The following is a 135000-nucleotide window of genomic DNA, read 5'->3' as shown; positions in this document are numbered from 1 at the left end:
ATGTACCGTGTGGTAACCGCTGCTCTGACACTGTGTGTGTGTGTGTGGCTGTGTGTGTACGCATGTGTGTATACGCATGTGTGTGTACATGTGTGTATGTGTACAGAGTGTGAGTGTGAGTGTGTGTGTGTGTGTGTGTGTGTGTGTGTGTGTGTATGTGTACACAGAGTGAGTGAGTGAGTGTGTGTGTGTGTGTGCATCTATGTGTGAGAGAAAGAAAGGAATCAGTTGTGGTTTAGACCACGTTCTCAGGGCAGTGTTCCCCTTCTGGTTCTTTCTTTCCGTCAGACTCAAACCAGACCCTGATGATCTCCATCTGCTAACAACTGTTCACTTCTCTGTCTGGTTTATGTCAATAGGGACCAGGCCCAAGTCAGAAAACGAGGGAAATCACTGGAGGTGATTCTATAACGTGCATACTCACACAAATACACACACTATATTTGCTAACCGTATAATCAAATATTTATTATGTAATTATCTATCAACAATGCCATGACAAACCATATTCAGCTTGAGAGTGTACTAAATGGTATATAAATGTCCCAAACTCTTACATTAAATCAGTCTTGCATAGAGAAATGTTTTTGTGTGTGTACTGTGTGTAATTTTGGTGTGTGTGTGTGTGTGTGTGTGTGTGTGTGTGTGTGTGTGTTTCAGGACAGCCATACAAGGTTTCGTGCCCTCACCCGTGGCCTTTCTGAACCGACACTCCTTCGCCCACTCCCCCGAGCTGACCTCCAGCACACCCACGCAAACACACAAACAAACAGGTTCAAACAGGATGTATCAGAGGAACATGAGGAGGACAAAGTGGGGGCGACACCAGAGGGCGAAGAGGACAGCATAGCACACTCCAGGTCAGACACACACTCAGATGGACACAAACACACAACTGCGCACAGACACACACACACACACACACACACACACACACGCTGGCACGCACACAACCACACACACACACACACATACACAAACTCATCCTATCTCTATGACTTCTCTCCTGTCTCTCATGTGTAGCAGCAACAAAAGGAAGTCAGCCTGGCCACCTGCTGACCTGGACAAAAGGCCACGCCCGTGGACGGAACCACAGCAGCCTTCTGACGAGCGGGAGGAAGAGGTACAACCTGGGAAGGATGTAAATGAGGCCCAGACAGCTGCAGGGGAGAAGGCCCAGGGAGAGAAGGCATCAACCACCAGAGTTAGCAACGCCCAGCCCAGCTCCAGCCCAGCCTGGCCCCACTCCCTCCCCTCTGCCCAGACGGTGGTAGTGTCCCCCCTGAGCCGGCCGGAGGGCCTGAAGGCCAGACCATTGTGCCTGGAGGGGGGGGACAGGGATACGCTGGTTCAGAAAGTCACTTCCCTGGAGAAGGAGGCACAGAGGCTGCGTATGAAACTGGGGTTGACGGCAACACCCGATGCCATGGCAACCACCAGTCCCTCTGGAGAGAAGCCAACAGGTGGTGGGGCGGAGTCACCGGTGGCCATGGCAACCAAAGAGAATACATGTCAAACGGAGGTAAGTAGGGGTGGATGAATCTCCTGAATTAATCTCCTTGTCTGAGTGTATTCCCTCATGCCACGATGAGTATTTGACCCCTCAGGGATCGATGATGTGAAATCCTTACAATGATGAATTCTTCACGAGCACTCAGAAACCTCATACAGACAGTTATAGCATATTCTACTGCTCCTTGGTGGCCAGGTGCCAGTCCAGGTGCCAGTCCAGGTGCCAGTCCAAATGGGCAGGCTAAGGAGGGAGAAGGCTGACGGAAAGAGCAGGCTGAGACAGACGGAGAGTGGAGGCTGCACACAGGGAGAGACCTGGTGTGTTACACTTGCACCGAACACACGTGCACACACACACACACACACACAGGCACACACATACATGTCTCTGATATCTCACACACACACACACACATCACACACACACACATGCACACTCACACACACACACGCAGACACACACACATCACACACACACACACAAAGTATCTCAGTGCGCCTGGTTCTGCTACACGTGTTCTATGTTCTCCAACATGTTTTGCCCCTTGTGGTCTGACCGTACGTTCTCCCCGTTCCCCAGCAGTCTCCAGGAGACCCTCAACAGCATCCGAGGGAACGTGGTGGCGCTGCTCTCTGCCATCCTGCCCCACCTGGACCTGCAGGGCATCAGCCTGGACACGGGCGACGTGGACAGCATCCTCCAGCAGATCATCGATGCCAACTCACTCGTCTAAGCTGGCCACACTGGCACCGCCACCACCACCCTGTGGCTCTCTGCCCCAATGCCAATACTGTACATTACCCCTACTGACTCATTATGCATTATGTTACCTAATAAACAGGTGAGGCTGGTGGAGGTGGAAATCGGGGGACAGGGTCATTGTGATGCATGGAACGGAATGCATTAGAATGAGCCTGTCCTCCGAAATGGAATGTGGAATGGGTATCAGACACGTTCCTCATTCCATTCCATGCATTATACTCATTCATCATTCCATTCCATGCATTACAATGAGCCCGTCCTCCGATTTCTACCTCCACCCAGCCTCCCCTGCTACTAAACCAGCTTCAATAACATTGTCTATGCATTTCCCCTCTTCGTGACTCTCTACCTTGTCTTACCTACATGCACTTAACCTGCTATTGTTGAAAAGCTTTAGATTCAATGACTATGGTTGAACAAAGAGGCTACATTGGGACAACCTTGTATTTAAAGTCAAATGACAAGCCATAGAGTTGCTTGGGACTCAGGTAAGCTCCTGCTTATGCTGTATAGTTTTACCTTACACTTGTGTTTGAGCTCCATTGAGCTGTTGGTTATCAAGCTTTACTTCTTTGCCAACCGGGTGTTTATATATTTCCAACTGTGTGCTTTTATGCTATTGTTGCTCCAAAAACGTGCTTTTTGTATAAGTTACTGTTTTATGTATTTTAAATGTTTTTAAAGTGTCATGAAGAATCCATGACTGTAAGTTTAGCATTGTTCTGGAAAAATACTTGCGTTGTGTGTATGACTTACTGTTTGTGTTTGCTTTCTATAAACATTAACCAACTGACATCAGGTTTGTGTGATATCCTCTCTCTCTCTCTCTCTCTCTCTCTTTCTCTCTCTCTCTCTCTCTCTTTCTCTCTCTCTCTCTCTCTCTCTCTCTCTCTCTCTCTCTCTCTTTCTCTCTCAAACACACAAACACTGACATGCAACAATACTTCATCCAGTTCTGCAGTAGTTAATATTGACCACAGGGGGGCAGAGAAGGTATTTTTTTACGCTCTCTTACATAATCACATATTAGGCTACTTATTTATTTTTCACAACATAAAATGTGGAGATCCATACACAGCATATCAGCTTTCCCCATTCTTATTTGTACATGTATATAGATGGTTTGAAGAGTTCTATAGTCTCAGATACCTTGCCAACCAGAGTAAATATCTCTAACTTGAAAGGTCTAAGAACAGAAAAGAGGACATTTCTATGTCTCACTGTCTCCCTGTCCCTCTTCCTCTCGCCTACACACATACGTGCGTTCTCTCACAATTTCCATCTCTCGCTTTCTCTTTCTCTCTCTCTCTCTCTCTCTCTCTCTCTCTCTCTCTTTCTCTCTGTGATGTGGAAATGGAACTTTTCCTTTAAATATCTCTCCTGACGGGAAGAGCCTTAGTAAGACATTATCCGACCAGACGCTTAGAGCGTCAGTTAATTTGCGTATGCCGTGCAGTCGGACAGGTGTCCGTGCGATGAGGGCGCTGTTACTACCGTTCCTCTTTGTCTTTGCGGGAGCGGAGGAGTCCCGACCCGCTACAAGGGAGTACTACATTGCCGCTGTTGAGATCGGATGGGACTATATTCATTTGGACACTGTTGACGCAGCGTCAGACCAAAGGTGAAGTGATCAAATACAGTATACTGTCTTTATTTTATATTTCATTTTAGCTCTATTTCTTAATTGTAATTGATTTTTAATGTCACAGATTTTATTGTGTCACTTATTCTAAAACAGTTATTTATTGTTGCCCATTCCTTTTCAGAAGAAGGTCCAAAGATGCTCCACAGAAATACATAAAGGCTGTTTATAGAGAATACACTGATTCCACCTATTCAATCCCCAAGCCCAGGCCACCATGGGCAGGTATGTATAGCCTTATGATTTTTTTTTTTTCAACTCTTTTTGATTTACTTACTTTAGACAGATGTACTTTGGATAAAAGCGTCTGCTAAATGTCAAAAATGTAAATGTCGTAACAGGAGTGACGTCCAGTCACCATATACAGTGCCCTCTGTACATGGACAAACACCCGCAAATAAGAGCTGAGAATCTGTATTTTAACCTCACGTAATTCTTTGGAGTATAGAGCCAAATGAAGCCAAATGAAGGAAACCTGCTTCACTGTCCCAATAATTACGGGGGGGGGGGGGGGGGGGGCACTGTAGTGTTATGTGTGGTGTCTGTCAATATGATGTCACTCAGGCATACAGATATATAATCCCAGGGACTGTTCTGTTTCAGGTATTCAGGGTCCAGTAATCCATGCCATGGCGGGGGACAGAGTGGTGGTTCACTTTAAAAACCTGGCCTCTCAACCCTACAGCATCAGCCCTGTAGGAGTCACTTACTGGAAACAATCTGAGGGTAATAGTTTGTTCGTGTGTGTGTGTGTGTGTGTGTGTGACGGTAATAATGTCTAACACTGTAGTAACACTTACGGTAAACAGTCAAGCTGCTGTCTTGTCTTAGACCTTGTGTCATTAATCAACTCTGTGTGCTTGTGTGTGTGTGTGTGTGTGTGTGTGTGTGTGTGTGTGTGTGTGTGTGTGTGTGTGTGTGTGTGTGTGTGTGTAAACAGTCTGATGGTAATAATGTCTAACATCGTAGTAAGACTTACGTACGGTAAACAGTCAAGCTGCTGTCTTGTCTTAGACCTGGTGTCATTAATCATTAAGCAGACCTTAATCCATTGAAGTGTGTGTGTGTGTGTATTGGATGTGTGTGTGTGTGTGTGTGTGTGTGTGTGTGTGTGTGTGTATGTAACATGTGTGTTCCTATATCCACAGGGGTAGGGTACGATGATACCACCTCTAAACAGGAGAAGCAGGATGACGCAATCCTTCCAGGAGGCTATTACAAGTACGTCTGGGACATCAACTCCAAAGACGGGCCAACCATGAACGATCCAGAGTGTCTGACCTACTCCTACTCCTCCCAAGTGGACACCGTCAGGGATTTCAACTCTGGTCTCATCGGAGCTCTGCTCATCTGCAATTTAGGTTGGAACCTAAACCTCCCCTCCACACACACACACACACACACACACACTGTGACGCATGCCTGATGAAGGAGGAAACACGCACAGCCCACAGTGTTTGCCCACAGTGTTTATCAGTGAGTTAGGGCCATGTTCAATGGGGAGTGATGAGCAAATGGTCTGCTTATGACTTGTGAAAACCGTTCATACCCACCTGCAGGTGATTTACTGCAGCTACATTTCTCCATCAATATATGTTCCCCCCTGCTAGCTATTCACCGAGGTTTGGTCTGTGTTTCCTGCTTCTGGTGTGGCTCTCTGTGGAGCAGTTGGTAGAGCATGGTGCTAACAACACTAGGGGTTGGGGTTTGATTCCTGCTGGGACCATATATCCAGAAAGGTGTATGTAATGTGAACGCAATGTAAGTCGCTTTGGATAAAAGCGTCAGCTAAATGGTATATATTGTATTGTACTCTCAAGGTGCGTTTACCGACAATGGACTTCGGAACAGCATGGAATTCGTCCTTCTCTTCGCTGTGTTTGATGAAACAAAGAGCTGGTATGGAGAAGTAGGGAGAATCCGGGAGAAGCTGAAGAAACCCAACACTGTGAAGCAATACCACACAATCAATGGATACGTGAACTCTACCTTACCAGGTAAGGAGCGGCTTCTTTCAACTTGTATTACAGAATATTTCAGGATGTACTGTGTACTGAGTTCAGAGTCTTAACTTTTCACTTATGTGGGGTGCTCAGTGGCGTAGCACACTAAGGCGCATACCATATCTTTGCAAGGTCCCTGGTTCGATTCCGGCCACTGACATATCCTGCATGTCATCCCTCCTCTCTCACCCATCCTTCCTGTCAATCTCTACTATCTCTATCCCAATAAAGCAGAAATGCCCTAAAAATATATTTTTTAAACTTTTCACTTGTGTGTGTGTGTGTGTGTGTGTGTGTGTGTGTGTGTGTGTGTGTGTGTGTGTGTGTGTGTGTGTGTGTGTGTGTGTGTGTGCACACGTCTGCGTGTGCATGTGTGTGTATGTGTAGGCCTGACAATGTGCCAGGGACGTGACCGTGTGTTTTGGCATCTCATTGGGATGGGGACCGCTCCAGAGATCCACTCCATCCAGTTCCAGGATTACACTCTACAGGTACACACACACACACACACACACACACACACACACACACACACACACACACACACACACACACACACAGGCCTACACATTAGCCTACATTACAAACAATTACACACAGTTTACACAATATAAACAATTATTAAAAAAATAGATATGAGGGATTCAACAAATAATTTTCATTTCATAATGTTAGGTGCCATGTAGGCCTATTCTTGTCGTTCAATCGATATCAATATAATATAAATTCTTATGCTGTAACTTCTTCAGATCATCTCTCTCAGTGTCTCCTTCTCTGCTTGGTGTTTCAGGTGATGAAACACCGCAAGGTCTCCATGGAGATGACCCCCATGACCTTCACCACAGCCGAGATGAAGCCCAGAACCCCGGGGAGGTTCCTGATTAGCTGTCAGATACACGCCCACCACCACGGTAAGACACGCCCACAGTCACCATATAAGGCTCTGACGTTCACTCTGACAACACCGTCAAGTGTCTGTGAAGTGACAGAATGAAACTTGTAGGTTTGAGCTTGAGATGGATGACTGTGGAATGGATGAATAGGGTGTAAGCCTGGGGCCAGCGTGTCCAATCACATTCCCACTACTTTGCTGACACATACTTTCCCTTTCAGTAAAACATTAAAAGGAATTGGAATTCGCCAATCACCAATGGATGAACGAATGCTTAGAAGCATTACTAATGCGCATACCACATAATCGCAAGGTTCCTGGTTCGATTCCAACCCTCGACACGTCTTGCATGTCATCCCTCCTCTCTCTCACCCATCCTTCCTGTCAATCTCTACTGTCTCTATCCCAATAAAGCAGAAATGCCCTAAAACATATTCAAATAAATAAATAAGTGCTCGGTGGTGACGAGTGTCTGATATGTTTCCTCCAGCGGGCATGAGTGCCTACTTCGTGGTGGAGGACTGCCCTGAGCCTGTGACTGTGCCCGGTCCGGACCTCCGTGAAGTACAACACATGGAGAATGAGTATGGTGACTATGAGTATGGCGACTATGGCAGTGACGACAGCGGTGACCTGTTCTCCGTCTTCACCATGAAGCCCTTGCAGCATCGGCCTGGGCTTCGCTCCAACAGAGGCTTCAAATCATGGACGCATTACATCGCCTCAGAGGAGATCAGCTGGGACTACGCCCCACACCTGGGCCAGGGTAACAAGTAAGAGAGATGGGGGGAGAGTGGGAATACGGAAGGGGGAGTGATTTAGAGAGGATTATGGTGGGGGGGAGAGAGAGAAGGGTTGAGGGGGAGAGAGAGAAGGAGGGAGGGATTAATGTGCAACAGAGATGGAAAGTGATGGAGGCCAATTGGAGAGGAGGACGGAAGAGGGGGAGGAGTGAAAGCAAGGATGTGGGGTAGACGGAGAAAGATAAAAGGCAGGAAGGAGTGTTATTGAGAGTTTGTGGCCGTTTTCTCAATTGTTAGAAACTTTTGTTAGAAGTTTCTCTCCACTGTCCTTCCTTCCTTCTCAAAAGGAAGCATTGGAGGAGAACGTCTGAGGGGAGGAGCCTAGTAGAGAACGAGTGGAGGTTGCAGGAGAGGATGCAAGGAATCCGTTTGGAACTACCTGAGAAAAGGCCTTTTATTTTTTATTTTTTTTAATATGTTTTTAGGGCATTTCTGCTTTATTGGGATAGAGACAGTAGAGATTGACAGGAAGGATAGGAGAGAGAGGAGGGGTGACATGCAAGATAGGTCGAGGGTTGGAATCGAACCAGGAACCTTGCAATTACGTGGTAAGCGCATTAGTGTGCTACGCCACTAAGCGCCCCCCCCCCCGAGAAAAGGCCTTTGATTCAATACTAACTCTGCTGATGCTATCCTCCTTTGTTTCAGTAAGCTATCGTCAGAGTATTTCCCCAAGGGGCCACAGTATCTGGGCCATGAGTACAAGAAGGTGGCATACGTGGAGTACACTGACCAGACATTCACTCAGAGGAAATCACCAATCAACGGACTGCTAGGCCCGTTGTTGAGAGGAGGGGTTGACGACCAATTTCAGGTGTGTTCCAAAAACGAAAGAAAAAAACAGAAATGCAGATGCATGGAAGCCGATACGATACATTTCCTACTGGACGGAGGGAAAAGACAGTGAAGAAAACAGATATCTGATTGATGTGTGGTTGTCATTTTTATCTAATTTTCAGATTATTTTCAAGAACCTGGCAAGTCGGCCTTACAACATCTATCCAAATGGCCTCACCAGGGTCCACCCGCTGCACAAAAGTGGTAAGAGAAACTGTCGCATGGTGAAATACAGTGAGTTACATGAGATACTGTGAAATATGATATTTTGTAAACAGCCCTGTTTCAGCTAGTATTTAGCAAGTATTTACCAAAGAAATGATTTGGTAATGATGTGGTAAGAAAGGGGACTTTCTGGTACTTACACATAGTGGAAGAAACAGAAAGTGTAATAAATATGCCCCAATCAGGTAATACGGTATTTACCCAGTGCATTCTAAGTAAGTACCTGTTTAATACCGAGCTGTAGAATAAAGGATTGCAGATATTTTTATTATATTTTTGTAATTTACTGTATGTTCAGTATATGGTCCAGAGACTTTCAGTCATTCCTGTTTGCCGTGTGTGTGTGTGTGTGTGTGTGTGTGTGTGTGTGTGTGTGTGTGTGTGTGTGTGTGTGTGTGTGTGTGTGTGTGTGTGTGCATGCGTGCGTGCGTGCGTGCGTGCGTGCATTTCTGTGTGTGTGTGTGTGTGTGTGTGTGTGTGTGTGTGTGTGTGTGTGTGTGTGTGTGTGTGTGTGTGTGTGTGTGTGTGTGTGTGTGTGCGTGCGTGTGTGCGTGTGTGTGTGTGTGCGTGCGTGCGTGCGTGCATTTCTGTGTGTGTGTGTGTGTGTGTGTGTGTGTGTGTGTGTGTGTGTGTGTGTGTGTGTGTTTAGCCGGGAAGAAGGACCTGCGCTCTTTGGCAGTGCCACCCAACGGGACGTTTGGATATGTGTGGAAACTGACAGCGGAGGACGGACCCCTGGGTGAGGACGCGCAGTGTCTGACCCGTCTGTACCAGAGCACAGTGGACCCAGAGAGGGACCTGGCCTCAGGCCTCGTAGGACCCTTCCTCATCTGCAAGAAGGAGGCGATGGACACGAGGGGCCGGCTGGTGAGAAGCAACCAGAAATCATGTTGTGACACATCAGTTCACTATCTCTGCTGCAGCTAGATCATACAGTAGAACTCTGAGCCTACATTACAGACAATACCATGCAGCATTCACATCATCTCAAACCATTCTCAGAGTCTCTTTGTTAGTCACTATTGTAAGAGAGAAAGTTCTGGAAAAAATGTATCGTACATTGTAAAAGTGAGTGAGGTGAATAGAGGTGGTGACCACTGGGTGCCAAATGTAACCAGGTATATGAGATTCGTAACCATGTGTATGAGATGATGTATATTGTGACCATTCCTGATACTCTCACATGTTAGGGTTAGGGTCAAATCTCATGAAAATACACACCAAAACAGGGAGCTCACTTTCCTTCTACTTTCTGCATAGTGTCAGCAGCATTGTCTAGAGTGCAGTTGATGTTCTGAATATGTGTGGATTAATGGTTTTCTTGCAGGTGAGCCCAGATAAAACCAATAAGTTGATGTTTGCCATGTTTGATGAGAATAAAAGTTGGTACATCGATGAAAACATTCAGAAGTACAGTAAAGACCCTTCCCTGGTCAACCCTGCGGACCCTGAGTTCTACAACTCCAATATCATATACAGTAAGTATATATGTGTTATCCTACTGGAATATTCCTCTAAGACACCTTTTTGTATAACCTTGATGTGTTATTACTTATGACTATTCTAATCAGAAGTATTGTTTTGGGTTCCCTTAAAGGCCAGCTTCAGTGAAATAGAAACATTTCAGAACAGAAGAATGATGTGCTAACCTGCATAGCAATGATTACTGGAGCGCCTATTGTAGTCCAAGAATAATATTTTAAATTGAAAGTTCCAAATATCCGATTGCGTCTTAAAGCCAAAAACTACTTTAATTTCCTACTTTAATCTCCTGTGAAATGTGATTTGAGTTATCTGAATTGTGGTCACCGTTGCGGAAACCAAAGGTGTGGGAGCGTTTATCACAGAGTTCAAACAATTGTATTGTGTGTGTATACATATGTGTGTGTGTGTGTGTGTGTGTGTGTGTGTGTGTGTGTGTGTGTGTGTGTGTGTGTGTGTGTGTGTACATACATGTGTGTGATGACAGCTTTGCACACTCTTGGCAAGTGTGTGTCCAAACGTTTGACTGGTACTGTATGTGTACTCTGCTTGTAGATGTGAACGGGATCATGTTCAACAGCCGGCATTTCAAGATGTGCCAGAGTGACGTCACGTTCTGGCACGTGGCCAACGTGGGCACGCAGAGCGACTTCCTGTCCATCTACTTCACAGGAAACCCCTTCATGCGAGACAACGTGTACGAGTCCGTCCTCACGCTCTTCCCCATGTCAGGGGAGACAATCCCCATGGAGACGGAGTTAACCGGTAAGGTCAAACGAGATCAGTGATTGGCTGATGCCAGGAGTGGTCACGGTCGGCCCGACGTTCTGAACGTTGATAGAACAGTCGTGGATAGAGCTGACATGGTTCTGGACCAAAGGAGGCTGATGGAATTAGGAATTAGAGGACAGGCTCATTGTAATGCATGGAATGGAATGTGTTTGATACCATTCCTTAATCCATTCCATGCATTACAATGAGCCCGTCCTCCGGTTTCTATCTCCACCAGCCTCCCCTGGAGCTGACAGGATTCTCTACTCTACATGTGGTAGATTATTATATTTCTGTTTACCGGTTCAGTTAAAGAAGAAAGGAAAAGACTTTGGAGATGTAAGGATATGTTAGGTGGCTTCTGTTGATCCTCGGGGGCCTCCGTAGTTTATCTGAGGTGGAAAATACGCTAGGTAATAAATCTGTTTTGATTATACTAACATGGTTCTCAGTCATCACTCATTACAGGCCATAGATGTCTGTTCTACATGATATGTTTGTTTCTGAATATCCCACAACGTCCTGTCCTCAGGTGAGTGGGAGATCAGCGCGTTCGACGGCAGCCTGAAGAGTCGCGGCATGAGCATTCGCTACTCCGTACGCTTCTGCGACAACCTTGCCCTGTTCGACGACAAGGACGACGAGGACGACTTATCTGACTACCTGGAAGAGATGTTCCCCAGAGGGCCCCGCAGCCGACCGCAGAACCGAACCGTAGCCGTCCGTGTGTGCAAGAAACCCGCCCTCAACCCCAACACAACCGCGCCTCAGGCAGGAAACGCCACCGGTAATGATGTCACTGACCAAGGGTCAATCTGTGAGATCAGGCACGTGACGCTGGCGCCATCAGAGAAAGAAACCAACATGTTGTCCCAGGGGGGGATCCCACAGGACATACTGGATGAGCTGGAGAGGGACGGGGAGTGGACGGCCTCCAAGTCCCAGGAGTTAGGTTTGGATGGTGGGGATGGGCAGGGGGGCAGGAGACAGAGGCGTCAGAGCCAGGGAGAGGGTGGTGAGAAGGGGGAGAGTAACGAGGTGGTAGCAAGCAGCAGCCAGCAGGAGAACCAGACAGAGGTAAAGATGGAGAGGCTGGGTCAAAATCTGCAGCCATTAAGCCAAGCACACTCGGAGTCAGAGCCACTCCTCCTGGATGCGCTGGGACCGGATTATTCAAATGACCCTGACGATAACACACTTCTAAGCCACGCCTACTCCGAGCCAGAGCCACTCCCATCTGATTTGCTGCATCTTGATTATTCTAATGACCCTGGCAATGAGACAGTCCTTAACCAGACCCACTCAGATCCAGAACCTAGCCAGCAAGAGAACCAGACAGAGGTACAGACGGAGAGGCTGGGTCAGATTCTGCAGCTGTTAAACCACGCCCACTCTGAGCCCACACCACTCCCATTGGATTTGCTGCATCCGGATTATTCTAATGAGACAGTCCTAAACCACACCTACTACGAGACAGAGCCACTCCAAGTGGATTATCTGGATCTTGATTATTATGATGACTCTGACAATGAGACCGCCCCTAGAATGGCGGTGTCACTGGAGTATGATGACTACAGCGATGAGGGGAATGGCACGTCTGGCATACAGGGTGGCATGGACGTCCGCGGCACGGAGGGAAAGTACCGCAGTTACTACATCGCTGCAGAGGAGATCACATGGAACTATGGGATTAGAAAACCACACCAACTCATTATACCCAGGTTGGTTTAATCTACTGTGTGTATGTGTGTGTGTGTGTGTGTGTGTGTGTGTGTGTGTGTGTGTGTGTGTGTGTGTGTGTGTGTGTGTGTGTGTGTGTGTGTGTGTGTGTGTGTACAATATCCAAGTAGTACAATATCCAAGTGTCCACTTACAGGTACAGTCTGTAACTTTCATTCCCAGTCAAAAGTGCGGCCCCTGCACAAGTATGTGAAATGTGATTTGAGTTATCTGAACTGTGGTCACCGTTGCGGAAACCAAAGGTGTGGGAGCGTTTATCACAGAGTTCAAACAATTTATTTCAATGCGATTTTAAAGGATGCATCGACACATCCTTTTCCTCAACTGTTTCCTTGACAGGGAGATGCGGAGGGGAATGAGGAAGTTCCTCTCGGAGTACAAGAAGGTGGTGTTCCGGGCCTACAGGGACATGGACTTCCAGAATCCAGTGACTCGAGGAGAGCTGCAGGAACACCTGGGACTCATGGGTCCTATGATCAGAGCGGAGATCAACGACCTCCTCACGGTGAGTGAACACTTGGACCCTATTTATACCTCTGCGCTTGTAGAAATAAAAGTTCTAGTTAATACCAAAAAGGGGTTCTTCATTTGTCCCTGAGGTGGCACACTCTTTGAAGAACACTTTTGGGTTCCATGTTGAACCCTTTCCACAGAGGGTTCTAAATGGAACCCAAATGGTTCTATGTGGAACCGAAAGTGTTCTATATGGAAACCAAAAGGGTTCTTCAAAGGGTGCCCCTTATTTTCTAAGAGTGTAACTAGGGCCCAAGGTCAGAGGTCAAGTGCGTTGGGACGCTTAGTGGCGTAGCACACTAATGCGCACACCACGTAATCGCAAGGTTCCTGGTTCGATTCCAACCCTCGACATATCCTGCACATCATCCCTCCTCTCTCTCACCCATCCTTCCTGTCAATCTCTACTGTCTCTATCCCAATAAAGCAGAAATGGCCTGAAAAACATATTTAAAAATAAATAAATAAAAAAAAAGAAGGTCAAGTGCATTGGAGAAACTCAGGGTCCTGTGATTCAACCAATTTACACAAGTTTAATTTACATTAAATTTTAGGTTCTGTGTGTCGTTGTGTTAAACGTTCACTGGGTCTTCTGACAGGTGACCTTCAAGAACATGGCGTCCAGGCCCTATTCACTGCACCTCCATGGGGTGTATGACAAGACCCAGGGAGAGGGTCCGACCCAGACTCAGGGTGGGGTCGCAGGGTCACCCGGGGAGGCAGTCCAGCCTGGTGAGATGCGCGTGTACAACTGGAGGGTCACCAGAAAGCAGGGCCCCACCTCTACAGAGTTCGACTGCAAGGCTGGAGCCTACTACTCTACCCTCAACCAGGCAAGTGTGTACACCCCTCACATCAATCCTGAGGGTCCTTTTTTGCTAATTATACCTTGAATATGTGTCTCATCTACAAGTGTGTGTGTGTGTGTGTGTGTGTGTGTGTGTGTGTGTGTGTGTGTGTGCATCTGCGTCTGCATGTGCGTGTGCGTGTGTGTGTGTGTTCAACAGGAGAAGGATCTTCACTCTGGCCTGATCGGCCCTCTCCTCATCTGTAAGCCTGGTACCCTCCACCGTCGCCTCAACATCCAGCCCAACATAACGGAGTACGCACTCCTCTTCCACACCTTCGACGAGACCAAGAGCTGGTACCTGGAGGAGAACCTACGCCAGTACTGCACTCCACCCTGCCAGGCCGACCAAGACGACACCTGGTTCCAGATCAGCAACAAGTTCACAGGTAGAGCCATTTAGACCCCTGAATCTCATTCAGTTTGTGTTGAGCTTTGTTTCGCTGAATTTGTTGGTTTAGAGAAAGAGAGTAGTGCTTTATTGATCACCTAGGGGAAATGCAGTACATTTCTCTCATATTGTATGTGTTTGTATATGTTAACTCCTTGTGAAATCTTTCCTTGTTACCGTAGCGATAAATGGCTATGTAGCGGAGACTCTCCCTGGTCTGATGGTTGCCCAGCACCAGCCAGTCAGGTGGCACCTGCTCAACGTCGGGGGCAACGGAGAGTATCACGCTGTGCACTTCCACAGCCTGCCCTTCAGCGTCCACAAGGAGCATGAGCACCGGCTAGGAGTCTACAACCTCTATCCTGGTACACATGCACACACAGATAGACACACACACACACACACACACACACACACACACACACACACTAACACACACCCACGCGCGCACAGCTGTTATATTACAATACCCCCTACAAACGTTATTCCAGTAAATTTACCTCCGACACTCCTTCAGTATTTAAACAATAATCCCACATGTATAAACACAGCGCCCCAACTAGATGAACTCTCAGTCTCTATGCTGGTAAGACATTCCTGTAGCATTAGACCTTGACCACGCAGAGACATAGGAAGTGCATACAGAACGCATTACGCATTGATCTATCCTTCCAGAACGTTATTTTTTTGAACTCATAAATCCTCCTAATGGCCTCCAGTCATTGCAGTCATCCATCAACATACTGTGTGATCCCCGTAGACAAACTATTGGCTCGGTCAGATTTTGACAGATACAACATCTCTGTGTGACTGCACCCTTAGGGCCGGTTTCCCGGAACACAGATTAAGCCTAGTCCTGGAATAAATAACATTTTATGTTGAAAATCTCCATTTTAGTCTAGGATAAGGCTTAATCTGTGTCCAGGAAACCGGTTTAATCTACAGTATGTGTCACCTGCCTTCCCCCCTCTCTGCCCCTGCAGGTGTCTTTGGCACAGTGGAGATGAGACCCTCTAGGGTGGGCACATGGCTGGTGGAGTGTACCGTAGGCGAACACCAGTTGGCTGGCATGAGGGCAAGGCTGCTGGTCTACGACCCAGGTAGGGGCCTCCCATCTCAGCCCAAACTCAAGAGACTCTCTTGTCGTGGTCAATGTGAAACTCAACAATTGTGGAAATGTGTATCATGGAATGGGAATTGTGATCATGTGATCATCTTACAGGATGTGCTCAACCGCTGGGAATGAGATCGGGGAGGATCGACGACTCCCAGATCACAGCGTCAGATCACATAAGTATGTCTCCGTAATGGAGAAACGTTACAGTGCAATAAATTTGTGATTTACATGACATTGTATTGTATAGGGGAGGCTAAACAGTCGAGGCTGGTGGAGGTAGAAATCGGAGGACGGGCTCATTGTAATGGAATGAGGAATGGTATCAAACACAGTATCAAACACACACACGTGTTTGATACCATTCCTCATTCCATTCCATGCATTACAATGAGCCCGTCCTCCGATTTCTACCTCCACCAGCCTCCACTGGTCTTAGTGTTTACCAGTGTGATTGACTGCAGTTCCATTTGCCAGATAACTGGGAGCCCAGGCTGGCAAGACTGGAGCTGTCTGGATCAATCAACGCTTGGATGGGAAAAACCAAGAAGTCATGGATACAGGTAACAGCTAACGGCTAATGTCCTGTTCTACTGTTAGAGATCTTAGACTGAGGTTCTCTGGTCCTGTGTGGCTCAGTTGGTAGAGCATGAAGCTAGCGACACCAGCTAGGCATATGGAGAGGCCCTCTGCCTTAAAGAGCCCCTGCCCCCTCTCTGTGTCTCCTAGGTGGACCTCCTGACCCCCACCCTGGTCCATTGGATTCAGACCCAGGGGGCGAGAGCGTCTCTGGGGATGAAGGATTACTTTGTGATGTTATTCACCCTCTCCTACAGTCTGGACCTGGAGACCTGGACCACCTACCGCGGGAACAGCACCAAGCAGGCCTTTGTTAGTACCTCATCTGTCCCCTTGAAAGCCTGCATTAGTAGCTAACATGTACATGTACCCTACATCAGTAGCTAACATGTACCCTACATCAGTAGCTAACATGTACCCTAGCAGTATACATCAGTAGCTAGCATATGTCGATGACACATTCCGCACATAAATGACTATTAACAGATTAGGACAGAACATGCAGATACAACAGAGAGATCATGTTCAGAACATTTCACTTAGCCCTGCTGTGTTAGCGGGACTCACTGTTCCCACAGACATTCTTGTCAGCATTCTGGTCTATACTTTGCATGCAAAAGAAAGAAAGACAGCCGCACACTCCTGCTCCGATGCTAATAATTTATTAAACCAATGTCCCTTCTTCAGGGTTTCAATGAAAACACACTGAGGTTCGGTCATATTTAAAACATTTGGCCACACGCGGGTGGAAACAATGAGCTCCGATGACCCTCAGTTATTTAAAGACAATCTGTCAATACAGAAAAACCATCATCTCATTTCTCAATCATCAATACAACAATACAACAGTTCCATCTTTTAAAAAATAAACTGTCAACGTGAAAAAGACATTACATGATCATCACAATGGTATTCTATAGATTCTATCTCCACTTACTAGACACTTTATTAGGAACACCTGTACACCTTCTCATGGTGGAGGTGGTGTGATGGTGTGGGGAATGTTTTCTTGGCACACTTTGGGCCCGTTAATACCAATCAATCATTGCTTGAATGCCACAGCCTATTTGAGTATTGTTACTGGCCATGTGCATCCCTTCATGGCCACAATTTACCCATCTTCTAATGGCTATTTCCAGCATGAGTTTAGTGTTCTTCAGTGGCCTTCCCAGTCACCGAATCTGAATCCAATAGAACACCTTTGGGATGTGGTAGAACGGGAGATTCACAGCTTGAAAGTGCACCTGAAAAATCTGCAAGAATTGTGTGAGGCAATCATGTCATCATGGACCAGAATCTCAAAGCAATGTTTCTAACATCTTGTGGAATCAATGCTACGAAGAATTGAGGCTGTTTTGAGAGCAAAGGGAGCCCCTACCCAGTATTAGTATAGTGTTCCTAATAAAGTGTTCAGTGTTTGATCTTCCAGGTATATATATATATACACAACTGTCCCTCACATGTACCCTCTTCATTCCAGGGTTATTGAGATAGCTGCCGTCTCTGTTTCAGATCTTCAACGGGAACCTGGACGGCTCCAAGGTGAATGAGAACCACCTCGTACCTCCGATCGTGGCCCGCTACCTCAAACTTCAGCCAGTCACCATCATGAGACACCCCGCCCTCCGCCTGGAGCTACTGGGCTGTGATCTTAACAGTGAGTCACTGTGGTGTTCTATGTAACATTTCCTTGGCATACCCACGCTACCCACGTGTGTTTAGTGAGTGTTTAGCAGATGTTGACTGTGTGTGTCCGTGTGTGTGTGTGTGTGTGTGTGTGTGTGTGTGTCAGGTTGCTCACTACCGCTGGGCCTACAGAAAAGGTTGATCCCAGACGATAGGTTCAGCGCCTCCTCCTTCCTGAAGACCTGGCTGCACTCCTGGAAACCTGCCCTCGCTCGCCTGCACCAAGAAGGCAGTGCCAACGCCTGGCGCCCAAAGGTATACACACACACACACACACACACACACCCTCCTGCCATCACCCCCCCCCCTTTCCTGCACAATTCACAACACACACTAATATGCACACACACTGACACACACACACACAGATACACACACACACCCTCCTGCCACCCCCCCCCCCCACCCCCCCATTTCTTGCACAGTTCACACCACACACTAATATGCACACACACTGACACACACACACACACACACACGCACACATTCCTGCCATCACCTTCCCCCTTTCTGGCATCATTCTTTTTCCATGCTATTGTAAGCTTCTCTCTCCCTTGTGGCCGGAACCACCATTGTTTCTGCCACACCTCCCTCAAGCTTATCAACTTTCCTCTGAAACATTGGATGAGGTGTGTGATATCAAATGGACTGTTGTTTTTAAAGATGAGAAGAGTATGAGTGACAGCTCTGAATGCTAGACAGAGGCGAACTATGCCAAGTGTTACGGAAATAATCCTTATCTTTAACTAATTAATGAGGGTCCAGGATACTGTGAGGAAACCATTATGCGCTCTAGAAAAGATAGATAAGATTGCTTGTGATGGTCATATCAATTTGTGGCAGTTCTGTTGCAGTGGAGGTAGAAATCGGAGGACGGGCTCATTGTAATGCATGGACCGGAATGATGAATGGTACATGTATGGAACGGAATGAGGAATACTATCAACAAACACACGTTTGATACCATTCCTCATTCCGTTCCATGCATTGCAGTACAATGAGCCCGTCCTCCGATTTCTACCTCCACCAGCCTCCCTTGCTTTGTTGTGTCTGTTGTCTCAACCCTTCTTCTTCTTCTTCTGTTTGACCCTGCTTCCCTCTGCCCCGCCCCCAGAGCAACACCCCTCATGAGTGGCTGCAGGTGGACTTCCTCCAAATCAAACGCATCACAGGGGTCGTGACCCAGGGGGCGTGGTCCATGCTCACCCAGATGATGGTGACGGAGTTCTCCGTAACCGTTAGCGACAACGGCCACTCCTGGTCCGACGTGCTGGAGGAAGGCACGCAGAACGAGAAGGTATCAGACAGACGCACCCATGTTATGATTCGGTTATATATTTTTTTTTTGGTACATCGGTTAGGGTTATCGTAACTGCATCATAGTATTGTCAGAAACGAAACATAACCCAACGAATGACATCAGAGAACAGACAAAATATGATTTTAGTATTTCAGAAAAATGAAACCCCATGGAAATGTTCGATCAGAGCTACGAATGGCTATTGCTTCGTTTCATGTCAGGCCACTTTCATTAGACCAGGGGAAGCTGGTGGAGGCAGAAATCGGGCAAAGAGATGCAAGCTAAAGCTAAATGGTAAAACGCTTTAAGACTTAATCTCTGTGATTGACAGGAGAGATTATCAGAGGGGCAGAGTTTTTGCCATCAATATTCAGCTGAGGGCAGAAGTATGGGTAGAGTTTCTCAGTGAAGATGCAGCCAGTGAAAGAGTAGATATGTGAACTTGTCCCCACATCATAAAAGGAAACCTGACCCTCATCATAATCCACAAACACCCCCACCTTCTGAGGCTTCTCCTTCAGAGAGAGGGGGACAGGTGGTTTTGTGAAATATTCATTTCCCTTCTGCAGCATGACAGTCCAGTATTCACGTCCAGGTCTCAGTGGAATATTGGCCTTCCTGTTGATGGACTCTCTGGCCACTCCTAAAACCCAGTCAGTCTTCCCCTTCACCTGCACCTCATAGTAAAATCTCCCAGATGTGAACCCCTCCTTTGCCAAGACACTGATGAATTCAAACCTTTTTGTATTGTCAGGAACATTCTGTGGTGTGTATCCAGTTCTCACTTGTTTCCCATCCTCAGATAGGATGAGATAAGTGTTTGCCGTATCAGGGTCCAGAGTCACATCCACTGCATACCGCTGAATTCTCTTCAGTCTGACCTCAGGCAGCTTCTTCATCTCTTTATCGAGTGTCTCCTCCATCTTAGACACAACTTTTCTCAGGTTCCCCACACACAGATCACTGTTAACACTGATCTCAGACCAGTCCTTGCTGTGTGTGGGGGGGCTCAGGGATGGGGAGCTCTGGAGGAAGTGGAGGAGGTCCTCAGTGTGTGAGAGCTGCTCCAGCTCAGTGTGTCTCCTCTGTAGCTCAGTGATTTCCTGCTCTAGTTCTTTAATGAACTCCTCAGCCTGCCTCTCTGCTGCTTTCTGCTTCTCCTCAACCACCTCAGTGAGCTCAGCTTGGCTTCTCTGAATGGAGCGCACCAGAGCAGTGAAGACCTGCACACTGTCTGATATCTCTTTCTCTGCATTTCTCTTGCTGACCTCTACTGAGTGTTTGATCTCCTTAATCTTCTGATCTCGTCTATTCATCATCTGCTGCACTTCTGTCATCATTGTCCCCAGTTTAGCAATGTTCTGTCCGTACTCTTCCTCTATAGGGACGGTGTCGTGAGTCTTGTGGTCCGTTTGGATGCACAAGACACAAACACAGGTCTGGTCAGTCCTACAGAACAGCTCAGGGAGCCTGTTGTGCTTGTTGCAAATCCTGTCTTCCAGGTTCTCCACAGGGTTAATCAGCTTGTGTCTCTTTAAGGCTGTGACTCTCTGATGAGGCTCCAGGTGAGTCTCACAGTAAGAGGTCAGACACACCAGGCAGGAGTTTAGGGCCTTGCGCTTTGTTCCAGTGCAGACGTCACAGGCCACTTCTCCAGGTTTGGCAGGGCTTTGATCTGAAGCACGCAGCTGGCTTTGATCTGAAGCATGCAGCTGGCTTTGATCTGAAGCTTTCACTTCCTGAACTGACTTCCTGAACTGAGCAGCCATCTCAGAAATAAATGTATTCTTGCGTAGTTCAGGTCTCCTCTGAAATGTCTCCTTACATACCGGACACTGGGACAAGTCATTTGTATCCCAATACATTGTGATACAGGTCATGCAGAAGTTGTGTCCACATGTTATCGTGACAGGCTCGGTAAACACATCCAGACAGATGGCGCACAGGAACTGGTCTTCTGACAAGATACTGCTGGAGGCCATGTCTGTGCACAGAAAATGGTACTTTAACCAAAGGAAAAGTTGAGCATACTATACACGTAGAAAACAGGGTTTATTTTAACTCATTCCTTATGAAGCAGTCTACTCACCTGTCTGTATCTGTGAGAAAGTGAGTCTCTTATTTTTTGTGTGTTGTTATCAAAAGAAGAGCTTGAGTAAATTTGCTCCCGAACAACATGCCTCCAGTTTAGTTTCACTTTAGAAAAGTTATGGTTAAAATGCTCCTCCCCACCCAGCAATTTCCTGCTCTTTCTGTATCAGATTAAAGTTAACTCTTTGATATCTCTCTATCAGGCATAAGTCTGTAGCGAAACCGTGAAAGAAATAGGGTTAGGGTTAGACCATCATTATTCATTCATTCATGTCGTCTTCTGATCACGTTTGTCAAATCAACGATGAATTCTGACTTAGTTGTGTTATCTACAGAATACATCTGTCAGCTTCCAATGCAGCGAAAATGACTGTCTTGTATGATTGATATGATGTCTTACAACATTTGTTATTACTGTACATGTGTTATTATATGTTTTATGTTAACATTATGACATTGTTATGACACAGTTCAAATCAAGTGTTACCTTTTATAAAGGAGGTAGAATTCCACTTTGTGTTCATTTGATGTTTTATTAAATCATCTTAGAAACAGAGGGGAGACAGATTAGGTTTGAGCACTTTAGGAGAATGTGGACACAGGGATTGAACCTTGGTCTCTTGGAGCTGTATGTGCTCTGAAGTTGGCAGTGATTACCACTAGACCAGACTTGGCCACTACACCAGGGGAGTCTGGTGGAGGCAGAGACGGCCTCATTGTGATGTATTGTACGGAATGAGGAATATAAACAAACATGTGGAATCAAATATTGTTCCCCTGCACTCCACTCACAGTTTGAACCTTAAAGGGTCAAGAACATTTATTTTGACAAGACTCTCTTTAACGCTGACTCCGCTTTCCTCCCAGGTTTTCAGTGGGAACAGCGAACCTGATGAAGAAGTGTTGAGTGTGTTTGATCCTCCTCTGTTCGCCCGCTACTTACGCATCCACCCGCGAGGCTGGGCGAACGACATCGCCCTGCGCCTGGAGGTCCTGGGCTGTGACACGCAGCAGCGCCTCTGAGACACTGGATCAAGAGGGGGCCCCACGGTGGAGCTCCGAGAGGCCTTTGAGGAGATGTTTAATGAGAAAAGAGGTGTTATGATGCCATAGTCATGTGATTCATTGATGAACAGAGTGGCTGATATGACCTAAGTTATATATTTACTTTATTATTATTAAGTTGCAGCTGATGAAGGAGGTTTAGGGGCCTCTAAGGTCAAGACATTACATCAGCGTTTGGATCAGTTTGTCTTTCTGGCTTTTTTATCTCCTTTACCAAGCATATTCATTCTACAAAACTGACATTTCAGCTGTAACCACATGTAAATACTGCCATATAATGTTTCTTGTTTGGACGGGTGTATACAGTATATATATTATGTAAAAGAGGTAGAGTTTATATTGTTAAATAAAACCTGAATATCATGATTGAATTTCAGAAACATTGTTGCTTGCTACACCCTCCCCCACAATCTCTTCCTGCCCTGTTCTTCATCTCCGTGACAGGGAAGAATGGATAGAGTTCTCTCTTTGCTTTTGTTTTCATCCTTCTCTCCGGTCCAGGGGGATGCTGGCAGTGACTCTTGTGTTTTGTGTTTTTTTACGTTTCTGTTTTTCAGTGATATGAGGGGCACCTTCGGTCCAATCTCTGTCTCCGGAACTGTTATTCCTGCTTATCCTCTCCTCCCAGTCATTCAGAGCGACAGCATATTTCTATTTATTTTATTTAACCTTTATTTATACAGGGCGACGCGGTGAAGTACGTGATTGATTCTGCCATTGTTCCATTGAACATCTAGATTCACGACAGGAAGATTGAGTCTATAATAATCAATATGATTAATATGTCTCAGGCGTGTCTGTCTGCAATACAATAAACAGAATGTCTGGGGTTCAATAATGGTAATACACTGTAGAAATGAAGGGAGAGAGAGGTGTGCGTGTGTGTGAGAGAGAGAGAAGACAGATAGATAGTGTGTGTGTGTGTGTGTGTGTGTGTGAGAGAGAGAGAAGACAGATAGTGTGTGTGTGTGTGTGTGTGTGTGTGTGTGAGAGAGAGAGAGAGAGAGAGAGAGAGAGAAGATAGATAGTGTGTGTGTGTATGTGTGTGTGTGCGTGCATGCGGTGAGAGAGAGAGGGAATGTGAGTGTGTAAATGTCAGAGCAGGAGCGGCTTGTTGTTTGTGGTAAATCTGCACCCTGTAGGCATATAAAACACTTGTTATCAGTCTCTGTGAGGAAGTGTCCATAAAGCCGTGTTTGGCTTGGAAGTGGGGGAAACAGAAAGAGCTGAACAAACGTTGGCAGAACCAGTGACCAGTAGCAGCACAACATGTCACACTCTATCCCTGTCAAAACAAAAACAGAACACTTATCACCATAGGAACAGAAAACATGGGCACCTGTAATTGTGTTCCAGCACAACCTTGTTTCAAGGAAGTGTTGACTTTGATAACAAATTGATCTCTCTCTATCATTATTTGACTAAGATGTGAACGTTTGTAAAGACAACACAGGGGGATTTACAGTACTCCATCAATAGAATCTTTTTAGTCCCAGGTTGCTGAGCGACGCTTCATTTCAGATCCCCAGCTACGCCCTACAGCCTCCACACAATGCCCTCCTGAGATTCTTAATAAATGATTGGATGTAAGCGGTGTACCAAGGCAAGGTCATGCAATTGTCATAATGATAAAAATGAATCTGATCCTTTCAGATCTACAGGACTGCCTAGGGGGCAGAGGCTATAGAGGCTTGTTCTACTGAAAGAAATACGAAATTGCAGCAACGTCGGTTGTGTGGCAATAAAAGGAACCTGCATCTTGTGTCAATTTGGAATGGAGCATGAGAAGTTCCAGGACAGGAAGGAAGTAGGTGGGAATCCTGTCAGATACACTGGGGGCAGGGGCGTATGGCCATGTAGTTATCACTTCATTTCATCACTTCCTCCTGAAACAGACAGGGCCCATGGCGAAAGAACAAGGGATGATTGATGCCTTTCCAGGAATCTGGGAGTTAGGGCTCTGAGTTAGAAGAGAGGGATTAGGATGATCCTAGAAAGGAAACTGTGGCATACAAGGTATGGAGGGGACTTTAAACATTACAGGGCCAACCTGAACCATACTGTGCTCGCTCTGATATTTTCCTTTGATGTTGTTATTTACAGTGTTGTTATAGCAACTTTGTTGGATATGTAACCGGGCCAGCGGGTCAGCTCGGGTTGGCTCTGACTTATGCCGCTATAAACTATGAAATAATGTAATATCATATGTTCTATTGTGTGGATTTAATCTCTTTATTACAATGCGCCACAGCCCAGGGACCCATAAATATACCTAACTCTATCCTGACTCACTTTCCTCATTCCCAAACGATGAATCCAGCTGCCAGGTATTTTACTCTTTCGTAATTCAAGTACTTGCTGGTCACTTATCGCAAATGGACTGAAACATACTAACTTTACTAAGAACATGACGGCATCCGCCCTATTGTGCTGGTAAAACTAGCAAAAATTCCCAGACAAAATATTTCGCAATGAAACAAGATGGTTTGGGTTATGCAATCTCTGTTGACTGAGTTGATTTGAGTGACATTATGGACATACTATACTATGGCATTGTAGTCTTTAAACGTCTGTGATTTATGGGAAAGGTTGTTCATGTGACATCAACTTGACAGTCAAAGTTTTGGGGTATCTGAGGGTCTTGAAAGAACTTCTTTCAACCCAGTCAATGGAGATGGATCCAGGATCCACTCATCGCTTTGCCTCCAGAATGTATAGTTTACCTGCAATGAACGTCAAGGGGATACATATTGTATTAGCACCACAGCTAATGCATAGCATTAAAGACACAGTCTGCAATATTTCCAGTTATTTCAAATAATGAAATATACAACTTGATTTTGAAGATTACTTAAAGACCAGTACTTAAAAACCAGTCTTCTCATAACCAAAACAAGAGGATCTATTAATCCATGTTTTGTTGGTTGTCCATTTTGTATGGTATGCACTAATAGCAGAGTGGCTTTAATGGCATGTCATGTTATGTTAATGTCACTGTAATGTCCAACAGCGAGCAACAGGTAGATAGCACCCTCTGCTGGACATTCAGCGCCATCACATTGTTGCTACTTAGGTAACCACGTCCCCAGGCTATATTGCACATTGTGCGGCAGTGTCTAGGAACGAGATTACTACTTAGCTAGAGAAGTGACTGGCCAACCTACACAACTCCCACCAGCAACCCAAATCCTTTCACAGTAAAAACCCTTTTTTTCCATGGAAGAAAACACATTTTCCCCTCCATTCACAGCCTTTTGGTAATGACCCCATTCACACAGCCTCCTGTGTCCCACCAAACTATCACTTCGAGCTCAATCTACCCATCCATCTATCCATCCAAAGACAAGAGAGAAGACGCACACCTATTTAAACTTCGTTGTTAGCCATCAGAGGGGTGCCGAAGGCTAGGATGTCTGATGCTGGTGGAAGTAAATGTCGCTATGGTGCTTTTGCGGGAACTTCAATACAGAGCGCTCAGTCGCTCATGTTGGACCGGCTGATTGGCTGCTAGGCTGCTGAGTAATGTAGGTCAAATAGAAGAACAGGGAGAACCCGACGCCTGGCTGCGCTAATCTATATTCCTATAGCGATGGTAGTCTGGGGGCTAACATACCAGAACACGCAGTATGGGACTGAGCTGGCTACTGTAAGAGAGACACAATGTTTGTGCCAAAGATGTTGTGTGTACTCTACTCTCTTTGTCACGCCAGACTGAACGCGACATCGTTCCAGAGCTGTGTAACGGATATTATGAAGCAGTAAAAAGAAAACTAAGCAGTTGTTGATATCATATTACACCTTTATTGTTGGTTTAATAGAAAAACGATAACAATTGTGATTGTTACAGACCCGAAATAACTTCACTCACTCACTCACTCACACTCACCCACACACACACACACACACACACACACACACACACACACACACAAAAGACACAAAATTACATATCTAGCAGCAGAACTCTTGATTTCAAATCTTGTGATTCACTATTGTTAGAACATTTCTTGAAAAAAAATAAAAAACGAAAAAAATGTATATATATGAAAGCTTGAGGTTTCTGAAAAGAGGTTGACAGTTAGTGAGGAGAGAACACAGTGATGCTGAAACATCAGCAGAAACATTTTGATAAAGAGGTAAAGAAAGAGGTAAAAAGGTAAAAGATTTATGTTTACAAAAAATCAACAACAAAAAAAGTGAGGAATCAGGTGAGAGATAAAGGAGAAGAGATGAAATAACAACAACAGCAGCATGTGGTGAAACAACAAAAAGAAGAAGAAGAAGCAGAAGAAGAAGCAAAAAGCAGAAGAAGAAGCAGAAGAAGAAGCAGAAGCAAAAAGAAGCAAAAAGCAGAAGAAGAAGAAGCAGAAGCAAAAAGCAGAAGAAGAAGAAGCTCCAGGATAGACAGGTGTGGTGAGCGGATCACACTGACAGGATGTCATAAAGAAGGACTCAATAGAAACTCCTCTTATAGCCCAGTCCAAACAAACACACACACGCACATGCACACACACACACACACACACACACACACACACACAAACTGGGCTCATTCCAACTAAAAAACGTCTTTTTAACGATAAAACTCAAAGACCACTGAACTTTAGAGTGCTATGGTAGTTAAGCAAGATAGAATGAACATACCTACAATGGAAAGGAAAAACAAACTAAACTTAAGACCTGTAAATATGAATATTGATGTTTGTGTGTGTAGGTAACATATGACCTAACATATAACATATGACTATGTGAGTGTTCCCAGAACATCAGGGGCATCCCAGAAATCCAATGTTGGATTTGGCCCTTAGTGTTTGTAATGGGTCTGTATCAACAGAGTGGACTGTGAGCCCAGAAACACTGCATAGACATCAGGACTTTGGCAAACCAAACACTGGCTCAGCAAACACAACCAGTCATTGAGTATCAATCTTAACAACTAAATCCATTATGTCTAAATATTTATCATTTTCAGTAGTTCAGATCTTTTTTTATATATAAATGACTCAACAACAACAAAAGGTCGACAATGACAGAAACTGTTAAATGAACCAACAACAAAACAAAATCTACAGAATTATCAAAAGTACATTTTGCATTTTGTGTTTGCTGCTTGAACGAACACAATGAATTTCCTCTTAGCATCTACAGTAAGGACGATGAGTGTGAGGCTGACAGGCCTTGGACCAGACAGAGGCTGGCGGTGATTGGAGCAGCACGGAGGTGTGGCCAACAGGAGAGGTACTTAATGAGGTAACAGCATAGAGACGGTCTGATGACCTTTTTATTCCAGTCATCCTACAGTCCGCCTTAATGAACCACGCGATAACTAGGTGTCAGAGGGCGTGGCATGTAGAACACAAACCTCTAATGGAAAACAGGCAGCCAGATGGGGAGAGGGGGAGGAAGAGGGGGAGAGAGCGAGAGGGGGAGAGGAGAGAGAGGGAGGGAGGGAGGGAGGGAGGGAGGGATAGAGACGGAGGGAGAGGAAAGTAAATCTCATAAATCTGATTGCACACCCACACTCACATTTGTCCATTTCCCCCCATGAACTACAGACCTTATTCTCCATTGTGTATAATGCCACACTAATGAATAGCAGGTTTCCACCAGCGCCTAACAGCAAATAATGCTAACATGCTGTTCCGTGGCTCTGTAGCTCAAATTGCAACAGCAAATCAGCCACTTGGAAAAATAAAGTAACGATTCAAAGAATGTCAACGTATTCAACTAGATTACTGAGGTATGGATGTCTTTGTCCTATTTGTCCATTTCTGTCCTAGCATTACCCTTTCTTAGAGGCCAGGGGAGGCTGGGGGAGGCAGAAATCGGAGGACAGGCACATTGTTATGCATGGTATGGAATGAGGAATGGTATCAAACATGTTTGATACCTTTCCTCATTCCATTCATCACTGTGCTTGTCCTCCGATTTCTGCCTCCACCAGCCTCCCCTGTTAGAGGTAGATTCAGTCATACTGTATGACATCATCACACACAGCAAATTGGAACTCTGTGGTCATCGATGTCTGAAACAGGAAGTTGCCCCGTTGTGTGTGTGATGTCATATTGCTGAGTCTACCTACCCAACGCCTCTATCTGTTCCACATCTATAACGGTTCCTCTCTCAGCGGCCACAGAAAATGTAATTTCAGGAGGTAAGTGGTCCGAGCGTTTATTAAATGTAACAGTAACTGCAATCTCTCTTGTGGAGGAAACATCTACTTGAGGCAGTGTGGTTATTATTACTGTGACTCTGTATAAGCCTGACTACCGGCACAAAGAAGTCGTCTGCAGACAAAAGTAGCACTCCGTCAACTAATCATCAAGCCCAAATTGGCCAATGGGGAGTCAGGCTGATGAAATATGGGATTTGTGCATGTGAATTATGATGTCACCTGGGGACTGATGGTCAAAAAGTAAGTATGTAACTTGGATTATGACTTTCTGCATACAACATCAACTAGCTCCTATAATAACTAAAGAAATTACACAGACATACACATACAGACACACACACGCACGCACGCGCGCACGCACACACACGGCAAAAGATGACCTTTTGATTTAAAAGTGAAGCTCGGTGTCCTTGTAGTGTGTTTACATTATTTGCACACACAAAAACAGAACTACTGTGTAACTGACCAGTAAGTTAGCATCGCTAGCCTTGCAAGTTCCCCTCATTTCAGCTCACGGGGAATATCTCTGGTTCCATTGATTCAGCACCACTGTTGATGGGTAGAATCCTAACTCGCGGGGAATATCTCTGGTTCCATTGATTCAGCACCACTGTTGATGGGTAGAATCCTAACTCGAGATCCGGGCGCCTAACTCCTGACATTTGCGTAAATCTTGCATGCCTGTCAGTGGGAAATTTGGCCGATGATTCGACTTACACGCGCGTATCCCGAGTTAGGATTCCACCCAATATGAATAACCAAAGACTTGCAACTAAACGAATGATTAGAATCCCCCCCGAAAAAATCACACTTTATATACCAGTAACAACTTGTGTGTTTTAAGTGTTTTTTTTTTTTTTTTTTTTTTTAGATAAATATCTCTTACTGTAGAAACATAACTATCACAAAATGGATTTAAGGCTCAGCAGATTGAGATGACAGTAATTATTCTGTTGTGTCTGGGCACTGTGCTGCTCCTCTATGGCACAGGTTCAATGGAAAAACTGCATATGTTTATGTACATGACTACAACACAAGTAGTATGTATGTGGTTGAGGTGATTTCGTTAAGTGGCGTTTCCCAGGGGAATCGCCATTGAGATCCATGATGAAAAAACAGATATGTGGCCTTTGTTGATCCGTCATTAGAAATTAAATTGAGAGAATGTACTGTAACATGTTGACCTAACGGAAAGTCTTCATATTTCCTGTATTACAAACTAGATAAACACATAAAAACACAAAAAAATTAAGCGTGAGATGCTCATGGTACTGTCTTGAGAGTGATAAATACTCCATTCAATGACTCTATTTAGTATTTCTCTTTCTGTATAATCTGTAATTTAAAAAAATCTAATAAAGCATATTAAATCATTTACATACTCACAAAAATAAAAGTCATAAAATGAAAATACATGTCTGATGTCAGAAGCCAGGATTTTAAAAAATATCATTTTTTCCAGAAGGCCCTGTGAGGGCACCCAGGTTTTCAACCCAAAACGTTTTTTGATGAGCTTAAAACCATCGACAAGCACTCTTTTAGATTGTGTGATTCTCAGGTCCTATGTTAATGCCCTTCCATCTCTCTTGTTGAAGAGCCTAGTGAGGCACTCCCTTCCAGAACAGACAACGTCTCTGGGCAAACACACCCCGTCAAACAAACTCTCTCCCTCGACCTCCGGGATCACATCAAGGACAGGTTGGCACCTAGAGAGGAGGGGGGTCGTCCTATTAAATGCAGGTCAGAGGTAAAGAGGTCAACTGCCAGGTAGTCCTTGGTTGCGGGGTGGATGGGGCGGGGCGGGGTGGGGTGGGGAGATGGGGGTTGTGGGGTCAGGTGGGGGTGGGGGGGGCTGTAGGGACGGACAGGTGGTCAAAGTAGGTGCTGGTGGACAGAATCCCTGGGAGAATGGAGGACAGAAAAACATGACGATATGCATGAGATTCTAGCTAGGGTGTGTATGGTGTGTGTTTGTCTGTGGGTGTGTGGGTGTGTGTGTGTGTATATCTCTGTCTGTCTGTCTCTGTCTGTCTCCTCCCTGATACCTTGGTGTCGTGCTACTCAGATGTGGGTCTCCACGTCGGTGTACCCAGGCAGCATGTCTCCGTTGGAACAGCTCTTCGGCGCAGCAGGAGGCAGCATGTGATCGGTGCTGGGGTCCTCTGGCGGCCCCCCCCGGCCTCTCTGCAGCCGCCGGTGCACCAGGGGCACAAAGAACAGCACCATGCCCCCCACGATGGGCGGGACCCCCGCCAGGTAAAATGCCACATGGTAGTTCCCATAGTAGTCATGCAGAAGGCCTAGGGATGGAGGGCGGAGGGAGACGGTTACAGGGGGAGTCAGGCGTACAGCATCAGACCCCATTAAGTGGGTCATTACTATTCTAAGTGGGTTATTATTATTCTTTTCATCTTGACAATAGCTCTGAAAGAATGCTGTGCATTTAGAAAGGTAATGCCGTGTGCACGTGGACTAAAACATGCCAGTCAGATACTGTGCTTTTTATCAGATTGATACGCCAATAAGTCAGTTATGTAACATTACATTTGAAGCTTCGTAAACAGAGCGTGTCCAAGGGGCAATAAAAGCGTTGACCGAAACATTCAGTCCGAACCCATAAAGTGCTTTTGCTGTAAACAAAACCTGAACATAAAATAACTCCTCTAACATCTGGCACTGAACAGAGAGTCAGAGTGCTCCCTGGATGAAAATGTCATTATAGAGAACTAAGAGGCCCTGAGAAGAAGGCACCAGCGAGAGGTGAGCGGACATTTTGCGCTGAGGTTTATATCCTGCCCTGGGTGTCATTGGCTCGGCTCCAGCTGTCGCTGCTCTGACGGATGGGCAGGCAGGATTCCTCCATGCTGCTATGAACTCTGGGAGTTTCTCCCTGGGGAGGGGCCATGGTCAGGGCAGGTGGAGAGCGGGGAGGGAAGAGGGGAGAGAGAGAGAGAGAGAGAGAGAAAGCAGGGCAGAGCCCAGACTGCTGCCATAGTGTCAACCACCCGTCAGTAAACTATCCGCAGGCATCTCCATCTGCATCTCACCATGTCATATCTGCCTATTTGAAATGTGTCTCCTTCAATAGACATTTACACCACTAAGCTACAGCCTTTCCAGCATTTGTTTTTTCAGCATTTGGTATCAAACACGTGTTTGATACCATTCCTCATTCCATTCCATGCATTACGATGAGCCCGTCCACCGACTTCTGCCTCCACCAGCCTCCACTGGTGTCAACGAACCGTCTCCTAACACTCCTCAGTGGTCAACACGATTTTTAGGGGTCACCCACGTGAGCTTGGCGGTCCACTAGCACTACTTACCAGCGATTGGAGGTCCTGCGGTCATGGGGAGGGCCATGAGGCCCAGCAGGTAGCCGATGGCCTGGGATGCCTGCATGGGTCCCACCAGCTCAAAGGCGATGGGCGCCATGATGGTGATGAAGCAGCCGTCGCAGAGGCCCAGGAAAACACACACCACCACCAGGCCCTCAAAGACCCGGCACTGGGGGATCATCATGGACATGAGGCCCAGCACCATGAAAGAGGCCGACTGGGGGAACACAAACAGGGTGAGAGGGACACCTTTGAAGAACAACCGTTGAAGAAACACATTGAAAAACATCTTGAAGAACACCTTGGAGAACAGCTGTTGAAGAACACCCTGAATATCAGTTGAAGAAACACATTGAAAAACATCTTGAAGAACACCCTGGAGAACAGCTGTTGAAGAACACCCTGAATAACAGTTGAAGAACACATTGAAAAACATCTTGAAGAACAACCAGGTTAGGGTTAGCACAACCACTGAAGAACATCTTGAGGAACTCTTCAACATAATACAGAAACTTCAGGAGTAGGTATAACCTATGCAGATACATGGACATAGATTAAGCCTACTCCTGGATTTGAAAGCTCTCTAAATGGAGATTCTCCATTGGTTATGGTCTTTAGTCCAGGACTAGTATTAATCTGGAGTTCAGGAAACTAGTCCAAAGAGTCTTCTGGCACAACTTATTGTCACACATTCTATGAATAAAGGTTGGAACTGTAGCTGTCCATTGTCATCCATACTCCCTTTTTGGACTTTTCACAATCAGTGTTTCCTCACCTGCATGTAGATCTTATTCACCCCAGGGATGAGGTCTCCTACTTTCCCAAAAAGGAGCCGACCTATGCCTGAGGACGCTCCTATGCACACCAATAGGATCCACTCCTTCTGAGTTTCTTTGAACTGCTCCTTTACAAAGTTGATCTGGGAAAACAGAGCCAAACCAAACATTGACTTACTCTTCAAAGGGTTTGGTTACACCATAATCACATTTTGTACACAACACATATCTTGATAAGCTTCTATATGGATTCTTTAAGGTGTCTTATTTCCGGCTTTTAAGGCCTTACAGTGAGATCATTGATTTGAATGGGGAATTTAGTCAGGGAGTGGGGGAAAAAGGCGGAATTACTTTCCTTTTCATTTTCCAAAACATTGCTTGGAATAATATCCCATGCCTTCTCTAAAGGCCTCCTGAACAGCGGGACAGGAAGGGGCAGAGCTATAGGTGAGGTATTTCCTCTTCTCTCCGCCCCCTGATACCTGTATCTGATCCAAAACATGAACCTCTCTGAAGTCTTTCCCGACCAGAAGCTAACAAGCTCATGTGAACTATTTCCTCTGCTTTGATGAACGACTACATGGCAGGCTAACATCAATGGCCATAGGATAGCCATGTTTAGGGACAACATAAAGGACACAGGTTTCCTGGGGCCGCTACCACACAGCTCTCACACAACAAAGGCCGGGGCTTTGTTTACTTCTGGTCTTGGGCCTGAAACAACAGGACAGGCAGGGGGAGGCCTGAAACATCGAGACATCTGTAGCAAACCTCGCAACTTCACACTACACCTACCGCCCTATCTTCCTCCCTCCTAGCTTACACTCCCCTCTCTTCCTCCATCCCTCCTGGAGTTTTCACATAACATTGAATAATGCCCTACTGTGACAGGGTCTTTCCATCAACGGCCATCTTTAGACTACAGCGCCTTATTTTAGATCAGCCACACATTCCACAGCATAATATGCTGGTGAAGCGGAACGTCGCTGGAGACACTTACTGTAAAAGAAGCGTGTAGCGCTGCAACACTGACATGATAATGCTGATATCTGGCTGTCAAACTTGATCCCACCGTAATAACATTTACTAGTGTTGATTAATTCGCTTCCCCCCCCCCCCATCATCCCGGAATCGGAGACAGCTGACAGCTTTGTTGTCATTGTATTCTTTGATTATGATGCAATCAATTTTCCAGCTATAACCCCATGCAATATTACAAAACATTATACAACACAGCAATAAACCATCAAGACAATGCTTATGCTCTTATTATGTTTCTCGCAAACCACATCAAAGAATCCAGCATGCTCTCCTCCTTCAACCAATCCCTCAAAACCCAACTTTTTAAACTTGCTTTTTTTTTTTATTATTGTTATTTTTACTGACTGTGCTTTTGTTTTACTTTTTATTACTTTTTATCTATTCTTGTTCCCTCCATGGAATGTAGTGTCTTTGAGTCCTGAGAAAAGTGCTATACAAAATAAATGCATTATTGTTATTATTGTTATTATTATTATTATTATTATTATAATAAAGTGGGAGCAGGTTCCCGGTTCTTACTAGGTGGATGTAGGGCACAAAGTAGCCCAGCACAGCCGTGGCCACGCCGAACGCCCACACCCGGTAGGTGACGATGTGGAACACCCGCAGGTTGAAGTACTTCCGGACCTGGGCCAGGCCTTGGCTCCAGCGGCTGCCCCGGGCAGTGGCCCCCACCTGGGGTCCGATGGCCTCGGCAGCCCCTGGCGGTGGGGGGCCCATCATAGGAGCTCCGAGGGGCAGGAGGGGTTTGAAGGTGAGGGCCAGAAAGGCCTGGACCAGCATGAAGATGCTGAGGATCTGGAAGGTTCGCACTAGCCCCAGCGGCTCCACCACCTTCTTCAACAGCACGGGGAGGCCCATGGAGAACAGGCTACTGCCGGCCGTCACCACGCCGTTGGCCAGGCCCAGCCGCTGGCGGAAGTAGTGGCCCAGGATGACCAGCGACGGCTGGAAGGCAAAGGATGAGCCGCAGCCAAACAGGATGCCGTAGGTGAAATACCGCAGGCTTAGGGACCTGGGGACACGCAAGGTTAGGCGATTACTTTACAATCCTGCACTTTATGAGTCGGTTTCCTGGAAAATAGATTAAGCCTAATCCTAGACTAAAAAAATCTTTAAATGAGATTCTCCATTGGAAGCGTAATTTAGTCCAGGCTTATTGTATGTTCAGTTAAATGCCGCTATGACATGGTCAGTAAAGCCATAAACATTGTACTGTATGTGGGGATTAAAATCTTATAATGGCTCGCAGCTTATAACAATAGCTGGACCTGGTAGAACATGGAAAGGAATGATATGCATAAGGAACAGCAAAAAAACAAACAAACATAAAACTACTAAATAGATTCTGATTTAATGTTTAAAAAGGGAATAAGGGGAGTGTCTTACGTCGCAAAGGCGCTGCATAGGAGTCCGATGAAGGCCACAGTGGCCCCACCGACAGCCGTCTTCCTGCAGCCAAAGTGGTCGGTGAACATGCTGACCACCGGGGAGCAGAAGAAGATCATGCCCATGGCAAGGGCCCCCACCCAGGCTACAGAGAGAGGGAGGAGGGGGGAGGGTAGGTGGAGGTGGTGGAGGAGGAGGAGAGAAGAGAAGAGAAGAGGAGAAGAAAAGAGAAGAGAAGAGGAGAGGAAAAGAGAAGAGAAGAGGAGAGGAAAGAGGAGAGGAAAAGAGAAGAGAAGAGGAGAGGAAAAGAGAAGAGAAGAGGAGAAGAGAGGAAAAGAGAAGAGAGAGAGAAGAGAAAGAGAGATAGAGAGAGAAAAGACAGAGAGATAGAGAAGAAAAGAGAAGAGAAGAGAAAGAGAGAGAAAAGACAGAGAGATAGAGAAGAGAAGAGAAGAGAAGAGAAGAGAAGGTTGTGGGGGATGAGATGGGGACAGGGAAAAAGATGTATAGAAAAAATGATTACGTGGCTCTGTACATCTTCATTTCACTCACAGATACCCACAAATGAAATTTCAAACAATATGAGAGCTACCTACACTGGAGGGTACATTCAGCCCTGACAGTTTATTTATATGATTATTAATCCATAGGTTTTACGAGGTGAATCTCTGTCTGTCTTTTATCATGGCGCGTGTTACATGACCAAGGCTATGAATCACAGCTGACATGTCTAGACAGTCTGTCTAAAGTACAGCCAGTCACAATGTATCAACAAAACCCATTGACCGGGCGACATGTCTGGCTTAAACTGTTGCTTTATACATGAACCTCTCCCCAGGTGCGGGTTAACCTAGATAAAATCATGTTGTAGGGCAGGCTACTCCTCAGAGGGTATAGACTGTAGCCCTGTGTCAGAACGTCCTGGCCTTCCTCTTCACAGTTAACCGGTAGAAGAATATATTGTAACCTTCACCGTGGGGTTAACCTGCATCGAGACACACTGTACTCTCTGGCGTAAACAAAGAATCTCGGTCTTTAAGGGCCAAAGGTAGCTTTGATGTCTCCGGTCCAACCGAGCAGCAGGTCAATGAACAAGCCCACCGATTACATATTAGGAACGGTGTGTGTGGGGGTGATGTTGCTGATGGGGGGGGGGGGTGGTGGAGGGGGGTGTGGCGGTGGTGTTGCTGATGGGGGGTGTGTGTGGGGGTGGGGTTGCTGGTGGGGGTGGGGGCGGTGTGTGAGATGGTGTTGCTGATGGGGGGGGGGGGGTATGGGGTGGTGGGGAGGCGGAGTGAGGGGGTACGTGGGGTGGTGGTGGTAGTGGTGGGGGTGGTGGTGGGGGTGGTGGTGGTGTGTGGGGGCAGCCTCATATTGCTCTTGGCTGCTTTTCAATGTTTCTTCTCCCCCCTGGCTAAGGCAGCAAAGCAAACATGGCAGATGTCTGTGGATATCATGGGACATCGCAGGTTAGCATATAATCCTGCTGTTAGCTACAATGTATTGCACGAGATGTACACTAAAAAAATATGTTTCTATAGGGTTAGGGTACGCCTTTGCAACAGTTTGCTGATCTAAACGGGAGAAGAATGGAGGCGTTTTTTCATCAAACATGTGTTTTCATGCGACATGCTGTTTTACTGTGAAGTCCCCCCCTGTTCTCTGCTGTTTACTTTAGCACAAAGGGCTAAACCTTACTGTAATTCTAAGAAGTACTGCTGCCAGCATTGCTCGGTAACCTTGAGCCACTGTAACAGATTATGAGAACTTGATCTACAGTATATAAGCATCAGCCAACAATAGCAAGGTTGTGTAAGGATTTCTGACTTTTCTCAAGTCAAGATTTTGGTTTTGCTACTGTTGTCCTGAGCTTGCTTATAAGGAAGCGGAGGACAATGTATTACACTGAGCTTTCTGTTATAAATTAATTCTTTAAGAAAATACAAATGTCGTAGACAGAAAGCACCACAAAAACGTTGCCTAAAGGATTGGAGTTTAGGCGGGTTGCACTGACCTATCCAACTGCCCTCTATCCCATTCAAAATACTTTTGGCCTAGTTTACTGGCCAACGAGTTGGAACACAAACAAAGATGGCCGCCTCAGCAACGGGAGGACAGTCTTCTGCCAAACTCTGTACAAAAGAGCCACAGGGTTACCTTTTCCTTTCCTCCACAAGCAGGAAAGACAACGAGCTGCCGCAGAGTCATTTGGAAACATGTCAGCCAAGACGTCAGGGGCTTGTAGACGGGAGGAGGTAAGTAATGCAGTGCAGAACAGAACAGGAGAAGGGGCAGAGGCCATATTGTGGAGGCCCTTGACTTCATCCACCCCCTGATCCCTTATGTTCTCAACATCTTCCCCCTCACCTTTAACCCTCCATCTCATCACCCCATCCCTCTACCTCCCTCCCTGTTTCCGCCTCTCTCTTCCCCACCACACCAGCAGTGGGTTTTAATAAAGCATCTAGGGAGCACTCATTACCGGGAATTAGGTCTGAACGCTTCAAAACAATAGAGAGGGGGCGAGGGAGAGAAAGAAAGAGAGAGAGAGAGAGAGAGAGGCAGGGGGGGAAAAGGAGAGCAGGCTTCTCTCTAAGAGCAGGAACCAGTGAGTTTGACAGATGAGCAGTGACAGGCTCACAGGGAGAGAACACCCCCATCTCAGAGACCCAGAGACTGGAAGGTTGGTCCTCAGATGCCAGGGAAAGCCTGCTAGCTATTTAAAGAGACAGAAACCTGACAGAGGATTGTGTGTGTTGGGTGTGTGTGTGTGTGTGTGTGTGTGTGTGTGTGTGTGTGTGACCTTTAAAAGCTCTCTACCAAAAGCAAATAACAAAACTGTTTACATTGTTCTTTATGCTGCCATAATTCGAACATAATTGCCAACAACATTCTTTTTTGCATTAAAATCCAGATAATGACTATATAGCCTACATCTTTGCTTGTAATATTCCAGAAATACAAAGGAACCTCAGGCACCTCATGAGGCACCTCATAAGATCACTGCAAAAACAACCAGGCAATATGACAAGTTAAAGACTTATCGGGGAATGACAAGGCAACTCTGCAAAGTTAGGCTACTCTACACACAAAGAGTCAATGTCCTTTGATTGTATACACGCTTTGTTTTCTGAAAGAACTCTACTCTGAAAGAATAATATATTTCTGGGTCGCTGCTCTCGAAAATTCCTAAACAGCTCCAACTAAGTGGAGGCAATTGCACTGGGAACAGTGAAACTTCCTTGGAGCTTTGGCACAAGGCACATACGAACTGTATGTACACATATCTTTAAACCTGTCCAACTGGATATAAAGGGTAAGGCTTTGAGGGTAAACTTAATCGTTTAGTCTTTGTAAATGCATAGAGCTATATCGTATAGCTGAAGAACCGTAGCTGAGTTACAGTTCTATTCAGTTGTTGAATAGAGAGTTGTTCCGTGGTAGGAAGGATCTTTCAGTGTTTTTCATGTGAAGAGGGAGACTTGGTGGACAAAAGCCCTGATCCCATTCAGCCTATTCTCGAGCCTTCTGGAATGCCAGACATGCAACTTTATTTCTTAAGCTGTGAGTTTGGATTTACTGTTGCTCAGCAGGGGGACTGGCGAGGTCTGAAAACATGGGCGCATCATCTTGCACAACGGTTGTCTTACATGTTGTAACAGAGTATGTTATTCAGCATTGAGAGCTGCCATATCAAACACTGAGATGAAATCCAATCTCCTTTTGGTGAACTGTGTTCGTCATGCTCCAAAGGGCATGTTCAATTAATTTTTAACGCTTTAACATTATACTCTGCATGGTATTGGTACAGTATAATCCCTTGTTGATATTTCAAGTATCAAGTCTCTAATTCCTCCCTCGTAAACAGATATTCATTCAATGAGGCATTTAAAGCCATTATGCTGATCCTGCAATGTAGGCCACCGGAGTAAATATAAAGAAGAGAAGAGAAGGGAAGAGAGGAGAAGAGAAATGAGGAGAAGAGAAATGAGGAGAAGAGAAGAAAACAGAAGAGAAGAGAGGAGAAGAGAAATGATAAGGAGAAAAGAGAAGAAAATAGAAGAGAAGAGAAGAGAAGAGGAAAATAGAAGAAAACAGACAAGAAGAAAATAGAAGAGTAGAAAATAAAAGAGAAGAAAACAGAAGAGGAGAAAAGAAGAGAAGAGAAGAACAAAAAAGAAAAGAACAGAAAAGAAAAGAGAAGAGAAGAGAAGAAAAGAGAGAGAGAGAGAGAGGAGTTAATTAAAGCTGGCTGTGAAATCAATGTATGGCGCCAGTCATGTTTTTAGCCAGGAGGGTAACTCTAGGGCATCGACCCGCACACAGCCCAATGCACTACTGTGAACAAGAGGAGCAACATATGCATGATCATTTCAGTCACTAGAGACCTCAGAGCTATGATAATGCTATCACTGTGGCTCTCTGTGTCACCATGTCTCATGCCCATACCCACAATGCTTCTCTCTTCCATTGGAGATAAATCACTGCATAAGATATACAGTATAACTATAACTAACTCTTCAATCCATCTCTTCTCCCCTAACACCCAGAGAGAGGCCATGTTTGCATCTTTTGTCTCTCCCCTTCCTTCAAGTAATCACTGACCTCTGTAGGGGATTGGGTAAGTGAAAAAGAAAAAGCATAGTTTCCACCCTACTGCTTCCCCCATTCCATCCCTCTCACATTACAGTTACTGTACTTGCTCTCTCTCACCCCATCCCTCTCTCACCCCATCCCTCTCTCCCTCTCACATTCTGTCCATCACTGTTAACTCAACACCCAAGGCCAAGGCGGTTCAGATAGAATCATTGTTCTAATTAAAAGAACAACAATCATTCGCTTCAGGTCGCGAATGTGTGTTGTGGGCATTCTCCTCAGATGAACCTCTCAATTCTGAGAGGTTTGGACTGGAAAGGACACTCAGGGGTGGCCTGAGAGAGGGAGAGAGAGAGAGAGAGAGAGAGAGAGAGAGGGAGAGAAGGAGAGAGAGAGAGAGAGAGGGATCTGCACCACTCCGTAAGCCTTTCTACACCATTTCTCTGGAAAGAGGGATCAAACTTCAGCCCACTAATCTAATCCCTTTTGATAAGAGAACAGTAGGGGCCTTTTCTGAGATTAAAATCAGGTTGTGGACCCGAACATCATATAGCCCCAAAAAGGGAAAAACAAGAGAGAGGCATCTTTATATTTAACGCACATCTTCCAGTCAAGATAAGGCTCTTGGAGAAAAACTTGAGGATCTGCGGGTGAACAAAAGTGTATGCGTGTAGAAGTGAGATCATGAGTGGACTTTCCTCAATCCCTACAGTAAATTGACCCATAACTGAACTTTTGGGGAGTGGATATTGAAAGTGAGCGTTGGCTGTTTCCCATGCAAACCAGTCTCACCCCTACAAGGTCAAGATCAAGCTCAACTATGGGTGCATGTGAATGTGACTAAGTCTTTAAAAACGGCAGTAAACTCTCCAACTGAACTGGGGTTGAATTTCCCTAAAGCTTTGTAGTACTTTACCTCTTTTGTCAATCCAGGCCGACTCCTCCCCTGGAAACATTGATTTTATAATTGTTACTCTCTTGTGGCAATTTGGAACATCAGGACTGATCAGGGCATTCGAAGCAAATCGTTTTTTTTTGTGAATGTGTCTACTATTGAATAATGAAAACAACAAATCCACAAGATTACAGGGTAACATTTCCGCTTTAAGTGCTTCTTAAACTACTAAGCTTTTGGGAAACTCACCCCTGAGCTCTATCATAACTGAGCCCCCAGGAAGTTGGACTCCTAATCCCCACACTGGACTTCCCTCCAGTCTCCCATTTTGAATCATTTGTAAAAGTGCACATCGCATCTGACTACCATCTGATGCAGTGAGGCAAGGGAGCGATATGTCCGGTTGTAAAAGCCTGTTATAATCCCAAACAGATTGGATCTGAAGATTGAGGACATAATGAAACAGTGTGTGTACTTGATCAAACATCCAGAAGGCTGTTGGTCATGGCACACGCACACTCTTGTGCCAAAATAATGTGGAAAATCAATTAACAAAATGTTGGGGGGGGGGGGGGGGGAGGGTGTAATAACAGTGACATTTCTATGTGTACCAGTGTAATGTGAGCCAAAATAACAGCTTTGACCAGCATGTGGAACTAAAATGTAACAGACGATGTTGAAATATTAGCAGAATAATCTCTTATGACACACATCAGAACAACGGTGTGTTATTATCAGCTACTAATCACGGAATAGCCAGATGCACAGGTGATATCAATAAACAAACATTTAATCCCTGTTTTGCATGAATAACTTAAATGCTGAGTAGTATTTCTCAAGTTGTGTGAGTTCACCTGTGGCGGGTTATCCCGTGTGTGTCACTTACTTACCTCCAAGAGGAGCAATAGGACTCACTCACCAACTTTAAACTGCGACGTGTGGTCATTGGGATCGGCGTGATCTTTCACCAGCATCATGTGGAGGATACCAAAGGAATTCTGGATCCCGAAGATGGATCCATTACACCACGTTGCTGCAAAAACCACTAACCAGCCGAACCCGCCCTCGGGTGGCACGAACGCCGCGTTGTGCCCAGCTGCGGGGGCCGTGGGCTGAGCCTCGGACCACTCGGACACCGCAGGCTTGCATCCCGACTCCATGAGCTGGATAGTACTGTCCTCATGTGCGATTTTACACTCGCTATCCCCCTGGTCCTTGTGCGCTTGCTGATCCACCTGATCCTGGGGAAGACCTTTCTGCCCCATTTCTGAGTCTGCAGTTTCATCACAGTGTTCAGTCGGCGGCTCGCCGTTTGATGCCTCAATCTGGGTGTCTATTCCGTTGACCCCCATCTTTTCTTGTCCAGTAGAGGGGTTATTGTGTTCTGGGCGAATCCCTCATGCATCCGACACTGGCATACAGTAATAATAGTCTGTAGTTTGATGTCTACCCAGGGCAGTAGGTTCCCTTGCTCCGAATGTCACTGCTGCAAAGCGCCCAAGATTTATAGCCGAAGTCACACCATCAACTTCACGACCACAACAACTGATGTGAAGTCTGAATCAAACAGAGGACAGACGTCTGCATCTGGTGCCAGGACACGCTTCTCATGATACAGCAGATGCCCCAATATTATCAAAGTAAATGTTGTCGCCCAAAAAAATGTTGTACTTTTGCTTTTCGGCACCGTGCAAATGATAGATCAACCTGTGAAAACGTCTGCTCAACCGCGTCTAGCGCTGAGTCGCCGTCAAGCCGCGGTCTACATCCCTTCTGAGTGTCGGCTCCTCCTCTTTCATTTGTTTAATGTTTATAAGCGCTATTCAAAAGGGTTACATGAAATATGTGGATCTCTGGACCACAGTGTCAACACAGAAAACAACCTTCATTCAACAGCTTGCTCCCGCCTCCTCTGACCCCCGTCACCAATGGCCGAGTATGCTCGCAGCACGGGATTACGGAAAGACCCCTTCTGCTCTCTCTGCCAACCAACCACTCGATCGGAGCTACATTGGAAAGCGCAGCCGCAATTATATGAATGACGTTGATGGAGACCAAAACTGCAAAACTGACCTCGGATCAGCGTCTAGGAGCAACTTCGCCCTGCCGCCTCACTGCCAACTAACCGCTCGAAATGCATTTCATTGGCAAGCGCGGCATGCGATTGTACGAATGATGCTGACGGAGCTCTCGATAATAAAAAAAAATCTAGCGCTTGTCGATATTGTTACAGAGGCTACTGTAGAGCTGTCACATGTGGTTTTTCGCAGAGCTGTCACATGTGTAACAACCTATGCGACATTGTAGCTACACACAGCAGGCTAGTATCACTTCACTGCCGACATTGTAGCTATATGCTAACGTTGAAGTCCATGCTTTATTGTAACACGGGTTAAAATGTGCAACGCTTACATAGGTCGACGTAGGACTATTATCAGGCTAACTTCCAGATACATGTGCTCTTTAAATAGCACGGCGAAAAACTGAGGCTTGCAGGAAGCATTCTGTGCGGGAAACGGCGGACTCGTTGAGCGTACGTGAGGAAATGTAGGTAGTGAAAGGACGCTATACGGTACACCTACAATAGGTAGTGGAGGAGGGAGTAGGGAATTTGAGTACTGCCGTATGAAGGCCATATTGAAGTGCAATGCACATACGAGTGGACTACAAGAGCAAGGAGTCAGGTCAAGCTGTCCATTTTTCTAAATCGCTTGAAGATGTTGAAAAGTAGCGTGTGTGTTTTCAAGTGAAGGGGGGGGAAATGTGTTGCCAGAGATGCTGGCAACAATTAAGAATTATAAATTATAGGTCTAGTAATGCATTAAGATGATGGTGTAAAGGATTCATTTTATTTCCTTTGTGTTGGCAAGGCAAAACTTACTTTTCTCCCAAACTTGTGGAATCGACTAGGCTACCTGACCGCCGCGTTCAAGGTTGCAATATTGATAAACAGGTGTGTATTCAAATATATATATTGAACACTCACCACTAGATGGCGCTCATATTGCACAGTCGACAGAGTGTATCGACTGCAATTGGGTCTGATAGAGCCGTGGAACCTGTTTTAACCCTTTAAGGAGATAAAATATGGAAAATAACATAAGATTCCACCTGCTCTGCCTTTTCGCATTGTGCCATCTTGCACAGTAGGATGTAATTAAGGTGTGTGTGTGTGTGTGTGTGTGTGTGTGTGTGTGCGCGCGCGCGCGTGCACATACGACTGGAGTGACAGTATCCAATATCCCAAGATTTCTAGTTTGCAGAATATTCCTAAATACCTCAATGCAGGGCTATAGCAGCTCACACAGGAGGCTGGGCTCATTGTAATGCATGGAATGGAATCAGGAATAGTTTAATACCATTGGTATACCATGGTTTAATACCTTCCTAGGATGTTGTCCTGGGGGATATTTATTTAAATACTTTATTTAAATCTCTTTCACAGGGGTCAGAATAGAGCTGGCATGAATCCATGTTTTCATCCAACCAAGACCTGGCTGAATCCATTCAGTCTGAGTCCAATATGTTTGTGATAAGTTGAATCAGGTGTGTCAGTGCTTGATTGGAACCTAAAGCCTTGACCCACACCGGCCATCTGCAGTTCCTAAGATTCAACAGCATTCCATCAACCCTCCTCCAGAGTGAGGAGTCATGTTACCAGTCTCCCCCCTGAGGGTCACACATGGAATGGGTCAAAGGTGAGGGGGGCCTGGAGAAGGTCAATTGTTTCCTGTTTGTCATGAGATTCTTTTATTCCTCAGAGAGGTGGGGGTGGGCAGAGTAATGAGACATTGTGTAACGCACGGAGGAAGTCTGGGGGCCGACATTTCATCAAGTCTGATACATGCTCCTGCTGTCTGGATCTTCAGACTGATAGAGAGAGGGTGAGAGAGACAGAGAGTGGGTGAGAGGGAGAGAGAGAGAGACAGAGACGTGCAGGTAATCTGAGTTGTGTTTAGCGAGTCTGAACATGTACTGGGGGCGGGTTGGCCCTCTGAGCATGGAGCAGGCAGAACCATAATCTGTGTGACTCACAATCACATTCTTTTCTCCTAAGGGTTCTGAAATTGACACAGTTTGTTCTAGAATTCACTGCGTCATGTCTGTCACCTGAGAAGAAAACAAATGGATGTTGTTACGCCTGTACGCCACAGCTGATGCCTGTGGTTCGCAGGCTGCATCGGAAGCAGATCTCTCCAATCAGAAAGTGTCGCCCTCATACACTCAGTCATTAGTGTTCCATGGAGAAAAAAAAAAAAAAACATCGTAGACAAAATAATTCCTTTGTGTGACACACGTCAGACTTCCGTCTCCTGGCGTGCCATGCATTGGTTCACCTGGGAGTGGACAACGTGTCTAGACACCAGCCTTCGATGACAGCGGATGTGGATGGCACACGTGGTTCATGCCATTCCTCATCCATGTTCCATGCATTATAATATCACCATGGTGATATAATGGTTTCTTCCTCCACCAGCCTCCCCTGGTCTAGACACACCAGCCATCAACGATCAACCTGTCCTTTTCATTGGTACACATCTTATTTTGACTCTTGCTGCAGTATATTCCCTGCACAGCTCAGTAAGGACACATGACAAACAGTATATTAAAAGGAAAGAAATACTCCCACACACGCTTTACCTCTGCAAGATTTATTGTCTGCTTATCGGCCTGTAACCTTTATCAAGACAGTCAGTTAGAGCCTGTGTGTGTCTGACAAGCGCATTGTCTTTATCTGTTTGAGCAGGACTAAAGCAGCAGTTAACAATACCACAAAGCAAAGACATGTAAATGTCGCAGGGAAAGTGTGTGTGTGTGTGTGTGTGTGTGTGTGTGTTGTTTTTAGGAAGATTGATGTCTTGTCCTCACAAAACCACACACTTATGTGAACACACGCAAACAGTGGTCTCTCATTATTTGTCTCATACACACACACACACACTTAAATGCATACAGTAGTATACACCCAAGTCCCTATCAGATGCTAAAGTGCATGCCTCTGCATATGCTAGTGTAGCATTTATTTCCTCCTAGTTAAGAACATTACCGTAACAGTTAACTTTACATGAGGCTGTTGGTTCATAAACATTGTTTATTTACAGCATTTTACTGGTGTAGCATTAGAGCAAAGTATATTCAGGAGCAACAAAACAACTCCAAAAGATGTGATACAGAAGAAGTCATTACTATGTCACTGTTGACAAAGTCATGATACAGAAATGATTCATTTTAACCTGTGATATGTTTCAGCAGGCCCCTGCGCAAGAAAATTATAACTCATGGAGAATTTCAGGTTTCAGGTGTTGTGTTCCTCATGGTGGGTAACCGCAGGTGGTAACGATAGTATCGATGAGGCTACGGTCGCTCGGTTGTGGGGTATAATATTGGAAAAAGGCCAAGAAGGTAGGTGGTTCCCGCCCTCTCATATGTGGGTGCTTTTATCATGTTGCAGCTTGTCCACCTTGCCAGCTTCCCTCCGTATAAGGATTGGAGACACAGCCTTCTCCCTCCTCGTCTTTCCCTTCTTGGTCTGCGAATAATGGACAGTGATAATAAACATGCACACTCGAACATTCATTCACACACACATTTTATGGCACACACAGACACACACACACACACAGTGGAATGTGAGTGAGTGTGTGTGATTCATGTGCTTAGAGATGATCTGATCCCAAACATGTGTTCTTTTCACACATTTCAAACACAGACACGTGTGTATAGGGGGATTCTGTAATAGGTCTATAATCAACAGTCATGTTCACTCATACACAAAGGCAAGCTCAAGCACGCCTGTTGCTACTGAGGAAATTAGTATGCAGAAAGGCACACACACACGAACAGTACACATCTCCCCCCACCCCCCCTCCTGAAAGACCCATAGAGGGGGGTGTGAGAGTTGGAGGGAGTGAGAGAGAGAGAGAGAGAGAGGGAGGGAGGGAGGGAGTGTGAGAGAGAGAAAGGGTAGAAAATGAGGGGGAGTTAAGAAGGAGGGGAAAGTTTGGTGGTAATAAAAGAAGACCGCGTGGGGAGAGAGAGAGAGAGAGAGAGAGAGAGAGTATTAAGAGAATAAAGAATAAAGAAGAGACCGGAAAAAGGACATTCATCTACTCAGGTAACGTAAAAGATTAACACGCACTAACCTGTTCTTCAGTTAAACTTTCTGTTATTATTATTTGGTTGCTATGGTGATACGTTGTGAGCTTGTGTACAACCTCACTTTGCAAACATAAAAAAACCTAAATCATAGATAATCCATGATTATTTAATCCTCCGCAACAGGATTCTCATACAGCAGTATATTATATTGACTTGAGGTGAAAGCATGTGTGAAGCATTTCGTCCTTCAAAGGAAGACTTTGTTCAAGCGAGGTTCCCACAGTTATCTTTGGTACCCAGCCAAGCGAGAGTTGAGCGGTGATGGAGTCTCCACTGTCACTTTGTTATTTGTTCAATAAGTAACCTGTCTGTCTGTCTGTCTACCATCAACAGACTTTACTGTATATTGTCAGTCTGTATTTACCAGACTTTTCTTATTTTCTTATTTTTCTTATTTATCTCCCTAAGGCAGCCACTTAGTGCCTTCGTTGTCAATCTGTTATCCTACAGTATTTTGTCTGTCTTGGAATCCTCTGTCTTCTGTATAGTGAATTCACACAAAGAATGTAGCTGTAACTTGTAGCTGTAACCCCTCATTTCTGTCCCACAGAGATGATGTCATTCTGCTGGAATTTAGCTGCGCTGCTTCTATTATTGACCCCAGACCTGCTTCCCACGTCCCCGACCCTCCTCCTTACACATGCTGTCCCGACGTCTCCCCCTGTCACACACTTCCGTATCCTCTACGTGACGGGCGTGGGCAGCGATACCGAAGACTATTATGAAGACTACTCCGAGGAGAAAGGCGTTTCCCCTCCCAACCACAACAACGCCATAGCAACCTCCCTCCTTACCTACCTCCCCAACCCCAAGCCCTGCGACTACGATCCTTGCCAGGATGAGCTGCCCCCCTGCTCCCAGCTCTCAGCCCAGAGCGGGTGCTTCTGTCCTGGGCTCAGCGGGGATGACAAGCCCCCCCACCCTCCACACCTCAAGAAGCTGGTGCCTGCCGGCGAGGGGGCGACGGTTCAGTGGTGCGCCCCAGCATCTGCAGTGTCTGGGTACCGGGTGGTGGTTGAGGGGCGCGGTGGAGAGCCTCTGCTATTCGGGGAGCATTTGCGTAGCGGGTTGGTGGGGGACCTGGAGGCTGGGGTGAAGGTGTGTGTGGAGGCGGTGAACGATGCAGGGAGAAGCACCCCCTCGGAGTTCTCCTGCGTGCACTATGACCCCCCTGAACCCACCAACCTGGCCCTCACGGCCGGGGTCATCAGCGGAGGCCTGGGCCTCCTGCTGCTCCTCACCCTGACTGCTGTAATCCTGTGGAGGCGCCAGGCATGTCAGAAAGCAGAGGGGAACTCCACAGAGGGGTTGGGGAACCCCTCCTACAGCACAGAGGGAACCCTGTGATCTAACCTGGGATCAGAGAGACCCTGGGAGAGGGTGTGTTAGTAGGCCACTGAGACGGGACAGAGCCAAACTGGCTACAAATCTAACAGTGACTCACCAGCACATGTCTTAGGTGGTTTACAATCATGCCATTGAGAATGTAGAATTTGAACAAGAACATGGGACTTTTGTGGACAAAACGTTACCAACAAAAGCCTCACAGAGGCTGTGTGTCTTAGAGACTGCAGGTTATTTGCTGGCAAATTAACTTGTGTAGGATCACAGAATAGAGCAATGACAGACGGATTAATGTGTAAAATAGAAAATGGACTGAATAGGCCTACTCATGATAAATAACAAATGTCATTTGTTTTTAATAAAAGTGTGTACATACTTTTTGGAGTTTTCTATGAGAGTCTGTTTTAATGGATGGAGCATATATGTTGATATTATGTAAGTGCATACTGCTATTGTTTGGAGGAGGCTCCTGATTCAAATTGTATCATGACCTGATAATTGTCTCATTATTGTATTCATGGACTTCAAAACACCTAATGATCCAAACTCATGTTTGCTACAGATACAAAATGAATATATTTTCCTCTTATCATTTTTTTTTTTTTTTACTTATAACATGAAATTGAGAACAGTATTGCGTTTCAACTTTGTGAACCTTTATTCTGAAACTCGAGTTAGCGACATAGAAGAGGGGGAATCAGTCTGATTGGCTTGAGGCTAAAAGTCCCTCCTTTCTTATGCATCTCGACCAGTGAATACGTCTAGGATCTCGACCAACCATTACGTTTCACACAGGAGGAAGAAGAAATTGTGTGACACATAAAAAAACCCCACTTCATTCAAAGCTCACCTGTAGACTAACCGTTATGGCAAACGCAGGTAAGTAACACACTACAGATAGCTTGCTGTTGAGTTGTCAGCAATGGAGTTTTAAAATATGAGGTCATGATTTTCTTATATGTTGACTTTAATATTTTACAGTTGCTTTTTAGTACTTGATCAAATGATTGCACAACTCCACAAAGCATTTGGTTGTAAGAAACATTGTTCTGCGAGTGTTATTGACCTTACAATGACTCAGCATCGTCATCAGAAACATGTAATGAGGAAGCTGTGCCCCCGCAAGGAATACCAATTACAGTAATAGACCTACTGTATTCACGGGGCATGGCATGGGCACCAGCTAGCTTGTGTTATGCATGCACAAGACTTCCATGTTTGTGTCTGTTCCTACTCTGTTTTACACCTTAGGTATTACACCTTGTATTATTCTTTGATGCAACACCATAGTCTCATCATATTTAAACAACACTTACTGTATGGCAGAATATGCATGATATGACTGGCAACTTTATTTTCCTCAGGGAGAGGTCATGTTCTATGGTAGGCCTCTGTATGTTTTGACTCAATAAAAGCCTGTCTGTGTGGTGAACCTCCCCTCACCTCTCCACAGACAAGGAGATCTCTTATGCTGACCTCAAGGCCCTCCTAGCCAAAAGTGAGGAGGGTCTTCTGGTTGTCGACGTCCGTTCCCAAGAGGAAGTGGATAAAGGACACATTGCAGGGTCTATCCATATTCCAGGTGAGCTTTCAGAATCCTGGATCTGCGAGTCAGAGTCAGTCCTCTGTGGTCCTTTGTGGCTCAGTTGGTAGAGCATGGTGCTAACAACATGCTTAGGTTGTGGGTTTGATTCCTGCTGGGACCATATATACTGAAAAATGTATGCACTCACTGCAATGTAAGTGGCTTTAGATAAAAGCGTCAGCTAAATGGCATATATACAGTTAATAATAAGGTAATATAATAAGGTTGATGAGCATCAGCATGATAAATGGTGAACCATTTGTGTCTGCTCTTCCTAGTCGATACCGTGGAAAGTGCACTTGCTTTGGACCCAGCTGAGTTCAAGACCAAATACGGGGTCTCAAAGCCCCCTCTGGACGCCCCCGAACTGGTCTTCCACTGCCAGATGGGTCGACGAGGGGGTGTGGCCACAGCTAAAGCACGGGACCTTGGATTTCAAAAGTATGAGATAAAAATGTACTAGACACCCCCCTACTTGATAAACTGTACTGGTAGTATTAAAAACGTACTAGGCACCCCCCTACTTGATAAACTGTACTGGTAGTATTTGGAGCTCAAGGAGCATGTTGTCTGTCTACACTTCTGTCTTGTTTCAGGGCCCGGAACTATGCAGGAGGATACAAGGAGTGGTCTGAGAAAGAGGGGAAATGAACGTTGAACTGTCAGAGTTTCAAATTACCTTTTGTTGGGCAAATGGATATTATGACGCACAATTGTCATTAACCTGTTGGTGGAACACAAATGCTCTAAGTTAGAAACATGTTTTGCTCTTGCCTTTTTGTTACTTGTTTTGCTTTTATGGATGTACATTTTACATAAATATTATACAACACAAGAATGAATGTAGTCCTACAGTGTTGTTTTTGTAATTTGAAAATCTGACGGCTCCAGAGCACTGCTGAGGGCCTTCATGTTCTGATGGCCTTTGGTGTCCCAAACTCAGATCACCTTTTCTCTAAGCACCATCCCTTGTCCTTGTAACACTGAGGTGTGGCAGGAAGTCTTATTCAGGCCATATAAATCTACACCTTTTGCGAAACCCCTGTGTTTGCGTGATGGTTTAAATCACTCCCTTATCTGTTCATGTAATGTTTTATGTTTTCATGATGGTTAAAATGCCTTTGTTATACCTGAGTGGGTATGTGGTGGATATTCTCCATTTGCCTCCCAATAGCAGTATTCACTGATCTAGCATTTGTGCGTGCGTGCGTGCGTGCGTGTGTGTGTGTGTGTGTGTGTGTGTGTGTGTGTGTGTGTGTGTGTGTGTGTGTGTGTTCATGAAGGGATTCATTTCTTGCACCTTTTCTGTCGGGTCTTGAACAATATTAAATACAAGTATGATGTAGATGTAGGTGCATTTTAATGCAAGATCCTATAGCTGACCAGACACACGAACACATTAATTCGTAATCCCCCATAATCTAACCCCCAATTTGTCAGCTTCATCATGTTTCCACAGTTGTCAACATCTAATACTCTTGCCTCCTGTATACATCATGTTATAATCATGTTAGCCGTTGCTTTGCTAATCTGTTGGGTTAATGATTTAAGAGAGGGGCATGAGGCAGATGACAGGAGAATGGTAAGTCTGACATTTTAAGCAATTATTAAATGAAGACAGCAGAATAATGTGAGGTGATGACATATATATATATATATATATATATATATATATAATCAATTAATTTCAAAGTCAAAAATGTGATGTAACAATCCCAGATTGCCCCTTTAATCCCTTAGACCCAAATTAATGAATGCCTAATCACAGCTCAAACCAGCTAGCGTCAATAATAGTATGATTCATTGAAGGTACTAATTTATCTTTCACGCGGTGAACACACGAGTCCTTCGACCTCTTCTTCGACTGCATGCAGACCTGTCCCACCGTTTGGCCTACCTGCTATCATGGAGACCTACATTGCTCAATGCCATTCATTCGGGTAAACCTCTTGCAGGTTTTCTCGTACGCTATGTCCACGATGACTAGTTTGAGCTGTGCAATCAATGCTCTTCTCCCATGTTTGCTCAATTCCACGTTCACATTCCATTCCCTCCTTTATCAGAATACCTGCGTGGGTAGCGCCGCTGTTGCACAACGCGTCTCGCTTGAGGAGTGACCGCGCTCGACGGAAAAAAGCCTACAGACTCATACAGCGGACACTGGTAATGACGCTCTTGTTCAGATGAATTATTCTGCAATATAATAACCCTATGACGTGTGTGTGTGTGTGTGTGTGTGTGTGTGTGTGTGTGTGTGTGTGTGTGTGCGCAGTGCTTTGGGTAGAGTTTTTTGAAAAGGCCTATTTCTAACTGCCATATTTGGTAAACTGCCATATTTGGTCTCACCCTCTATTTTCCCCTCTCCCCCACACTTATGCATTTACAGTTTCGTTACCATGTTGGCTTGAGGGACGGTGACACAGTCCAGCCCACCTATGTGTACCCAGCAGAGGTGAAGCAGTTGATGCGTTCAGCTTTCCCAGAGGACATCTGTGACTATCCTGACCCCTGCCATGAGCAGGTTAGTTGTTATAGGGGTTAAAGATCAAATGTGTGTCTGAAGCAATAAGACAATGTATTGTGGGTAATGTTTTTGACATAATATATTTAATATACACATATACATATATTATATATTAGACCTACTCTCCGGACTTGTGGAATTATGGGGCGGTTTCCCAGACACTAGTCTTAGACTAAATCACACTTTCAATAATGATTCTCCATTGAGAGGGTTTTTTAATCTAGGAATAGGCTTAATCTAGGCCCGGGAAACCGGCCCTCAATGTTTTAGCCTTGTGTTTTATTCTGTAATGTGTAACCAACACATTCCACTGGCCTTTATTTCTAGGTGGTGCAAGTTACGATGGAGGACCTACAGAGGGTTGACTCTAGTTGACTGAAGTTGAACAGGAAACGTGCAGGCCTACAAAGGTTTTAGTTTGTAGTCATCATAGGCTTTTAATGTTGTTGGCACAATAACTATTTTCAATCATTCTATTGTTCGTCTTTGAATATAGGCCTACTGTCTATTTCACCATTTAGGCTCGGCCTAAGCAGTAAACTCAACATCATTTAGCAAAAGAAAAAAGAAAATACCCCTCAATAATTGTTTCAAAAGTAGATCTGTTCTGTTCTGTTGTATGCTTCATCGTTCATAATAAAAATGTGTTTTTGTTTTGGATAAAAGAGCTTTTTTCTATGTGTCAGTGTTTTGGGAAATGAACCTTCGTGGAAGAGTTCACCCAAAGGTCACGGAACTCAGCGCCAGTCAATCACACCGTCTCCCACGAGACGAGGCGCGAAAGCGCGTTTGTGGCGCGACATTTCTGATGGAGCTAAATACCTCACACTGACAGAAGAACACCTCTACACACACCTGCCTTCTGGTGTCAGCGAAGATGCTGAAAAACATACAAAAGGTGATTTTTTTTTACAGTAAAGATAAGACGTTACTTCTTAAAAACGAACAGTAGGCGCTCACTGTCCCAAATAGTACAGTACCAGTACAGCTAAGCTAGCTAGTGTTGGCGTGGAACTAGGCTACACAACTACCTAGCCACGAGTCCACGAGGAACAACCTTTATTGTATGTGTGTCTGGTAAGTGAATTAAGTTTGGAAGTGTGTATTAAACTTTATTATTAGGTTTTGCGGGTACTGATGCTTCTGGTCCGCCCGGGGAGGGTGCGTCACCAGAAGAGGTCCATGAAAGGAGGAGGCGGGTTGCTGGTCCTATTGTGGGCCGCGCCAGGCAGATCCCCCACCGGCCAACTGAACTGCACAGGTACGCTTAGGACAGACCTGCCAGAACATTCCTGTATGCCGATAGTTATGTCACCTAATACTCCGTGTGTGTGTGTGTGTGTGTGTGTGTGTGTGTGTGTGTGTGTGTGTGTGTGTGTGTGTGTGTGTGTGTGTGTGCGCTGTCTGTGCAGTCGCAGCTGCCGGACCCTGGTGCTCTGGAGTCACGGTGGAACAAGTGCAACAAGGTTGGTTGGAAATTGGACAAAGGATATATGGTTATGAACATAAGGTCAGCACATTAATTGTTGAGAATCATAAGCTATCCCATTGAAATCACCCCTTCCTTGATTGAAATGTTGCATGTTCCTTAAAATTGTGCCCTCAGCTGTGTGCAAGTGGAGTTAGAAATCTAGTGGTATCAAACATGTGTTTTTGATATCATTCCTTTTATCCTTCCATGCATTACAATGAGCCCATCCACCGATTTCTATCTCATTTCTACCACCCTGCTGTGTGCGTTGAGTCAGTGGAGTGCAAAGACATGCCCTTTTATCTTACTCCTCTGAAATATAATTAACTGGCTTTCTGTTTGCTAATGTAGTTTCTGTGTTTGTCCTCCCTGGTGGATTTGTGTCAGAGTTTTGGCAGAGACTGGCCCCTCTGGCCACCCCCTGCCCCACCCCTGACCCAGAGGAGCTGTGTGCCTTCACTGAAGTCTACGGCCCTCTCCATTTCCTCCTCTCCCTCCAGGTGTGTGAACTACATTACCCATCAGGCTCTGCCCCAGGTGCAACTAGTTTGGACAGGAGACATTACCGCTACAGCTCATCCACTATTTTTGGCTCAATGGATACTCTAAGACTCACATAAGACTGCTCTTCAGTAATGATGTGTTATAGATCAATGAATAGAGTGTGTCTGTGAAACAGACGTCATGTTGTTGCAAACAGTCGCCCCGCAATTCAAGCTGCTCCGACCGAGTCTCGAACATGCGACCTCTGACTTGCCAACACGTGACCATCTCCTCAAATACCCGATGTAAACCAGCTACGCTATCGAAAAACTAGCAATTCGACAGCGCGGGTGGCGGGGGGGGTGTTTGAACTCGAGGAGTGAGTTTTACCATCTCAACTCTTCTTCTCTTTTCGTCCCATCTCATGTCCAGGTCAGCGAGCGGAGACCGGTCACGCCTCTGGAGCGTTCCAGAACCGAGAATCTCCTCCAGAGACTTAGTCTGACTAATGCAGGGGTGAGGACCAATGATAAAGCCCTACCACCTTCAGAACGTCATGAAGAGGCACATTATTCACACTTGAAAACAAGAGCAAAGGGAAATTCTGCATGGGAAAATAGACTCATTAATAGTGATTTGAACGTGGGACCTATCTACGGATTAATAACTGATCATAATTAATAATTAATACAATTAATAATGAATTGATTGGCTGTCAGTTATAGTCTGTGTTGTCTCTCTCCCTCTCTTACACAGATTAACATTCACTTCAAGCTGAAGTCGGATGGGGAGATGTACCAGCAACTATTTAAGTACACTCTACTCTTACTAATCAAATCAAACGTTATTTATTGAGCACATTTCATACACGGATGCAACACAATGCGCCTTACAGAAATATGAATAAAAACTATCAAAAGACAATGAGACAAAACATAACAGGAGAACAAGTGTAACAGACGTGGGAGTTTAAAACAGACAAAGCAGAGAACAAGTGAGGACTGTAGAGACTACTAATATATGCCATTTAGCTAATTTACATTACAGTGAGTGCATGCATTTTTCAGTATGTATGGTCTCAGCGGGTCCCATACTACTGCTGTTACTATGTTTATACCAACAGATTTGCGTCTTGTCTGCACTATAGTCTTGTGAATTTATTCAGTACTAACAGTAACATTTTATTCTCTCTCAGGGGGAAGACAGAGAGCAAAGTCTCACTGAAGGACCAGACTGTAGTTATGGACGTCGCCTGCCACATTCAGTCAGTGGTAGTGGTAGTGTAGTGTAGTGTGTGTGTGTGTGTGTGTGTGTGTGTGTGTGTGTGTGTGTGTGTGTGTGTGTGTGTGTGTGTGTGTGAGAGAGTGTGTGAGTGTGTGAGAGAGAGAGAGTGTGTGAGAAAGAGAGTGTGAGTGTGTATCTGTGTGTGTATGTGTATGTGGTGAGTGTGTGTGTGTGTAAGTGTGAATGAGAGAGCATTTAGTTTTACAGGGACAATTCACATTAATCAACATTTCTGTAAATGTCCCAGTTTTAGCCAGTCAGCTAATTTCCAACTCTCTGTGTGTTTTTCTCTATTCTGTACACTGATAGTCCTCCCAGATGACTAGTGAGTGGGCTGACTAATGATAACGTTAACCGTTTCATTTAATGATTCAGTTTGTACTAGCCTGTGAGGACCAATTTTCTAGAGTGTCCTACCATTAACAGCACTTGTACTCTAATGGGTTCTCTTCTTGTGTGTGTTCTGCAGATGTCCTGTGTCGGTGGCTACAGGCCTGTGGTGTCGGCAGGGACACCCTGTTCTAGGAGGGGGGTTGCCCCTCCGTATCCCCCCAGAAGCCATGGAAACGGGCCTGTATGGGGAACTGAGCCTCCTCCCAGTCACCGTCCTCACCCCCTGTGTGAGGCAATACCCCAACATGGCAACCCGCCTCACTCGCATACAGATATCCTTTTTCCTATCACGCACACACACACGCACACGCAGACTCACACACACACACACACACAAACACACGCACGCACACACACACACACACACACTTATGCTGCAATCACATACTACGAACGTCTGTTTTGTTTTTTTCACTATGGTGTTTGTTCAGACAAGTGTGTTTGGCAGATGGCTCAACCCCCTAATTTCCCTACTGAAACTGCTGTCCTTAACTGCCGTGGTACGTGCTGTTGTACAGCCCTATCAACCTGCCCCTGCTTGGCCCCTCAGCCTTCCTACAGCAGCTGCCTGCCTCCCTGGCCTGTGAGGAGCTGGGCCTCCATGGGCTCACCTGTGCACCCACACACACCACAACAGGTACTGGAAATATAAAGTATTTTAGCCCGAATAAAAATTGTTAACAAAATCTACTGATGATGAAGTACAGAGCAAAGAGCAATATGAGAAGCATAGGTTTGAGAAGCGGGCAAAGACCCACCGCTTTACAACAAGGATTTAGAACAGAGGGATGATTCCCCTGAGAGTCGGAGTAGTTCCGAATTTATACTGTGACTGGGTTGATGAAGAGGTCCCAGGGCCTCCAGCCAAAGTGACCAATATTAGCATTTTACAGTCCATACATTGACATTATTTAGCACTGAGCAGACATGCAGTCACCCACAGTATGTAAGTTAGTGCACATGCTAAATCCCTGTTACCATCAGTGTTGACCTTCATGTTTTGAATTATTTCCATGTTCTCTAAACAGGTTTTGTGAGGCTTTGTCATCATGTTCGGCCTTGCTTTGGCTGCTTAATCAAATTCATAATGTGTCCTACTATGAAATCCATCTGCTCATTTCACATTAAAGATCTATCTTGAACTCGGCAGAACCCCTTTGCAGTGGCATTGTATACACCATAGATGGTACAGACTGCCAGGAAACTGAGCCAGAATGGAGCTCTGTAGTACAGCAGACCCTCTCTCTGTTCCTGTTCCTCCGGCACAGTGACCCGTTTCACTCCCAGCTCTCTGACTTCATGGGTGAGAGACGAACGGACTCATAGAAGGCTAGCACTTGCTCAAGGGTGAAATTACACAACATTTGTATCCAAGAAAGTAGTTTTAATCATATCATATCATATCACTTTTAGTGATAGGTCTTTGAAAGATAAAGTGAAAGATCTTTGTCTCCTGAACTCCTTGCAGCCAGTGAAGAGCTGTTAGAGCACCACCTAGAGGACGTGTTGAGGTACAACAAGGAGGCGGTGACAGGAGCCCTGCACACACTGCTGCAGAACAAGCTGAAAGACCAGCAGAAAAGACACAAGGCAGGCAGCCTGAGACATACACACACACACATACACATTAGATTAAATATCTTGCATCTTCTGCTTAGCATTAAGTGTGTGTGTGTCTTGTTAGTTCTAATGTGTGTATGTTGTCTTCGCGTGTGTGTGTGTGTGTGTGTGTGTGCGTGCCAGGTTCTTGAGAAGATTCGCTCTGCCCAAGGTGTCATCCTGAGCTGTGTGAGCTGTGTGGTTAACAGCAGCACCAACATGGAGTTCAGGAGTGCCTGTCTGGACAGCGTAATGGTACACATAGCAAACCGCAGCGGCAGGAATCGGGGGGCCTGGCTGGTATCAGACATGTTCCTCACTCGATTCCATGCATTACAATGAGCCCGTCCTCCGATTTCTACCTCCACCAGCCTCCCCTGCAGCACACAGTGTAATAGAACCTAGAACAGCACATCACTCACAGCAACAGACAGGAGTGTGTGTGTGTGTGTGTGTGTGTGTGTGTGTGTGTGTGTGTGTGTGTCATACGTAGGTGCAGGACACTCATGAGTTGTCAGCCTCTCTCCAGCAGTCCCTGAAGACAGTCACAGTGGGTCGATGTGTGTCCAGGACCACGTGTTCCTCTGGAGAGGTGAGTGTGACGGACTCGTTCTAATGCATGGAATGGAGTGGGGAATGGCATCAAAACACATGTGCCTAACCCTATTCCATTCCATGCATTACAATGAGCCTGTCCTCTGATTTCTACCTCCACCAGCCTCCCCTGCTCCAGACCCCCTGTTGGGGTTAATTGATGTGAGGTGGCATGTGAGGTGTGATATTTGTGGGTCAGTACTGATATGGCTGCTTGCTGCCCTCCTCAGACTGATACACACGCTAGCAACAGCAGACCACCCAGGAATGAGATCTGAGCACCTCTGGATGCATTCCCTTGAATTGCAGACCCCTGGTGAATACATTGAATTTGTTTTGTATGTTGTAGTGAATGTTGTGTTATTTGTAGTGAGTAAATGTTAATCTGTATTTAAATGTTGATTAAAACCTGAAACAATGAAGCAAATGTTTTTAGGCTTTTGTTTTTACTTCCTATTCTTATTTGGCAATGGCCTACTGATAATAACATGAATGTAAAAAAATAAAATGACAGCTATTCCTCCAATTTTTATGGACAGTAGTTGTAAGATACACCAGCACTATCAAAATAAACAGTTGGTGGCAGTATGCATGCAGCAATAAATGCGGCAGTCCATGCAGCAGCAACAATAACACTCACCGAGCACCTGTACACCTCATGGTGGAGGTGGTGTAATAGTGTGGGAATGTTTTCTTGCCACACTTTGGGCCCGTTAATACCAACCAATCATGACTTGAATGCCACAGCCTATTTGAGTATTGTTGCTGACCATGTGCATCCCTTCATGGCCACAATTTACCCATCTTCTAATGGCTACTTCCAGCATGATAATGCACCATGTCACAAAGCAAAAGTCGTCTCAAACTGGTTTCATGAACATGACAATGAGTTCAGTGTTCTTCAGTGGCCTTCTCAGTCACCAGATCTAAATCCAATAGAACACCTTTGGGATGTGGTAGAACGGGAGATTCACAGCTTGAAAGTGCATCTGAAAAATCTGCAGGAATTGCGTGATGCAATCATGTCATCATGGACAAGAATCTCAAAGGAATGTTTCCAACATCATGTGGAATCAATGCCACGAAGAATTGAGGCTGTTTTGAGAGCAAAGGGAGGCGCTACCCAGTATTAATATAGTGTTCCTAATAAAGTGTTGGGTGAGTGTATGTCCCTGCCCCTCTAGGGTTTTTAGCTCTATGCTATAGTCTGTGCTGTGACGTGTCATCCGTCCGCCGACATCTGCGAACGCATTTTCGCGGCAAAATGAAATCGACGTGAAGTGCACAGAGAAAGTCGTTACCTGCGAGGCTTTACTGTAATTCTGCATGTTTCTATTAACGGTATTCACAACGGCAAGACTGTTTAAAAAGACTAGTTTGCTATGTCGTTTCACTGATAATGTCGGAAGTGAAAGCAAAGCTATCAAATACTGTGTGTATCTAGATAGCAGCAGACAAGCTAATCATAACATTGGACCGGGCAGCAGCAGGTTGCTGTTGTCTTGCTAGCTGCTTTTAGCCGATTTGTAGCTTTTCGAATAGGATATTAGACATTCACTATAGGACTTAGAAATTAAGTGACTACAGCAATGGCATCGGTCGAGGTGGAGAGTATACGATCGGAGCTGGAATTGTTCGATTTTGACTGCGATGATGACGTGTTGGAGAAGAGTAAGTACAATTGTAATTTGCCTTATAATCTTGGCTAGTAGCGAGTGGTTTACTAACTATCCAACATGTCCCAACAACTGGTAGCAAAATCGGTTTCACACCCTCTCTCTCTCTCCCATAGTGTTGGAGCAGTGCCTGTGCAACAGGCTACAGGGGGATGAAATAGTACTCGAGTGGGTCGCATTCAGCACCACCAAAGGCGGCTTGAAGCTCAGCATGAACGCGCTGGATCAGTTTGAACATGAGGTGAGAGCAGTGGCGGACTGGCCATCTGGAGCACCGGGAGAATTCCCGGTGGGCTGGTGGGTCTGTGGGCTACGTGGCCGGTCGATCTGAGCGATGCAGCCCATTACTCCATCTCCCCCGGCGTGGCAGTCCCATTGGGCCGTTGTGAGAGGGACTCACTGAGCCGTGACCTCTGTCTAAAACACTCAGTCTAACATAACATGTTAACAACGCATGTCTGGTTCCTCGTTGTGTCTTCTGCAGGTGCTGAGCAAGAAGAACAAGTCCAAACAGGGCTACTCGAAGAGCCAAGCACCACACAACAGAACCAGGGATGTCAACTCGCTGCAAGACCTGTATCCTTTTCAGCTTTAATTTACAGACACACACCCGCCACCATCTCCATGGTTCTCACACACATCATCTCACACTAGGGAGAGCTAAAGATTGGACATGTTTATCTGGGTGATCTGTATTTTCTAGCAGTCTGTTGTAGCATCAGGTCCTGTCTGTGTAGTGGTGTCCCTTGACTTTGCCTGTCCAGAATCAAAGCGGAGGAGGAAGAGGAGAGTCTCCTCGACTCTTATTCCACCCCAGCGAAGGTGAGATGTAATTTTGTTTATGTCATATGACACCTTCTTTCTGAAGAACAGAACATGTCCCTAAAATTCCCTATACAAAGTCACATTTGAGTGAGTTTTGTTGGCTTGGTAATATAGTATGTGTAATAGACGGTTGTGTTTTAATGTGCTTTGTTTGTGTTTAGGGATCTCAGAAGAGGGCTCTCAATACCCCGGATCACCCCCAGTCTAAGAGAAGTGCAGCTATGTTAGCCAGCCCAGGCCTGCTGCTGTCGCCTGCCAGCTTTTCCCCTAGGTACACTATGACACTACACACACACACACACTTACAAATATATATTATACACACACATGTATGACTGCACTCCTACAGATTACTGACACACATATTAAAATTGAGTCTTTGAATACAAGTTGCTTATGTTATGCTTGCTTTATCCCTCTTTCTGTGTCCCTCTCTCTCTCTCTCTCTCTCTCTCTCTCTGTGTCTCTCTCTGTGTCTCTCTTTCTGTGTCTCTCTTTGTACAGTGCGACTCCCTCTCAGAAGTACAGTCAGCGCGGAGCGCGGGGGGAGGTGGTGTCTACGTTCGGGACTGTCCAGGGGACGCGCTGGGCGGGGCGGAAGGGGCAGCAGCTGGGGGTCCGGCTGGAGCTCCTGGAGGGGTCCGAGGACTCTCTGCTCAGCAGCTACAAGTACATGTTCCAACGGCTGAGGGACGTGCGCAATGGTAAGAGCCACACATCTTCGATGATGATGATGATGGTAAAGCCTGAGCAATAAGCACGGTCACTTCTCACTCTGGACTGATGTTGTGGTGTTGGTCTTGATGTCGATGTGTTTGTCTTTGGTGGACAGTGCTGACAGGGAAGATCGAGGAGCTGGGAGAGGAGCTGAGGTCTCATTTCAGCATAGAGGAGTTCTCGACTGGGTCTCTACCTGCTCAGGTACGTGATACAGTTCACTCTGCTGTGTGTGTGTGTGTGTGTGTATCTGTACGTGTGTGTGTGTATCTGTACGTGTGTGTGTACGTGTGTTTCTGTACGTGTGTGTGTGTATGTGTGTGTATCTGTACGTGTGTGTGTATGTGTGTGTGTACGTGTGTTTCTGTACGTGTGTGTACGTGTGTTTCTGTACGTGTGTGTGTACGTGTGTATCTGAACGTGTGTGTGTGTGTGTGTGTGTTTACCCTTCCCTCCCCGTCCCTCTGTAGGACAGTGTGACAATGCTGGGCCAGGTCTGCTGTGACAGCAATGGGAAGCTCAACGCTCAGTCCATCCTCTTGGAGGAGGGGCCAGAGCAGGGAGGGCAGCAGGTGCCGGTGGACCTCTCTGAACTGAGAGAGTACTCGCTCTTCCCTGGCCAGGTGAGAAACTGAACACAACCCTTCGACTGCATCTTAACTTATACAGAAGAGAGGATAAAGAGCGCTGTGTGTGTGTGTGTGTGTGTGTGTGTGTGTGTGTGTGTGTGTGTGTGTGTTGACCTGTGTGCTTGTCCGTTGTGAGCCCATAAATCTGTTCCATGAGAACTGGTGACTGAGAAAGGTGACTAGAGGATGTTTTATGCTTTTTAATATGTGTGGGTCGACACGTCCTCGCTCGAGTAAAAGCAAAGTGTTGCAGAAGTGTGGTAGACTGTCTATGACGTCGCCAGTGTCATAAGGAAGTTAAGGAGGTGCGCGACACCCCTCGGCGACGCTCAAAAGTGTCGACTAGACGTCATTTCTGTCGACCGACAGTTGTTGGCGGCGTGGATCGACGAAGCGTAGACTAACCATCAGCCCTTCCTTCCTCTCTCCTCCCAGGTGGTTGTGATGGAGGGGATGAACACCACAGGCAGGAAGCTGGTGGCCTCGAAACTCTATGAGGTTAGTTTTTCCTCTCTGGCTCTAATGACTGATCCTGGATCTGTGGTCTGGGCCCGGATTCACAGGGTGCTGGCCTAGGATCAGTTTGGCCTTTTAGACCATAATGAATAAGATTGTATGGACAGGTGGAGGACCTGATCCTAGATCAGTACTCTTCTACTCTGAGACGCTTTGTGGATACGTGCCCTGGTACACATCTGGTACTTGTTTTAATGGTCACAATCCTCCCTTGTGTTCTAGGGGGTCCCTCTTCCATTCTACTCCAATGAGATCAAACACGAAATGGATGAATGTAAGAAAAAGAGATTATACGGACTGTAACACACTTTCATACACACACACACACACACACACACACTAATGTCACTGCTCTCCCACAGTGTCGGAGCCGCTGATGGTGATGGTGGCCTGCGGTCCCTACACCCCCTCTGACAGCCTGACCTTTGACCCCCTGCTGGACCTCATCAACATCATCGCCAGGGACCGCCCCGACGTCTGCGTGCTGGTCAGTCGTGTTTACTCCCGCCCTCGACAGGCGCACTCACACACGCGCACTCACACACTCACACTCACACACATGCACTCACACACGCGCACTCACACTCACACACGCACACACTCACATTTTCTCTCACTAGTAATAATCTGTTTATCCCTCAATTTTCTCCTCTCCCTCACAGCTGGGCCCCTTTGTGGATTCCAAGCATGAGCAGATCGAGGTATTGACTCTTCTTCTCTGGACACTGACTGGAGCTGGTTCTCCTGATCTTGGCTGTTGACTTGGACCGTGTTCAGAGGTTGATCGTGTTGTCTTTGTTTGTGACAGAAATCCCAGGTGACCGAGACGTTTGAGGCCATTTTCTCCAGATGCGTGGAAAGCATCGTAGAGGGCACCAAAGGGTAATTCTCCTTATTTTACTCACCTCCTCCCCTTTAAACACACAAACACACACACACACACACACGGGGGCATCTTATGTTACCCCTGCACACAAATCCCGCAAGTTAACACTGCACCGTCAGTGCTGTAAACGTAGTTGTGTTTTCTTTGCAGAGTTGGATGCAGGTTGGTGTTTGTGCCCTCCCAGAGAGATGTCCACCATCACTTCATTTACCCACAACCCCCGTTCACCCTGCCGGACCTCAGCAAGGACCATGTAGAGGTGAGACTGAAGTCTTCTTGTCACTCCAATCAGACGCTTGGACACTCAGTAGTGTGTAATATTCTCACGTGTGTGTGTGTGTGGTACAGCGTGTAACCCTGGTCCCTGACCCCTGCACTCTGCTCATCGAGGGCGTGACCTTTGGCGTGACGTCCACAGACATTCTGTTCCACATGGGCGCTGAGGAGATCAGCTGGTGAGTGTGTCCCGGCCCGTCCCCAAACACCTTCCCCCTATCACTTCATAGATGGTGTTCATAGACCCTGTGCGTGTGTGTTCACCTTGTGTAACACATTCCTCTGTATTTCAGTGCTACGGGTTCGGACCGCTTCTCACGGATCCTGAAACACATGCTGACTCAGAGAAGGTAAGAGAGTCCTGGCAGAAATCGTGTGTGTGTGTGTGTGTGTGTGTGTGTGTGTGTGTGTGTGTGTGTGTGTGTGTGTGTGTGTGTGTGTGTGTGTGTGTGTGTGTGTGTGTGTGTGTGTGTGTGTGTGTGTGTGTGTGTACGCTCGCTCAAAGTAGTTCCTCACATTATGGCTTCTAATGTGGGATGAGTAGGAGAAAATGATTTATTTACACGTTGTTTCCCTGTGTGTGAAGCTACTACCCCCTGTACCCGCCTGTGGAGGAGGTTAACCTGGACTATGAGAAGTTCCAGAACTATGGCCAGATGCCCCTCACCCCGGACGTGCTTATTGTCCCTTCTGAGCTACGCTACTTCATCAAGGTGAAGATTGCTGACTCATGTGCACACTTACTTTGACTCATTTTGTCTGACATCCTCTCTCACACATATACACACCACACACACTTATTGAAATACACACATTCTAGAAAGCTAAACTAAATGTTATAACAAATCTTAATATCTCTGTCGCAGGACGTGGTTGGCTGCGTCTGTGTCAATCCTGGACGTTTGACCAAGGGCCAGGTGGGAGGGACTTACGGAAGACTGCTCATCAACCGGAGCGCCCCATTGGCAGACGAGAAGAGAACAAGCCCCTGTGTAGCCGGTCAAGTGGTGAAGATCTAATAATGTTTGGTTGTAGATTATAAAAAATATCTAATTGTACATTCATCCTTTTTGCATTGCTATCTGCCACGATCTACAAGGACTTGGCTATTTGATTTTTGTTTTTTTCTGGTTAGTACTTTGACATTATTGTAGTAGCTAGGTGCTTACTGTAATTTCATTGGATAATCTATAGTCTTCGTGTTATACTGGACCACTTCTCACTGTGTATTGGAGTTTCAGCTTAGTGATATCAGCCATGCTATATCTGTCTTTTTGTCAATAAATTATTATTTCTCCATCTGTGGTGAATTTCTTTCAACTGCGCTCTCAATTGATGATTTGACGGAAATGTTACTTTTTTTTTTTTTTTTTTACTAAATCCTAAGTAAAGCATCAACATCAGCATTACTGCGGCTTTTATTTTGAAAAGGTGAAAGCGGAACTTGAACCCAGCTGTACGCGCAGCCGCAGTACCATTTTTGACAACTGCATCAAGCAAACATGGCGGCGGCCGTCGATAGTGTTGTGAAAGTGTAAGTTTTTCTTTATTTTTAGAAAGTCTCCATGCACGTATGACTTTCTGAGTTGTATGCTCCGACACGTGAGCTTGTATGGCATGGAAAACAATGTAGAAAATAGAAATATTACTCCGCTAATTGTCTCTCTTCTATAGCATTGTTTACACGTAACCAACTAAGCAATGGCTATTGTATTGCATTGTCTATTAGCCAAAGCAAGTTTAGCCCATCGGAGAGATGCCTTAATGAGTTGACAATTGGTGCGACTTGTTAAACATACTGTACATCACTTGAACGTTGTAAAGAAGTTTATAAACGCTGGGCGTAAATAATAATGTAGCTTCATCAAATTTCAGCAAGTAGGCCCATCGTTTAGTCAGAGCTAAGCTAACTAGCCAGCTAGCTCGCTGAGTATAGACAAGCGCACTATTGTGCGTTAGTGATTAAACGCAAGCAGATTGCTCCCCTGTGTGAGTAGCCAGCTCACATAATTATGGCACGACTCGTTGTTAAGTAATCACCTAGTTAGCTACCTAATGAAAAACTTTGAGATTCTGTTCTAAGCTTCATTCATCAACATCCCTCGGTCTTTGTGGAACCAAGATGAAGCAGAGATCGTGGATACATGCCCCTAATTCCGGACGGCCCTGTACTAGTTTAAAATTACATCTTAAACGGATAGGTTCACCGATTGATCACTCTGGGTTCCTTGACGGTATATCGAGCCTTATGTACTGTGCTTGCTTCCTCGTTCCAGACTCGGGGAGCAGTACTATAAGGATGCTATGGAGCAGTGCCATAGCTATAATGCTCGCCTGTGTGCCGAGAGGAGCATCCTCATGCCTTTCCTGGACTCTCAGACGGGTGTTGCTCAGAGCAACTGCTACATCTGGATGGAGAAGAGACACAGGAGTGCAGGTTAGAATGTAGCTAACACCCTCATAGACCCACAAGCATATTCATGTTACTCCAAAGAGTGTAAATGTGTTTAAAAACCAAACTAAACTCTCTCTTCCATCCATTGTTTCTTTCATTCATTGTTTTTGTGCAGGCATGGCCCCAGGCCAGCTCTACACCTACCCTGCTCGCCGCTGGAGGAAGAAACGGCGTGCCCACCCCCCTGAGGACCCCCGCCTGGCCTTCCCCCCTCTTAAATCAGGTACCACCCGCCAACCCCTTCTCTTCATTAGAGTCCTCTCTAACTTCAATGTATTTTCTTGTTTCTCTGATGCCTCTTTGCTGACCATCTTGCTCTCTCCCTCCTTCCCTCACTTTCTCCGTCTGCGTAGCGGAGTTGGAGCTGAACCTGAAGCGGGACGCCCTGGGAGTGGCTGACGGCAGCAGCCTGGAGGCCCTGCTGAAGGGGGAGCCTCTGGAGCGGAGGGGCCAGCCTGACCCCCGAGCCCCCGAGGAAGACACCGCCGTGCCTGAGCCCGTTGCCACCACGGCCTCGACTCACACCTCCTCTGGCCGCATCCGCAAGGTACACACAACCTTCCCACGGTTGGGTCATTCATTCATATTCATTCACCTCTTGTATTGACTTCTGCACGGCTTTCATAGCAGAAAGGTATCTATGACAGGTCTAGATGCTCTGTGTGGATGTTGTCAGTGCAGGCACTTTTTCGGGGAGGCGCGCGGATCTCCCATCCGCAAATGCACAGTATCTTCCGCGCGAACCCGAGATGACAGGCGGATGGTGTAAGTCGGACCTTTACCCCCTGACCACCCTCAACTAACTAATACTTTGTTTTGAGGTGCACCTGAACTTACACAAGGAGGCCTGACAAACTTTATAGAAAAAGCGTGGGTTAAAAAGAGAAGAAAACGGGTCAATGAGTTGTATCCCACATTTACATTACATTTTATGGCATTTAGCAGACGCCTTTATCCAAAGCAACTAACAACAAATACATTTGACTAAGTAAGTGAATCATCTGTCCATCAGTCATCATAAGAAAAATTAATCTATGCTAGGACCAGGGGCCATTGGCAGTCACAATGCTAAAAGGAAGGAAGATTTTTTTCATACATTTATTTACAGGAAAGAAACTTGCGCAGGGGTGTAGTGGGGATGAAGAGATCTTTAGGAGGGACAGTTAAGACATAGCCTGAAGAGATGGGTCTTCAATCTACGGCGGAAGATAGGTAGTGACTCTGCTGTCATGACAGCAGTGGGAAGCTCGTTCCACCAGTGGGGCGCCAGGACAGTGAAAAGCCTTGACCGAGTAGTGCGGCTGCTGCATCCACGTAGAGGCGGCGGTGCCAGGCTGAGGTGGAAGAGCGGAGTGATCGGGCAGGGGTTTGGGGGCTGACCATTGCTTGCAAGTACGGAGGGGCTGTTCCCTTTGCCGCCCGGTAGGTGAGCACCAGGGTCTTGAATCTGATGCGAGCTGCTACCGGGAGCCAGTGAAGGGTGCGAAGGAGGGGGGTGACATGGGAGAATTTAGGGAGATTGAACACCAAACGGGCGGCATCATTCTGGATGAGCTGCAGAGGCCTGATGGCAGAGGCAGGAAGCTCGGCCAAGAGTGCGTTGCAGTAGTCAAGGCGAGAGATCACAAGTGTTTGGACCAAAGGTTGCGCTGCTTCTCTGGTGAGGAATGAACGTATCCTTCTGATGTTGTATCCTGTTGTTCTGTCGGTGCCCCTGTCCTAACCCGAGCCCAACCGTCTCCGCTGTCTGCTCCCTGTGTGCTCAGAGAGTTCTAGACCATGACGACTACCTGGACGATCTGGACGATGAGGACTTTGAGGACGACACCCCCAAGAGACGAGGGAAGGGCAAGTCCAAGGTGAGGATGGCTCTGGTCTCCGTGGACAGTGAGGTCGGGGGTGGATTGTAAACAGTGGGGCGGGGTCTTTTCTGTGGTTTCCATTCTTAACAGCAGGGTGTGTTTTTTTCCTTTTGGATCCTAGGGCCGTGGAGTGGGAAACGGAAAGAAGAAACTGGAGGCAGCTGCTGCAGCTATGGAGGAGAGGGACAAACCATACGCCTGTGACAGTAAGCTTTACTTCTGAGTGTGTGTGAGGTACATTTTGATATGTGTGTGCAATGAGTAACGCTGTGTGTGTGCGTGCGTGTGCGTGTGCAGTCTGTGGGAAGCGCTATAAGAACCGCCCGGGCCTGAGCTACCACTACACACACTCCCACCTGGCGGAGGAAGAGGGCGAGGACCGGGAGGAGGTTGAGGCCCCGCGGACACCACGCAAACCTGAGGAGCACAAGAGTGAGTCACACTCTACCACAGCACCCAAATGGCTCACCATCACAGAGAGAGAGAGACAGACAGACAGACAGACAGAGAAAGACACAGAGAGAGACTCTGCCTACTGTAGACCCAGTGGAGGGGTCAGACATTACACCAGAACAATGTGAGTTGTATCCTGGTTGACACTGAGTGTTTAATCTCTCCTCTGGTCTCAGCTCCCAAGAAAGGTCCCAACGGCCTGGCCCTGCCCAACGACTACTGCGACTTCTGCCTGGGAGACTCCACCATGAACCAGAAGACTGGCCAATCAGAGGAGCTGGTGTCCTGCTCCGACTGTGGCCGCTCAGGTACGAAGCCCCGCCCTCCTCCCTCGCCGTGTACGCCCCCCCCCCCCCCCCAACGATGTCCGTATATGCCGTTGGCGCCAGTCCTCTGGTTGTTGTGTGTGTCCTGAGCGTTCCTGTGGCCGTCCCTCTGTCCCCCAGGTCACCCGTCCTGCCTGCAGTTCACAGCCGTGATGATGGCCGCCGTGAAGCAGTACCGCTGGCAGTGCATCGAGTGCAAGTGCTGCAACGTCTGCGGAACCTCGGAGAACGACGTGAGTGTGTCGTCGTCGTCACCGTCACACACACACACACACACACACACTTTGTTTTTCCCCTGTTCATCGCCACCTTGTCCGTCTCAATCAATCAATCAAATGTATTTGTATAGCACTTTACAATGACAATTGAAGAAACCAGGTTCAGAGGGGGACCCCTCCTCCTCTGGCTGGTCAGGTGCTGAACAGTGAAGTCATTGTGAACGTGGTGTGTTCTTCCTCCCTCAGGACCAGCTGTTGTTCTGTGACGACTGCGACCGGGGATACCACATGTACTGCCTCAGCCCCCCCATGACTGAGCCCCCTGAAGGTAAGGGAACACCAATCACAACCAAACACCCACTCTTTAACTGTAGCCCGCTCTGACAGTGAAACCCCCTTTTGAGCTTGTGGTGATGTGTGTGTGTGTGTGTGTGTGTGTGTGTGTGTGTGTGTGTGTGTGTGTATATGTGTTTGTTTGTGTTTACAGGAAGTTGGAGTTGTCATCTTTGCCTGGCTCTGCTTAAGGACAAGGCGTCCATATACCAGCAGAACCAGAGCACCCCTGAGTGACCCCCCCCCCCCAAACTCCGCCCTCCGCCAGGGTAGCCCACCCCCCACAGTAAAGGCCTTGCGCCACGGGTGGAGAAGAGGGAAGTCTTCTCAGTCGTCACCACCACCCTGTCAGCAAGCCCCCTCTCCCCACCTCTCTGCCCCCCTCCAATCACAGCTGTTAACCCACCTGGACTGTTACACACTCTGCAGAAACCACAGTAACCATAGTAACCACTGTCAACACAGAGTTCACATTAGCGAGAGGATTAGCATCTGAGCTAATTATCCCCCCCCCCCCACACACACACACTCTTCCATCCCAAATCCCCTCCCTCCCATCCATCCATCCCCATATATGGTGTGGACTGCTAAAACAGGCAGTGTGTTTGATTTGTTGCCAAATTATCTATTTTTACTTGTTGGAAGAAAAAAAAAAAAAAAAAAAAAGAACCACGTGTATCGGTTTCAAAATATGATCAAGAAGTCTTTGAGGGGTATTCGTGGACTTTTGTAGTGAAGTGTGTCTGTGTACTTCTTTATGATGTTTTAGAACATTGTCTCTTTTAGGGTCCTCCTACAGAAATGTTTGTAGGAACCTCCTGGTGCCAAGGTCCATTAGACATTAAACCACATGCTATTGTGACTGAATTAGTCTTACTGCTGGTCTGATTTTGAACTCACAACGGAACAGTTCTTTCTCAACTGTCACCTCTGTATGGTTTATGTAGCTGTTCTATCATTTCTGTGCCATGGGGACACATTGCATGCATTGCACCTGTATTTGAGTACGAATGCACACAGACACTCTCACAATTCTTAACAGTTTTTGATTTCTTTATTTTTTTCTTTTTCTTTTTTTTACATTTTTATATATCACTTGATATTCCATGGGGACTGGGATTTTTTCTAGTAGAATTTTGTAAAGTATAATATAGCTAACATCAATGGAGAATATAAAAGCATAGCTACTAACACACCGTCTGTACTGTATGACCTTTTTCTATTTGTTTTGACAGTGACATTTTTGAATTTCTTTTGTGATATTATCATGTTAATGACTTCCATAATATGAGTATTTGTTATGGTAAAATAATGTACTTTGTGTATTTTTTATTTACGTTTCTTTGGTATTGAAACTGCTTTTGCCCTATTAAAATATCCATGTATCTAATAAATATGTTTCTCATATGTCAAACTGTTTTATAGAATTAGCATTCTGTTAGCGATCTGTTAGCCTGGCATGTACACAACTCACACACAACTCTTGTGGGCTACGTTCAGAAAGCTAGAAAGGAGGGAGACTGCATCGTTGGCTTTTGCACAGACCTTGGTATTTATTTCACTCAACAACACACTCATTTCTCTGAACACAAGAATGAAATGCTCTTCAGTATTTACACAACCAAGACAACAAAGGTGTTGTGATTTCATCAATGTGTGAATGAGTGAATGGAACATGCTGTACACACACCACCACACACATGTAGGAGTGATACCGCTAACGGAAACGTGTATGATTATCAGATCAATACTGAAAGCAACACAACTGTGGGTCTTTTTTCTTTCTTTGAAATTCAAAAGAACGTCAGTCACCGTTACTGAAAAATGCCAGACACAAATTTCGATGCCTTATAAATTCATTGTCCGAAGTGCACGTTATCAACCGGTCATCATCAAGATATCACAAACATTGCTGGGGTGCTTTTGTATAAAACGATGTAAAAGATTAGGTTTGCAACATTTATCAAAGATAAAAGCGGACGTTTTCCGTCAATCAATATAATAATATTCATAAATATACAGCGATCTTATATTATTTCAATGCTAATTCACCTATATACCCGTACATATGATACAACCAATCAATACTGGCAAAAGTGAATGTAGAAACACATATTTACTAGTATCATAATTATATTAAAGTGTGTGTGCGAGCCTGTGTGTGTGTGTGTGTGTCCTAAAGTTGCTCAAAGCCGACAGAGCAGAGCAGGAAGATGACGTAGAGAAACATGAGGCCGACGCCAAGCCTGCGGTCCAACCGCCAGCGGTTCACATGAACACTCAGTACCTGCAGAGAGAGAGGAGATGACACCCCATTCACCCACAAGCGCGCTTTAAAAGGGACACTCTGCGATATGACGTAGCCATAAGTAGCACGGCGACACCCAAAATAACCACAAGACAGCGTGAAAGAGAGACGTCTACATTTTCCATTTTTGGTCACGCAGCTCTGTCGCCTTGCTGAGCTGTATACAGCTCTGCTGTGCCCATGTGCAGATCCTTATGGGATTGCTAATGAGTTGTACTTGTTGCTTGTTCGTGTTTTTGAAGTCATCTTCGCTACTTGTGACAACGTCATATCACAGAGTCTTCGTTTAAGAGGGGAAGAGAGGGAGGATGGGACACATTAGAGGAGCAGAAAAGTACTTGAGTGTGTTCCTGTGTAGTCATACACAAATATCACATTGTGACGGAGCTGTCATATGCTTGGTCCAGGTCAGGGGAGGCTGGTGGAGGTAGAAATCGGAGGACGGGCTCATTGTAATGCATGGAACGGAATGAGGAATGGTATCAAATTCCTCATTCCGTTCCATGCATTACAATGAGCCTGTCCTCCGATTTCTACCTCCACCAGCCTCCCCTGGTCCAGGTGTACTCACAGTGAGAAGGACGGAGGCCAACAGCAGAATGACGGAGTACACCAGCCCTTTGCTGTTAATGAACACCTGGCAACCAGAAACAAATACAAAACCACTTAACCTCTTACTGGAACTTACTGGAAATCTGGCAACCAGCAAGAGAAAACAATAAACACGTTCCTGTTGATGAACATCTGGCAACAAACACGAACAAACAAAGCACTCAAACGTCTTTCATGAATAATGAATATCTGGCAACCGGGAAACACTTAACACAGCTTCCTAGCTTTGGCAATCGGAGAGCATTGAAATAATGGTTCCTTAGGGCCTGACCTCAGAGCCGTAGTCCACCACCAGAGTACGAAGTGCCCAAGGGAAGCCAAGCCCGAGGAGGACATCGAAGATATTACTGCCGATGGAGTTCGACACAGCCATGTCCCCCATACCTACGACACACACACACACATCATAGAGTTAGAGACAGCCAGACTGAACCATACACGCGCGCATGCGCGCACACACACACACGCACAAACACACACGCACACACACAGTAGATTGATTCAGGTGAGGGTGGGCACCTTGTCGTGCGACTATCAGGCTGGCCATGCAGTCAGGGACGCTGGTGCCCGCGGCCAGGAAGGTGATGCCCATGATGACCTCAGGGATGCCCAGTGTGAAGCTGATGATGGTGACCTGGGAGAGAGAGCATAAAGGGCTTACGAAGCCTACTTAACACGTTCATAAACATGACATAACCTCATTATATAACTTATGGTAGTTACGCCCCATAGCACCACTCAACCCCATTTTATTATTATAGTGTGTGTGTGTGTGTGTGTGTGTGTGTGTGTAAGTGTGCTCTAAATGCTTGTGCGAGTGTGCGTGTATGTGTGTGTGTGTAAGCATGCGCAGGCGTGTTTATATTTGAGCTTATGTGTGCGTCCATATGTGTGTGTGTATGTGAGCTTATGTGTGTGTCCGTGTGTATGCGCCTGCGTATGTGTCTGTGTGTGTGTGCGTGCATCTGTGTGTGCGTGTGTGTGTGGGGGGGGGGGGTCCCACTTACCATCCACACCATGAGGTAGGAGAAGAGGGCGATCCACAGCGTGGAGGTCAGGAAGGTGAGCAGGTACCAGCGGCCCCAGCGAGGCTGGGCACAGTTGGGCACGGTGCAGTAGAGCAGCAGACACAGGGGCCAGGACAGCAGCCACCGCACACGTTCACAGCGCCCCCCTGAGGACCACACACGTCATTGTTCACTTCATTTACTCAAAGTCAAAGACAATGAGAAACATCACGGTTCTAGAAACGGCATACAGCAATAGCGGAACACACTGCTAATATTACAGTGGTGTGTGTGTGTGTGTGTGTGTGTGTGTGTGTGTGTGTGTGTGCATGTGTGCAAGGTCACACTCACCTGGCACAGAGAAGGGCCTGAACGGAACTCCCTCCTCTTCCTCTTCCTCCTCCTGCTCCTCCTCCTCTTCCTCCTCCTCTTTGAACTGTGCCCCCTCTGTGTTCCCAATGGGTCCCCCCTCCGGCCCTTTGTCCCCGTCCCCCTCCAGAGGCTGCCTCTCGCTCTCCAGGGCCCCCCCGTTCTCCAACCCCCCCTCTCCCCCCTCCTCCCCTGGCCCACCCCCCTGCTCCAGGCTCTGAGCCTGTATCAGCCGCTGCCTCTGTGTTGGTAAGAGGGGGAGAGGGAGAGAGAGAGAGAGAGAGAGAGAGAGAGAGACGGTGATGCTACAGAAAGGGACAGATTTTGACCGTATTAGTCAACTCTGCTCTGGAGGACATAATACAGAGAAGAGATAAACCGATGACGTGTTCAAATACACCATTAGTATTTGAAGTATTTGATAGTCAAGCGTGGTGCAGCACAGCTTGTATTCAGAGCAGAGCTTGTATGTTGGCAGGGATACTGGCATACAGCAATGAGTCAAAACAGAGCTGATCAAGCAGGGTGGGTGTGTGTGTGTGTGTGTGTGTGTGTGGGTGTGTGTGTGTGTGTGTGTGTGTGTTTGCAATTCCTTGACAACCATGCATCTGGTCATGCTGGGACGTGGGGAGCGGGAGAGCGCTGAGCTGTGTGTGTGTGTGTGTGTGTGTGTGTGTGTGTGTGTGTGTGTGTGGTGTACCTCATTGATGACCATGCGTCCTGCCATGCGGAGGCGTGTGTAGGGGGGGAAATGCGGGGTGATCAGGAGACGGAGGCTTGCCTCAGAGAAGGAGAGCTGGTGAGGGTTTAACTCCTCCACCATCACCACAGAACCGTCCTGCCCTGCACATGAGTCTGATGGAGAGAAGGAGGAAATGGAGAAGAGAGAGAGAGAGGGAGGGAAGGAAGAAAAAGAGAAGAGGGAAAAAGAGAGAAAGAGGGACAGAGGAGAGAGAGAGGGAGGGAGGGAGGAGAAAGAGGAGGGATAGAGAAGAGAGAGAAGAGAGAGAGAGAAGCAGTGAGAGAGAAATTAAGGAGAAAAGAGGAAGGAGGATGGAAAGAGACAGAGAGAGAGCGATTAAGCGCGCGCACGAGAGAGCAAAAGAGAGCGAAAAAATAGGTTCTTAATTGAGGAAGCTCTGTCTATTTCAGACTGATAAGATCCAATGGGAATATGACACATTAATTGGATTTGTTGGAATCATGTCACTGAGAAAGTCCAAAAGAATGGAAATGGAGTACGGAAATGGAGTACACACACACACACACACACACGTGCACACACCTCTCTTCAGCAGCACCATGTCTGTGTCACAGTCGGCCCCCCCGTGACCCACAGCGGTGGTCCGCCTCAGGTTGCTCAGGCAGGGCGGACCCCCACGCCCACAGTGCCTCTCTACCCAGCAACTCAGAGGCCTGTTAAACCTGCGCACACACACACACACACACACACACACACACACACACACACTTGTTTGTATCGTACAAACTCCTTGTTTGTATCGTACAGGTCAAAGACTCAGACATATTACTCACTTCATGATGAGAATATAGACTCCGTACATGGAGATGAGTATGAGGGTCTCCCACCTACAGAAACACAGAGACAACGTTTAGGAGGAACCTTTTAACAACATCATCCACTGTACGCTTTTTACTGATTGTTTGTACATGGCCCATATCCTTACCAAACCACTTTGTCATCATAGATCACCTGCAAATGAAATAGAAATGACAGAATCATAGAATTAGATTTTACTCTTTCTTTCCCTGCACAAAATCATCTTCAAATGACTGACACAACATTGCTGTACGATGTTAAAAATACATTTCACTACTTCCATCATCAAAGCAAAACTTATCTAGGGCAGATTTAGAGTGTCTGTCTCTGTCTGCCTGCCTGCCTGCCTGCCTGCCTGCCTGCCTGCCTGTCTGTCTTCTAAATCATCAAAGTAAGTCTTATCAAGGGCAGTTTTAGAATGTCTGTCTGTGTCTGTCTCTGCCTGTCTGCCTGTCTGTATGTCTTTGTCTGTCTGCTTGCCTGCTTGCCTGCCTGCCTGCCTGCCTGCCTGCCTGCCTTACCAGGATGAGCACCATTATGGACAGGATGTAGAAGCTGGCATCACGCATCAGAGGCCACCAGCTTAGAGAGATCGGCTGAGAGAGAGAGAGAGAGAGAGAGAGAGAGAGAGAGATAGAGAGAGAGAGAGAGAGAGAGGAAACATGTCTTAACCGCTGCTTAGCAGAGATAACAAACAATAGGAAATGGTACAAACAGTACAAACCGATCCTGCTCACTACTCAACATCGCTGGGCACGGTTGACATCCAGCACCGTCGACCCAAACAACCGATGTAATAGTCTTCACATTACAGTACTTAATTGTGGATCAGATGATGTGTTTCCCAAGTTCTCAAAAATAGGAACTCTAATGGAGTAGATGTTGCTAATGGAAGCACGCTGATGACGTCAAGCCAATTGTCATTCAGGGGAGGCTGGTGGAGGTAGAAATCAGAGGACGGGCTCACTGTAATGCATGAAGTGGAATGAGGAATGGTATCAATCACAGCATGCATTCCATGCATTCCAATGAGCCCGTCCTCCGATTTCCACCTCCGCCAGCCTCCCCTGTTGTCATGTGACTCAGATGAGGAGGAGGAGCTACCTGTCCGGAGAAGATGGCGCACAGTCCGATGATGATGAGGATGTTGAAGACCGCCGAACCCACGATGGTGCCCACCCCCAGATCCCCCTTGGTGATGAACACACCTGGGGGGAGAGAAGAGGGGGGGGGGGGGTTAAGGGAGGGTGGTACACTTAAGTTAGTATGTTTACAGTTATTGAAAACCGGGTGTTCTTGTGATTCTATGCTCATCTAACATACTGACCAATCAGGGAGGTAAAGAGCTCGGGGGCTGAGCTTCCAGCTGCCATGAAGGTTGCCCCGGCAACATCCTCGCTGAGCTGAAGATTCTGTGAGAAAGGTTAGAGGTAAAACAAGGATTTAAAAAAACAAAACAATTGACAATAACACTTTATTAGCGAAACCCAGACACAATCTAAGAACCAAACACAAAGGAAAAATGTTAAAGAATGGATTATTATTATCATTATTAATAATACCTTTTATTTATATAGCACCTTTTTAAAAACAATGTTACAAAGTGCTTTACAAATAGATAGGATTAGACCGACAGCACAACGTTGTTGCCGTCTGTAATCAGTGTTTAATTCGGTCTTTGATCTGCTCACCTCTGATATCTTCTCCAGAGACGGCACGAAGTACACGTCACAGACGATCGCTAGAGCATAGAACATGTAGATCGCCTAGGAAACACAGGAGAGACAGCTGATTGGCTGAGTGTGATGACAAAGAGGTCGGTGGAGACTGGCGTGACTACGGTACTCTGTTTGATGCGGTAGTATACTATACTCTACATATAGTGGTATACTATACTATACCATACTATACTATACTATACTATACTATACTATACTATAACATACCATAATATACCATACTATACTATAACATACCATAATATACCATACTATACTATACCATACTATAACATACCATAATATACCATACTATAGTATACCACACTATAACATACTATACTATAACATACTATACTATACTATACTAGGTATACAATACTCACACAGAGAATATGGAGAAGGACCGCCCCCTGCCTCCTCTCCTCCAGAGAGAAGATGTCCTGAGGAAACTCATGGATGGCTGAGAGCGAGAGAGGGAGAGAGAGACAGACAGAGGGTGGGAGGGAGGAAAGAGAGAGAGAGAGAGAGAGAGAGGGGAAGGAAAGTGTGAGTCAGTGCATGAAAGAGAGTTGAGGGTTTCAATCAGAATAATAAGACACATTCAGTTGTACTCGCCCCCAAAACTCAAGTTCTTGAGATGTGCTCCAGTTCATCTCCTAGCAACAAGCTTGCTGCTCCTGGTCTCAGTGAACTCCACAGCCAGCACAATGTCACATGACTCAGACAGTCTGCCCTGGAGGAGGACGACAACACGACTGCACATCCCATCTCAGCCCACAGACACCATGCACACGCACACACACGTACACACACGCACACACACGTACACATACAGCGCATACAGTACATACAGCCTTACACACACACACACACAGAACTGATGAGAAGACTGATACGACGGTCCCAGGAACGTTACGTCTGTAGGTCGCCACTTTAAAAAGCTCCAAACGCACACGGCTCCCAGTTTAAAATGTAGCATTCAGTTGCCTAGCAACGTGGGCCTCAAAGGAGGTTAACTGAAAGGTCTGCCTGCACCCTTTAAAGAAATTATGGGAGAGAGAGAGAGAGAGAGAGAGGGAGGGAGAGAGAGAGGGAGAGGGAGAGGGAGAGAGAGAGAGAGAGAGAGAGAGAGAGAGAGAGGGAGAGGGAGAGGGAGAGGGAGAGGGAGAGAGAGGGAAGAGTATGTGTGGGGTGAAATGAGGTGGATACAGCAGGGAACAAGAGAGCAAGAGAGGGTGACAGAGATGGACAGATAGGCCTACAGGGCCTGGACACAACTAAATCAGAGTGAGTGAAGGGAGAGGACTTCATGGTACACGGAGAGTTTTCCAGAGAGAGAGAGAGAGCCAGAGACAGACAGACAGACAGACAGACAGACAGGCAGACATAGCGCACCAGCTCTGGGAGTGTTGGAGGTGCGGTTGTCCACTCCTCTCTCCTGCGTTACTTCTCTCTTAGTCCAGAAGAATCCATGGTCATCCCCAGAGGCATCGGTGCCTGTGGGCAGGACAGGTTTAAACAGACGGGCGCCAATTCATTAACCCCCCCCCCCCCTAAAAAGGCTTTACTGCTTAGTAATCACAAAATAATGAGCGTAAAACACTGTGGTGGTTTTAGAGCGATGTAGAGTTGTGGTTGCCCACCAATACTCGTAGAATTGCTCAACCCTCTCAATGAAATAGCAGGACTCCCCCCCAATCCCTACGGAGCTGGTGGTGAACGCACCTGTTAGCTGAAGGAGGTGCACGAGCCAGGTGGCCGTGATCACACCGACTCCACCGACGCAGAGCCGCCGGAAGAGGCGCGTGCGCTCGGGTCTCACCGCCGCCTTCATCTCGCCGCCCGCCCGCTGTTCGCCCCGCTCAGAACATGTCGTTCACCGTCATAGCAGCACACCGCTTCTCCGGTTTGTCTCAGATCAGATCAGATGGAATCTTTTTTTTCTTTTTTTTTTCATACACTCTTGGTGAAACCGGGTTCTCTTTGTAAGCTACGTCCATGTAATGTCAGCTCCGGAACCCCAGCCCTCATTGTGTCTCCTGTCGGTGTTCAGAAGCGCAGCCTCTCCTGCACGGGGATCCCGGTCCGCTCGCCTCCACAGAGCGGTGAGATAGAGACGCTTTAGAATGAGAGGTTATTTCTCTTGCACAGAATATGGTTAAAAACCTCACACACACACACAGGATGGATGGTTCTAATCGCCTCCCTTCTGCTCCCACGGTCTGGGCTCCGTCACGAGGGGGAGTTCTCCGTGCGTTCGTGGTGCCACCATCAGTGAGCGCGCCACTTGGGTGGGGCGCACGAGGAGCTCGCTCCTGGTTTGATGTAAAGATGTTTGTCTCCGTGCAAACCTCATTATGTTGCATGCGTCATTGGCCCACAGGTGTTAATTAAAACAATATTACTTCCAATAGATAATAAACTTTATTTTATGATATATTCTTTTTTTTTTTTTTTTTAAATGGTCAACCAAAAAAGGCCGTAGAAGAGCGTAAACAATACAAATGGGCATATAAACAATCTTAAGAGATACAATTTGAAATTAAATGCGGTGCAATATTTATACAGTACTTTGAGATATCGAAGCATAAATCAGTCAAACATAACTTTAAAGACAGGCAAATCAAACACTGATCACTTCAAAAATAAATTCAATGGCGTTGAATTAAACTATTACACTTTACAGTATCATATCATACATCATAACATAGGATATGATATAATTCATCATTCCATTTTCCATTCATTACAATGAGCCCGGCCTCCGATTTGTACCTCCACCAGCTGCTCCTGCTCTTAGTGCTGTATATAACTCATAAACCCATAACCCATTTTGGATGCAGTGCTTGTGTATGTCAGGCAAAAAATCATATAGGTTCAATACAAAACAAAACAAAAATCAAGACTATCACATTAAAAACCTGTAAAAAAAAACATGCATGGCAAGATAGAGGCACTCCATTTGGGAGACTACTTAGTCAACGATTCTGTCACGATTGTTCAAAAAAGAATTATTTCAAGTGCAGTAGGAAATATGGGGCTCCAATTTGCATGAGGCAAAAAGGTAAGTAAGAGAAACCATGCTATAGAGTATTCTGAGCTGTTACTGTAGGTTGCTTTTTTTTCTCAGTTTAACACTCTTTGCTCAAGCAAATTGGAACCCATGGCTTCAGAAAGAAGTCCTGTACGATCACTGGGAGATCACTAGAGGGCGCTGTTCAGTAAAGAAGTCTTCCTCCAGCAACAGTAGGCCATCAGTGGGGTGTCTGCCAGAATCAATGATCCTGTGTTCTCCACAGCCAACTTACAATTTACAGTTTACAGTTTTGGGTCAACGAAAATCAGTACAATACATATACAAGACATTAAAAACATTCAATCAAAACATCATTTCAATTTCTCCGCCCAGCCCACTACACCACTGATTGAATCATTTGTGAGTCAAATCAATAGGCGCCTTCTCACTGAGCTGCACCACGGGTCAAAGCACCAGTGAGCGACCTTGGACATCGCAGCTTTGGCTGCAGGCACTCAGCACACAGGTCAGGCAGTGGGTGAAAGGGTAAAAGTTAAAGGTCATCACCCCCATAAAGGTCACATGCAGCAATGCCCTTACGGCACACTCTGAACCGCAGTTACTTTTAAGATGACCGGCTGGGCTCCAGCGACCCCGTGACCTGGAAGTGGATGCCATCCCCGGGGAGCGGGGAGGGGATGAGCGGGCTGAGCCAGCAGAGGTACCAGCGGACGCCCAGGCCGTGGCGCAGGTTGCCCAGGGGGCCCAGGTTGTAGGGCCGGCGGGTGGAGTACCACTCACGGGTGGTCTGGCCTCGGAGCAGGAGGAAGACATGGAAGAAAAGGAAGGCGGCCACCAGCAGGAAGCCCACCACGCAGGTGTCGGCTATGAAGGCAAAGGCAAAGGCCCGCGCAGAGACTTGGCCTGGGGGGAGTGGCAGGGGAGAGGAGTGTAAGATGATATACAGTACCAGTCAAAAGTTTTGACACAAACTTGCCAAGAGTGTGCAAAGCTGTCATCAAAGCAAACGGTGGATACTTTGAAGAATCTAATATATAAAACATATTCTGGTTTGTTTAACACTTTTTTGTTTACTACATAATTCCATATGTGTTCCTTCATAGTTTTGATGTCTTCGATATTAATCTACAATGTATACAAATAAAGAAAAACCATTGAATGAGAAGGTGTGTCAAACTTTTGACACACACACACACACTTCTTTCCCTCTCTTCAATATAAACACGCAATACTTAAACTCACTTTCTCTACCTCTTGCCTCTTCCACACACACGCACCTGAGACGAGCATGATCCAGGGCATGAGGAGCAGCGTGACGCTGTGCAGCGTGAGCCCCTCCTTCAGGATGACGATGAAGACCTCTGCGTTCATCACCAGGGCGTACAGCAGCCCCGACCACATGAAAAACAGGCAGCTCAGGAAGTACCGGTAGTTAGCGTAGCCCACACATTGGCCGAAGAACACACAGTGGTGGTCTCGCCGCAACACACACACCTTGCAGTCGTAACAGTGGGAGCAGCGAGGGGGAGTGTGAGTTTCACACGTGTAGCAGTATCTGTGGGTAGAAGGGCAAATAATGTGAAGGACAATACGTCTTGGAGAACTACAGACATTAGAATAAGAATACTGGAGGATTTGGAGTAGAGTACGTGAAGTTAAAGTATGCAGGAGTTTGAGTTTCTGTCACGTTTTTTTTTTTTTTTTTTAGAGATTGCTCAATACCAACTCCAATGATGAGGATGTACCGAAGACATGCTTATAACCTTATAGGGCATATTAGTGGGAAGAATCATTGCGAAACTTAAGTAATGAAACTATCCTCTTTTTAAGCATGAATGTATGTCGATTCTAAAATGATTACGGTTCCAGATGAACCTACCTCCAGCCCTGCCCCATGCCCTCTCCGCCCAGGAACACTCCACGTATGCTGGGGGTCGTTTTGACAAACAGCGAGGCGTTCCAACAGATGTTCCCCAGCATGAAGTACTGCGCGACCAGGTGCACCGTCTTCCACACGGTCGACCACTCGGTCTTCTTCTGGGCCGCTTCCAGCGGAGCCTCGACCAGGACCAGATAGCTCACTTCTGCCGTGATGGAGAACACCAACACGGTGTTCAAGACGACGGGCAGGTGGCGACATACCCTCTCAGCGCCACACCACACTCGATTGGCCATACTGACCATGTTTCCTTGTCCTCAGTTCAGTTTGCTTTTGGCTAATAGTTGATTTGACAAGCGATAGGGGGACGGTTTTAACTGACGGACAAATAGTGTTAGCGATGCTAATGCTAGCTATTTGAGTACTGACTGGCAATTTGTATTATATTCATGTATCTACACACAAAATAAACGAACTACCACTTGTCTGTTGGCATTAACTTACATTCTTCAATATGTCAACGCGGGTTGATTTTGTCGCTACGGTCTCATCATTTCACAAAATGGTGATAAGGGGTTGGGTTGGGAAAGCTGCTTGTGTTACATGAAAATACATCCCCCTTGAAATGGATCTTTGCGTTCTCCATATAATGGCAGTGTACAATACAGACATGTGCAAGATATCCAAAAATAAATCGTTAAAAGTGAATCATTGTTGAAACGACGCGATCAACATATACTATTGACGATATTACAGTGTTTCTTGTAGTGATGACAGTGATGTCCCTGTTTGCCCCCAGTTCCTCCCCCCAAAAGAGTAATCCAAGATTAATCCAAGTAATCCGTGATAATCCCAGTCCGTCACATGAGAGCCTTCGATTTCAAAGGTTCATGATTCTACTCATGTCCGTAGAAATAAAGAAATGATGTCCCCTTGGTATGTGAACGATGCCGAGGATTCCCGCAATGGTGTCTTAATGCGGGGACAAGAAAGTCTGCAATACAGGTGGGAGCAGTAACTGTCAATCAATTTAATTTCCAGTTAACTAAACTCTTATGTCCTGCATTTCAGATACCGATTATTTATCTTCAGATATATACGATTCAAATAGGTGTATATATGAAGGTTTAGATTTTTGACAATTTGTAATCTCAACATTATCATGAGAATGCACAATAGTTTCTGTATTTTAGCCCAGTATCAGTGAAATTGCAGAACATCTTATTCACCACAAGGGGGCCACAAGTGTGGACCGAAGAACCCGAGCTCAGCACCTCCTGTATAAATGATAAAAAATGCTTATATTAATTATTTACTAGTCATTTTTCTTTCATGGGTTATTATTCAACAATGAAGCACTTGAATGCCATGGAGCTTTTGTGAACAGCCTTGCTTTTGTCTGTCCACAGCGAGCGGAGGAGGATGGAGCTCCAGGGTGACCTTTTGACCTTACAGAGGGATCAGCACCTGTGAGTGAGAGTACATTGTTGTGTGTGGGAATTAAAAACCAAACACTGTTTGTGTGCATGCAAGCACTGTGTGTGTCAATGTGTGAGTGTGCACCATGCAAGTCAACTGTATTTGCATCTACAATGTGTGTGCGTGCTTTTGTGCGTGCGTGTGCGTGCGTGTGTGTGTGTGTGTGTGTGCGTGCGTGCTTATGTGTGCGTCCTTGTGTGTGTGTGTGTGTGTGTACGCGTGTGCGTGTGTGTGTGTGTGTGTGCAGTAGCAGGGCTGTGCGGCTGCAGTGCCGGTGGCAGGAGCTGAGTGACAGAGAGCAGCGGGCGCAGCAGCACAGCAGGCAGTTGATGCAGGAGTTTGAGAGAGCCCAGGACACACTGAGGGACATGGTCACCCGCACCGCCGCCATGAACACCATACGTGTAAGGATACACACACACACACACACACACACACACACACACACACACAAACGCATGCACGCACATGCTCGCACGCACCCACACACACACATACACACACACACACACACACACACACACACACACACACAAACACAAACACACTATCTGTGACCCCATTTCTCCTCTGAACCCTTCAGGTGGAATATGAGAGGTATCTGGAGGAGAGCTACCCCCGATGGCAGCAGGAGTTTAAAGAGAAGAAACTGTCGACGCAGCGGAAGGTACCTGAACAGCCCTGTAGCATTCATAACATGATGATATTTATAGATTTCAACTATATATATCCCCTAACACAGAGCGGTAATGTGAGCTAGCTCAAGGTTAGATTCCCAGAGGGTTCAGGGGTCATTTCCCTGTTGTTTCCTCCACAGCACATGGAGCAACGCCTCAACAAATGCCTGAAGAGGATGGAGGAGGACAGGGGGGAGGAGGGAGCCAGCAGGCCCCACATTGGAGCCCAACTTCCACTCTCCCCAGGTTACGCACGCACGCACGCACGCATGCACACACACTCGCACGCACGCACACACACATAACACCCTAACACCCCACCAACTAACCTTACCGATTTATCTTCACTATTCAGCTCATGTCCACAAGACCCAGAATGCCACCGCACCTCAAGAGCACCATAGACAAAATGGCCGACCAGACTACAGCCAAAATGGCCCCCATCCTCCCAGCATCTCCCCTATTCTGTCTTCTTGGTTGACCCAGGCTCGACCCCAATTGGCCGATTCCCATAGCAGAGTGCCCTTCAATCTCCAGCGGGGTGACATAACACATGGTCCCCACACCTCTCAGTCCCTTCACCCTCCCCACCCCTCCCTTCACCCCCCTCCTCAGCCTTACCCTATCCAGCCTCTCTACCCATCCGCCTTCCCCAGTAGGCCCCACACTATGGTCCAGCAGGGGTCACCAATGTGGGCTCCCCTGACAGAGTACCCCCTGTCCTGGGTTGGTGGGGTGGCTGGCCTCCCTCCTAGGGCTCCAGTCAGCTCTTCAGCTCCCCAGACCCCCTGGACCGGGCCCTCCCTGCTTGACCCCCGGGCATGGGGGGTGGTGCAGGGTGTAGAGGAGGAGAATAAGAGGAGGGATGTGAGTGCAGCGCCCAGCCCTGGGAAGGAGGGCAGTGTGGGACAGAGACAGAGAGGAGAGAGGTGCAGGGATCAGTCCCATGAGCTGGACACCAAACCAGGTAAGGGCCATTGCTTCAGATAACCCTAGCCTGATACAGCCTGATTGTACTATACTGCCCTGGCTGAATACTATATAATAATATGTCTATTGAACTTATCTGATCTCTAACCTGTGTTTTTGTGTGTGTGTGTGTGTGTGTGTGTTTGTGTGTGTGTGTGTGTGTGTGTGTGTGTGTGTTTGTGTGTGTGTGTGTGTGTGTGTGTGTGTGGTGTGTGTGTGTGTGTGTGTGTGTGTGTGTGTTTGTGTGTGTGTGTGTGTGTGTGTGTGTGTGTGTTTGTGTGTGTGTGTGTGTGTGTTTGTGTGTTTGTGTGTGTGTGTGTGTGTGTGTGTGTGTGTGTGTGTGTGTGTGTGTGTGTGTGTGTGTGTGTGTGTGTGTGTGTGTGTGTGTGTGTAGTGCGTCTGTCAAGTGGACATGGGGAGAGCAGCGAGAGCAGCAGGACCTCTAGCCGTGCCTGTGAAGAGAACAACAGCGAGATGAGGAGGAGGAGGAAAGAAAAGAAGGGAGCTAGGTGGTGTGTATGCATACACAGTGGTGTGATGCATACACGCAGGTGCATACAGTACGCACACACACACACACACACACACAAGAACATAGACCCACATTCTCGCTCACACAAAGACATACTCGTACGCACAAACACACACACACACACACACACACACACACACCTCTGTCAGCTGACCACCAGTGTGACTGAATCTCTCTCTTTCTCTCTTTCTCTCTCTCAGGTCCGCTGCAGAGTCCATTTCCAGTGGGAGGGTGGAGTCTTCAGCATCTGTTGCTCCAAGCTCTGAGAATGATAGGATATCTGTGTCAGGGAGCAGGAAGAGCAGGAGCAGCAGGAGGAGGAGGGAGGGGCTGTCTGTCCCACGGGGGGCGGAGGAGGCAGAGAGAACCAGAAGCCAGAGGGAGGTGTCAGGGAGTCATGAGGACGACAGTCTGAATCTCGGGGAAGGTGCAAGCAGTCAAAGGGAGGAGTCAGTGAGTCATAAGGAGGAGTCGGTGAGTCAAAGGGAGGAATCAGGGAGTCAAAGGGAGGAGTCAGGGAGTCCATTTTCAGGAAGTGTCAGTGTGAAGATCGAGGGAGGAGGAGAGAGTGATGCGGAGGGAGAGGAGGAGAGTCTTAGTGCCAGTATGGAGGGTGGACCAGGAGGAGAGGAGGAGGAGGAGGAGGAGGAGGAGGAGGAGAAACACGAGAGAGAGGACAAGACAGGAGGAGAAGGAGAAGCAGGGGGAGAAGAGGGAACGAGAGAACATGCCGATGAAAAAGAGGAAAAGGATGAAGGGAATGAGGAGACAAGCCAGGGAGAGGAAAGAGAGGAAGAGGGGGATGAAGAGGGTGCCTCTGTGAGGGGGAATTCACCAGTGGAAGAAGAGGAGGGCGAAGAGAGGGAAGAGGACGACATTGAGGAGGTGCAGGACTCTGAGAGACGGGGAGAGAATGATGAGGTTGAGGGGACTGATAGAGAGATGGAAGAAGAGAGGGAGGGATCAGATATTTCCCAGGAGGGAGAGATGGATGATGCCGTTATGGGTAGTGGCGAAGAAGAAGGGGCTGTGGAAGTGGAGGATGAGAGAGGTGAGGATGAGGAGGGGTCAGTAGGGGAGGAAGATGGTGAGGAAGAGGAGCAGCATAGTCAGGATGCGGAGGAAGAGTCAGAGGCAGGTGATCCTGAGGACGAGAACTCTGAAGACTGCATCATCTCACCACAGGAGCACAGGTACTCACTCATAAGATGATGATGATGATGATGATGATGGTCACTGACTATATGTCATGATTCTTAGGTCCATCAAAGGCAAAAGGCTTAGCCCAGCAGACGAAGAGGAGGAGGCTCTTGATGAAGATGATGATGGTGGTGGTGATTATGATGAAGATGGTGAAGCTGTGAAGGGTCATTCATTGTCTGCGGATCCCTCTTATGAATACAAAGATGGTGATGATGGGGAAGATATTGAAAGTCTCCTTGCTCCACAAACAGAATCGCAGAAAGAACAGTGAGTCGTTTGGTTGGTTCTTCTGACATTGTGACTGCCCATGAGGTTGAGTTATCGGTCAATTTCACTTCTCTCATTTCTCTTCTGTTTGTTTTTAGGAAGGCAGAACAGAAAGCCACAGTCAAACCCAAAGGTTAGATCACTTCTCTCATCAAATGACATTAGCTTAGAATATGAATAACATCGATAAATTGATAGCCTACAGTCATTCTTCATGCATTCTATGTGTTTTCCAGCTCCAAGTGGAGACTTGGACAGTCTGTCTGGGGAAGAGGAACTGGACAGACGGACAGAGGACCGGGGGTCTGATGATGAGTTTGACCACTTCTATGACTGATAGTGTTCCAGCCAGGGGAGGCTGGTGGAAGTAGAAATCGGAGGACGGGCTCATTGTAATGCATGGAATGGAGTGAGGAATGGTATCAAGTTTGGTACCATTCCTCATTCTGTTCCATGCATTACAATGAGCCCGTCCTCCGATTTCTACCTCCACCAGCCTCCTCTGGTTCCAGCCCACCTACAACGTCATGACAACGAGAGAGACGAAGACAGAGAGTGACAGTAAAAGATGAACAAAAGTGATGCCACACTTCTGAATCAATAAACACTTGAAAATGCAAATCCATAACACTTGAATATAGAAAACAGTACATTTGTATATGTGAATGTAAAATGCACAGAAATAAATGATTATACCTTTTACTATTAACAATAATATTGACAATGTGTGAGATTAATCTGTTGTTGATGAGACCCTCCTGAACAGTAGGGGGGAGCATTCCCAGAATAAGTTGATGCTAGACCCGCCAAAATGTACGATTTCTATAGCGACGAAGAAGCGCTCAACCAATCGCATGCAACTCTACTTTCTCACATGGATGTTGGAAAACATTGAAAGGTCCTGATGGAATATTATTGACTTTGATAATGTTCTCTTTAAATATTGTTTAACTGACTGTGGTGCATTCGTATCATAGACTTAATGATTCGTTTTACATCCAAACGTTTCGAATTATTTTCTCTTCTCAGTGCCTGAAGATTAGAATAATCTGTACTGGGGGGAAGCTGTCATGGGCATTCAGACAATGCTAGCCACTTGCTGTACCTAGTTGTACCTAACTGTATTAAACTAGCTGTAATGAGACCTGACACATTTACCCCATGGCACGTTTTATTCTACTGCTTGTTGTTCATATCCTTACAGTGACATGTTCTTACAGATGTTCATATATTTGCATTTTTCATCTGTTTGTCGTGAATCAGAGCCATTCAAATATATGACTACTTTACCGTACAGAGTGTGAACGTCCTGAATGTCGGACAAAATACTTTGACAAATAGAGTGAATGATGGACAGAATGCTTAATGACATAATTGTGCCTTCCTCATTTAGGACAGGATGACTTCTGATGGCCGTGTGACCACAGTGCAGCTCGGCTCCGTAGCTCAAGCAGACCGTCCCCCGGTCCACCTGTTGCCGTGTGACATCCAGCATGACGGGCCAGCGGCGGTGTCCGAGTTCTTCACGTCTACCATTAAAGACGGCAAACACGGTATGGACAGTATGACTGTGTTTAAGAACGTTCACAGTTAGGAGTGCTCATTTCTGACATTCTGTGTGTCAAATGTGTATTGCCCTATCTCCTGCAGAGAAGACAGTGTCTTTCAGGGGTCGTGGGCTGAAAGGTCAGGAGGTCAGCTGTCCGCAGGGATACACAGGGCTGGTGCTGAGAGAGGTCAACAAACCAGGCTCTGACCAGGAGGTAAGAAGTGACATAATGTGAATGAACATAAACATTAACATGACATGACATGACAGCATTCACATGATACTGCAGGCCATACCTAATCATAACTGACTTTGTGCTTGGAGACCCAGACTCTTAAACCTCCTTCTCCACTCTGTCAGCCAAATGTGGAGTCATGGCCTCATACACATACTGAAACTCTTCACTGTCAAAGAGATTTGTGAGGTAATAGTGTGTGTGTGTGTGTGTGTGTGTGTCTAGGACAGGACAGTGAAGGTGTCCTCCATGTTCCATAACCTTACCTACTGGAACCTCGAGACTCCGCCCAACTCTGATGATGGCATCGTCATGGCAATGGCCTGGCCTGAGCTGGCGGAAGCGGTGAGTATAGATCAGGGGAGGCTGGTGGAGGTAGAAATCGGAGGATGGGCTCATTGTAACGCATGGATAAAATGAGGAATGGTATCAAACACGTGCCTCCCATGGTATAGACGCACATACATGTAGAAAAAAATCAGAAATCTATGTTCATAGAAAAAACATCTATGTACATAGGCTATACTATTTCTATAATAAGTTTTTTTTGTCGATTATTGTATGAGTCTCTTATCATGGCTTAGGTATTATCTAATCTAAGTCAGATCGTAAGAAAGGAGGATATCAATATCATGTATGGTTAATTGATCATAAATGAAGGTTGGGGTTTTGAAATGCATCTAACAATGTTGTTGACCTTGTTTACAGATACATGGGCCAGTCGATGACTGAAGGGGGGGTGGGTGGGGCTTCTCTTCCTCCCCATCCCCCGTCTCCTGCCTCCGTCCTGACTCACGAGACAAGCTTGGCGGAGTCAAGTGTTCTGGAGCCATTGTTTGATTGTAGCCTTGCTTGTGAAAATGGCGCATACAACCATGATGGGAAGAACAACCTGTAGTCTGTTCTGTAGGGCTGTGGTGGACTGTGTGTGTGTGTGTGTCTATGTGTCCACTGCTGCTAGTGTTGTAAACCTTTAAGTTAGGGGTGTGTGTGTGTGTGTGTGTGCGTGCGTGTGTGTGTGTGTGTGTGTGTGTGTGTGTGTGTGTGTGTGTGTGTGCGCTTCATCTGAACTGTTGTATTCTCTTTCTCTTGTACATTTCATCACACATTTACTGTCCTATTAAATATTGAGATGCAAACAAAGTGTTCAAGTGATTTATTACTGACCATGGAAGTAAAATACTCAAATACTGGACTGTGCAACTGTCCGTGTGTTCCTATTCACTGAAAAGAGGTTTTGACGTTTAGACACTGGAGATTTACTGATATGATATGAAAGACTTATCATAGTAGCACTGCTAGTGTTGACTTAGTATACTGGAGAACATCATCACAATATTTTAGAGTTTCACAAAGTCTTGTTGGCACGGAGAGAACAGTAAGACAGCTGGTCCATAGATTCACATGTAACAGACAAGGGACAGGGAGTACAATTTAAAAGAGTTTATAGTATTCATATATAATATCAATATCATAAAAAAAAACATCCAATCTTCCATCGCCCTCCTGTTTTGTGTTATGGAGACATCATACTGGCAGCATAGAAGGGGGAGGGGACGTGTGTGTGTGTGTGTGTCCGTCTCAAGCTTTATGGGGAGGAACAACAAAGTTTGTGTGTGTGTGTTAGCTGAGGGGTGGTTGGGGCTCTCCGTCCCCTTTGCTGCGTTTGGCCGGAAGACTGTTGTCGTGGGCCTTACGTATGTGGCGGTACAGGTCCCCCGACTGTGTGTAGCTACGGTAACAGTAGCGGCACTCGTAGGGGCGCTCGCGGGTGTGCACGATGGCGTGGCGCCTCAGGGTGTACGCGCAGGAGAACGTCTTCCCGCAGACGCCGCAGGTGGGAAGGTCCTCCACGTAGGTCCCCAGGGAGTCCTGGAAGTCCTGGAAGTAGCCGGGCTGGTCGGAATGCTGAGCGGAGGCGGGGAAGAGAAAGGAGGGGAAGGCCCCGGTATCCGAGGAGGGGCCGGGGCCGGAGGGCGACAGGGGGAAGGGGAGGGGCTCGGGGGGGTGCGTCATCTGGAGCAGGGGGTGGGGGTGCGGAGGCTGGTAGTGGGGGCTGCTCAGCTCCTCTCCTTGGTTGTCTTCGTCATCAAACTCATCCCCATCCTTGACCTCCATCATCATCATCACCCCCCCCTCCCTGCCTCGCCCCTCCCCCTCCTCCAGCTCCTCGTCGGAGATCACGATGGCTTCCACTTTCACCTTCACACCGTCCACTCTCTCCTCCTCCACAACCTTTCCTCCCTCCATGTGGGGCTCCGCTCTCAGAGTCCCCACGTTGGAGTGTGCCCCAGCCTCCCCCGTCTCTCTCCCGGACCCCCCCCTCTGGAGCCCCTGGGGCCGGGAGGCTCCGAGGCTGTGAGGGGAGGGTTGGAGGGTGACAGGGGGGAGCTGTATCCTAATGGGAGGGTGTGTGTTGGGGGCGTGCTGGCGCGTGGCGGGAGTTATGACCGAGTTCTTGTCGCCGCAGACCGACGGGCTGCCCTGGGCGGGGCTGGAGGAGCTGCTGTGGTCAAAGTGGGTCAGGATGACCACGGCCGAAGCGCTCGTCTGGGTGACGGGCACCACAGAAGAAGACGACGATGATGACGATGCTGATGCTGATGATGTTGCGGCTGATGAAGAGGGCTGGTGGTTGTTGTGACTGTATGTCTCTGTGGAGCTGCAGGGGCTACAGAGGGCAGAGCCTCCCTGACCCCCCAGCCTGAGTTGGGCCCCAGGAGAGGGTCCGTACTGGGCAGAGAGGGCGCCCAGCTCACCCACAGGGTGTGGGGTGTCCATCCCAGGCTGAGTGGTGTCGGCTACGTCCGGGCTCAGGGGCGTGTGTGCCCGCATCTCCGCCCTCCTGTCCGACGACCTCCCGGAGCCCACCTGGCTCCGCTGCATCGCCATGGACGCAGCCAACGCAGACATCGCCTCAGTGACCGCTCTGGCGGCTCCCGTCGCCACGCCGCCCCCCGCCGCGTTGCCCCCCCCCGCCTCCGACGTCAGCGCCGCCGCCGCCCCGCCCCCGCTCTCCTCCGGGCGCGTGCTGTCGGCCTCGGCCAGCGGGCGGTGCTGCAGGCGCCTCTTGCAGATGCGCACCACCTCGTTCATGTGCAGGAAGCTCGCCGCCGCCAGCACGTCCTCCGCGGGGGGCGGGGCCTCCAGGCGCAGCACGCCCTCGTACATGAAGTCCAGCAGCAGGCCGAACGCCGCCGCCGTCACGATGTCCGCGTCCAGGGTGACCGAGTCCCCCCCGCCGCGGCCGCCCCCCTGGGCCTCGGAGTAGAACATGTGGAAGAAGGGCGAGCAGGACGCCAGGACGGCCCGGTGCGCCAGGAAGCGGGAGGAGCCCACGAGGACGGTGCAGTCGCACAGGAAACCCCGCTGGCGCTGGGAACGCAGCCCCGACAACAGCTGCTGAGAGTGCTGGGGAAACTCCATCACTGAGAGGGAGGGAGGGGGAGAGAGAGAGAGAGAGAGGGGGGAGGGAGGGAGAGAGAGGGAGGGTGAGAGAGGGAGGGATGGAGAGAGAGAGGGAGGGAGGGATGGAGAGAGAGAGAGAGGGAGGGAGGAACAAAGAGGGTGAGAGGGAGAGAGGGTGGGAGAGAGGGAGAGAGAGACGCAACGAGAGACACAGAGTGAGAGAGAGAGAGAGAGAGTTACAAGGAGAGAGCTAAGAGAGTAGAGTGAGGAGAAAACAATGGTGATGAAGAACAAGAGGTTCACTCTAGTCTTTTGAGAGGGTGAGCAAGCGTGTGTGTATCCCTACGCATGTGATGGACAAATTAAGTGAACTACTTACCGAAGTGTTGAAGAGGGGTCCCTCTGGAGGGTGCAATTGTAATGTGCTGCACGTTAGACACAGCTGGCCTCCTCAAGGTCTCGTCCTCCTAGTTTCCATGGTGAAGGCAAGGTTGAAACCCTTGGGAGGTTAAGTGCTGCTCTTCCTACAAAGCAGTTGCCTCCCGGAGATCTAGAGACAAGAGACTGACTGTCGGTCAAATTCAAAATGTCTAGGGATGCTGAAGTGGCGTAGCACACTAAGGCGCATACCATGTCATCGCAAGGTCCCTGGTTAGATTACGGTCATCGACATATCCTGCATGTCATCCCTCCTCTCTCTCAGCCATCCTTCCTGTTAATCTCTACTGTCTCTCTCCAATAAAGCAGAAATGCCCTAAAAACATTTTTTTTTTTTTTTTTTTTTTTTTACAACATCTATAGCAGACCTGTTACTTCAGCAAAAACACACAAGAGGGTGTGATGTACAGTACCAGTCAAAGGTTTAGACACACCTTCTCATTCAATGGTTTTTCTTTATTTGTATTATTTTCTACATTGTAGATTAATATTGAAGACATCAAAACTATGAAGGAACACATATGGAATTATGTAGTAAACAAAAAAGTGTTAAACAAACCAGAATATGTTTTATATTTTAGACTCTTCAAAGTAGCCACCTTTTGCTTTGATGACAGCTTCGCACACTCTTGGCAAGGTGTGTCCAAACGTTTGACTGGTACTGTATATCGGGGATACCGAAAAAAGCTGTGAAGCAGTCACAGGCGTGACTCACACCCTTGAGTGTGTTATTGCTTTCATATGGTGTTATTCACTGCCATAATTATACTTTCAGCAAGCCTACAACGTTTCTTCAGGAACTTCCTGTAGTTATTATTATTATTAATTGCCTCTTGATAGCGATGTAAAGTGGTCCAAACCAATCATACTTAACCTACAGTGTAGCATTGAGGAGAAGGGTACGCAGGTCTGATCTGCTGCTAACAGGCAAAGTCCCAGGTTTAGCACAGATGGGGGCCTAATTAGTTGAAGGTTAAACACTCCTGAGTTCAGAGCCCTTCCATCACCGCTCCCAGCAGACCTGGCCAACACACTGGAAAGTGGACAAATTGTGTTGCTCTACTTTGGTCTCTTTTTCTAGTTCGTACAGAGAGAGTTGCTGTTGTATTTGCTTTGTTTTCCAGTCTAGTTCTAGTTAAAACAACTTTGTCAACACAGACAAGGCGGACAGAAATCAGATATAACTCATCATCTATGACCTATCCCAGCCTCTCCAAACCAAACTTAAGACCAAAAGGTAGCCATGTTTTCCCAGTCGGGCAGATTTACAGATGGCAGTGAGGTTTGCATCAATTGGCATTGGCTGTGAATCCTACAGCCAATATCGGGGCATCAGGCTTTCCCTCCATATTTCACATTAATGTGTGAAATATGGAGAGAAAGTTCCAATGTTCTGTCTGACCATGTAACGCCATGTAATGTCAGCTTTTACAGTGTCAGCTTTCTACGACTCTCCCTGAACGAGCAAATGAAGAAGATGGAACAAGGAAGGATGATTTATCTAGAGAAAAAAAAAGAGGAAAACATAAAAAAAGATGAACCATATGTTCCGCCAACGTGTTCTTCCCCTCATCTCCCTGGTATTGCTTTCAGAGAAGAAAACAACAACCTGAGCCAACCCTGGTGCAGAGGCCTCAGCTGTGACGGGGCCGACAGAGAGCAGCAAGCAGGGGAGCGGGGTTAAACAAGGGAGAGATGGAGGGAAGGGAAAAGGAGAGGCACCATACTGTACTGTATACTTTTTATCACCCCCTCCCTCCCTCCCCCTCTCCCTCAATCACAAGCCATCTGGTAGCATCAGAGGCCTACATTCCTTGACCGTAGTATAATTAAGCAATGACGCCTGAGAGGCTGTGATTTATCATCAATATTGTCACGGGTAGAGGGAGTTCACGAGACGCAGCAGATGTCATTTGACCGTGACATCTACCCCTACCAATGCCTCGAGGGCATTATTGCTTTTATACAACAAATCTGAAAATTGTGACAAGAAAACAATGCTTTAAAGGGACACTTCACAAATGTATAACATCACATTGATTATCTCCAGCGCCATACCAATGTCTACATATGTGAAAACTGCAATTTTCTTTGTTCTGTAGTCAAAGAGATCCTAAGGAAATTACCCCCTATGATGTCATTCAGGGTAATTTCCTTAAGACCTGTTCTAATATCTCTTTGACTAAAGAACATCGCTGTTTTCACATTTGTAGACACTGGTATGGTGCTGGATATAATGAATATGATGTTAAAATGGGTGACTTGTCCCTTTAAGTATTTGTTTTGTCATAGCTGAGAAATATAGCTCCCAAAACTACAAACATTGTCAAGGGAATGTGATAAACAAATCTACTGTCTGTGTGTGATTCTACCAAGAGGAAATCGTACCCTTTCTGCTCAAATCGATCACAGAGACGCGAATTGTTTGATTTTCAATACAATGCACAACTCTCAACCAAACTTTCTTTGAGGTTTCTCTGCGGAGATTTCGGCATGTCATTTAAACTATGCTAACTTAAGGTCCGTCGGAATCCTGGGGGACGGAGAATCGGAGAAGCTTCACTACCGGCCAATGAGGACCAGTCAGGGAAAGACGATGTTTCACCTAAACAGGGAAATAGACTGAACCATCCCTTCAAATCACATCCACATCAATGCAACAACATAGGCTACTGGAATAGTTCCCCAAATAGACATTAGCTAGCACAACCATTAGGTCAGCCAATGTTAATTAACATCCCACTGTTGTACAGGCATTACAAAAACGATGTCCTAGCTGGGGTGTTGTGATGTTTTGTGGCTGAGATGTTTTGATGATATGATGCTATTTTTCTGACATACTATAGCCCTGTTGCTAGCTTGCTGCTCCTAGTTTATTTCAATAAAACCCCACCCGTAAACCTTCCTCTGCTAAATGAACCTGATGTTTGAAAGAATGACTCATTACGACATGTAGGTATACACAATGTTGTCATGCACAATATACAACGGCAATAGAAATACATTTTATGACATAATTTTGTAACATTTCTCACCTACTGGGCAAAACGGAGAACTTCTTCTATTGTGTTTAAAGGTATACATCCTTACAAACGGCTCTTTACTGCCACCCGCTTGATAGGAGTACATACGAAGTGGAAGGGCATGCTAGCTTACGAGTCATGTTTACGTTGTCAGAAACGGTGTTTACTGCTGAATTGTAGAACTACAGGGCATGGTTCATGATTATAAAGTCTGAATGTAGACTTCTTGAGGCTTGTTGCAGGTCAGTCATCGAAGGTAAATGAATGAGTATACACAATCGAATGTTTGCTTTCTCGCTGGCTAGCTCACTGAAGCCAAAGATGAGCAGTCTCCAGGGCTGACTCTAGGACCGATCTGCTGATGGCCAGTCAAACACGAGGAAGAGGAGGGAGAGGAGGAAGAGGAGGGAGAGGGAGGCGTGGTTATCGTGCTGGAGAGGTGAGAGTCATGAAAATGTTTGTCCCATGTCCAATTAATTGTCTTTTTTTTTTTTTAAGTAAAAGAGCGAGGGAAAGGGTACTAATTCAGAGAACTATTACACCACACAAACCACGGCGAGTGCTGTGTATAAATAGTGTTGCTATAATTAGAATGAGTAGCCTATGAGTTACAGTCTGTTAGTATTTTGGTCCTCTGTGGCTCAGTTAGTAGAGCATGACACTAACAGCGCTTAGGTTGTGGGTTTGATTCCTGCTGAGACCATATATACTAAAATATATGCACTCACTGCAACACTGCAATGTAAGTCGCTTTCGATAAAAGTGTCAGCGAAATGGCATATATATATATATGTATGTTACAGAGGAGGCTGGTGGAGGTTGAAATCGGAGGACTCTCAACATCTCATTGTAATGCATGGAATGAAGAATGTGTTTGATACCATCCATGTATAACAATGAGCCCGTCCTCCGATTTCTACCAACCCTAACCATGATGTGTTACCTTACAGGACAAGGATGTCCGTCTGTCAAAGTCCCTGTCATTTGCCCTGCGCCATGGAGCAAATCAGATGGGCCTTCACATAAATCCTGGTGAGCAGTGTGTTCTGATGGGGATTCCCTCAGTTGAATTTTGCACATCTACTGGATTTGATATCTATAACCTTATTAGCCTAATGGTACCACAGCAGTAAGATAACTATCTTTATCAGTATCATATCTTCACACATGAACACGTTTGCCTGCCTGACGCCCATAATCTCCATAAACGTTCGCTCATTTGGGCCTACAGTATTACAATATTGAGCCTCTCATCCCCAGATGGCTTTCTATTGGTGGAAGACCTTCTGGCTCATCCACAGTTCCGCCCCTTCTCACTGGAGGACGTGGAGAGAGTTGTGGCCACCAATGACAAGCAGCGGTTTAAGCTCCGCCCTCACCCGGAGGATGGGCGACTGCAGATCCGAGCCAATCAGGGCCACTCTGTGCAGGTACAGCGTGCAGACATAGCCAGGCATCCAATCAGGTGTACAGTGCTTTGTGACAGCGACAGCCTTTCTGCTAAGGGATCCTAAGAGGACATAGATAGATGTTACCCCACATTCACATCTGTCACACAGAGAGCTTGCAACTGCTTTATACTGTCCTGTATTTGGTCAATGAAGCTGCATATTACATGGTATGGAGCATAAGCAGTAAAAGGGTTAGTTGTGTCAGTAGCGGTGTCAGTGATAAGTGTGTGTGTGTGTTGTGTCTGTGTCTGCGGCAGGTGGTTGATCTGGAGCTGAAGGCGGTGCAGCCTGGTGCTCCTGACTGTCCCGGTGAGGCGGTCCATGGGTCATACCTCCGCCACTGGCCCTCCATCCGCTCTCAGGGCCTCCGCAAGATGAACAGAACACACATCCACCTGGCCACAGGCCTACCTGGGGACGACGGGGTGATCAGTGGTGTGTGTGTGTGTGTGTGTGTGTGTGTGTGTGTGTGTGTGTGTGTGTGTGTGTGTGTGTGTGTGTGTGTGTGTGTGAGAGACGGGAGGCAGGATGAGATGTAGAAAAAGAGGGGAGAATGAGAAAGAGAGAGGGAGTACCGTAGGGCTAGAGCCTCCTATAGAGGGGCGTTCTTTGACCTCTGTGACCCTGTTCTCCAGGTATGAGGAGAGACTGCGACCTGGCCATATTCATCAACGTCCCCAAAGCCCTGTCTGGTAAGGCTAACTCTGACATCACAATAGCAACATTTTCTAAATACAGTGTCTAAATATGTGTGTGTGTGTGTGTGTTGTCCAGATGGTATCCAGTTCTTCTGGTCGGAGAACGGAGTGTTGCTGACTCCAGGGAATGCTGAAGGGAAACTGCTACCGGGTTACTTCAGCCGTGCTCTGAGACTGAAACCCACAGGTGAGTCCCCCTCATTCCATTCCATACATCACAATGAGCCCAACCCCTGACCTCTACCTCAACCTGAGAGATGGGTAGAAATGAATGGTGACTGATGATGGAAATGTTGTGTTTCAGAGAGTGTTCTTCCCCTGGAGGGGGTAACGACGCTACCCTGTGCTTAGGAGATAAAGCGCCAGGCTGTTTTTTTTCATCAGCACAGCAGCCAATGGAGAGCTGTTTCCCAGATTGTTTCCATGGAAACCTGCTCCGTTCGGAACCAGAACCCCCCCTGGAGAGACTGGGCATCACTGTCAGCTTGAAAAAGCCCTCAGCAACAACGACGTCAACAACAACAACAACAGCTTCCACAAGACAGAAGCTATAGCACAGGCACAGAGACCGGTGCGGTGTTTCTGTTAACTCTGTCACACGCCTGGAGAGACACAAGGATGCAATCGGATGGGAAACAGGCACAAGCTGTGGTTTTGTTAACGGACAAGCTCAACTTTTCTTCTGATATAGGAACAGATACACACACACACACACACACACACACACACACACACACACACACACACACACACACAGCCAGGAGAGATAGCTATTTGTGGCTTCCTGTTCAGTTGGACACATTGCAGCTCTGACACAACCCTATTTAAGGACACACAGCCAACAAGCCAAACTCCTCATCAGGAAATGAAAACACCTGCAAACAACTGCTTCATGCATGCCAATAAACATGTTTATTGATGGATCTCAGAATGATTAATCATTTTCATACATTTATTCTTCATATTCCACCTGCTCTTTGATTTATTGAATAATAAAAGTCCCTATATGGCTTGAATAATTCATAAGTCCCCAGTACTGTAACTGTATGAAGTGCTGTGAAGACCCCTGGTGTTGTTCTGTGATGGATGGTGAATGTCACACACACACACCAGCGGGAGCACAGCACAACTCTGGTCCACTAGGGTCATTGGGTCAATGATCAATGACCCAATTCCATTCAGCCTAATAGCATTACAATGAGCCTGTCCTCCGATTTCTACCTCCACCAGCCTCCACTGCTATTAGGCTAATACTGATTTAGGCCTACAGGTATGGGACTGTCTGTTGGTGCAGGAGTATACAAATGAAAAGGTATGTATTTATGAATTAATTAGGCTAGATTATTGTATCGCTCCCTGGGCAGTACCATGTGTAATGGGGAGGGGCGGGGCATTGATCAGAGCGCCTCGTGGCCCCCTGTGAGCTTATGGAAGAGGTCCTCGTTGAGCGTGGTGCTCTGCTCCTGGTTTCGCGTCGACATGAAGATGTAGCCGCCGATGAACTCGTGAACGATCTTACAGTCTGCCGTCACACAGCTGAAGGCGATGTTCACGTTCCCGTCAAACTCTATGGCCACCTGGTGGGGACACACACACACACACACACACACACACACACAGAAGAGAATGACCGTGGGAGAACAGCTACAGACACTGTATTAACCTACAGACATTACTGTAGAGTTTGTGGGTTCAGTAAAAAATAAAAAAAACTGCATCAAATGTGAGATTTGATTGATTGATTGATTGATTGATAGATTGACAGCTCACCTGGCGGATGTCCCAGTTGACGTTCCACTGCCTCATGTTGTTATAGCGCCAGGTCTTGACCACGTCGCCCACGCCCAGGTCGATACGGATCAGCCGGTTGGGCGCAATGCCCAGCACCTCGTCCTTACGACTGCCCTTAAACCTGCCAGCAGAAACACCAGCCGTTACAATACATGAAAGACCAAAACGTTTTGGCTTGTCAAAAGACAGGGAATTCAATATGAGCACCACCACTCATAGCCTCATAACCTACGCGCTAACAAGGTTTTCCAGCACACAGCATTGATACCTGCTATAGTGTATAGTGTATGATGGTCTACTGTGCTTCAAATCAAACATGTACTCACCACTGGGCAGGTTAATTAGGATTCAAAGCTTCTCTCAAAGCCCAGTGATGAGTACACGCTGGTCCTGGGGAGCCGCGTTGAGTCCAGGTTTTTCGTCCCACATATATCACACCTGATTTAATTGATCTTGAAATGAACAGCTGAATCATGTGCATCAGTGCTGAGCTGGGGCAAAGACCTGCAGTACTACGGCTCTATAGGACCAGGAGTGAGGCTCACTGATCTGACCCGAACCACCACCTGATTACCCCGGTTGACATTCTGTTTCTACACCAGGCTCAGGGTGGATCGCCACTGCCATGAAGCGTGATGTGTGGGGCAGGGAAGGCTGGTGGAGGTAGAAATCGGAGAACAGGCTTATTGTAATGCACGGTGTGGAATGAGGAAATCCTGATTCCGTTCCATGCGTTACAATGAGCCTGTCCTCCGATTCCTACCTTCACCAGCCTCCCCTGGTGTGTGACGGTGGGTCGGGTTGCCAGCTCTGTTCTACCTCACTACGAAGAAGGACATGCCGAAGTCGGGCAGGGCCTGCCAGATCTGCAGGAAGCGGAGGAGGGTATTGGTCAGCGAGAGCTGAGCCACGTTCTGATAGGCCTCCAGGATGCGTGGGTTCAACTGGGTGGGGCCAGAGAGGGGAGGGGATAGGGGTTAGGTTTGGCTTGTGAGATAGTGAAACATATCCTGTGTGTGTGTGTGTGTGTGTGTGTGTGTGTGTGTGTGTGTGTGTGTGTATGTGTGTGTATGTGTGCGTGCACGTGTGCTTACCTGTTTGGCCTTGTACTTCTTGTGGTAGCGTGGGGAGACCAGGCTGTGTGTGTTGATGTTGTCGTCCGAGTGTGTGCTCTGAGCGTGGGGGTTGCTGTGCTGCATGGCCAGGAAGGAGCTGATGCTCTGGATCTCACTCTGGAAGGAGCTGTCCGCCAGAGTCTTCCCTTTAGAGGCCAGACGACACGCAGCCATCCACTGGGAATATTGCTTCTCCTGAAGAGAGGGAGAGGGAGAGATGAAGGGATGGAGAACGAAAGACAGAGAGATTAAAGGATGGAGAGAAGGGTGGGGGAGAATATGAAGGAGAGAAAGAGACATGGGTTTCAGTAGACAAATATTACAGTGTGTGTGTGTGCGTGTGTGTGTGTGTGTGTGTGTGTGTGTGTGTGTGTGTGTGTGTGTGTGTGTGTGTGCGCGCGCGCTACTTACATTCTCACAGCGCAGGTAGACCTCATTCATGCCCTCCGGAGCTGGGATGAGAAGTCTGATGCAGAACTTTTGTCCGGCGACGTTCACATCTGGAGCGACTTCACAGCCTGAGAGAGTGAAACGTCACAATGGTTTATGTACCACATACTGTATGTACAAGTCTATGCAGAATGGTATGGATATTTTAGCTGGAAATGCTAGCCATGAGCCGATAAACAGTGTGTGTGTGTGTGTGTGTGTGTGTGTGTGTGTGTGTGTGTGTGTGTGTGTGTGTGTGTGTGTGATTTCTCTTTGCTACCTTTGAGGTTCATCTGTTGAATGGGTTCTCCTAGGCTTTCCTCTTTGCTCTTGTAGTAGGAGATGGAGACATCCTTGAACTTAAACCAATACTGCTTATACCCCTTCAATGTCAACCTCTTGGGCCTGAAACAGAAACACACTCTTTTATTGTGCCTTCCATGTGTGTGTGTGTGTGTGTGTGTGTGTGTGTGTGTGTGTGTGTGTGTGTGTGTGTGGGTTACAGAAATGGGGAAACAGATGTTTTTGGAATACTTGGATCTTACCGGAATATCTTCAAATAATCGTTGAGCTCTGGAGCAGTCATGTTGTCCTGTGTTGAAGAGAGAGGTGTATGTGAACCATATCCTTGTCTACACTTCTGCTTTTTACAACTGCAGTGAAAACCACCGCAAGATCTTACAAAAGTGTTTCACATAATAAAAGAGCTGCACATAGTTTCACAACATCTTACACACTGCATCATTCATCTCACGATGACCTCACAATACCAATAATATGTTTCTGTGAAGACAAAAGATCAAAAATGGCTGACCAGCAAGTCTGCGGGGCTGCTGTCTCCCCCCATCTTGACCTCGAGACACTGCAGAGCTGAGTCAAGATCATCCATGGCTGGGCTGGACGTCAGAGCCTGGGGCTCGGCCAGGGACAGCTTGTTGATGTGGTACTGTGTGTGTGTGTGTGTGTGTGTGTGTGTGTGTGTGTGTGTGTGTGTGTGTGTGTGTGTGTATGTGTGTGTGTGTGTGTGTGTGTGTGTGTGTGAGAGAGAGAGAGAGAGAGAGAGAGAGAGAGAGAGCGAGAGAGAGATTATTGGAGATTTAACAACACAATTGCTCAATCATTATACATTAGATACGAAATGAAGTAGGTCGAAAAAAGTTTATAATGATAGCTCTGTTCCAGTACAATTTAATGTTATTTCTGGTTTGGAATTACGGACAATAATTTTATTATAGGTTAATTCATTGAACCTTTATTTATCCAGGTTAGTCTACAGAGAAACCTGGTACTCTCTTTGGTTTATAATTGTGTTGTTACATGATTTAATCTCCAGGTAGAATGGAGCCCTGAGTGCACCTGTACCTGTACAGCACCTGTACTGTAGGCTTCATACCTGCAGGGCTCGATAGAGGAATACCTGTACTGTAGGCTTCATACCTGCAGGGCTCGAGAGAGGAATACCTGTACTGTAGGCTTCATACCTGCAGGGCTCGATAGAGGAATACCTGTACTGTAGGCTTCCTACCTGCAGGGCTCCAAACAGCATCATCTCCTCCTCGGTGCAGTCAATGTCCTCCAGCAGGATGGCCCAGCGAGCCTGCTCATACAGCTGAATCAAACGCACCGCGTCATACTGGGGAGAGAGAGAGACAGAGAGGGGAGGAAAGGAGGGGAGGGGAGGGGGGGGAGGGGAGGGGGGAGGGGTGGGGGTGGGGGGAAGAAAGATTAAGCAGTGGAACCAGATGGCTAGATTCAAGAGTCGAGATCTGTTTCGCACATATTTTTGTGAGTATTTCTGTTTCTGTTGCAGAGACACACACACACACACCCACCCACGCACGCAGACACACACACACACACACACACACACACACACACACACACACACACACACTCACACACACACACACACACACACACACACACACACACTCACACACACACACACACACACACACACACACCTTGGGATCCAGGTCGTGGAAGGTGTAGTATTTAAAGCGCAGCCAGAGTTTGTCATTTTCATTAATTCCTTGCTGCATGAGTGATTTAGAAGAGTCCAGCCACCTGAGAGAGAGAGAGAGGCAAGGCAATGTTATTTATATAGCACATTTCATACACGAGGCAGACAGTGCTTCACATAAAAACATGTCATACAATAAAATGAAATAATAAAATGAAAGACGAAAAGAGTAAAGCTAAAAAAAAATGCATTATAGTAAAAAGTGCGAAGATTAAAAGTGCAATGTAGTTAAGAGTTTAGGTTGGTATTTACTTATGAAGAGAGAGAGAGATGGAGCTGGAGAGAGAGAGAGAGAGGGGGGACGGGGACGGAGAGAGAGAGAGACAGAGAGGGGGAGACGGAGAGAGAGAGAGAGAGAGACAGAGAGAAAAGAGTTATAGAAAAAGACAGAGTTGTACAGTTGTAGAGACAAAGTTAAATGACAATCGCTAACGAGAGACGAGTGTGTGGGTAGTGTTGTTGTGATGTCACCTGCTGTGGATGTGGGCCTTATCCACCACGCTGGCGGGCCGGTACTGCTTGGCGATGACCTCGGGGGCCGGGGCAGGCTGGGCGCCGGACAGCATCTTGTAAACCGCCTCTGTCTTGGGTGAGTCGGCGAAATGGGCGGGCATTCCATTATACAAACACGGGCGGGAAGCTGGCACCAGGGAGACAGGTGAGTAGGGTCACACGGTATCTCTGAAACGTCGCTGGGGCAACGACTCTCAAGAACACTCAGCGGGCTTAGCCTGGCTTGATCAGCGAAGACATGATGTCATAGCATGTATGTGTCACCGACCAGGCTCTATCTCACATGGATGACCCAAACGTGTACCTTTATACCAAGAGAACCTCCTTGTGGTACAAGGGGCAGGCTACATCGGGTGGGGCTGCTCATCACAAGACCGTGATCCCAAACCACCTCCGCTACACAGTGCTGTACGTACCTGAGGTGAGAGGCACGTCTGTGAGGTCGTAGATCTCCTCAGATGAATCCTTCTCTTTCTTCTTCTTCTTCTCCTCTACGGGACGCAGCAGGGACAGCTCCTCGGGCCGACGGATGTCTGTGGGAAGAGTGAGAGGGATGACTGGGGAACAGACGGAGAGAGACTGGAGGAGGGATGGATGGAACGAGAAGACACAAAACACAATTGGTTTCCCACTGGTGTTGAACATTCTTTCACACAAATCTACAGTATATAATCCTCTCCTGTCCCAACAGACTATGTAGCATGTTTCTTGCAGCTATTTGTGGTGGTGATGTGAATGAACAGGAATACAAACTCACTCAGCATCTTGCAGATGCCCAGCACAGTGCGGAAGGCCGGCCCGGAGAAGCAGGCCTGGAGGCGCAGGGTCACCCCGTTGGGCAGGCCCAGGCGCAGGGGCTTGTGCTGGGGGATGAAGACGAGCCGCGCATCGGCGTGGATGCCGCACTTCTCCAGACTCCATGCGGTACGCAGAAGCCACTGCTGCTTCTGATCCCACCACAGAGCATGGTCCGACCAGTCGCGCTTTACCTCTGCAAAAGAGAGGAAACCAGTTGGGTTTGACACAAAATGTCTGCCATGCGTCAACCCCCCTCCGGTCTGATGGATGTAGATGACATGAGTCAATGTGGATATTAACAGTGTGGGATGGGGAGGCAACAGGGTGTGTGTGTGTGTGTGTGTGTGTGACTCACCTGACTTCTCCACCAGTTTGAGAATGACGCCACCTACGTGGAGGTCAGAGGTCACGCTGATAGTGATGGGCGGAGAATCACCCACGTCCTCCACTGAGACTGACAGGTCCCACGACGCCATACTGAGAGAGAGGGGGGGGGGGTGTTGGGGGAGAGAGAGAGAAAGAGAGAGAGAGAGGAGAGGTTGGGGGAGAGAGGGAGGGGAGGTTGGGAGAGAGAGGGAGGGAGGGAGTGATAGAAAGAGAAAGAAAGAGAGAGGGGGGAGAGAGAGAATGAGAAACAGAGGCAGGTGGAGGAGCGAGAAAAAGTGAGGGGGTTAAAGAAGGGAGGGATGAAGACAAAAGAACGAGGGAAGGGGAAACAAGAGAGATGCAATAGGGCGAGGTGGAGCAATAGGGTGAGAGCAGGAAGATCTGTTAGTCAAATTATTAACAGGGCTGAGAGAACAGAAAATAAGTCCATGATACTGTGTCATATGATAAGAAGACACACACACACACACACACACACACACACACACACCCAAAATGACCGGATTATTCCAATAAGGTCACTTTGACAGGCACTTCCTGTTCCTAATTTCAGCAATCACTCTGGGCACACTTCCGCTTTCAGGCCTTACCCCTCCAACTCACTCTGTGTGTGTGTGTGTGTGTGTGTGTGTGTGTGTGTGTGTGTGTGTGTGTGCGTGTGTGCGCGCGTGCGTTTGTGTGTAGTAGTATACAGTAAAAAGTAGAATAACATTATGTTCGTGCGGGTGAAATCTGTCTATACATTTCAAGTACATACAAGTTATCATACATACAAGTTATCATCTCAGTTATAAAACAAGTATTTAGGCCTTATTCCTTACAAGTATTCAGGCCTGTCTTATTCCTCTCTCAGTAAAGCTGACACAAGGCCATGAGAATATGTCCTTCATCCGTCCCTCTCCACCATCGCAAGTCAACCACACGCGCACACACACACACACACACACACACACACACACACACACACACACACACACACACACACACCACACAACTTACCCTCTCCACCGTCCAAAATGCTGGGGATTCTGACAGCTCTCTCTCTCTCTCTCACACACACACACACACACACACACACACACACACACACACACACACACACACACACACACACACACACACACACACACGACTTACCCTCTCCACCGTACAAAATGCTGGGGATTCTGGCAGCTTTCAACAAAGACCCTCTGATCCTCCCTGTCTTGTTCAGTGAAGTACACCCCTCTTCTGTGAAATATGCCAGTAGCACTTCCCTTCTCTCTCTCTCTCTCTCTCTCTCTCTCTCTCTCTCTCTCTCTCTCTCTCTCTCTCAGGTTGTGGTCTATGCATGTGCAGCATGTGTTGCTTCTGACAAAAAAAGGGTGTTCCTCATTTGTCAGTTTCCGGCCAGCGGAAATGTGAGTGACAGTGACTCTTTTTTTTTCTTTTTTTTTTCTTTTTTTTTTAGGGCGTTTCTGCTTTATTGGGATAGAGACAGTAGAGATTGACAGGAAGGATGGGAGAGAGAGGAGGGATGACATGCAAGATAGGTCGAGGGTCGGAATCGAACCAGGAACCTTGCGATTACGCCACTAAGCGCCCTGACAGTGACTCTCAGAGTTTAGTTGGCCATGTGTCAGTCTCATTGTATCTGGTGGTGGTGGTGGTGACTACAATTTGTGTGATGTATATATTCAACACACAAACACACATACATACACACACACACACACACACACAAACAACACACACACACACACACACACCCACACACACACACACACACACACACACACACACACACACACACACACACACACACACACTATGTAAAACCTATTGATGAGGCAATTTCTATATTTAATGGTCATGACTACAGTTTGTGTGATGCATGTATTCAATGTATTCAAATTAATAAGCAAATGAAGCCTCTTAATCCTGGACTAGATTGCATGTCTAAAACGGTTGCCCTCTGTGGTGTTCATAGGTCATTTCCCAACATTGCCATTGACTAACTGCACTAATCTGAATTTAAACCTCTGTAAAGGTCTAATTTAAACCCTGACTTGGTTGTGAATAGGCTCTAACTTTCATTCTGGAAATCAGATTTATGAAACTTGGACTATTTTAAACCATGTTTGAGAATTAAAATTTTAGTTAGTTCAGTTTAAAAACGCCATTTAGACTAGGATTAGGTTTAATCTGTGTCTGGTAAACTGCCCCCATGAGAATATTTATTCTAAAGAGGAATTAGATCTCACTGATATTCAGACCATTTTATAGAAATGCTTTTTGTCGTGCCATGGTCTCTGGTCTAACCCCGTGTTGGGGTTAAACTGTGCAATACAATTCCATTCACTTCAGAATTAGGAAAGCAGGTAGATGTTCTTTAGGTTTCAAGTTGTTACAATAATGTTGTAAAAAGAAGCAATACTTGTGATATTGGCCGGTAGGTGGTGATGCTTCCTCATCTGATAAGCACAGCTCCGCGGGGGTGGGTGATTTGATGAGGAGGGGCCTGAACTCAGAGGTGCTGAAGATATGAATCGTTCGTATGTTCATACATGCGAAATCGATGTTGCATGTCAAACCAACACTATTAACATTGACTGACAAACTTCCACCAAGGCCTGGCCTCTGCAATATCAAATAATTTCCCCTTCACTTTTGGTACAATCCATACGTCATTGTTTACAACAAAATGGCACATGCCATAGAATTGTTCCTCCATATTCAAACTGGATCAGGTGTTTTATATCAAAAACGAAACTAACCAGCGAGCTGAAAATATACACTATCGAACTCTGACATTGGAACCTTTCGCCTGACTCCCGTGTCACAGCATGGCATTTCAAATGTCAACTCTCTCTTCACGTATCAGAGTCATTGGTCCACTTTCCTGCAGCCGTGGTAACTTTCGTACAACCGGTGTGTGCGTCAAATTTAGAAATATTTTCGGTGCTGCAAGTTGCCAGCCGAGGCGTCTGTTGCCTTCGCTTGTCCGTGGGGGAAAGAGTTTGGCTGAAGCCAGCCCTATAAAGTGCAAGGCCAAAGGGGATATTCACACTGCAAACCGTATTGAGAAGTTTTCGACAACCACAGCAGTTTCGAGGTCGTTCAAGGGGCAAAGTAACGGTCCATTCCCCCGGGGAAAGAACCGTTCGGTGTACCAACTTGCCGTCGGTGCGCTTGGAGTGACCGCCGCTATCGCGTCCCTGCACACAAGTGCCCAGGTCAGCATGGCCGCGGTGTGCGAGCCCCTGAAGCTTGACTTCGTCAAAGGCGACTGGAGGGAGGTAAAGGGTGAGTCTGGGTTCATTTGAAACATAAGCATGTGTGGGTTGCCGTAGCCTATAGCTTCCCACAAGAGTACATGATGAACTCCCCTCTCCAACAGGTTTTCAACAGGATGCAAGCATATGCGTGAAAGCTTTTGTGCCTAGATTGAAACAGAAAGCACCAGTGCATGCATGTCCACCCATCCATTTGGCCGTGGAAATACGCATGAATATGCAAGTGTGTGTATTCAAGAAATATTCTGGGTTTTTCCATACCATATTCCTGTGAGGATGGTCGCTATGCCCCCAGCAAGAGCAGCTGTTGCATGATCAACAGCTAATGGGGATCCTAAAAAACTAAATTAAACAATGATTGGATTGATTAGTGGACTGATCAATGTGTTTCTTATGTCTACCCTAGCGGCCCAGCTGGCCATGAGTAGGGAGGAGAGGCGGAAGCATTACAAAACTAACTACCTGGCCCTGGAGGAAATTCCTGTGTGGACCCCCACCCCAGGTAAGGCATGTGAATTCCATTACATGCATTACATATTTGATACCATTCCTCATTCCATTACATGCATTACAGTGAGCCCGTCCTCCCGATTTCTACCTCCACCAGCCTCCCCGTGCCTGATAGTACAGAATAACCATCATATCAGGATATAAACTGTTCTATATCTATGGGCCATACCAAACATAGACTGCTAAAGAAATGAGTTGTCAAGGTAAATCTTCAGTAAACTTTAGGTTCTCAACCTGGAAGTAGTTGGGTATCTAAATTGTTGGGTACCTAACTATAACTACAATACGTGTGTGTCCACTGAAGATGCTGTTTATGAAAAGATAATATAATAATATATAATATATGCCATTTAGCTGATGCTTTTATCCGAAGCGACTTACATTGCAGTGAGTGCATACATTTTTCAGTACATTTGGTCCCAGCGGGAATTGAACCCACAACCTAAATGCTATTAGCGCCATGCTCTACCAACTGAGCCACAGAGGACCAAAAGATGTTAATGAACAAAACAGTGTATGAAGAAGAGATGATGTCAGTCAGAGATCTTTTTCTGTGTGGCAGGTGGTTCAGGTGAGCCGCACTTCAAGAGGAACGAAAGGCTGGACCGAAAGATCTCTCTGTTCAGTGGTGACATCACCAAGCTGGAAATCGATGGGATCGTGAATGCAGGTGACCTGACCCTAAGAATTATCTATGTGACAGTTCACTGTGAATTTAAACGAAACATGAGGTGTGTTTAAGAACCGCTCCGTCACCTTTCACTCCAGCGGAAAGGAACAAGGAACGAGATGCCTCGGCCCCATATGCAAATACAGAGTATGTGAAAACCAATCAGTGCACCCGCTCAGGAAGCCGGCTAGAATATGGTTAATCTAACATGATAGTTAAAGGTGTAGTCTGTAATTCAAACAACAACAAAGAGTCCTCCCTGCCACTTTTCTGGTAAAAAGCTGAGGGTGAGGGATGGACAATGGAGGATTGTAACCACTCTCAATTTCATAGACAGAGATATGGATACAAGGACTGACAATCCATGAGATCAAAACTATAGTTTTAACCATGTTTTGAAGCTATACAGTGTCTGTTTACAATTGCGTTGTTTACAAACAATGGAGTAAAACAAGCTTATGTTTTGGGCTCTGATGGGGTAAGACAGTTGAACTGAGCTCATGAGGCACTTATACGTAATATTCTTTAAGAATTAATGGCTATATATCATTAATTTAAAAAGTAAAAAAAAAATGGATGTACCAATTGCGGATTGTCCCTTTAATGAGAGTGAGGAAAAGAGGGTTTCTAGACCCGTGTACCCCACTGGTCTAGCTCCTGCCTGGTTACTGTTGACAATACCAGGATCTAAAATCTGAAATACCTTTTTTGGTGCCTAACGCAGATTGTCAAATAGATTTTATTACACAGCATTACAGTTGACCTGATTACACTGACATATTTAATCCCTCCATTTTAAAAAATAATGCTCCAAAAGCAGCTTTCTCTCTGCTTAAATTGAAGCAGTAGTTAGTGTGTGTTATTTAACTGTCCTGTATGTGGTCCCCAGCACTCTCCTTTGACCTTTGACCTTCACATACTCATAACCTGTGATCTTCTCAGATTACACCATGGGATTGCCTGGTTGGCTCTCAATATGATCCCTATGCTTTATATTATTGAAACTACACTATACATTATTACTATGTTATTACATGTGATTTTGAATTTAATAGTTAGTCTTATGCTCATACAACAATAAGCTATATTGTATTAGTTGCTTAGTGTTATGAATTGATACATTTTGCGCAAAAACATTTCAGATATATTGAGGCTTTTTTAAATGCTCGATCGTACGACGGTTTGCATGTTGAAAAGGCCAGATAAGGAGTGGTAGCTATGATGCTTTTGAAAGGTCATAAGGGTCAGGGGTTAAGAAAGAAGCAAAGGATTGAGCATGGTTTTTGTTATGTTGAATAAGTGCACACGTCTTGTATTTCTTCAACAGCTATCTTAGGCTTCATTCTGTACAGGATTTGCTGGAAGGGGACAGTCAGGCAGTAAACTGTGTTGTTCGCATGGTGGCCTAGTTTTAACTCATTCCTCCACTAGATGGCAGTGATGGCAAGTGAATAGAGTTTGCTTTTTCATTACAGAATGAAACCTCCGGCAGGTGGTCCAACCTTACAAATGATGCTTAATAATCAGTTTTGCATAGAAATTATGCTTTTTTTTCATTTGTTATTTAGTGTCAGCTGTCATAAAACACGGCACTACTGGCTAAACAACTCAGTGCTTATCACCACGGCTACGGGACTAGAGCCATGTTGGGTATGTTTTTACAAGGGCTTTTATAGAGTCCCACTATGCAAAGTGGCGACAAATAACAAGAAATAAACTGTTGTAAACACCCGTGGAAGAGGAGAGACACGGCAAGGTGACTGACAGAGAGGGTTAGATTGACTGACTGACTGATTGGCTGGTTGCCTGGCTGGCTGGCTGGTTGGTTGTCTGACTGGCTGGCTGGTTGGCTGGCTGACTGGCTGGTTGGCTGGCTGGACTGACAGACTGGTTGGCTGGCTGGCTGACTGGTTGTCTGACTGGACTGGCTGGCTGGTTGTCTGGCTGACTGACTGGTTGTCTGGCTGACTGTCTGGTTGGTTGGCTGGCTGGCTGGCTGGCTGGTTGGCTGGCTGGCTCACTGGTTGTCTGGCTGGCTGGCTGGTTGTCTGGCTGACTGTCTGGTTGGTTGGCCGGTTGGCTGGCTGTCTGTCTGACTGGCTGGCTGACTGGCTCTCTGGTTGGCTGGCTGGCTGGCTGGCTGAGTGGATAAGGAGTAACAGACAGCTGGGGGGGGGAGAGTATCTGTCACACTGTTGCTATGACAACCAGCAGGTACAGCACTGTCAAAGGGGGCTTGGGGTACAGAGCAAAGAAATATGGCGTCAAACTGCGCAGGTTTTTTTGTGTGTGACTTATTCATTTATGTTAGAAAAGGAGAGGTGTGGAAAATTGACATTGTCAAGATAGATTGAAGATGGATTCATACACACTAATTGTTTTCCAGGGTTTTTATTCCTCATTTGGTGCTAAGGGCCCTCAAAGAAACATCCAGGACTGCAAACACTTAAACATTCAATTGAAACCAACAGAGGGCAATTATGTGTAGGCGGAGGGGGGGGGGGGCGGCGGGCTTTCCAGCCAAAGTAATGATACTGGAAACACACACACCACACACACACACCACACACCACACACACACACACACACACCACACACACTGTGCTGATCGATCCGGGGAGAGGGCGATAGGGGAGGGCTGTTTATGTTGTTTGTGTCGTTCTCAATAAAGATTGGATTTACAGTAACCCTCCCCCCTCCCTTACCCCACCTCCCCCTCCCTTACCCCACCTCCCCCTTCAGAGTTTTACTGCTCCTGGCTCCTGCATTCTCCTATAAAACACAACAAACATAAAAACCCACAAGCACTTAAGAGCTGTCCCAGGGATGGGACGAGGGGGGGGTGGAGGGTAAAGCATCCTTCTTTTTACACCCCTCAATCACTCCATCCAGCCCCAGCGGAGGGAGTGAGGGATGGAGGAGGGGATATATTGTCCCTGATGGGGGAGTTGATTAAGATGGATTGCCCAATCAATTGTCATTGCAGTGATGAGCTGAGAGTGGGTGGGTGCCTGTGTGTGAGTGAGTGAGTGAGTGTGTGTGTGTGTGTGTGTGTGTGTGTGTGTGTGTGTGTGTGTGTGTGTGTGCGCGCGCGCGCGCGCGCGTAACTTTGCCTTTTCATCTTTTGAAATGACTTTAATGTCAAGTGGCTCAACTGAAGTAACCTCACCATTACAGTTCAGTATTTTTGTGCTTTAATGCTAGTTACCTATGGGCCTATCTCTACAGCGGGCTAGAATGAAGTCATTATAAGCCGGAGTGTTCATTTTCATTCCGCCATCGGCCTGATATGTCTGTGGCTCAGCCAATCGGAGGTTTGAGGTACGGGCCAACCAGTGGCTAAAAGCTCTTCCAGATAAGCAGCCCAGGTCTCCAGCCTCGGGTGTCGGTCTCCGATAACACTCTCCCGGGCGCCGCGGGGGATCCCTCGCCTGCCGCCGCAGCGGCGAGATACAAGATAAGAGAGAATCCCGCCCTGGCGCGAGAGACGGGGCAGGGGAAGAAGAGAGCAGCTGTGTCGAAACACCTCTCCAGATAACACAGCTGTGGACTGAGTCAGAGGAAGCTTAGGGGATTTTCACTGGTTCCCTCTAAGTGACAGCGGGTAATCTACGGCGTTAGGGCCCCATAGGTGTCCTCATTATCTTTGCTGAGTGTAGTTATTGTACAGAAGCTCCCCTGCAGTCACTGTCTCTCTCTCCGCTGTGCAGATATGTCTCTGGCTGCTGTCTGCCCTTAAACTCGCGCTTGTCGTTTCTTTTGAAGCGAGGCTATTCCCTGTCAGAATAAGTTACTGTATCATGTTCAGCTCCTGTAGTTACCGACTACTGGATACTAATTTGACTGACTGCTGTACCGAGGGCTATATCTGTCAGAAGTAGTTATCTCTCCTGTGGTTACTGAGTCTCTTGTTGGATATCTATCTGACTGCTATATTCACTTGATCTCCATTGTGGTTTGTTAGGCTGTATCTGGCAGCCTGAGTTACCACGTATCTATTGCAGATTCTGTTGTACTGGACCGGACTGCACCTCCACTGGATGACTTTGCAGTCGTTTGGAAGTTAGTCAGACGACCCGCACACCCCCCCCCCCCCCCCCCCGCCCTCTGTTGGACCAATCAGAAACCACTGCAGTGCTGAGGCGCTCCAAAACACTTGAGACAATTATCCAGAATTTACAACAATTGTGATTTACATTTCCGTTGATGCTTGACATTGACAAGTTAACAGGCCCAGAGTCAATCCCTAATGACTGGTATGTAGGTAAACAAAAAAAAAAAAAAAACTAAACAAAAAAACTGAACGAGTATGCAGAAAGCCCATTCATAGCAATTATTTCTCCCCTTGTTAAAAGCCTTCCCACCCCCAATCAATCGCCACTTTAGTTCAAATGGAGGAAGTGAGATGCTCATTAGTCTGATTGGCCCAATGTGGGGAATGGAGAGAGGAGTCCAACTGCTCATCAGCGCTAAGCTCATTAGAGCTGCGTTCATCAACACTGCTGCTTTCATCAACAGTGCTGTGTTCATCAACGCTACTGCGTTCATTCAGAGTTGCATTCGCCGCCCCAAAAGGGTAGGTTTGATGACTGAGAGTGTGGTCAGTACTGAAAACAAAACCACCTGCCGTGTGTCTGGTTGAGTGAAGTGTGACAGATGCTCTGGTGACCTCCTTCAACACGCTCCAATCACTGCGTCATTTACCTCGAAGAGTCGTAGATCGGAGATCTGAATATGTACCTTCTCGCTGAAAACACTACGGCTCGTGAATGCACAGTGTGGCCCTAGACAATATCCCCTTCATCAGTGGTTAGCCAGAGTCTGGCCCTTTTTAATACAACAAAGTCCATAGCAGGGGAGGCTGGTGGAGGTAGAAATCAGAGTACAAATGCTCATTGTAATGCATGCAATGGAATGAGCAACGGTATCAAACACGTGTCCATAGCCATACTGTGGTACAACGCGTTCATTCAGCCAATTAATGTGTTTACCTCAGCCTCCATCCTGGTGACGTGTGGCCGCTCAGGCTGCTGGCCTGCTCTGCCCTTCCTGGAAGCACTGAAATGACAATCTATTTATAGTAACTGTTTATCCACGTATGTTATTTTCCCCCCCTACAGCCTGCGAGAGCCAGCAATATCATTTAGATGTCTTTTGTCGCACCAAATGAGATTTCACCGGGAGATGAGAATGGAGGTAGCTTTGAGGAGAGCTTCAGAGGGAAGATGGGCCACTTCAGTTCTGGGCCTGGCCACATTAAGCGGGAACCAGCCCAGTGTTTTCTGAGCAACCCAATGACGTTCACACAGATCAATTAAAAGAGCTATACATCTGCAGGGGTTGTGGAGCGATGGTGTTTATAAGTAATAGCTCCCCACCAATGTTTCGGATGGCTATGCTATTAGCTTATTGATTTCTCCTGGCTGGTACGGCCACTCTGTCAAATCGTAGCGTGTCACGGAAAGTAGGCAAATTTAAATTATCCGTGGCAAATATTTATTAGTACCTGTTCACTTTACATGTCACGGGATCTTATCTCAATGGTCTGGATAGAAGATTTTGTGATGGAACGTAGCTAGTACATATGGTTAGTGTGAGCAAAGCTCATTGTAATTGCAGTTTCCGCTAGTGGCCACCGGGGAGCCAGATTTCATGTGTAGCTCCTTTAAGTCCGGGGGGGAAACTGGTAGGTCGGACTGGGTCAGCGCGATACGGCTATGCTGCTTTTAAACACTATCCCTCACCCCCCCCCAACCCTGACCTCAACCTCAACCCTAACCTTAATCTCTATCATAACCTTGACCTCACCCCTCACCTTATGCCTAACCCTAAGAGAAAATAATTAATGGACTTGCTCCTCCATTCAGACCCCCAAGGATAGGGGTGGCCTGTCTCTCTCTCTGTGTGTGTGTGTGTGTGTGTGTGTGTGTGTGTGTGTGTGTGTGTGTGTGTGTGTGTGTGTACGCGTGCACGCGTGCGCACCCGCCCTTGCTCTCAACACCAGATAAAAAAAAAAAACTCCGGAAAAGATTGGTGCAGTCTGACTCAACGTTATTGTTAAAGGTTGTGTCAGAGATTTGTACTGATTTGTGCAATTACCCCCCTCTCAACGTTATCTTGGGTAAGGGTCAAGAGCACCGTCAGGGATAGATAACTCAAAAGGTTTCAGAGATTGGATGGAATTGCTTGTGCTGTAGAATGAACACACTCACACACACACACACACACACACACACACACTGTCACAAACTGTTTGTCTGAGACAGACACTTATACACTCCCTGGTTCGTTATATTGATCGGTGCTTACACAAGCATTAGCACTCACTTAGAATGGAAGGCATGTCCTTACTTAAACACAGAGTCAAACTATACACACACAAAGATATATGTACACACAGTCACACACACACACACACACACACACACACACACACACACACACACACACACCACAGGTTAGCTCTTGAATGCAGGAATAACACACTGCCTGTATATTTAGAGTGTATATATGATGAACACTGCTCTGCCTCATAAATTGTGTTACTAATGCTGAGTTTATATTGATTTTCCAAACAAACATCAGGACATTTTATTCATGCATCAAAACCATTGGTCCTGCTTTGAGACACCATCACCACCACCACAAAAAAATGAATACAAAAGCAATGTCAGTTTAACAACTTCATTTTATTTGCAAAAAAAAACAACCAACCAAAACAAACATGTTCTCACCATTTCAGTTTATACATAATATTATATTTCTGAGAGCGGTATTTAAAGGAAAGGTTTCTAAGACAGTAAAGAAGGCTTAAGTTTAGAGCTTTTGCCACCCGAGTGGTTCCTCCAGTTTTATTGGTAAAACGGATTGGAAAAGGAAAGACTGCTAATGACTTTAGCATGGTGTTAAAACCTACAGTCTCTATCTATCTCTCTCTACCGAGGTTTCTCTCCTCAATTTTCTCCCCATTTCATTTTCTTCCTCCCTTTTCTCGCTCCCCCCTCATTGTTCAGATTCTGTCCATGTTCTCCGTGTGTCTACCTCTCCCGTCCACCTCTTACAGGTTAGGATTATGATGTGACTAACGAGAAGCCATTTTCCGACATACTGACTGACTGTCAATGCCCTGTTTCCTCTCCCTAGTGTGTGTGTGTGTGTGTGTGTGTGTGTGTGTGTGTGTGTGTGTGTGTGAGCCTGTGTGTGCGAGCCTGTGTGTGCGTGTGTGTTAGGTGTTTAGAGATGCACAGTGCTGTGGTAAGTTTCATCCCTGATTTCTACGTTGTCCCTTCACCTGTATAAGGCCCAAACGGTACTGTGCCCCCCCACCTGTCTAAGACCCAGAGGTACTCTTCCTACAGCCCAGAGGGACTTTGTGACTTGGACTGAGTCAGATGCTCTATTAAACAAGGGTTACGATATATATCTATTTTTACTGTTTTGGGGTGAATGCACCCACGAGTCGATTATGTTGCCTTTCCCATGTAGATAATATTTGGTAGAAACCTATAGACTGTTACATTGCCTAACTTGGCCTTGGACTTTGGGTTGATTCGCACGGTTTGATTTCTGACGTTTCCCTATGATTGTCATCCTGTAATATGCCTTTGCTTTCCGTGTTGAGATGGCATGCGACAAGCAAAAGGATCACATCCTTTGATAGAGGTGTTACACATATGAGAGGAAAGCTCACAAAAATATCGTTTCAGTCGTGTCATTCAATGACCCTGCAGCCGCGTATCCCTTTAAAGATGAGTAGATCTGACGCCTTAAAGATAAAGGTAAGTGGCGTCTTTCATTTAAGCCACCTGCTTCATGTCAATGGTAGATAAACTGTTTTTTAACAGTGTGTTAACATGTGCCAGTCTTTGGATAAGGGCCTCTACTTTTTCTTTTCATCCTTCTTGCCTCTCCTGTCAGCCCTTCTCGCTCTCCCTCCTCTTTTCTTTTTGACTCCCCCCCCCCTTCCTCCCCTTTCTCTCTCTCTCTCTCTCTCTCTCTCTCTCCCTCTCCCTCCCTCTCTCTCTCTCCCTCTCCCTCTCTCTCTCCCTCTCCCTCTCCCTCTCTCCCTCTCTCTTTCTCTCTCCCTCTCCCCCCCCTCTCTCTCTCTCCCCCCCCCCCCTCTCCCTCTCCCTCTCCCTCCCCCCCCCCCTCTCTCTCTCATTAGAGTCCCTTCTCTCTGCAGAAGGAGCGCCTGTCACTGTCAGAACTCTTATCAGCACTGTCGGCTTGTCTCTGGGCGAGAACAAAGTCTTCTCTGCAGCACAAAAGAAATAGAGAACTGAAGGGGAACCCAAAAAAGGGGGGGGGGGGAAGAGAAAAAGTAAGAGGGTCCAGGAACACATCTCTTTTTTCGTCTGTCATGACGCACTGTCGTCGTTCGTAGGCTACTCTTACTCGTGTGTCTATACAGCGGATACAGTACAGCAGGTAGTTTAGCTATCTCTATACACAAGTGCTCTTTTCTCATACATGTAGCATGATTCCATGAATCATCTCGCTAAAGCCTAATATCCACCTCACACAAGTAAAGGTACTGTATATTATTGAAGAGAACAACAGCTTTAAAAGATAGTTGGTGAGATCTCGGGGGGTGGTGGTGGGGGGGGGGGGGGGGTAGGAAGTAACCATTGTATAACCATGAGCAGCGTGGAAACATTATGTCAATACCCAGAAAGGTACGACTAGCACTTCTGTCTCTCAACATTCACGGCCCAACGCGCTGGAGTTGCAGACGCGGCCCAAAGCCAGTCAGCTACGTAACAGATCGATCAGAGCAAAACCGAGGAGGCACAGAGGGTTCTTTGGAAACCAAGGGGCAAGATAACACCGCACCCCCCCCCCCCACACACACCCCCACCCCCACCCCACCCCCCCTTCCTGCCTGGACAACCGTATCCTTAGAACGGCGTCTGACAGAGGGGTGGGGGGGAGGAGGCGGGGGAGTGTCCGGGAGAGGTCCTCACGTGTAGGTGTAGTCTATGTCCGGGATCCCGCCCTCCCGGTAACCGCGGTTGGTGCCGTAGCCCGTGTGGGCTGCCTGAGAGACGACGGTGCCGTTGTGACTGTGAGCGCTCCGGAACGTTCCGTTGCCGTGCGACGGGAAGATGGTGTGCACGTACGTCACGTCCTCCACCTTGGGCTGCAGCGGCTGATGGGCCGCCATGGGCGTCATCTGAAAGCCCGGCGGGGCCCTGATCTCCAGGATAGAGGTGTCCTTCTTAGTGCCCGACTCCACGTAGTCGTCGTAGCTTTTGCCGCCCGTGCGGGGAACGCCTCTCCCGTAGGGGGCGGAGTCTCCGGAGGCGTAGCTGACGCGCTGGCCGTACCAGCAGAAGATGCCGAAGATGAGCAGGAGGGAGACCAGGGCCGTAGCCCCGCCTATGATCCCAGCCAACGGGAGGGCTGCCATCTCCGGGTCCCCTCCCTCCATGTCCCCCTCTCCCCCTGCGGGGCGGGGAGCCTCCCCTGTCTCTATCTGGGCGCAGGAGGGGGTCTCGTCCGCGTCCAGGTGACCTCCCTGTGAACCGGCGGCGGTGGCGGTGGCGGCAGGCGAGCGCAGGGGCAGCAGACAGATGAGATAGTGAGAGCGCGGCGTGAGCTGGGTCAGCAGGTACTGCTGCCTCTCCCCCGGCACCAGCGTCTCGGTGATGGAGCCCAGTGCCGCACTGCTGCCCAGGCGGAGCCACGACAGGCGGAAGGAGGGCGCGGGCCGCGGGCACAGCCACGTCACCAGCACGCTGTCCGGGGACAGGGGCTTGACGGTGAGCTCCAGAGTCTGCCCTGCCACCTGCCCTCCCTCGCCCGGGGGCAGTGGGACCACCAGGCCCGGCCGCTTGGCCCGGAGGGTAATGAGAGTGCCCTGCGTGGGCGGGAGGGAGGTGGCGGCGGTGTTGCCGGAAACCGTGTCAGCCGCCGGTCCTCCTCCACCTCCCCCCCCACCTTTCCCCCCCACCGTGTTCCCCCCACCCAGGGGCCCCTCGCACTGGTCCATGAGGCCCGTGAGGTCCCTGAGGGCCTGGCCGTGCGCCGCCTCGGGCCCGTGGCAGGTGAGGCCTCGCACGGTGACGGCGGCGCCACGGCCGTGCAGCCAGGTGTGGAGCCAGCGCAGGTTGCAGCCGCAGTGCCAGGGGTTCCCCCTCAGGAGCAGCAGCTCCAGGCCCTCCGCGTCCCTCAGCAGCCCGCGGGGCAGTGTGGTCAGGTTGTTGCCCGACAGGTCCAGCCTCTGCAGCCGCCGCATGCCCTCCAGCGTCCCCCGGGGCACGTGGGTCAGCCCATTGTCCTGCAGGTGCAGCCGGAGGAGGTGCGCTGCGGGCAGGTTGACGGGTGGCGCCTGCAGGGCGTTGCGCACCAGCGAGAGCTCGGTGAGGTTGGCCAGGCGGGAGAAGGTGTCGTCGGCGATGCGGGTGTTGGCCAGCAGGTTTCCGTCCAGGACCAGGCGGCGCAGCGAGGCCAGGCCGCGGAAGGCGTGTGTGGGGATGGTGTTGATGCGGTTGTCATCCAGCCGCAGCTCCTCCAGCGAGGCGGGGAGCCCCGCGGGGATGCTGGACAGGTGGTTGCGCGAGAGGAAGAGCAGGCGCAGGCGCGGCGTGCCGGAGAAGGCCCGCTCCTGGATGCTGACAGTGGAGATGGAGTTGTCGTCCAGGTGCAGCCTCTCCAGCAGCGGCAGGCGGGCCAGCGCCGTGCGCGGTAACATCCGGATGTTGTTGTCCTGCAGGTGGAGCTCTCGTAGCGACGGCGGCAGGTGTATCGGGAACTCATCCAGCTGGTTGGCGTAGAGGTAGACCACCCGTATGGTGCCGCTGCGCTCCAGAGACGGGGGCAGGCCAGAGTTGGCCAGGCGGTTGCTCTGGAGGTAGAGCACGGCAGCCGCCAGCGGCAGGGGCGGGATCATACTCAGGCCGCGGTCGTTGCAGTAGACGAAGCCCTCGTCACACCGGCACACCGACGGACACTGGAAGTCCTCCTCCCCCGTCGCCATGGCGTCTGCCGCCACCGCCAACTCCAGCATCTCGGCCAGTAGGGTCAGGCACAGGAGGAGCAGGAAGAGCCAATCGCGTAGCTCGGCCAGACTCTCGACAGCCATGGTCCTGTCCCTGGAAGAGAGAGAGAGAAAAGAAAAGAAAGAGAGGGAATGAAGGAGTGGAGCGAGTGCACTGTTGTGAGACGTGAGAGAGGTGGCAGTCATTTTACATGAAGGAAGGAAGGAAGGAAGGAGAGAGAGGGTTAAGAGCTCATAGAAGATTTCCATAAATATGCCCTCGAGGGATGAAATCCAATTGAAGTGTAAACATGTTCTTTCCTCAAGTTGTACGATATTGTTGTGTGAACGAGATCGGAAAATGAATAGTCATGCAGAAGTGTAGCGAGCTATATTATAATGTGGGTCACCCTACCACGAGAGAGAGAGAGAGAGAGAGGGAGAGATGGAGAGAGGGAGGGGGGGCGGGGGGGAGAGATTACGAGAATTGGAGAGAGTAAGAGGGACATGTGGGGAAAATTGGACACTGGCAGTTGGAGAGAGAAGATGAGGGGGAGAATTTCGTCCGAGAGATTAATTGTAACTCGGAGAGACATAAAAAAAGAAAAAAAAGAAAATGGAGTTGGGGAAATTGAATTAATTGCTCTCAGTGGTTGATATCCTAAAAAAAAATGACTGGGCTGTAGAACTCGAACTAGAACTTGCTCCAAGCGACCTTTATGTAACCTGCGAAAAACATATTCTCTGATGTATCTGAATAAATCAACAATTGATTCAAGTGCAGGTTTTGTAACGTTGTAGCTGAGAAGCAATGCAACTGCGTTTGGGATTTGGAGCGACCAAAGGACACTCTACTACAAACGGATGTATTATGCATGCTGTCTCACTTGTTATTGTTCTCCAAATGTTTATACATTATTCAGCGAAAGCGCTTCTGAATTCCCAAGAAATATTTTGATTCAGTTTTACATTTTATTTTTCATTTTTCATATTATTATTTTTTTTGTTAACTGCTGAATGTTTGACAGCGGCGTCATTAAACAGCGATTTGCAATTGAAGTAGACAAGTGATCCATGTTCAGTATGATACAGTATATGGTATTAAGTTAATATATTGTTGTCATTTACAGTGCAGTATATTCTGAGTGTTTCAGGTAGCCCAAGGCTAGGAATTGTGTCCCCTGAAATGCCTAACATGATTTGACAGTGCATTTGGTAAACAAATGCTCTGAAGGCGTTTGTGTGTGTGTGTGTTTTAGGCTCAATGGAACATGCAAAATTGCCCCTCGGCTCTAGTGAAAATCCATGCAAAGCAAACAAGAGATGGCAACAATGAGAGAGAGAGGGAGAAGCGAGAGCGGGACAGGGAGGGAGGAAGGGAGGGAGATGGAGACAGATGGAGAAACGGATAGTCGGAGAGGGAGAGATAAGGCGGTCTCTGCCAGTAGACTCTGCCTCTATGTGAGAAGGAGTCAATACTGAGTGAATTGTTAAGAGGGGAGTCATTGTTTAATGCTGTCAGTCAGTGTTGTGTACGCTATTGATATATTCATGTCAATGTCCACCTCAGGAGGTGGCAGACGGGGATAAGAGTAATGATTGATATGTTGAGCTCCACCCTGAATCTGGATGGGTTTCAGAGGGTGTTATATTTAGCACCAAACGGACAGTTTCTAAGGATTGCCAGCGTTTGTGTGAGAGAAAAAGAGTGTGAATGTGTGTGAGAGAGAGAGAGACACACACACACACACACACACACACACACAAGGGAGAGTGTCAAGGTGGAGGATAAAAACATATTGGAGAGCTTCCTCTATGAATATCAACGAGCATGTGCCTCTGTGCTACAGTACGCCTGCTCTCCCTTTCATAAGCATCCCCTTTGGCACAAACCTGAGGGGTGTGTGTGTGTGTCTGCGTGCGTGCGTGCGTGCGTCTGCCTGCCAGCCAGCCAGCCAGCCAAACTCACTCATCCATGTTTCCTGCCTTCCCTGATTTCTCTCTCTCTCCCTCTCTCCCTCTCTTCTTCTCTCCCTCTCTCCCTCTTTCCCTCTTCTTCTCTCCCTCTCTCCCTCTTTCCCTCTCTTCTTCTCTCCCTCCCTCTCTCCCTCTTTCCCTCTCTTCTTCTCTCTCTCTCTCTCTCTCTCTCTCTCTCTTCTCTCCATCTTTCATTAAACTCTTCCTCACTTTTGGGTTTGTTTACATATCGGGCCACGTAGTTATTTCTGCCGTCCCTCTCCAATCCCTTTCATTTCTTCAGCTCCTCATTTCTTTGTTTATTCAGTCACTCCATTCCTGTATACTGAGATTAGATCAATCAGGCCCCAGCTCTCTCTCTCCCTTCCTCCCCAGTGGGTTTGCTTCTGTCTCCTTTCAATTCAGATTCTCTCCTTGCCTCTTAGTCTCTTCTGTTCTGTTTTCTCTCCTCTCTCACACCTCTCTCCTCTTCCCCCTTTTTCGAGCTGCGCAAACCCATTACATCTCCTGGCCTATTACCGCCAGACCCATTTCGAGGGAAATGCACCATTTCAAATGTGGAGCATATAATACTGTTGTAGGCCTAATCAGACAGTTGGCAGCAGATGTGTCGTGCAGCTTTCCTTCCACTAAGACATGTCAAAAACATTTGAATCGAGGCGTAAATGTGGACATTGGTTTTGCACATCAGTGGGTAGGTCACGTGCAACATTCGAAATACGGGAAGAATATAGGCTATATGAAGAGTTTAATTCCATAACTCTATATATCAATTCGCTTTTTTTTTTTTTACGTTACATTTATCGTAAGAAATCATTATACAAAGTGAGAAATCATCTTCATACAAAGTGAGTGAAATAGATTAGGTCAAATCACAACCAAATTGGATGGAAGAATGAACATAAACACAAACCAATAATGATCATTGATTGATTGAATTTTGTCATACGCATTTTTGTTTTACAATTTATCAATGTTTTACAAAACAATTTATCAGGAGTGTTTCAGGTATTTCATACATCCACAGGTGCTCTTGGAGTAGGGGAGTCTTAGTAATAATGTGCTTGAATTATCAAACGTGAGCGGAACGAATTTGGGTGTAAATCGTTATTATGTACAATTACACAAATATTTCCAAATGGGTTATTAAAGCTTCAGCACTAGGCCTATTTTGCGGGAATCATAATTTAGCTTGAAATTGACAGTGCTTTCAGTTTTGAATAATACAATAGGGCCTTTTATAATTAATTCAGGAAGGCTCGAAATGTGTAGGCTAGAAATGTTGGCCATTCCGAGACAGCTGTATACAGCCCTTGTGAATACAATAAAATGTTGCGGAGTGACTGTGGTTCTGTCCACTTAAATAGGCATACAGTACGCTTGGGTAGTCCTTCGCTGAGCTGTCCTGGCGACAAGAAAGCCAACGCTCAGAAAGGCCCACAATGCAATCTCTGAGCGTCCAAATGGGGCGCGCTGTAAGAGGCTACACGCTGTAATCGCATTGCGTGGCTAAGGGGGTGTAACCATGTTCCAAAGCATTTCAATCATGTCCTGGAAATTATACACCATTTGTAGGACTGTGCAGGCGTACCGTGCGGTACGCATTAGGATGTCTGAGCAAGGCGCGAGATCTGAGGAGTTTGAGAAATGACAATGTCTGTTCTCCGATAATGTTTGAGAAATGTGCTGGCTTACCCGCTCAGAGCAGCCTCTCTTTGTCTTCTTCTGTCTCCTGGAGCTTTATTCCCTCAGATTAAGGAGCTGGGAGTGTGTGTGTCTGCGTGTGTGTGTGCATGTGTGTGTGCGCATGTGTGTTTGCGCGTGTGTATATGCGCCCGTTTGTGTCGGAGCTGATGAAAGTTCCAGTCCCTCTCCACAGTTCAGAGACCTAGACGCTTTCCTCCGGGCCACCGTACCTCCTGTGGCGTTGGCGGTGAACAGTGACAATAACGGAGATGGTGACGATGATGATGATGTGGAGCGCCTGTACTCCAGGGAGAGTCATAGACCACAGGGACCAGCATGGCTCAGCCTACAGCCTCCCCATCCCAGAGGCAGTCTGTGTGTGTGTGTGTGTGTGTGTGTATGTGTGTGTGTATGTGATCCAGGAAAGTCTGTGTCTTCAAGGCCTGACGATTTATGTTGTCTTCATTGTCTGATTACATTGGCCTTGAGCCGTGACCCCCCCAGTCGGGGTGGTTCTGTTACTGCAGGTTGGGCCGAGCCGGAGGATGTAGGAGATGTGTTACAGCTGGAGGTTACTGCCAGCGGATGAGCTATGAGAGACAGAGGGGTGGAGGTGGGGGTGGGGCTGGGTGGCAGAAAAGTCTGGGCTATTGTTATCCTTCACTTTGAGGATTAGAAGGAATCATCTCGGTCTGAAGGCCCACCGAGCCCATCTATCCTCCGTAATACATTTTTCTCACTTGAAAAATGTGCAGGGATTACCGCTGACGATGATATTGCCTGATAATTGGCCACCCGGTCCGTCTTCTTGTGCAGTGTTTGAGTGTGTGTGTGTGTGTGTGTGTGTGTGTGTGTTGGTGTCTCAGCTCTTCAGCTTGTTGATGGCCTCCGACTGTCTCACTGGTACTCGCCACGACGGCACAGCTGGAGTAGTCCTGGACAGCGCCCCCCTGTGGAGAGACCAGAGAGGGCAGTTAGGACTCGTCCTCACAGTTCACACACAAATAACTACTGCTTCCAACCGAAGAGGATGACTCGTGTGGACGGGCGGGGGTGGGAAGGTTTATTCAGAGTACAGCCAATATTATCATGGATTTGTTTAAACACAAATAGAGCCATACTCATTTCCATCCTCTACGGACACACACTTCAGATGCGAAACGTCAACCGCGATGACCTGACATTTGTATGTGGCGACTGTGGAGTCCAGAAACAGAATGGAATGGTGCGTAGACAGAGTAGTGGAGTGTAGTGCAGGGGAGGCCGGTGGAGGCAGAAATCGAGTGCATTAAAATGAGCCTGTCCTCCGATTTCTACCTCCACCGGCCTCCCCTGCACGACACCACACACGCTGGCTACAGTGTACAGTGCAGTGAGGTGGTCAAATGTGTAACAAGTGTAAAACTTAAGGCATCTTGGAAAGGAAACGGATTGGTGTTAACTCAGAATGCACAGTCGCAGTTCTCCTCTGATTCCTCCATATCATTCTGAAGCTACCCTTCTAACCCAAACTCATGAATTGTCAGGGGAGTGTCTGTTTGCAGAAGATTTTTGATCTCTCTCTTCTGAAACTTCTCAAAAGCTGGATTTATTTATTCCAGACGTACTGTACAATGTTAGCTGGTAGGGGTGGCTGCAGGCTGAGACTGTACGTTCTTCTAGCATTGTGGTCCCCGGTCCTAAATGGCCCCTGGTCCTAGCATAAATTATTTTTTCTTATGATGACTGATGGATAGATAATTCACTTCCTTAGACAAATGTATTTGTTGTAAGTCGCTTTGGATAAAAGCGTCTGCTAAATGGCATAAATGTAATGTAAATGTACCATGTTAGCTGGTAGTGGTGGCTGCAGACTAGTACTGGACTGTACCATGTTAGCTGGTAGGGGTGGCTCCAGACTAGTACTGGACTGTACCATGTTAGCAGGTAGGGGTGGCTCCAGACTAGTAGTGAACGGTGTCCTAGTGTTGTGGGGGGGTGCTGGACTCCTCCCTCTTGCTGACACGGCGGTACAGACCGACTTTGGGATATGAATATGGAACGACTCCTCTGGGTCTCATCGGCCGACAGCTTCTACTGTTCTCCCCTCTGCTCAATGTGTGTGTTGCAGCACCGGAACAACAGTTAGGGTGACATGGGAGATGTAGTGTGTGTTTTGGTTGTACTGGGGGCCCATTAAGAGAGTTCGCCGGAACAACACTTCTCGGCCTCTACCAGCAATGAGAAGGAAAAATATTGTCAATAATTGTACCGAGGGGGACAATCAATGCAATGAACACTCATTAAAATATAACATGTGTATGTGTGTGTGTGTGGGGTCTGTGGAGAGACAGGAGAATATCAGGAGTATGTTTTGCAGAGCACACATGGTTCTCAATGAGGTGTGAGTGTGTGTGTGTGTGTGTGTGTGTGGGTGTGTGTGGGTGTGTGTGTGTGTGTGTGCGTGCGCGCACATGTGTGAAAAACGGTTTAACGCGTATCGTCCCCATCTCTCCATTCCTGTTTCTCATTTACTGAGGGAGTGCTGTAGAGAGAGGGAGAGAGAGAGAGAGAGGGAGGGATGGAGTGCTAGAGAGAGAGAGAGAGGGAGGGATGGAGTGCTAGAGAGAGAGAGGAGCAGAGAGGGTGATTGGGGAAAGAGAAAAGGGGAGGGAGGGAAAGGCAGGCAGAGCGAGGGAGGGAGGAGGCAGATTTATGAACCCATTGGAATGTAATTTGGAGGCAGAAATTACTGTCAGCCTGAGCAAGGTTTAAACCCACTGAAGCCTGACTCCACATCCCACTGACGAGTGACTGACTGACTGACTGACTGAGTGTGTGTGTGTGTGTGTGTGTGTGAGAGAGAGGGAGTGAGTGATGGGTTTTATGGGGGGTGTGATGGGGAATATTACCCCACACAACATGGTTTGTTATGCAGATTGAACCCTCTGAATGAGTGTGTGCATGTAGTACTACTATACCCCATGGATAAGTGTCATAACTGCACACACTTCATGACATAATCCACCGTTCATATTTAACAGCTCATTTTTTCTTGTCAATGAATGCACTGCATGGGGATACGCTTACACACACACACACACACACACACACACACACACACACACACACTATTGCTGGCCTGTATTCCAGTCAGGCAGCAGAGGCCGCGACACCACCGGGACCAGCCAAGGGTGTCCATGTCGAAAGAGACTGATGGAGGGAGGGAGAGAGAGAGAGAAAGAGAGAGAGAGAGAGAGAAGGATGGATGGAGAGAGAGAAAGGGACAGGGGAAAATTAGAAGAGAGAGAGAGAGAGAGAGAGAGAGAGTATGAGAAAGTGGGTAAAAGCGAGAGAGGGGGATGTGACTAGCTTTCTAACACAGTGACACACAGCATCCATTTAGTGTGAGAGAGGCCAGGGGAAAACACAGGCACAGGGACAGAGAGTGATGAGAGAGGGAGCGGGGCTAAACGAGGGAAAGATGGAGGGGGGGAGGGGGTGGGGGGAGAGGAGAGGAGAGGCACCATACTGTATTTTCTTATTATCACCTGTTCTCCCTCTCTGATCCCGTCTCTCTTCTCTTTCTCTCTTTCTCTCTCTCTCTCTCTCTCTCTCTCTCTTTCCTCCCTCACACACACATACTTAATATATCCTATATTTGCCTTCCTCCTGGTGAGCGGTGCTATCTTCCTTCACAGCAGTCCCCTATGGCGTGATAATGATGTAACCATATGCAGTGTGACAACAAACCCTTTCTCTCTCCAAAGCAATTCACACCCTGATTCTCTCTCTCTCTCTCTCTCGCTGTGTATGTGTGTGTGTGTATGTGTGAGTGAGTGTGAGTGTGTGTGTGTGTGTATAAGACAGAGGTAGAGGCAGACAGTCATGCATTTTGTCCTGGAGGGTGAGAGAGAGAGAGAGAGAGAGAGAGAGAGAGAGAGAATGAGCCATTTAGGGAATGGACAGTATAGAAAGGAGAGAGAGGAGGGCACTAAACCTGTCAGAGGTAAGAGCCCTCAACACACCTTCAGTCCTTTATTCTGTTTAACAGGTTATAAAACGGAGTTTCACTACGAACAACAATGGCACTATAACACACACACACACACACACACACAATATTACACACTGTGAAAGTGTTTTGCATAAAACTGGTATGTATGATGAGAGCAGATTCCTTTTAAACTGAGCGGGAATAATTATCACCGTCTGATACACACACACACACACACACACACACGCACACGCACATGCACAAACACACACTGTAAATTAACACATACACACACATACATGCCTCTCTTGCTCTCACACACACAGCGTCATGACAGTCTGCTGGAAATGTATCCCATTAAATTTGATGCAGTGTTTTTTGCAGCTCAAATAATTTACATCCTCCAACCCCCCCCCCCCCCTCACACACACACACACACATACACACACACACACATACACACACACACACACACTCTCTCTCCTCTGTCTCTGAATGATGCAGGGACTGGGAGTAATCAGGCACTTTAAATACACACACACACACACACACACACACACACACACACAACCCACAACCCACATACAACACACATAGAGAGTGTGACACACACATACAACCCACATACACACACTTCACGTATAGACACACACGCACACACACACACACACACAACTCACATAGACACACTTTAATTATCTCGAGACACTTAACAGATAAACAATAAAAACACATTGGAAACTGTACAGAGGCAGAAAGTGTTCTTCCTATTGAAACTTTGTTTCAATAACTCTTCTCTCTAGAGTGCTTCATATGTTCTGTATGATAGCTAAAATGTTTTTACTGCAAGCCACATTGTTCTCTAAATACTCAAATCCAGTCTTCTGTAATATGTGTGTGTGTGAGTGTGTGTGTGTGTGTGTGTGTGTGAGTGTGTGTGTGAGTGTGTGTGTGAGTGTGTGTGTGAGTGTGTGTGTGTGTGTGTGTGTGTGTGTGTGTGTCCGTCCGTCCGTATGCATTCAGTCAGATGGCTGATATCATGTTAAATCCTTAGACTTGTGTAATTTATCCCTCTAATATCTGTATTTATGATCTAGAAGCTTCCCTTTTGGGAATGTGTCTAGTCGGCCCTCATTGCAAATGCCCTCCTACACAGGACACAGGCCCAATTATGTAAAAGCATGTTGTTTTTGTTTTTAACATAATTATCAGCAAATATGTTATGTAAGTTAATAATAATGAACAAAGTTAAAGATTAAGGAAAAAAATGTGTTCCTTCAGAATGTATCTGAATGATATCAAGTGGACTTGGTTCCGGGAAATTGCAAGCAATTTTGTAATTGAAATTAAATTAACTGGTAGTCAAAATTGTTCTGAAACACTATTACAAGGTTGATTTTAAATAGTGTTTTTTTTTTTTTTTTTTTTTTTTTTATTATAATTTTTTCTCCTTTTTTGCTTTTCTCTCCTCGTATTGCCAATGTGCAGTTTTTGCTTCACAAGAACTGAATTCTCTCTGTCCCCCCCCCTCCCATCTATCTCCCCCCCCTCTCCCCTCCTCCCATCTATCTCCCCCCCCCTCTCTCCCTCCCTTCATCTATCTCCCCCCCCCCTCTCTCCCTCCCTTCATCTATCTCCCTCTTTCTTTAATCTGATGTTCTGTACCGTTTAGGATAGAAAACTGAGACTGAGAATCCCATTCTAATCTGCTGTCTCAATATGGCCCAGTTTGCTTCCATGTAATCCTGTGTGTGTGTGTGTGTGTGTGTGTGTGTGTGTGTGTGTGTGTGTGTGTGTGTGTGTGTGTGTGTGTGCGCGCGCGTGCTCGTGTATTGAAAGTCATCAGTGTGTCATGTGATGCTCTGTTGTATTTTTATGTGCTGAAACGGGGTCTGATGATGCAATATAGTATTTGTGTGAGTGCGGCTGGGATGCTACAGGTCAGGCACAGTCTGGTCAGTGTAAATATGACCCAATACTGCACCATACCTAGCTATAGGACGATATGGTGGTGTGTTTGTGGAAGCTACGTGTGTCTGTGTGTGTGCGGTGTGCGTGCGTGTGTGTGTGCGGCGTGTGTGCCGCGTGTGTGCCGCGTGCGTGCGTGCGTGTGTTTGTGTGTGTGTGTGTGCGTGCGTGCGCGCGTTGAAACCCACTGTCCTGGCAGTTAGTCCATATTAGACCAGAGGAAGAGATGCGGGAGAGACAAGGAGAGGAGTGGACAATCAAGGAGACATTCTCACCTGAACAACTGTTCTCCATGTCCTCATGTCTGTCATTGTCTCTCTGACTCGAAAGGCGACATCCCTCTCTGCCCTCTCTCAATCACTAGCTGTTTCTCTCTCTCTCTCTCTCTCTCTCTCTCTTTTCATTACAATGCAAAAGAGCACAGGTAGTGACACACTCTCTCACACACACGCACGCACGCACGCACGCACACACACACCAGCTCCTTTGTAGACATACAATGGCCTGAGTACACCCATAGGCTACTGTACACGCACAGCTGCCAGTGATTCATGCATAGAGGACACGTACAGTATAGCCGTAGGTGTCAAACGAAAACGCGCAAGTGCCCTTGTCTTGCCTTGAATCCCTCACCCTTAAACCTGTTGTATTCTGATACGACTTATCCCAAATATAGACATTACAGATCCATTTACGCACCATTTCCAATGACTTATTATAAACAAATAGAACTGTGTGGAATTAACCTACCTTTTAACATTCATTCATGTATTCTAGTAAGCGTTTGCCCCTCCGCCAAGCTCCGTCAAGTCGATCTCTCTCTCTCTCTTGTGCACAGCCAGCGGATAACTCCCTCCACAATGCTTTATCGTTGGGGAAATCGGCTTCGCAGGGGCAGTTTCATATAGGCTAATCTTCCCTCCCCGCGTCCGTCCTTGCGTGTGTGTGTGTGTGTGTGTGTGTGTGTGTGTGTGTGTGTGTGTTTGTGTGTGGGAGAGAGAGTCTCTAACCTGTTATAATAAGCGTTGCGCTCCGTTTCCTTGGCTCCCAGCGTCGTTTATATGTGAGTGGCAGTGCCAGTGCTTTTTTTAATAGAAGTAATCTCTAGCCGATATCACGAACTTGCGTTTGAACTCTAGTTTTAAATTGACCTGTCTGCAATAAGCTATTAATAACGAGCTTTCACGCGTCTCCGGTGCACTAGCCTACGAACTAACCTCTCTCCGCCCGGATTGATCTGTACTGTGTCGTTTTTTAAAAAAAAAATCCGTTTTGTAAAGGGCGGCCAGGTGTAGATCCCCGTCGCTGATGCCGTGCGTGTTTTTGTGTCGGCGGGGCGCGCTGGTCTCACTCATCTCTCTCGCTCAGCTCCGTTACAGAGTTCAGCAGGTCGTTCTGCTCCGACAGTTCCTTTGCCAATCCATATACTATTGGATTGACAGGTGCGTACTGTTTACGAACCTGTCGGGCTGACTGGCTGAATGCGCTTGCATGTTAACCGCTGTGTGGTTCATTCAAATGCAGTTATTACGCAGCAGGCCTATGTTACTTCATTGGTTGTTTCTCTGTTTTTTTTTTTTTTAACACATCCGTTCAATTTCATTATGTGTGAAAATTATACCGATCTTGGAGAAACTCGGCCCCTATTGATAATCAACGCTATTCTGTATTTCACAAGGGGTGTACTTAAAGTGGTTGCCCTCAAATGAGGCTGTGTTAACTCCCATTTGCATTTCACCAGGTAATTGCAGAGCAAGGGTTCTACGTCTATTATAGATTTTTCTGTATAACAGTTAGGCTATTATAACCATTAGTTACCATATGTATGTATTTTTTTTTTTTTAAAAGAAAAGTCTAATCTTATTCACAAAATTCCAAACAAGGAGAACAGACAAAAGGTATGTAGTCTAGTAGGCCGAACATAATGGAAATATAAGATAGGATTTTCAGGGAGGTGATTGGAGGAAACAAGGGAGCAGTGAAAGAGAAGGGAGAGAGAGGGAAGAATACACAAACAGGTTGCACTGGGGCATGGGGAATAAGGGAGAGGAGTGCAGAGAAAGAAAAATAAGATGGAGGGCCAGAGAGAGAGGGAGATGGAAGGAGGAGGAAGGAGGAGAGCACAGAGGTGTTTAGAGACTCTGAATACAGTGGAAATTAAGGATGCGTTATAGAGTACTGTACAAATTCATCATTATCTTCGTCATCATCATCATCATCATCATCATCATCATCACTGCCTAAATAAAGTCCTGGGAGGGTTCTACCCATGTCCAAACACACAACGCTAAATGAGAATCAGCCAGCTGCTCCGAACAAACATAACTTAGACTGTACCACACAAAGCCAATACGAATATTCTCTCTCTCTCTCTCTCTCTCTCTCTCTCTGTTACAACAAGTTACTTATTTTTTCAATATCCCCTCCTCTGGCTTTCAATTTCAATCTGTCCTGCCTCTCAGTCTGTCCGTCCGTCCGTCCATCCGTCCATCCATCCTTCCATCCATCCATGCAGCCTGAATTTTCTCCCCCACTCTGCCCTCCCTTCCTCCACTTGGAAAAGGTCATGACTCACCTTTATTGGAGAAAGTACACTCCATCCTTTTTGAGTTTTTATGTTCCCAGAAATGTAGTGTTCCTTCTCCCCACTCCACCCTCATCGCTCTCTCTCCCTCTCTCTCTCCCTCCCTCCCTCCCTCCTCGTTGGCCCTCCCTCCTTTCGTATCCAGTGGGGTTTGAGTTACAGTGTCCCCTCCCTCTGAAGATTGTTCTTACTTGGGGACAGATGCTTTATTTAGGTATCCAGGCTGTTATTATGTACCCCAGCTTGGAAGAAGTCTTAATTACAGCCAAGCACCGTGTCTTGTAGGATGTACACACACACCAGTACCGTAGTAAACACACCACAGCACCCACACCTTTACCATTGGAAGAGCATAACAGATGGTAAACCTCCCTTCCTGGGGGATCGGCAGTACACCCCTCTCTACCTCTCTCTCTCTCTTTCTCCCTCCCTATCTCTCTCTCTCTTTCTCCCTCCCTATCTCTCTCTCACTCTCTCTCTCTCTCCCTATCTCTCTCTCACTCTCTCTCTCCCCAGTGTCTCTCTCTCTCTCTCTCTCATTTTCGCTCTCTCTCTCTCTTTCGCTTTCTCACTCTCTCACTCTCTCACTCTCTCTCTTCAGGGAGCTTTATTGCCATGAATTACAAATGTAAATGTTTCCAAAGCAAATGCAAAGTATGAGTACCTCCCTCTCTCTCTCTCTCTGTGTGGTTCTCACTCTCTCTTTCTCTTTTCTGACATCTGTCTATCCTTCTGTCAGTCTTTATTCTACTCTCCTCGCCTGCTCATCCATTAAGGACAAAGGTGAGAGAAGAGGCACCTTCACAGGCAAAAACAATTCCCTCTCTCTCTCTCTCTCTCTCTCTCTCTCTCTCTCTCCCTCTCTCTTTCCCTCTCTTTCTGTAATTAACTAGGTTTCAGTAACAAACCTTTGGGCTTTGGAGTTGCCATGGTTACCCCAACATCCAGTCTTGTCTGTCTGCGTTTGTGCGTGTATGTGTGTGTGTGTGTGTGTGTGTTTGTACGTACGCATGCGTGTGTCTGATACGCAGCCTATGCGTGATTGTGCATGCACATGAGCATGTTTGGCTTGGCATGCGCTGGGCTCTGCTTTGATGCGTTTGTGTCCCAGAGGGACCAACAGATGCTGCCATTCTGAGGCTGGGCCCTGATAGGACAGGAGTAGGTGAATAGGCTGCTACCACTGGTCTGACCTGTCTGGACCCTGATAGGACAGGAGTACAGGTAGGTGAATAGGCTGATACCACTGGGCTCACCTGTCTGGCTTTGCTGGGGCCAGACTCACTGGGATCCATGTCTACCCCTCTCTCTCTCTCTCTCTCTCTCTCTCCTCTCCCTCTGTCTGTCTCTCTGCCTCTCTCTCTCTCTCTCTCAAAAAGTCATGTCTAAAATAATACTACACATTAAACCAGTAGTGTACTGTACAATGCTTGGCACAAATACATTGGTCTTGATCAATCAAGCCCAGACGCAGAAGGAGAAACCCAGGACGATAATGTAGCAGCCTTCCCTGTTTCTCTCTCCTCCCTCTCTCCCCCCCCCCCTCCCTCTTTCGTTCTCTCTTCCCTCTCTCCCTCTCTCCCCCTCTCTCTTTTCCCTCTTTCTCTTTCTTCTCTTCCTCTCTTCCCTGACATCTCTCATCGGTATCTCTCAGACAGACAGAAGTTACCCACTGATCTAGTCTACTCTACTGACAGCAAGGTCTTCTGATATCGGCTGATATTATGTTTGTGTTCTTTTGTATTCTCATATTGACCACACACTGGATATTATTCTGAAAGTCTTCTTCCGTGCTCTGATATTGACTGCACCCGTCATGTTTAAAAAGTTATTTAGTATTGAGGATCACGATCCCCGACACCAGGAATGGAAATGAACAGCATTTTTATTTGTTGTTTCCCTGGGAGGTCGGGGTCAGAGGTCTTGAGGTGGGTCGTGTCAGTGTTGAGGTCGAAGGTCGACTAGAGCTTCATGATCTCTCTCTCCATCATCAAGTGGAAAGACGTTCAACTCTGGGTTCAGTTGCTCATTTTCCATTTTAAAGACTTGTCACATTTTTTTTTTTTTCTAATCTTTTCTTCTCTTTCTCTGTTTTGTTGTTTCAGCCAACAAGACTCTGTTGGGAGGAGGAGGGGGTGAGTCGCGTTCAATTATCTTCTCTTTTATGTGTGTGTGTGTGTGTGTGTGTGTGTTTGTGCGTACGAGTATGTCTTTGTGTGAGCGAGAATGTGGGTCTATGTTCTTGTGTGCGTGTGTGTGTGTGTGTGCGTACTGTATGCACCTGCGTGTGCTGGTGTTTTCATTTAGCTCTACAGTATGTATTTGCGAGTGTCTGCAGGTGAGAATTCAATAGTGTATAATTTATCGGTGTGGAGTGCTGTTTGAATAAACAGTCATTTCTCAGTGTGTTGTTGACTCTGCGTCTTTGCGGTGTGTGTGTGTGTGTGTGTGTGTGTGTGTGTGTGTGTGTGTGTGTGTGGTGAGAGTCTATGGACTAATCGATACAAGTGATAAATCTGCACAACTAATGCCCACTCATCAGCCCCCCCCCCCCCCCCCCCACCACCACCACCACCACCACTTCCTGTATTATATGTCCCGACTATGTTTTGTTTTTCTGGACAGAATCGGCCCTCCGACACAACCAATGGGGTCCTTCATTACCATAATAATGATAATAATAATAATAATAATACTTTAATTTGTATAGCGCTGTTATACACAAGTTTACAAAGTGCTCCTAAACAAGAGAAGAGATTAGGGAAATACATCAGCATAGGTTGACAGAAACATAACAGGAAGCCACATTCAAAAAAGACATAA

The 135000-nt window shown here is 46.9% G+C and overlaps 17 protein-coding genes across 23 annotated transcripts in view; 10 read left to right on the top strand and 7 right to left on the bottom strand.

Moving 5' to 3' along the window:
* The window catches only part of LOC310815804 (MORC family CW-type zinc finger protein 3), an 8511-nt gene extending 5443 nt beyond the window's left edge, over window positions 1–3068 (top strand). The window contains exons 13-17 of the mRNA XM_083685734.1: window positions 360–399; window positions 661–860; window positions 1024–1522; window positions 1709–1830; window positions 2093–3068. Of these exons, the coding sequence (XP_083541860.1) occupies window positions 360–399; window positions 661–860; window positions 1024–1522; window positions 1709–1830; window positions 2093–2246 (1015 nt within the window). The 3' untranslated portion in view covers window positions 2247–3068. The remainder of the gene's footprint in view (window positions 1–359; window positions 400–660; window positions 861–1023; window positions 1523–1708; window positions 1831–2092) is intronic.
* Window positions 3069–3720: 652 nt separating this feature from the next.
* Window positions 3721–22627, top strand: f8 (coagulation factor VIII, procoagulant component; the record flags this gene model as incomplete). Its single annotated transcript, XM_083685494.1, has 26 exons — window positions 3721–3896; window positions 4042–4142; window positions 4521–4643; window positions 5066–5278; window positions 5738–5914; window positions 6308–6411; window positions 6711–6831; window positions 7303–7585; window positions 8264–8429; window positions 8575–8656; window positions 9327–9544; window positions 10005–10155; window positions 10715–10924; window positions 11463–12651; window positions 13010–13175; window positions 13783–14016; window positions 14191–14419; window positions 14604–14786; window positions 15405–15521; window positions 15644–15715; window positions 16013–16098; window positions 16265–16426; window positions 17627–17771; window positions 17907–18055; window positions 18915–19097; window positions 22059–22627. The coding sequence occupies 26 exons, from the start codon at window positions 3721–3723 to the stop codon at window positions 22212–22214; spliced, it is 5196 nt and encodes a 1731-aa protein (XP_083541620.1). The 3' UTR covers window positions 22215–22627.
* On the bottom strand, window positions 19172–21290 carry LOC310816497 (E3 ubiquitin-protein ligase TRIM39-like). The gene is made up of 2 exons (XM_083686730.1): window positions 21190–21290; window positions 19172–21084 (listed from the first exon to the last, which is right to left on the bottom strand). Exon 2 carries the CDS (start codon window positions 21080–21082, stop codon window positions 19412–19414), a length of 1671 nt encoding a protein of 556 aa, XP_083542856.1. The 5' UTR covers window positions 21083–21084; window positions 21190–21290; the 3' UTR covers window positions 19172–19411.
* A 7632-nt stretch (window positions 22628–30259) lies between the features above and the next one.
* Window positions 30260–42131, bottom strand: slc16a2 (solute carrier family 16 member 2). 2 transcript variants are annotated; one of them, XM_083686719.1, is made up of 7 exons: window positions 41386–42131; window positions 34976–35120; window positions 34106–34601; window positions 32545–32688; window positions 31758–31986; window positions 30477–30731; window positions 30260–30331 (listed from the first exon to the last, which is right to left on the bottom strand). In XM_083686719.1, the coding sequence occupies exons 1-6, from the start codon at window positions 41816–41818 to the stop codon at window positions 30493–30495; spliced, it is 1686 nt and encodes a 561-aa protein (XP_083542845.1). In that variant the 5' UTR covers window positions 41819–42131; the 3' UTR covers window positions 30260–30331; window positions 30477–30492. The 2 variants fall into 2 exon arrangements, with proteins under 2 accessions (XP_083542845.1, XP_083542844.1); XM_083686718.1 differs by having other exon boundaries at window positions 30266–30731.
* Window positions 42132–46438: 4307 nt separating this feature from the next.
* Window positions 46439–48347, top strand: LOC310815871 (LRRN4 C-terminal-like protein). The gene is made up of 2 exons (XM_083685814.1): window positions 46439–46581; window positions 47176–48347. Exon 2 carries the CDS (start codon window positions 47178–47180, stop codon window positions 47970–47972), a length of 795 nt encoding a protein of 264 aa, XP_083541940.1. The 5' UTR covers window positions 46439–46581; window positions 47176–47177; the 3' UTR covers window positions 47973–48347.
* A 412-nt stretch (window positions 48348–48759) lies between these two features.
* On the top strand, window positions 48760–50392 carry tstd1 (thiosulfate sulfurtransferase like domain containing 1). Its single transcript, XM_083686823.1, has 4 exons — window positions 48760–48848; window positions 49423–49551; window positions 49833–49995; window positions 50151–50392. Exons 1-4 carry the CDS (start codon window positions 48836–48838, stop codon window positions 50203–50205), a joined length of 360 nt encoding a protein of 119 aa, XP_083542949.1. The 5' UTR covers window positions 48760–48835; the 3' UTR covers window positions 50206–50392.
* A 968-nt stretch (window positions 50393–51360) lies between these two features.
* Window positions 51361–52685, top strand: LOC310815791 (uncharacterized protein). Its single transcript, XM_083685714.1, has 4 exons — window positions 51361–51494; window positions 51618–51717; window positions 51941–52075; window positions 52406–52685. The coding sequence occupies exons 1-4, from the start codon at window positions 51460–51462 to the stop codon at window positions 52451–52453; spliced, it is 318 nt and encodes a 105-aa protein (XP_083541840.1). The 5' UTR covers window positions 51361–51459; the 3' UTR covers window positions 52454–52685.
* A 6487-nt stretch (window positions 52686–59172) lies between these two features.
* On the top strand, window positions 59173–64718 carry pola2 (polymerase (DNA directed), alpha 2). Its single transcript, XM_083685798.1, has 18 exons — window positions 59173–59573; window positions 59695–59819; window positions 60063–60154; window positions 60343–60400; window positions 60565–60674; window positions 60908–61107; window positions 61236–61324; window positions 61591–61743; window positions 62185–62247; window positions 62488–62539; window positions 62628–62752; window positions 62928–62966; window positions 63074–63147; window positions 63302–63410; window positions 63500–63606; window positions 63721–63777; window positions 64014–64140; window positions 64294–64718. Exons 1-18 carry the CDS (start codon window positions 59492–59494, stop codon window positions 64444–64446), a joined length of 1815 nt encoding a protein of 604 aa, XP_083541924.1. The 5' UTR covers window positions 59173–59491; the 3' UTR covers window positions 64447–64718.
* Window positions 64719–64915: 197 nt separating this feature from the next.
* On the top strand, window positions 64916–70462 carry dpf2l (D4, zinc and double PHD fingers family 2, like). The gene is made up of 11 exons (XM_083686732.1): window positions 64916–64961; window positions 65704–65864; window positions 65998–66105; window positions 66236–66429; window positions 67649–67741; window positions 67866–67950; window positions 68042–68176; window positions 68374–68505; window positions 68644–68756; window positions 68988–69069; window positions 69229–70462. The coding sequence occupies exons 1-11, from the start codon at window positions 64930–64932 to the stop codon at window positions 69309–69311; spliced, it is 1218 nt and encodes a 405-aa protein (XP_083542858.1). The 5' UTR covers window positions 64916–64929; the 3' UTR covers window positions 69312–70462.
* Window positions 70463–70617: 155 nt separating this feature from the next.
* On the bottom strand, window positions 70618–78782 carry slc24a6a (solute carrier family 24 member 6a). Its single transcript, XM_083685888.1, has 17 exons — window positions 78378–78782; window positions 78048–78149; window positions 77036–77112; window positions 76623–76697; window positions 76259–76343; window positions 76036–76139; window positions 75453–75527; window positions 75059–75084; window positions 74907–74960; window positions 74656–74795; window positions 74071–74225; window positions 73353–73611; window positions 73002–73168; window positions 72514–72628; window positions 72266–72378; window positions 71954–72019; window positions 70618–71361 (listed from the first exon to the last, which is right to left on the bottom strand). Exons 1-17 carry the CDS (start codon window positions 78484–78486, stop codon window positions 71251–71253), a joined length of 1833 nt encoding a protein of 610 aa, XP_083542014.1. The 5' UTR covers window positions 78487–78782; the 3' UTR covers window positions 70618–71250.
* Window positions 78783–78908: 126 nt separating this feature from the next.
* On the bottom strand, window positions 78909–82108 carry zdhhc24 (zDHHC palmitoyltransferase 24). The gene is made up of 3 exons (XM_083685765.1): window positions 81569–82108; window positions 80967–81244; window positions 78909–80592 (listed from the first exon to the last, which is right to left on the bottom strand). The coding sequence occupies exons 1-3, from the start codon at window positions 81871–81873 to the stop codon at window positions 80294–80296; spliced, it is 882 nt and encodes a 293-aa protein (XP_083541891.1). The 5' UTR covers window positions 81874–82108; the 3' UTR covers window positions 78909–80293.
* A 5442-nt stretch (window positions 82109–87550) lies between these two features.
* On the top strand, window positions 87551–89582 carry rnaseh2c (ribonuclease H2, subunit C). The gene is made up of 5 exons (XM_083686521.1): window positions 87551–87593; window positions 88089–88248; window positions 88346–88458; window positions 88705–88824; window positions 89188–89582. The coding sequence occupies exons 2-5, from the start codon at window positions 88095–88097 to the stop codon at window positions 89209–89211; spliced, it is 411 nt and encodes a 136-aa protein (XP_083542647.1). The 5' UTR covers window positions 87551–87593; window positions 88089–88094; the 3' UTR covers window positions 89212–89582.
* A 38-nt stretch (window positions 89583–89620) lies between these two features.
* zbtb3 (zinc finger and BTB domain containing 3) lies at window positions 89621–95386 on the bottom strand. 4 transcript variants are annotated; one of them, XM_083686517.1, is made up of 3 exons: window positions 95361–95386; window positions 92267–92437; window positions 89621–91907 (listed from the first exon to the last, which is right to left on the bottom strand). In XM_083686517.1, exon 3 carries the CDS (start codon window positions 91903–91905, stop codon window positions 90103–90105), a length of 1803 nt encoding a protein of 600 aa, XP_083542643.1. In that variant the 5' UTR covers window positions 91906–91907; window positions 92267–92437; window positions 95361–95386; the 3' UTR covers window positions 89621–90102. The 4 variants fall into 4 exon arrangements, with proteins under 4 accessions (XP_083542643.1, XP_083542645.1, XP_083542644.1 ...); XM_083686519.1 differs by having other exon boundaries at window positions 95365–95384; XM_083686518.1 differs by lacking the exon at window positions 95361–95386 and adding an exon at window positions 94714–94775.
* A 68-nt stretch (window positions 95387–95454) lies between these two features.
* On the top strand, window positions 95455–98241 carry trpt1 (tRNA phosphotransferase 1). Its single transcript, XM_083686382.1, has 7 exons — window positions 95455–95787; window positions 96299–96380; window positions 96609–96778; window positions 97057–97234; window positions 97435–97491; window positions 97574–97684; window positions 97802–98241. Exons 1-7 carry the CDS (start codon window positions 95710–95712, stop codon window positions 97846–97848), a joined length of 723 nt encoding a protein of 240 aa, XP_083542508.1. The 5' UTR covers window positions 95455–95709; the 3' UTR covers window positions 97849–98241.
* A 145-nt stretch (window positions 98242–98386) lies between these two features.
* Window positions 98387–106021, bottom strand: fermt3b (FERM domain containing kindlin 3b). 2 transcript variants are annotated; one of them, XM_083686379.1, is made up of 15 exons: window positions 105691–106021; window positions 104522–104643; window positions 104126–104359; window positions 103785–103901; window positions 103327–103495; window positions 102797–102899; window positions 102358–102465; window positions 101647–101778; window positions 101378–101424; window positions 101113–101237; window positions 100815–100921; window positions 100383–100598; window positions 100108–100232; window positions 99268–99409; window positions 98387–99074 (listed from the first exon to the last, which is right to left on the bottom strand). In XM_083686379.1, the coding sequence occupies exons 2-15, from the start codon at window positions 104640–104642 to the stop codon at window positions 98895–98897; spliced, it is 1926 nt and encodes a 641-aa protein (XP_083542505.1). In that variant the 5' UTR covers window position 104643; window positions 105691–106021; the 3' UTR covers window positions 98387–98894. The 2 variants fall into 2 exon arrangements, with proteins under 2 accessions (XP_083542505.1, XP_083542506.1); XM_083686380.1 differs by lacking the exon at window positions 105691–106021 and adding an exon at window positions 105553–105593.
* A 1216-nt stretch (window positions 106022–107237) lies between these two features.
* macrod1 (mono-ADP ribosylhydrolase 1) overlaps window positions 107238–135000 on the top strand; it is a 42838-nt gene continuing 15075 nt past the window's right edge. For both annotated transcript variants that reach the window (XM_083685536.1, XM_083685537.1), the window contains exons 1-4: window positions 107238–107838; window positions 108235–108330; window positions 108901–109008; window positions 134283–134312. In XM_083685536.1, the coding sequence (XP_083541662.1) occupies window positions 107379–107838; window positions 108235–108330; window positions 108901–109008; window positions 134283–134312 (694 nt within the window). In that variant the 5' untranslated portion in view covers window positions 107238–107378. The remainder of the gene's footprint in view (window positions 107839–108234; window positions 108331–108900; window positions 109009–134282; window positions 134313–135000) is intronic.
* Window positions 117938–120824, bottom strand: flrt1b (fibronectin leucine rich transmembrane protein 1b). The gene has a single exon (XM_083685535.1). The coding sequence runs from the start codon at window positions 120254–120256 to the stop codon at window positions 117968–117970; it is 2289 nt and encodes a 762-aa protein (XP_083541661.1). The 5' UTR covers window positions 120257–120824; the 3' UTR covers window positions 117938–117967.

The sequence above is a fragment of the Argentina silus genome, assembly GCF_951799395.1.
Source record: "Argentina silus genome assembly, chromosome: 15".
Taxonomy (NCBI): domain Eukaryota; kingdom Metazoa; phylum Chordata; class Actinopteri; order Argentiniformes; family Argentinidae; genus Argentina; species Argentina silus.
Note: the sequence above shows the minus strand (reverse complement) of the source record. Positions and strands in the feature narration are given on the sequence as shown.

Bases quoted from the DNA above. Each gene is read 5' to 3' on its own strand.
- LOC310815871 (XM_083685814.1), top strand. From the start codon at position 47,178: ATGATGTCATTCTGCTGGAATTTAGCTGCGCTGCTTCTATTATTGACC.
- tstd1 (XM_083686823.1), top strand. The intron at 49,552-49,832 runs GTGAGCTTTCAG...TGCTCTTCCTAG, and splicing joins AGGGTCTATCCATATTCCAG to TCGATACCGTGGAAAGTGCA. The intron at 49,996-50,150 runs GTATGAGATAAA...GTCTTGTTTCAG, and splicing joins CGGGACCTTGGATTTCAAAA to GGCCCGGAACTATGCAGGAG.
- zdhhc24 (XM_083685765.1), bottom strand. From the start codon at position 81,873: ATGGTCAGTATGGCCAATCGAGTGTGGTGTGGCGCTGAGAGGGTATGT. The intron at 81,245-81,568 runs GTAGGTTCATCT...TTCTACCCACAG, and splicing joins GGCATGGGGCAGGGCTGGAG to ATACTGCTACACGTGTGAAA. The intron at 80,593-80,966 runs GTGCGTGTGTGT...CACTCCCCCCAG, and splicing joins CTGGATCATGCTCGTCTCAG to GCCAAGTCTCTGCGCGGGCC.
- flrt1b (XM_083685535.1), bottom strand. From the start codon at position 120,256: ATGGAAATCTTCTATGAGCTCTTAACCCTCTCTCTCCTTCCTTCCTTC.
- trpt1 (XM_083686382.1), top strand. From the start codon at position 95,710: ATGGCCAGTCAAACACGAGGAAGAGGAGGGAGAGGAGGAAGAGGAGGG. The intron at 96,381-96,608 runs GTGAGCAGTGTG...TCTCATCCCCAG, and splicing joins GGGCCTTCACATAAATCCTG to ATGGCTTTCTATTGGTGGAA. The intron at 96,779-97,056 runs GTACAGCGTGCA...TGTCTGCGGCAG, and splicing joins ATCAGGGCCACTCTGTGCAG to GTGGTTGATCTGGAGCTGAA.
- rnaseh2c (XM_083686521.1), top strand. From the start codon at position 88,095: ATGACTTCTGATGGCCGTGTGACCACAGTGCAGCTCGGCTCCGTAGCT. The intron at 88,459-88,704 runs GTAAGAAGTGAC...GTGTGTGTCTAG, and splicing joins AACCAGGCTCTGACCAGGAG to GACAGGACAGTGAAGGTGTC. The intron at 88,825-89,187 runs GTGAGTATAGAT...CCTTGTTTACAG, and splicing joins GGCCTGAGCTGGCGGAAGCG to ATACATGGGCCAGTCGATGA.
- fermt3b (XM_083686379.1), bottom strand. From the start codon at position 104,642: ATGGCGTCGTGGGACCTGTCAGTCTCAGTGGAGGACGTGGGTGATTCT. The intron at 103,902-104,125 runs GTGAGTTTGTAT...CTCTTCCCACAG, and splicing joins GGGCATCTGCAAGATGCTGA to ACATCCGTCGGCCCGAGGAG. The intron at 99,075-99,267 runs GTGAGCTGTCAA...TGTCCCCACCAG, and splicing joins TCAACTGGGACATCCGCCAG to GTGGCCATAGAGTTTGACGG.
- LOC310816497 (XM_083686730.1), bottom strand. From the start codon at position 21,082: ATGGCCTCCAGCAGTATCTTGTCAGAAGACCAGTTCCTGTGCGCCATC.
- pola2 (XM_083685798.1), top strand. From the start codon at position 59,492: ATGGCATCGGTCGAGGTGGAGAGTATACGATCGGAGCTGGAATTGTTC. The intron at 60,155-60,342 runs GTATCCTTTTCA...TTGCCTGTCCAG, and splicing joins GTCAACTCGCTGCAAGACCT to AATCAAAGCGGAGGAGGAAG. The intron at 62,248-62,487 runs GTTAGTTTTTCC...CTTGTGTTCTAG, and splicing joins TGGCCTCGAAACTCTATGAG to GGGGTCCCTCTTCCATTCTA.
- dpf2l (XM_083686732.1), top strand. From the start codon at position 64,930: ATGGCGGCGGCCGTCGATAGTGTTGTGAAAGT. The intron at 68,506-68,643 runs GTACGAAGCCCC...TCTGTCCCCCAG, and splicing joins CTCCGACTGTGGCCGCTCAG to GTCACCCGTCCTGCCTGCAG. The intron at 69,070-69,228 runs GTAAGGGAACAC...TTGTGTTTACAG, and splicing joins CATGACTGAGCCCCCTGAAG to GAAGTTGGAGTTGTCATCTT.
- zbtb3 (XM_083686517.1), bottom strand. From the start codon at position 91,905: ATGGAGTTTCCCCAGCACTCTCAGCAGCTGTTGTCGGGGCTGCGTTCC.
- slc24a6a (XM_083685888.1), bottom strand. From the start codon at position 78,486: ATGAAGGCGGCGGTGAGACCCGAGCGCACGCGCCTCTTCCGGCGGCTC. The intron at 74,226-74,655 runs GTGTGTGCACGT...TCTCTCCATCAG, and splicing joins CATGGTGCTGCTGAAGAGAG to ACTCATGTGCAGGGCAGGAC. The intron at 72,379-72,513 runs GTGCCCACCCTC...TGTGTGTCGTAG, and splicing joins CCTGATAGTCGCACGACAAG to GTATGGGGGACATGGCTGTG.
- LOC310815791 (XM_083685714.1), top strand. From the start codon at position 51,460: ATGGAGACCTACATTGCTCAATGCCATTCATTCGG. The intron at 51,495-51,617 runs GTAAACCTCTTG...CTCCTTTATCAG, and splicing joins GCTCAATGCCATTCATTCGG to AATACCTGCGTGGGTAGCGC. The intron at 51,718-51,940 runs GTAATGACGCTC...ATGCATTTACAG, and splicing joins GACTCATACAGCGGACACTG to TTTCGTTACCATGTTGGCTT.
- slc16a2 (XM_083686719.1), bottom strand. From the start codon at position 41,818: ATGGGGGTCAACGGAATAGACACCCAGATTGAGGCATCAAACGGCGAG. The intron at 34,602-34,975 runs GTAAGACACTCC...GCGTGTCCCCAG, and splicing joins CTATGCAGCGCCTTTGCGAC to GTCCCTAAGCCTGCGGTATT. The intron at 32,689-34,105 runs GTAAGAACCGGG...CTGTTTTCCCAG, and splicing joins TTGTGCCCTACATCCACCTA to ATCAACTTTGTAAAGGAGCA.